The sequence below is a fragment of the Dipteris shenzhenensis genome, chromosome 10, assembly GCF_047967505.1.
Source record: "Dipteris shenzhenensis isolate YYH24624 ecotype China chromosome 10, Dip_SZ_1.0, whole genome shotgun sequence".
In the NCBI taxonomy this organism is placed as follows: Eukaryota; Viridiplantae; Streptophyta; class Polypodiopsida; order Gleicheniales; family Dipteridaceae; genus Dipteris; species Dipteris shenzhenensis.
In genome coordinates, this window is record NC_141605.1 from 14420465 (window position 1) to 14564643 (window position 144179).

At 42.0% G+C, this 144179-nt stretch overlaps 2 protein-coding genes across 6 annotated transcripts; one reads left to right on the forward strand and one right to left on the reverse strand.

Annotated features, from left to right (window-relative positions):
• Positions 1-11563: 11563 nt before the first annotated feature.
• TEX1 (Transducin/WD40 repeat-like superfamily protein) lies at positions 11564-66254 on the forward strand. Of its 3 annotated transcripts, XM_087380181.1 has the most exons (12): positions 11564-11677; positions 11787-11933; positions 12015-12110; positions 16996-17125; positions 29809-29900; positions 43399-43467; positions 64121-64178; positions 64295-64397; positions 64751-64837; positions 65316-65394; positions 65518-65650; positions 65732-66254. In XM_087380181.1, exons 2-12 carry the CDS (start codon positions 11799-11801, stop codon positions 65764-65766), a joined length of 1017 nt encoding a protein of 338 aa, XP_087236307.1. In that variant the 5' UTR covers positions 11564-11677; positions 11787-11798; the 3' UTR covers positions 65767-66254. The 3 variants fall into 3 exon arrangements, with proteins under 3 accessions (XP_087236307.1, XP_087236306.1, XP_087236308.1); XM_087380180.1 differs by lacking the exon at positions 11564-11677 and having other exon boundaries at positions 11705-11933; XM_087380182.1 differs by lacking the exon at positions 11564-11677 and having other exon boundaries at positions 11705-11933; positions 64298-64397.
• A 27040-nt stretch (positions 66255-93294) lies between these two features.
• Positions 93295-94908, reverse strand: LOC147897442 (uncharacterized). Of its 3 annotated transcripts, none has more exons than XM_087380784.1 (4): positions 94470-94908; positions 94183-94245; positions 93875-94104; positions 93295-93537 (listed from the first exon to the last, which is right to left on the reverse strand). In XM_087380784.1, the coding sequence occupies exons 1-3, from the start codon at positions 94585-94587 to the stop codon at positions 93911-93913; spliced, it is 375 nt and encodes a 124-aa protein (XP_087236910.1). In that variant the 5' UTR covers positions 94588-94908; the 3' UTR covers positions 93295-93537; positions 93875-93910. The 3 variants fall into 3 exon arrangements, with proteins under 3 accessions (XP_087236910.1, XP_087236909.1, XP_087236907.1); XM_087380783.1 differs by lacking the exon at positions 93295-93537 and adding an exon at positions 93622-93777; XM_087380781.1 differs by lacking the exon at positions 93295-93537 and having other exon boundaries at positions 93622-94104; positions 94470-94906.
• Positions 94909-144179: the final 49271 nt, after the last annotated feature.

Sequence of the window (144179 nt, forward strand, 5' to 3'; positions counted from 1 at the left end):
GGAAGACTAGCTCTCTGGTACAACAACTTACAGTGGAAGGGTGATATTGCCTTGAATTATGAGAAGGAATCTAGTCGAGTTGACTCTCCTCACTTGTTACCCATTCCCACCGCTTCTGAAAGCATTAAGTTTGCAACGTGCTAAATGGTAGGTGGAAGCTAGGGTCCACAAAACGTGGAAAAGCAATTTGTTCAGAATTTAGTCAAAGGAAATTGGAGCAACAATGTATGCACTGATGTGGCTCATCTCTGTACAAAGCAGTGTGGAAAAATGACTCAGAGGACATAAGATTAGAAAGGGAGATGATCTATGCAAAAGATGCCCTAGTCATAGAAAGCATATTTGTCACCTCTTTCTTGTATGCCCCAGTGCTAGGAGAGTTTGGAAGGTGACTTTACTAGGTGAACCTATCAGTTCAAAATCTATATTCTTAAGGGATCTTGCTAAAGTCAAAAGCAAGCTGAGTGGACTTTTATCGGAGTTCATGTTTTATGGCTCATTTGGCTTTCCAAGAATGCTTACGAGTTTAAAACTAAACTAGTGCTGAAGTTGCTTTCTTGAATTGGGTCACAAGAAAAGTTAAACTTGTCTCATTCTATCAAGCTATACGACAAGGACCATGACTTGTTGTGTAAAGAAGTTGATGAACACATGGTTGCATTTTACAACAAACATGCAGAGACTTCCACTACAAGGATACTCTATAGATTACATCTGAATTAGATTCAAGCGAAGCTGAAGCTTGGGTTGTCTCCTTTGATAAAAAGTTTAGGTGGTGCTTGCTTTTATTTTTCATACTATCTTATGGTGTACCTTGCTTGATGGATTTTTTCCTTTGACTAAATTTTGAACAAATTGCTTTTCCACGTTTTGTGGATGTGCCCTAGCTTCCACCTACCATTTAGCACTTTGCAAACTTCTTCAATGCTTTCAGAAGGGGTGGGAATGGGTAACGAGTGAGGAGAGTCAACCCGATTAGATTCCTTCTCATAATTCAAGGCAGTACCACCCTTCCACTGTAAGTTGTTGTACCAGAGAGCCAGTCTTCCTTTTATAAACTCTACCACAAGCAGCTAATTTGACAATCTGAAATGTGTTCTAATCTTAGTCTAGGTCACCCATCTAAATTCTTTCTTTACCCACAATTAACCCCAAGACTGTAGGCCCTTTCTGAGCAAGAGGTTGGTTGTGATAAAGTCATCATCAAATAAAGAGGAGTTTTTGTGTTGTACATACATGCGGATAGAGTCAAGGCTCATAAAAGCCTCCTTATCAAAAAGAACAAGCTGACATTTAATATTCTCAAAGGCAATCCACAATGATCTCCACAATTGGCTTCCTTTAGTTGAGCATGGTTTAGAGCTACAAACTGTAGATACGTTGGATAATTCTTCCATTTCAAGGCGTTTACAGGTTTGAAAAACTAAAGATTTCTAGCTAGTAGCTTAGCCCAGTCCAAGTAGAAGCAATATTTGAAGCATCCTACTTAATATCCATGACCCCTAGTCCTCCCTCTTGTTTAGGTTTGGGTGTAGTAGCATTTTGAAAATCCAAGTAGAAGTAATATTTGAAGCAGCCCGCTTAATATCAATAACCCCTAGTCCTCCCTCTTGTTTAGGTTTGATGTTGAAATCCCATCTGACCTTTGATAATCTTTTGTTACCACCCTAGAGAAGAGATCTACATTTATTGATAAATTCATCCAAACAACTCTTAGATGGGTGCCATCAAGATAAATAAAAAATCTTTGTGGGATAAGTGCAATGCTTGAGGATCAATTTCCTCCTAGCAAGATTGGCTTGAAAACCTCTCCACGTATCAATTTTCTTGCTAAAACTTTCCATAACCCACTCCCATCTATCCTTCATAGAAATATCAAATCACATTGGAATAACAAATAGTTTGACAACATTCTAGTTGGTCTTTGAAACCCTAACTGATCAAGTACTCCTTGGCTTTTCCAAACAATGTGGCATAACTTATCTTCATATGGTTTATTTGGAACTTGAGGCTTTATAAAAAATATAAAGGCATTCAACTACCTTAACATTTTGTGGGGTACTTCTTGGAGTTAAATATATATCATCATCAAACTACTAATTAACAAGGTGCTTACCTGAAGGAAGCTCAATACCAATTAAAGCCCCCATCTGTAGCTTGTCAAGTAAGAGCCACCCTAGAGAGTATACTGCAATATCAAAAAGAAGAGGTGCAATTGGGGATCCCTATCTTAATGATCTCCTTAAAACAAAAGGCTCTAACATCATAACTCCATTTACACACACTTTAATTGAAGCATTAGTCTCAGGAGAAGCTTGATGTAGGAGACAAAGGTGGGGCCTAATCCCATGTCTTGCAGTGCTTGGACTAAGAAATCCCAATCAAGCATATCATATGCTATGTCCAAACCAATCTTTAAAAAGTAGATATCGTGTTGTTTCTTTGGCATATTCACATCCTTCCCATAGATTGAAAATAGCTTCTAAAAGTGTCTACCCTTAATGAATCCCTTCTGCTCTTGTAAATCCAGGACTCCATGCTTCTTTGAATCCTTAAAGCAAGTGCTTTAGCAAAAAAGTTGTAAGTGCTGTTTAGCATAGTGAGTGGTCTCCAATTCTTGAGGATGTTCTTTAGATATAAGCTTGATTATACCTCCACTTATCTAAATAGCTAGTTGCTAACTCTGAATACTTTCCTGCCAAATTGGAAGCAGGTTTGGACCAAGAGCTGTTGATAAAATCTTATAGAATTTAATTGGTAAGTTGTCTTCACTTGGATTTTTTCCATCTTTCATAATAAATGAGTGCTTTCATGGTCAAAGGGGCTTCAAGCAAAAAACCGTCAAAGTTTTGGACTAACATTTTCCTAGTCTTTTGCCAGTCCTCCTAGCTAGGGTCACCTTCTCTTCAGTTTGTGCTTTTGGAGAGGAGAGTTTGAAAGTATTGCTTAATAAATTACAACTTTTCTTCTTCATTTGCTAACAAGAGTGTTGTGATCCTTGGCAAGAAAGGTAATCTCTTCACTGTCCCTCTTCCTTTTGATAAGCTTAAAGTTCTCCTTTGAAGGCCTATCTATTTTACCTACCCAACATTCTCTGAAATAGATCTTGGCATCTTGAACCATGATTTGTTCTTAGCTCTTGAGCTCCTTCTTGGTCTGTCTCTGAGCATAAACTCCACAAATTTTGCCACATCCTTTTGACCCTTTGTAATGACTTTTACTCATGCTTAAAGGGTTCCACAAAAAAACCATTCTCTCATTAAATGTCACTTGTAGTGATTGCTCGACCATTTGTTGAACAATTACCAAATTCTTAGGAGCATACAACACTTTTGACATGTTCTTCACTCTACCGACATGTATCCTCAATGGCACATTCCCAACATCACTGATAGGATATTGTATATCATCCCAGGTAAAGACATAACCTTGCGACTATGTATTTGACATCTTGTCAAACTATTCTCCATGGCAAGCCATGTTCAATATGTCATTTGCTTCACTATGTGAAACCGTACTACCCATAACATGCTTCATGGCAAGCAAATGATCCCCACTCTCATCATTGCTAGGTGATGCAAAATTTCCATGGTCTCTTCCACCACGTATGCCATTTTGTTTATTGTAAAAACTTTTGCCATATTACATATCTTGCCACAAGAGTTATAGTCAATCCCATTATTATTTTGTTGTTGAGGTTGCCAGTGATCTCTTTCTCTAGAGTTGAATCTCCCACCTTGAAGATAGGATCCTCTACCACCTCAAGTACCATATGAAGGGATGAAAATTCTATTGCCATAGTAGATCCATCCAACCACGTCCACCTATATGTCCTTTAGATGTATATCTCCCCCTTGTCACTCGCACCTCTTGATAGTAGAATGCATGTTCCCTTACATGTATGTTACCACTACTGATACCAAGCCTAAGCTTCAATAATTCAATAATGAGCAATGCAAAATGAGACCAGCTCCTCCAAATCTAGGGGATCGCCAATACTAATTGTGATAGAGTAATGAGATGACTTATACTCTTTACTTAAACTATTCAATGTGATCGCCACAAGACCACTACCATCCATAGGTGAATTTATAGAAGCAAGTGCATCTACACATTCCTTTATCTCTTGCCCATTATCATATATGATCTTATTATTTAGAGTTATGTTATGTCAACCTTATACACTTTGTCTAAACTCTTTAATGTAATTGCCTAATCTATTCAATATGATTGCCACATACCACTATCATCCATAGCTGCATTTATAGAAGCAAGTGCATCTACACATTCCTTTAACCCTTGCCCATAATCATGGATACATCTCGTGCATGTAAAGGCCCTTGAAGAATCTCCCTTGCAAAGTACTTGTTTGTTGCTAATCTTTCAATAACTTTTAATCTCTGCTGGTCTCTTTCTTTGCTGTGAGCTTGCACTATTCTATCCTACTATTAACTTAGCAAACAAATGCCATATCATGATTGCACAGCTAACAACTATTTCTCTATTGCTTTTATTCATTTTGCAACATAAAGAAAGGAAAGATAAAGCAAGGAAAGAACAACCAAGTACTATCTCTCCTTCCCAAAGACCTAAAACATTAGATGTGCATAATGTACTTGAAGTTGACCAATAGAGCAGAACTATAGAAATCACATTCAAGTGTCCCCCAATAGTATAAAAGACCAGGATTTGTGGAGACTGGTGATGATACTGCACATCCTATTGTGCAGATTGGTAAAATTCCTTTGTCTATGCAGGATGAAAGATTGTGGTACATAGACCTTAGGTCCTAGGGTAGGACATCCATAACATTGTCTTGGTTATGGCACCAAAGGTATGGGCATCTTAACTTCAAAAGAAAAACTTGTCTCGATGGTAACATCTTTGGGGCTTTCAGATCTTTGATGCCCCAATACATAAAGAAATGACCAAACTCTTAAAGAAACTTCTGCCACATAAGCCCAAACTACTAAGACATTGGTTTTTGACTAGAAACCAATGTCTCAATATTATCAATGCACTCAACATATCTATTAAGTTTCACAATCAAAGACATCCGTAGAATGAATAGGCTTCAAAAGTAGATGCATCTCCATCATATCTACAAGAACTTTGTTTAAGGAAAAACAAATGAAATGATGAACCATAGTCACTAGCAAAGTAGATTAAAGAAGATTTCTACACTGGGACCCTAGCTCCTACTCCCTAAGTCTCTCGATGGACACAGTCTCTACACAAAGCTCGCTCTCCCTCCTGAATGGCGGCTCTCTGTCTCGTGGCCTGGCCCTATAGTTCCTGGCTAATCCATTGTGTTCGCTTAGCCACCCATGTCGCCCACCCCTCAATAGGATAATCCTTGGGGTGTTGCCATTTGTTTACCATCAGCAACTAGACATCCTTCTCTTGTAAGAGACCATCTGGTATACGGACCCCCTTCTGGGGAAGGCCTCAATGGGGAAATTGGACTATTGGCAAGTGGTCTGACATTGGGTGCCCACTAGAATGCCTTTGGAGCCACCACGTTGAAGATCCCAATCACCAATGTAGAATCTGTCTAGGCACTCTAGTAGCCCATCATGCCGATGCTAGCTAAAGGAAACGTTTAGGCTACCTGGTAAGCCTATAAAACTCTAGCTCTTGCCAAGGATCCCTGCCACTAATCGCAAAATATAAACTATTCCCACGTACTCCTCTCCCCTGCTGGCATGTTTGCGAAAGAAGCACCTCCTTGCTTATCCTCTAAGAACTCAAGGTTATTAAAGTCCCCCCCAACAATCCATGAGTCCATCTCTAAGAGGCAATCCATGAGGCGCCACAAGAAGCCAGACAATGTTGCCTACAAGTAGGTGCGTACACGTTTAGGATATCGATTCGAGCCTCTCCTACCTGAAGGCCCAACCAAATTGCACGGCCTTGCCCTATGCAAGAACCTCCAAGGCCATTACCTTAGGAATCGAATGCATACCCCACCAATCCTGCCAACAATTGGGGACCAAATCTCCCGGCCTCTCCCAGGGAGAAGCCAGTGGTGATGTGCTACTTCTACTACTGAGAACATGTGCTCTTGAATCAAAAGAAGATCCATTGGTCTAGCCCCACTAGATCCCATTGCAAGTCCTGGTCCAAAATTAGGTATTGCAGTTGGTTGTGTGCATGGTCGTGGAGCCCGTGCACATTCCAACTCACCACTCAAGCTCATGAGGAAGGGACTGAAGGAAACAAGGCTCGTTTCTGTGTGGGAGCCTACTCTAGAAAACCAGATTTAAGTGACTTTACCCGAGGTTTTGAGGCAAATAGTTTTTGTTCGTTCGCCAACAAGCCAGTGTCACAACTAGCTCAATCCCAACCTTCTGAGCCCAAAGAGGTTGGCGCACTGTTGCAGCATCTAGTAGTGGAGCTATGAGCAAACCACCTTTGAAGGCAAACAAATCACAGCTACGACCAAACTTGACTTAGGCTTTATTGGAGAAAAGCCAAGCTAAAAGCGTGCGGAACTACCATGGGCTAGCCAAAGCACCGTACCTTGTGGTCCCAAACAATTGTCTATCATCTAATAAACCTGGTGCTCCATCATCATGTCAGAAAGCTCAAGGGTCCACTTCTCCACCCCTGTAGAAGCAAAATGGAGGATTCAAACTGGGTAGGTATGGGATCCCACCACGCTAATTCCCCACTTTTGGGTTAGTGGATTAGGATAGTTAGCCCTAGGGGCATCGAGTACGCATCCGGGATCTCCAAGTAGTTCCACGATCCCAACCACCAAAACTCCCTTAGTAAGGGTTGGCCTGCATGCATGTGGGGGTTTGAGGACTCAGTCATAGGCCCCTCTCCCTAAAGGTATGAGAAGAAGATGTATCTTGTGTGCTCGAAGCATTGCCCTGCTAGACAGCATAGAGGACTTCGCCGTCCCCTTATAGAAGAGGAGCCCGCGTCAGACTTGGCGGGCTGCCTGAAGAAGAGGCCACATATCAGGTTGCTATTGTTTGAGAGGGAGGAGAGGGGGTTGGCAAAGGGGGGCGGGTGATGAGGGTAATCACTATAGGAGGAGCAGGCCACAAGGCCTGAGGTGGCAAAGGTGCAACAGGGGTTTACGGAGAGAGGATAGGTGGATCCGAGGGTTATGGGAAAGGCGGTTGGGCGAGGTCTGTCACTATCTCAATCGCTAGTCATTGTGATGGTGGAGCCTGCTGTCTCTGTGGCTCCCTCACTGATCTTTGAGGAGGGGCCGGGTGTACTGGTGCTTTAAGAATCTCTAATGGGGTCTAGTGGGGAACTGGAAGTTGCTCCTATAAAGGGGCCTGAAGAATGTCCTAAAGTCAAAGGCTCACTAGGTCCCATGGTACACTTGTCTATGGGCCCCCGACCTGGTCTCTTGTGCCTGCGTTGCTGCATGTGCTTGCTTCTTGTGATTGGCATGACATCGTTATTTCTTTTTGGCCCATTTGCTCCACTTCTTTCCCCCCACCTTGGTCCACGTTCCCTCTGAAGGCTCAACCCAAGGGGTCTGGGACTTTGCCTACTGACACTGGGATTGCTGATGTGTCTCCCTAGATGGTCTCCGAGTCCCACCCTTTCTCGAGTCCTTGTGGAGAGGGGTGTTGCAAACCCCTCATGCAATCTCTAGCTAGGTGCCCCTTCTACATGCATCTCAAACACTGTCTTGGCAAATCGGAGACCTCCACATGCTGGCATAAAGTACCTCCCTCCAAGGTCTCCAAGAGGATCACCTTGGGTTGGGTGTCCAGGCTCTCTACCACCAGCTTGAGTCTAGGGACTCCATCATCTGTTACCACTGCATACTCTAACTCTGAGGGGTACTTGCCAAAAAGCCCTCCCTATGGAAGGGAGTATGGTCGAGATGGTGAGTTGAATCCATGTCCTCCACCATGAATCCATTGTACCGAGGAATCAGGTACACCAAATGGGGGCCGAGGAGTATAGGCTCCTCTCCACGAGAGATAGAGCAAAATCTAGGGAGCCAAGTTGGAGGAGGAAAACACCGTGTCCATAAATAGTGACCTCTTGAATGTGGTCACCATCTAGTGCAGTCCCCGATCTGTCTCCTCGAGGGAGTGAGGCCAACTATCCTTCTTAGTACTGCCTTGTCCTGAAGAAGATTCACTGCCTGCTATACCTATCGCCTAGTCGATAGTGAAAGAAGAACTTTGATAGCTCTAGGGATTGAGGGTGCTGCCATGAAGCCCCTCTGGCCAAACCAAAGGTCACCACCAAATAATTAGAACACTTGGAATAAGCAATAAACTGCACCTCCCATTGAATGGCAGGAACTGGGAACTGGGAAGAAGAAAGTGAAATAAGGAGAAGAAATGCACCCGTGAGGAAAAGGTCCACAGAACACCACAAACAGGTCTCTGACCAAGAAGAGTCTCTAGTTGAACCTTTGGATAGGAGCGAACTTGGAGGTGGCTCAGAAGAGGACGGTTGAGAAGGAGCCTTGCAGAGTGCTTGCACAAACAAGTTCAAGCTCTCAAAGCAAGAAAGAGAGAGGGAAGTACAGGAGCTGATTCGAGGCTCGATCATCAAAGATAGGACTGATTGTAGAATTGAAAAATGGCTCGCTGAACACTTTCACTAGTCCCAATGCAAAGGTGGTGAAGGATGGGACACTAGAAGAAAGGCTATTTGATGCAACAAGGAAGATATTGGCTCATCGTTGGAACTTTTGGGCACACCGGCATTGGAGAGGGACTAGGAAGGGCACACAAGTTGGCTATAACTAGCCCTTGGAGGGAGGGCCAAAGTACAAGGCAGCCACAACCCGTGGGCTGTGGTGAGAAGCTTGCTAGAATTTGCCAAGGTAGCATGAAAGGGGCCACGAGCTTTGCTCTCCCCCTTGTAGATGAACACATGCGGCGAACCAACTCCAGGATCACAATGGTTGGAAGTAGAGTGGCCTCTTCCAAGTTCTTCTGAGCTCACGACAACATGAGTACCTTAGGATATATGGAGTGCCTAAACTAATGAATCCTAAGTGCATACATGATAAGAGCTAGACTAAATCATAGACTTAAGTTTAGTTAGTTACAAAATTGAGAATTGTAATCATAGCGAGATCGATCTTGCACATGTTATTGCATGAGAATGACCTTCCTTTTATAAGAGTGGGGTGGATGCTTGCATTGCTTTCTCACATGTGGGATAAAGCTTCCTTTACATGCAAGGACAAGCTCTTGCTTTCATACCTTAACTCATACTTTGCCTTTATCGTTGTGCTCATGGCACAAAAAATCTAACATCTCTCAAAGATAATGAAATACTTTTAATACATTAATTTTCTTACAAATTCTATGTTTTCATTGGAATTTCTTAATAGTCTAGTAGCAAAATTAGAATGATTGCCCATACAAGGGGTATTGGCATGGCTTGATCTTTGGTTCTTTTGGTTTTACTTTATTGGTTGCCATATTAGTATCATAGGCACCTCATAGTTTATATTTAAACTTGGCTTTCATAGAATCACTTTTTTGAAATTATTTATTGGGTTCCTATTATATTAGATCTGCATAAAATCTCACCAAATTTGTATGTAGATTAAAGGCTTCACATACATGTGAGCACACTGATTCCTATGATCATAGCCTCAGCCCACAAGGTAGTTAAAAGATACTGATAAAGTAGAATCTATAATCGTGGAAAACACAAAGCTTTTAAAACTTGATGGAAGGACTCATTCCTAGTTTTACAAAGAGAACACATACCACCTCTTTACATTATATTGGTTTTTCTAGATTGATGCATGGTGTCCTTTTGATATGACAAACATATATTTTTTGTTACAATTACATGTACATAATCATGGGGGATTGTAATTATTGAAAATGATGTTGATCAAATTGCACACACTTTACCCCATGAGGAAGTAAATTAGACTTGTAAATAATGTACATGATGTGTGAAGGGATACACCAAATTCCATGTTATCATTATCCTAACTATTCATGTACTTGTACAAGAAATTCTACTTTAAATCCACTTCTTAGATTTGAATCTACTAGCATTTGGCCTTTAATTCCTTAACAATAAATGGAAGGAAGAGGATAAAACACTATGTAGGGTCCACAAGGACTCAACTCCACTTGCAAATATTAGGAACAGTGTTGTGGAGTAGACTATATTAAAAAAATGATGAGTTTTATCCTTTAGCAACAGACCTAACAAATCACAGATGAGGGTAGCATTAGTAGAACGAGTCTAGCATGTCAATAGCACCAAGTTGATGTGGAGTCTAGCATAAAAATAGCACCAAGTTGGTCATGGCTACTCTAGGTAAATATTGTATTCTACATAGAAGCAACACAGGTGATGAAGTTGATGGGATGGTCAATCAACTTTGATGGTCAAGATAACGGGATAGCAGATCGATATTTTGAACTTGGACAAAAAGCTAATAAAAGGTGAAGTATTTTGATTCATCTCGTGTTACTATTTATTAGGAGCATTATATCGATGTTTATGGAGAGAAAGATATAGAAAATATAATAGAAGGCTTGATTGATGTAGAGGGCATTGCGGGTTGTCTAAAATCCTTGGCAATGCATGGATTCCAAAAAGGGGGAGCAAGTGGCAAGTTTTAAGGAGAATAATGGAGTTGTTGAGTTAAGGTTATGATGAGGAAGTGAGTGAAGGAAACAGTCACTCCAACCATTCAATCAAATATAGAAAAGTAGGTGAAAGCTCCTTTACTTCCACTTTTTGATTTCCACAAACAAATATACATGATGAGAACATCATGGGTCAATAATACAAAAATATGTATTTGATAGGAATCAAATTTAATACGCAAAAAGAAGAAAACAAGAGCATTGAATCCATGAGACTAGGTCTCATTGCAAAGTTTTATAGCCGTTGGATTTATATTAAACTGCTTCATGTTGCAAGGGCAAATGCTCCCCAAAATCTTGAAAGATTAGCTTGATTTTGAAAAGGAGAGTACTCTAAGCTTTGTTGCAATAAGCTTCCCACATAATTCCATTCAAGATAAACTTTTTATTTTTTATTTTTTTTCAAAGAAAGGAACCTTCTATTAATGCTTGAAAAACTTCATACAAAACAGCAGCCCCGAAGGTGTTGAGTATGGAGAAAAACCAAGAAAAGGTTGAAAGAAAAACCGGCCTGTTCTAAAGCAACCCAGCTCACTGCCTAAGGAATCTCTAGTATTGGGGCTAACAGCCAAGTGGGGGGAGTATACAACCATTCAAGATAAACTAAAAAGAACAAGACAAGATTGGACAATAACAACAATAACGACATTAATGAGTCACAAGTAATTATTTGGAGAAAGAGCATGCCACCAAACTAGCATGGTTTTCTAAACATGTGATTAAACAAAATTGATGTAGTGTTCTTTTTTTGTATGATATGCGATTATGTTCTCGATTACTTTACCACAAATGGATCATTCAACATCAAAATGGATCAACATGATGGACATGAGCTTCATACGAGTTCAATTTATCAAAGTTCTAACGTCATGTCCTATTAAAGTGTTTATGAGATTTTTGTGTGCAATCACCCCCCCCGCCCCGCCCTCGCCACCTCCCCACCCCAGCCACATGCTACTACATCCGGCCCTAGCCTCCAAGATTTTAAACGGTGATCTAGTGATTGAAAGCCCAATCTAGGCCAAAGCCTTGGAGGCTACGAAATTGGATTAATTGTAAGAGCAATGGTTGGAAGTTCTACTTTGGTCCTAATTTTATCAATTTCAACTTCAAAATTTAGTTGTCTTTTTTGCAACTGAGAATTTTACACGCTAGGGTTCACAGGCGGGAAAGTTGATGGCTTCTTCCGTGGAGCAGCTACAATTGCAGCCTGCTCTCTCCAGCGACCCTTCTCCCACTCCTGCTCAATCAGATGCCAAAACCATTTTCAAGAATTTACATATTCGTGAATATGTTGGCCACAAGAAAAAGGTTTTGCATTTTGGTGTGTTCATTAAAAATTGTACTTGTCGCTCTCGTAGTCCTTTCTCAGATCTGTCTTAACTTTCGTAGGTGCACTCGGTGGCTTGGAACTGCACTGGTAAGAAGCTTGCCTCCGGGTCTGTTGACCAAACCGCTCGCATTTGGCATATTGAGCCGCATGGGCATGTAAGTGGACGGTACTATATAATCTTAGCTGGTGTCTTCTGTACTATTTGTTCTATAACCAAAGAATTATAAATCTCAGGGCAGAACTTTCAGTCCCTCTTCAGTCTTCAATGATATTCCCATGGTTGTGCAAAACATTCTAAAGACATTAGTTGATAGTTTGTTAGAGTCTTACTTTTTGAGGTCAATAAAGTGGATCGTATGCACTAAAAATAATATAGGGAATTTGAATCTGTTATGTTCCTAAGTCTATAGTCTTTGTTGGACAACTAGGGTCAACTCCCATATGAGGAGAGCACAAGGAGTCACACCTGTAGTATGATAGGGGGGATGATGGCAGCACATAGGTGCCTACCACTGCTGGTCTACCTCTCCTTCTGCGCGTGCCTTGCAAGACTTTGAAGTGGCATTTGCCCGTTCCAAGAAGGGGGAACAGCATTCCTTGGTAACTAAGCTAGAGAGTCACACGGTAGCTCTACAACAACCGAGATATGAAGACCATTCTTAACAAGACCAAGATTGTGGTCTTCAACCCCTCTTTAACACCAACACCAGCGTGAGTCATTCACTTTCGTAGTAGCACCAAATTGAGATTGTTGCACTCAGTGTGCATTTTCATCCTTGGTTTAGTACTGAACTACAACTCGAGCTAGACTGAATAGAGGACATGCCTCATTGGTGAGATTGGAAAGAAGTGTTTTCAGGCCAACTTCTGACACGTGCAACCAAAATCCCTCCTCTTTGACTCTCTAGTCAGACCAGCAGTACTATATGCAGGAGTTTTCTAGGGGGTGATGTTCAGTGGGTTATTTGAGAGACTGCAAGTCACAATGCTCTCCCTCATGATCCATGCGAAGAGGTACACCCCATGTGATATCATACTTGCAGAATTTACAGTCTAACCTATACACTATGACGGAGCTAGACAGGATTCGCATGACTACATCGTCGTGAGTTGAAACTCTCTTTAACCTACGTGACATGTAGGACATAGGTCATGAGGTGCCCTCAATAGTGTGATATCCGTGGCAGATACGATTGCCTCTTCAAGCAGGAGTCTCAAGATATGCGCCTTTGTTATTGACTATCTAGACTCATGGTATGCCACCCTCCATTCTCTTTGTGTCAAAGTTCTCGCAAACTAGATAAACACTTGACCAAGAGCGTAGGCAACAATGGATCACAAATTTCTTTACAAGAGAGGAGTTACTCACTGACCTCCGTTAGAAAACACAATCTTGAGCTTCATCTCCATACAAACTAGCATGAGGATAGATAAAGGGCAGGGCCAATCAGCAAATGCCGCATTCGAGGTATCACAGCTTCGCAGTGCTAGGCCACTTCACAACATTCCCAAGTGAGACCCACAAAGCTGCGTAGGGGTGACACACAAATATTGGACACGCTCCAAAGACCTCAAGATTCCAGTCGGGACCTAGCCACACCCACTGACAGCTCTGATCAGTCTTAACTAATTCCAACCGAGTCTACCCACCCATGTCGTTAGACTACCTCAGGGCGCACTATCTTAGGATGTCCACAAACAACTAAAGGAGCAGACCAGAGGGCGATACATGAAGATCTCATACATATTTCAAATAGGAGATGAGCTCCATAAGACTCCCTGGTTTAGCTCCTTGACATTCTCAATCTTGGAGATGTAATTTCCATACTTGTTTTTCAATCCTTTTTCTTTACACGACATATTGAAGAGGTGTGCTAGGCCTCAAGTTCCCCTTCGAGTGTAGGAGCATGATATATTTCAGATTTTGGTCTCATGTGCCTTTTTGGTTTTTCTCAGGCATTATTAATCAGTCTTTCGTAGACATTAATAAATCCTCTTGTCTCTCTCTCATGTTTGCCAAGATCTCTCTCTCTCTCTCTATCCCTCTCTCCTCCCCCCCCCCCCCCCCCTTTCCCCCTCTTTAACAAAAACAAACTAGTGGATATGGTGCATACTTTTCAATATCTCAGTATTGAGGTCCCATCTGACCCCAAATGGCAACCTACTTTCACATCTCGATTAGCTATCGGGAATTAGGCATCTATGCTTTCAACACACATGCAAATAGATTGGGACAAAAATGGGCTCTCAAGAATTATTTGCTTCATACTTTGGTTCACTAGTGGTTTGCTTTATGGAGTTGAAGTTGAAGGAGATTGAACAGATTGAGAAGACTTTGTTGGCCACTTTCCTAAAACTCAAGTACGAATGTCATCTCTCAAGGGTTCATGGTTTGTGGTTCCCCCTTGAGAGACCAGCCTTCTCAAACATCCGGGACCGGTTTTCTAGAGTTCTAAAGGGTCGTACCACTGCACTATCCCTCCTGTCCAAGCACAAGGGAACAATTGTCCTGGTGCAAACATCAAAACAGTCCTCCAAGAATGTGACAAACTTCTTAGTTGTCTCGCATGGTCATAATCTAGGAGATAGTCTTCTTGTTTCTATCTTTGGATACACCCATTGTACTATTAGAAACAATGATGAACACACAGGCGCGAACTGGATGTCAGGAATGTGAGTTGTATTGATGAAAGCCTATACATGAACACCCTCACCTTGATACTATTCCTAGCGGACAGACCTAACTTCTAGAGAAAAAAGTGCCTCAAGGGTAGGTTCTCACCACATTACTCATAATCAAACAAATACCCACCGGAGTGATAGTGAACATGTACTAAGAATGGATCATTCACCAAAAGAAAATAAACCTAAAGCTTTGCAGGCAGCTTAAAACTTTTCTCTGGATAGTGCCTTGGTGGAAAAAGATCTGTCACGTTCTGGTATGTAGAACAGTAGATCAAACTGATCTCTCCTGCATGTGATCTCTTTTCGACATAATGATAGTGTATGTCTATGTGTCTCATGCGAGCATGAAATATATGATTCCGTGCTATTGCAATAGCACGCTGACTGTCAGTGACAATAGCAGTAGGTGGCTGCATAACCCCATGTAGATCTACCATCAATCTTCTGAGCGATACACAATCAACTGTGGTTTGAAGTCTGCCTTGTACTCAGCTTCACATGAAGAGGTGGCCACAGTGAGTCGTTTCAAGCTCAACCAGATATGCATGAGCTACCAAGAAAGAAACAGTTCCCACTGTTGGACTGTCTAGTATCATGGTCACTGAATCAATGAATGCTTGAAACTGAAAGCCACCCCCTGGCATAAAACAATCCAAGATGCGGGGGGCCTAAGAATGTGCTTTACTGCCAGTGAATGGCCTTCGGACTATGCATATATCTGCTCACTTGTGACACTTCGTAATGAACGTTAGGACGTATGATGCATAGGTAATTTAGGCAGCCAACAGCTTGGCTGTAAAGAGTCACATCAAAAGGTTCACTGCTGTCATACATGGACAGTTTAAGCCCAAGTTCAACTAGTGTTGAAATTGGCTTACAATTCTGCATTCTGAATCTTTGTAATAGCCCTTGTATATACTTGGACTGTTTCATCTTTCTATGCCATAATCCCAATTCCTAAGTACTAATGCAACACCCCAATTCTGACATAACAAATGAGGTTCAATGAGCTATCATTCTCGAAGTCTGAAATTCTGTCCTCATTGGTGCTCACAGCACCAAATCATACACATAAAGGATGGCTATCAACAAATTCTCTGTGGTTAGCATATGCTTGGCCAACCTATCGGCCATGTCCAAAATTTTACTGCGGTTTCCTAGAGTTTCCTTAAGGCGTGCACCGAGTTGCTTGGCTGGCTGGTTTATATGGACTATTAGGCTGAGGCCATTGCTGTTTCCTTGATATGTATGTATGCTCTGTAGCGATAGAGTGTTTGCTCTTCATTTTCTACCTCTCTTGCTGGGCAGATTTTACAGATTCTTGCCTCCCTGAGGCTTCTTGGTCTGGCCCATCTACCTTTTTCTACCTGTAGATCATGGGAGCTGGTTCTTATTCTGCAGATTATATGCCTTTTGAACATTGAGATATCCTCCCTGAGATATTCCTGCATTCCGTACTTCGCCATCGGGTTTATCTCTTGCTTGTAGAATTCCATTTTTGTTTCCAGGTCTTGCCATAATTTCTGTAGCATTTTCTGTGTGACTAGCACGTAGCCCCCCTATCTCCATCCACTCGACTCCCTCTCTCTGCCAACTTGGATTTTTTGTTGCCTCCTTGGCTCTGTATGGGAGTTCGTTTGCGTCCATCTTCATTACCTTGTGAATGTATGTTATGTATTCGCACAGAGCCCTTCAAGCGGTATCATCCTTATCTCTATTAACATGACAGGATACGGGGTTTGCACTTTGATCCCAGTACCTTTTGTGAATTCTTTCTATTCTTTTCCATAGTCTTTGGAGAGTTTGGGCACCCAGGTCGGGCATCCATAGAGGACCACTGTTTGAACAAGAGTTGTGTATAGGAACTTCCTCATTTCCCAGCTCTATAGGCGTGCTTTTTTGCATTTGTTTTGGAAACTATATGGGGCTTTCAACCCCCTTATAACTCTTCTCTCGACACATGCATTCCACTCGTACTTGTTCTCAATCCCAAGTCCCAAATATTTTTATGTTGTGAGTGCTTCAAGGGTTTCCCCTTGAAATGGTGTTTGCTTCTTCTGTGATCTGATTACCATGACCTTTGTCTTTGCAATCTTGACTCTCATCCCTGATTGTTGGCAAAATTTGCCTAATGCGTCCAAGTGTTTTTGCATGTCCTTTTTATTCTCTGCAAACGGTAAAACCTCATCTGCATAAATGAGTAGGAGTAGGGCATATCCTTTTGTATGTGTGCGTGTGCGTGCGTGCGTGCATGTGTGTGTGTGTGTGAGAGAGAGAGAGAGAGAGAGAGAGAGAGAGAGAGAGAGAGAGATGGTGTTGCATTTAAGCTACCATTTAAGCCGCACTTTGTTGCAGAGTAAAGTGAAGGATATGGAATTGAAGGGGCATGCAGATAGTGTGGATCAACTTTGTTGGGACCCAAAGCACGCTGATTTGCTAGCAACAGCTTCAGGGGATAGAACTGTACGGTTATGGGATGCTCGCAGTGAGTAAAGAAAGTATTTTTCAATCATTGATTATTGTTGCTGTGCTTACTGTGTCATTGTGAGCTAATTTTTATTGCTCTCTCTCTCTCTCTCTCTCACACACACACACACACACACACACATTTTTTAAAATTTAGTGAAAGCTTTGATTGATTATATTACAAGAATAGTCACCTCAAAAAAGAGGCGCTAGAAAATACATCAACTGAAGATTTTAGTATAAGCTAAATATACATCCTGATCTATTTGGTGCGTCTGCAAGTAATCAAAGAAAGATTGCTGCAGAGAACACTTTAAAAAAGTAAATAAAGAAAAATTGGGATCACTAAAGACTTTACAATTGCGGTTTGTCCATAAAGTCCAAAGTGCCCAATAGCTAACCCAAACAAAGAAAAAATGAAACTCCGGTCGCTGTGGATAAAACCAAAGAGTCAAAAAAATTTCCCTACTGTGTGGCTGCCAGAGAAAAGGGAAGCATAGAGCCATCATCATGAATAAAATCAGCAACAATATTGATCCCTTAAAAAGAAATAAAGTAAGAATGGCAAGGTTCCTGTAAAGCAAGCAGAGGCTGAAAAACTTTGGACCAGTGAATGCTTTCAGCCCGCAAAGAATTACCCATCAGAGATTGTCGACCATGCCATTCTAGGTGAGACAGAATGTACTTCTAGTCAAGAAGCAAGCTGGAGACCATAGGGCAGCCATGCGAAGTGCCATCAATGCACCCAAACAAGAAATCTCATTGAGTGGGTTGCCAATGACCAAAAGCAGGAGTACTGATATGTGTAACTAGAGATTGAATCATGAGAGCTCAGGGTTGATCACCTTTCAGAAATTGCAGCAACATTTTCCCCTTGTGAGCAAGGATGTGCACCTGGATATTAGTGGTATTCAAACCTCCATGCATCCTAGGGGAACAAATTTGATGCATCGAAAGCAGTCTGAGACTTTTTCTACAATGTTTGGAGCGCCAAAAGATCTCCATAATGACAGACATAAAGGAATCAAGATCTGCCTTGGTGAACATGATAAGAGGCAAATAAAATTGAATGTATGCCACAAGTATGGACTGCACTATTCGGAGGCGAACACACTTTTTTTTAATAGTGAAATCTTATATTTGTGTGTGGGAAACCTCAAAAAGAGGTAAAAACCCACCAAATAGGTACAAGAAAAAAATTTACAAGTAAAGCCTCAAAGCAAAAGTCATGAGGCAGCCAAGTAAAAAGTTACATATCAAGCTAGAGGAGGATCAAACACAGCATTCTCCAGCTTCAAATTATTGCTCTGTAAAAACTGATGCAGTGATGAAATCACACCATCAATAAAAACCAGTTGTTTTTTGCCCTTGTGATTCTTCTCGATATAGGCTGGTACCCGAAATTTCTTAATCACAGGGTCAAAAACCTGTTGTAACATGGGATGAAAAGATTCCAGTGAAAAAGGCACTTCTGCATCCCGAACAAAAGAAGACTCTGGCACAGGCATCAGAGGCAAAGGAGCTAGATCAACATCTGTATCCTCCGACGAAAGAGTTGCATCTGATAAAGCAGGACTCGGCATTTCAGCTTCACTTCGAGGATCAACCTGAGAAAGAGCATGTGCAGCATCCTGTATGATCCCTCTGCAAGGGACACATCCATATCTAGAGGAGAAGGAGGCTGATGATGCTCAACGGGAGTCGGATCTTGAACTTCTTCAGCAAGAGAAAGATTAACATGTGATTTTTTAACCTTCCTCCAGTAATGCTTCGGAGCAATAAAAGAAGGCTTATCCAGTAAAGCCTTAGCAAAAATCGGAGGAGAAGGAAGAGTAAACTTTACTGTTGAAGAAGGAGCAGGAGGAGTGGTCATGGAAGCCGAAGGGCAAGCATGTGCAAAATGACCAACCTGCCGGCACCGATTACATGCTGTAGGAAAAGAGGCAAGATGCAGCCTAATGCGCATCGGATGAGCAAATCCCAAATCAAGATCCAGAGGAGAGGGCACGGGTTGCATCATATCCCGTAAAATACAAAGGCGAACATCCCGAGTAGCCTGTAAAAACTCCTGTCTCGAAACATGTAGAGGCCTCCCCAAAAAAGCTACAAGAGTAGGAAGATGTTGAAGAAGAGGTAGAGGCAACGCTTTGAGGGTAATTCAAACCGGACAGTGAATCAGAAGAGAGGCAAATGGATCAAATAGTGGATCCCAGGGCATCACATAAGCAAAGAAACCAGCCCCATGAATATTAACACGACTGACAAGTCGCTTCACCACATTAGTCGAAGAGTAGTGGGCATAATAAAAACCTTTGCCTAGAAAGACAAAGGATGAAAGGCAATCCTGACCCACTGCAACTTCAACCCAACGACGAAGTTGAGCTGCAGATAAAGCCCTGCCCATAAAGTAGAGACAGACCCAAAACTGCTGAGCCTGTCGAAGACCGAAAACCAGAAGGGTAGAGTCCAAAGAACAAACAAGCTGTGAATCTGATGAAGGAACATCTGTGACAGAAGCAAAACACATCTGGCGAAGAAGGTCACAAAGGACCATCCGCGATATCCAACTTTGCCGATTTAACCAAGGTGGAAGGAGGCAAACCACCACGCTTCCATTGAAAGAAGACACGTGTAGGAGGAGCAGAGGCAGAAGGGGGGGGGGCTGAAGCAAAGAAAATGAAAGAGCCATCTGTCGGAGCAGCAGGAAGAGGAGAGGAAGAGACTCCAGGAAAAGACTGTACAAGACCCGGCGTGAGGAGCAAAAGGCTGCAGAGACAAAGGGGAAGACGAATTTGGTACGGAATCTGGCTGTACGAACATGGGAGTAGGTACACAAGAAGGAAAAAGAACGGGTAAAAGAACCTGTACGGAGGGGGGAGCTTGTACGGATGACTGTACAGTAGGTACGGCTTGGGTGGTGGCAAAGGAAGGGGCAAGTGCAGACAGAAGATGTATAGGGGCTGACAAATGGGGTACGGATGCAGGCGCAGGAGTAGTAGCAGGCTGCGGGCAAAGTACAGGGATGGGTGAGGGAGGGGTTGAGCTCGCCATCACTCACACACACACCTAAAAAGCGACACTTGGAGGCGAACACACACACACACACGTGCGCGCGCACACTCTTTTTTGGGGTTTAAAAACCCATTTCATTAAGAAGAATGTACATTCATAGCTGTCCCAATGGGGGACAGCTAATACTGAAGACTAGAAACATTGATAGAAAACTTCCAACTAGGTAAAAGGAAGGTCTCCAAGAAAATGCACATCCTCTCTCTCACACAAGCACATGCATGCACGCATGCACGCACACGCACTCATGCAAGCACAAACTTGAGATAATTGATTGGTGAGTATTCTAAGTCTTATAAAAGAATTTTCTACTAATAGCACAGAGACTGAAGATGCTCAAATGACATTCCTACCATTGCATAGGGCACGTTCTTTGAAATTCCGATCCGTTCCGTGATGGGAACAGAGACAATGACGAGAACGCCATGTCACCAATGTGGATGAGTTGAGAGCTGAAGGAGTCTAGAGAACCTACATAAAATAATGATGATAGACTGCCAAATGGCGTACAAAACCAAGACAATTAGGAAAAAGCTCTCAAAAGGCAAGACTCCTTGGTTCCTACAAATTCGGAAACTATCATTTAGTGTGAGTACTCCTTTCGTATGCTTGATGTTCCCTAGGCATTTCTAATAGTCATCCTAAGCTGAAGAGTGTTCCCAAGTTCCATATGAAGGGAACAACATTTTTTGCTAAGTATGATCAATTGTTAGAGTCATGCTTTAGCGGAGGCATGTTTCCAATGATTTATGTAATTAACACTTGACATTTAAATAGCCATACACTGAAATCAACTAACAACAATAACTTCCATGAGTCACACATGGTTCAAAGCATTGCAAAGAATTTCAAACACAGAAACGGTGGCATTACTTGGGGTGCAAATGATGATCACCTCTTGTTAGAGTTTCCCCTCGTCATATCTCTATATTCTAATAATGCTTTATCTTGAAAAAAATAATATTCAGAACTTTGGACGGAGCCAAATGAAACCCTAGGAAAGTCTATTGAAAATTTGCCTTCTTCTTCAACAAATAGGAGGAATACAATGATAATATGACAATCCAAAATATCTTGGGGAAGTCAAGAAGAGTGTAGAACCATGGATAGTTGTAGAAGGATGCCAAAACTCAGCCAAAGACCAGGCTGAAAGTATAGAACTCATGATTCTACAGCCAATTCCCATGAAGACACTCCATAGTCCCTATCTGTGCTAGTCTTGTGAGTATCTCAATACAAAAACCAAGAACTAGCTGTAATTCACTATAGGAACCTCAATCCACCACCAAACAGAGGCATAATACTCCAGCTGAAACATCCCCAACCAGGTCAAGTAATGTCTGACCCAAGTGAGGTACGGACTCCAAGCCAGAATCCTGAAGACTAGGGGACAACCCCGCCAAAACACCCAAAAGGGTTCAGTTAGTAGCTCACGTTCGAGTTGTAGTTTATGTATAAAGGATCACCCTCGGAGCATGAGGTTTAGACCATCATGGGAAGCCAGCTGGCCTCAAGGTCGTGGCCTCAAGGTCAACACATGCATCCAATACCACATGCTTCTTCTCCGAGCTACCACTTATGGGCCAATAGGTCCACAATAAGCTCCAGCTCCTTGGAACTGTGAGAAGTGTAGTGGTGCCTAGCAACAATGGAGAAAGAAAGAAAGAAAGAAAATTTATTAGAGTCTTCGGAAGACCGATGGGTCTATGAGACTGAAAGAAAACCTGATACAAATCACAGTAAGGGTGGAGCTACTGAAACGAGCATCATCACCCGTGTTGAATCCTAAGTCTGATCATACATAATCAAATACATTTGGATGTAACAATGAAAAGAAAAGGACTGGAGCGGAGCAGAATCCTCCGTATGTCATGTCCCTTTGGCTGGTGCATAGCTGGTGATGGGACGCTGGCGCTCGTCAAGGGGTGCCCCGTGCGTCTCGGTCTCTTAAACGAGGCTCGACACAAGACCAAAGCCACTGTGACTCCCGTGGGACGTATCTCAAGTCTAAACAATGACGGGAGGTTCCCTAGAGTGATCTGTGTGTCCCCTCGATGTCTCGTGTGTTGTGCTGTGATCGTCGGGTCGGGGTCTCTGCTGTCACGTCTGCGGACACAGCAAACACTCACATAGGAAACTGAAAACAAGAGAACCCTGAGAGACTTGCAAAAGGATCTCAGAAAAAACCTCCTCTACTACTGGAGAAGACTTGGGTATCTCACATGCATGATGGGCTGCTTTCCCCGTTAGATATAGCAGCAACCCTCTCAGATATTAGCGACTTTTATCACTCAGTTGCTCGGTCCAGGAGAGGTGAGATCCTCAAGCGAGAGATAGGTATCCGCCAACAGTTGGTTGCTCCTCAGAGGGAAGAGCAGAAGAGGCCTACAGATGCTTGGGTTCAGGAGCGCCTTGCTGCAGCAAGGGCTCAGCAACAGTCATTGTTGGATCAGAGAGCAGAGTATACCTTTTGTCATTTTGGACCCAGACAGGAGGCAAGGTCAACAAGCAGTTCTTCTCTACTCTTGGCCCTAGACATAGTAGGGAGGGCGTTTCATAGCTTGTTGACTCAGACAGAGTTTTACAGACACATCCAGATACCGTCTTGCAGGTAGCTACATATTTCTATGCCTCCCTTTTTACAGCATATCCTGACACTTAGGCCAGAGATGATGCTCGAGTTATTATCTGGTAGCACTTACCTATGTCGGTGACTGGAGATATGATAGTCTCACTTGATGCACCATTCACCAAAATAGAGTTCAAGACTGCTCTCTCTGCTCTTCACAAGGGCAAGTGTCCTGGTTCAGATGGCCTTACACCCTCTTTCTTTATTTCATTTTGGGATCAGATTGGGGATCACATTACCTCAACCCTGTAGGGCGTTTGGGACTCGGGTGAGATGCGAGACTCACTTACTAAGGGCCTCATTCATCTTATCCCTAAAGGGGGTTGCAGGAATTTAGTATCGTAGTGGAGACCGATCACTTTGTTGGGCACTTTGTACAAAATCCTAGCAAAAGCAATCAGCCTACGTCTGCAGCTATAGAAAAGGGGGTAGGGGAAGATTTGGAGAAGGGGGATAGACTAGCAGAAGGGGAGAGAGATAGGGGGAGAAGGGAGGAGAAAGGGTAGGAGAGAGAGAATGAGGTAGGAAAGAGAGGGAGAGATTGAGAGGGAGTAGGGAAGAGAGAGAGAGTGAGTGAGCGTAGGCAGGAAGGAGGAGTCTCATATGGGCTGTGCTGCCCATCCGTGGTGACTTCTCGTGCATAGGATGATGTGTCTGGGGGAAAGTAACATAGTGCAATGAAAGTCGGCTGTGTGTTTGGTAACTGGATCCGAATCCACATGTGTCGTGCATGCTCCTCCTTTCGTATCATAGAAAGGAGTGGCCTCAGATGTGATCTGAAAAGAACAGCCACACCTCCGGATCCTCGTACCCCACTATCCCTCCTCAGTTCCTTCCCGTGGGCAGACTCCCATGTGTATCCTGTCACTATGGGTACCCCTCTCTCTGGGCTCTGATGCGTCTCGGTGTAGAAGATCACATCTCTGTTATGGTATGTCTCCAAGAACCTCCTTGGTCTTCGGACCATAGGGTGCCATTACAATTCCGCACTGCCATCCTCAATTTGTTTCGCATACTCGCCCCATCGTTCAGACACCGTCATGTGCTGTCCCGTTCTCCTGCTGCATTTCATACTTCTTTTTCTACCCTCTCTCGAATGATCACCCTGCCATCTCTGTAAAGTGCCCATTTCCCCTCTTGTCTTGCAGCCATCACCCGCACCGAGTAGATAGGATTAGATGTCACATTAAAAAGTACATAGTAGGGGGTGGATGGGGACTTATATAGTCCCTCCACATTTTCCACCTAAAGGACCTCTCACTTGGCCCCTTTTTTCCCCTTCATTACAGCCATCCCTTCCCAAAATTTCACAACATGGCTGTCCAAAAGTGCAGCAAACAGCAACTACTAATCAATCCGGTAGGAGATAGGGGCTGAGTTTTGCACTACCACTGTGACGCATTTTGCAAACTTCCCGATGCTCAGGAGTCCGCTTCTCACCACACTTAAAGCATGAGTTTGCCCTCTTTCTGCTGTCCATAATAGCCCTGGTGTGTTGTTTAAATTCTGATTTTTCAATCCCAACACTTGGCTTAGCTCCTGGCTTAGCATCAAATGACCTGTGTGGCTTGGCATATGGCATCTTGCTGCCTGTAGCTGTGGGAAACCTCGAAAACGGTGCTGCTGCTGATTTTCTTTCATTCCAATCAGTCACTTTAGGCTTCTTCTCAGCCTCATTTGCATTCCCATATGTGCTGCCCGCTGTCATCTTATATTTGCTGGCTTATTTGGGCTCAAATACCTCTGCCAATTGGGCTGCATGCTCAATTATTTGAGGGTTATGTGCCTTCACATCTGCAGCAAGAGAAGGACTTAACCCATGGATGAAACACATCAGCTTTTCCTTTTCAGATATGTCCTGCACAAACAGGGAAAGCCTCCAAAAGCGCTACAAGTACTCTTGGACCGTACTGGTCTACGACAAGGCATAAAATTCAGCCAAGTATTGATCCAAGACAAGTGGGGATACGAATGTAGTGACCACCAATTCTTTGAAACCCCTCCAAGTGGTTGGTCTCTGAGGCGAATCCCTCATGTATCGCCACCATGTGTGGGCATAGTCCTGCATATGCATACTTGCAAAAATTATGCGCTCCTCCTTAGACTTGGGGTAGAAGTGGAAATAGTCTTCCTGCCTGTGAGCCACTCCTCCAACTCATTGGGAGTGCGAGTGTCCCCTTTAAACTTATGCACTGTGAGTTTGTCCTTGATATCCTTGGCTGCATAATTCTTGTGTGTGTAACCTCCAGAAGTGTGGGCATCATCATGCTTGAGGTTCACATAATCAGAGAAGGACATCTCAAGTTTGATGGCCTCAGGTAGGGCCTCGTATGCATGCAAAGAATCTGCCAACATGTCATCAAAATTGGCTTGCTGCCCACCACTAGCTCCTTGCTACGTAGTAGCTGCTGCCATTTGATGCATTGGCTGCGTCTGGCTATATGTGCTCGTTGGTGGAGCGATAGGTGCATGAACCCCGTGCTGGGTCTCTCTGCCAAATGCATCTCTCTGAAATGATGGCATACCAAAGGGCTCTCCCAGGGGTGTGGGCTGCCAAATAAACCAAAGCCAGCTCCAGGCATACTTGCTGGTGCGGTGAAAGGAGTACTAACTAGATGCACACCAACAGGTCGGCCCAAAAGAGACGGCTCAGCTTGCATGGATGCAGAAAGCTGTGAGCCAAAAGATGGCCTGCCATCTTGCAAGGAGGTGCTCTGTGGCATAGAAAATGCATCATCTAAGTCCAGATAATCCCCATGCTGGGGTACATGCAATGGTCCAGAAGATTGATGCTCATAGGCATGACGGGCATCCGCCATAAAACCCCTGCGTGGAGCAGACAAAACATCCTGATTGTCTGAATGATCTCCTTGTTGGGGAGCGGGCCGCTTACTGTTATCCTGCATAGCAATGGCAGATGTGATCTGATGACCAATTTGCTGTCCCATTTGGGTATGGCTGCATAGCCATGGCTGTGGTAAGCTGCTGGCTGAACTCCTGTCCTATCTGTTGGAAAGCACCTTGGAGCATAGAGGAAAGGGCATCTAGAAACTCTGTCTGCGTTGCTTGCACTTCTCGGGATGCAGGAGAGAGAGGCTGAGTGGAAGGAACCACTGGACCACCAGTGGATGCAAATGAGGAGCTCTAGAGGGCCTCCAACCTCTACTACTCAGCTGAAATCTCTTGGTATTTCTAACTGTGTAGCGAAAGAAGAGGAAGCTCTTCTCTCGGTGCTCTTCATCAATTCACTCCCACTCCCCTGGGTTCCACTTCAAGAACCTAATGGGAGAACCACCATATAACAAGAGTCTCCAAGACCCAAGTGCCAGAAGAACGGGGTCAGGATCAAGATACCACCGTGAGTCCGTGTCCCACTCCATGTAACCTGCAATCCTAACAGGCTGAAAGGTAACTTCCAAAAGAATATCATCTGAAGCTTTGAGAAGTCTGCCTCCCGACTGAACATCAAAGACAAGGGTCTCCTCATGTAGTCTCTGATCTTCTGGAAGCTATCTAACAGCCTTATAGGCACCTACAGTGGAAGCATGTCCCCTCCCCCATCTAGACCATTGCATATAATGTGACACACCTAGTGATTTGCCATGCTCATCCAAAATGGATTCATTCCACATAACTGGCTGCCTTTCTATTTCTTCGCGAGAGGAGGGTGTAACTCTCCGAAGAGTGTCTCTGAAGCTACCCCAAGCTTTCAAAATGGAAGCCATGAGAGGGGAAGAGGGAGATCTAAGATGGGCTGAAGTAAAAATCCATTTGGAGCTGTCCATCCAATCTCCCCGTGAGAAGGTGTACAAGAGTGAATGCTGCATAGGAAGAAATCCTTCCAAGGCTTTTGTCCAGGCATCAGTCCTCTCACTACAAATTTGCAGATCAAGGCCATACAATGCAAATTCGGATCAATAATATTGAGACCTCCTTCCCTAGTGGGGAGAATGAGGGACTCCCAAGCCACCCTGGCTACAACATCTGAGGTGCCATTTAACCCACTTCAAAGAAAGTTCCTGACAGGTCTCATGAGCTGAGATATACAACCTCTAGATCTGCACCAACATGAGCAAATGAACCAAGCAGTAGCCAATAATACCTGGTTCACAACCATTACTCTGGATGCAAGATCATCCCTGGCAAAACTCCAAAAAATCAGTTTCCTCTTGATGCTCTCCAAGACGGGAGCAAACTGCTGTGTTGGAGAGATGCCCACCCCAACAGGGCATCCTCAGTACCTGATGGAGACACCCCTCTGAATCCAAGTGAATCCTATGTCAATCCTCCAGTCTCGAATGTCCTCATCACTAATCCAAAAGCCATTGGATTTGTTCCAATTAATATGGGCCCCTGCTGAAGTGCAAAACAAATCCAAGGCTGTTCTAAAAGAGGTGAGTGTATGAGTTGTGGCATCCAACAAAACAACCGTATCATATGCCAACTCACTATCCAAAAGCTCTCATCATTGTGCCTCAATGGGAGACTCAACCCTATAATATCAGCTTGAGCTCTAAGGTAGTAGCTCATAGCTTCAGCCAAAAATAAAAAAAGAAAGGGGGCTAAAGGGCATCCCTGACAGACCGATCGGGTAATCTGAAATTTGTGTCCCCTGACTCCACCAATGAGAACCTGGCTATGGGCTGATCTATAGAGAGCTGACACCCCTCTGATCCATACATTTGTGAATCCAAAACGAGAGAGGGTACCCTCTCTAGAAAACCCCATTCTACTCTATCATAAGCTTTCTCAAAGTCTAGGAGTAGAATGGCAAGCCTATGGCCATTATGTATGGCCCATTTAAAAGCCTCCTAGAATGAGAAAATATTATCGAAGATGCTCCTGCCATGTATAAAACCGGTCTGCGTCTGTTGTAATGAAGGGGAAAAAAGGGGCCAAGTTAGAGGTCCTTTAGGTGGGAAATGTGGAGGGACTATATAAGTCCCCATCCACCCCCTACTATGTACTTTTTGATGTGACTTCTAATCCTATCTACTCTCCCTTCCTCCTTCCTGCCTACGCTCACTCACTCTCTCCCTCTCTTCCCTACTTCCTCTCAATCTCTCCCTCTCTTTCCTATCTCATTCTCTCTCTCCTACCCCTTCTCCTCCCTTCTTCCCCTATCTCTCCCCTTCTGCTAGTCTATCCCCCTTCTCCAAATCTGCCCCTACCTCCTTTTCTACATTGGTATCAGAGCATCCTTCTCTGGCACCTTCGAATCCTAGCAACTGCCACGTTAAGAATCCCAGCAAGTGCCTCGCTAGGCCAGCGCTAGACTTGCACGCAGTAGAAAAACTTTTGGAGGAGGCTCTGGAAATCCCTCAAAAGTAGAAAGATCACTCTTTTCTTTTGACTTCTATTCATGGAGGGATTGCAGTGAACCTGTGGAGATCCAGGTTCGGGGCTGACCCTTCTTGTCCTTGGTGCCACGCAGTAGTTGAGTCAGCTCAGCATTGCCTTTGGGAGTGCAGACAGGCGAGGACGATATGAAAGGGTGTTGCCAGGATTCTTTGCATATTTCATAGAGCACCCTTCTTCATGACTTGGGGATCAGTGGGATGGTTATCTCTTACTGAACCTCAGGTGTTTTTTGAGGGACAGGACTCAGACTCATCCTTCATTATACGACGACACTCTGTGGAGTTAGACAAAACAATGTTTGGAGGAAAAAGAAACAGAAAAGCCGCTAGCAGAAAGAGGAATCACAAGTTTTGAAAAACTGCTCTTAGTGATGCGTGAGGAATGCAGGAATGAGGAGGCACACGCGTAGAGCTCGCCCAGGGTGAGAGGCAACAAAAGCTAGACTGAGAGTCTTGACTCATCCTTCATTATATGACGACACTCTGTGGAGTCAGACAAAACAATGTTTGGAGGAAAAAGAAACAGAAAAGCCGCTAGCAGAAAGAGGAATCACAAGTTTTGAAAAACTGCTCTTAGTGATGCGTGATGAATGCAGAAATGAGGAGGCACATGCGTAGAGCTCGCCCAGGGTGAGAGGCAACAAAAGCTAGACTGAGAGGCAATGCTTCTCCAACACAAACATATGTTAGTCACTATGTAGGCAAGTTTGAGGGTAGCAGCAGTCACCGCCTCAGCTTCGTCATCGACAAAGGTAACACCGCTCACTCGGTCCACTCCAAATTTTGTTAAGTATGATGGTAAGTGTGACCATTCAGCTATTCTTCAATTCATTCATCAGTTCATAGCTCATTTTCCGTCTGCGCGGATTCAAGATGATTTTCCCTATATGAGCCAAAATGTGCACTTGAATATTGAGAATATTCAATCCCCCATGCACACACACGCACACGTGCATGTGTGCGTGCTCGTGCAGGCACACATGTGCGTGTGTGCATTTGCTTGCGCGCGCTCCTTGTTACTCATGTCCAGTCATAATTTTTCGGGTCTGTGTCGTGGGTGGGGATGTCATATGGTCTTCAACCTCAGGGTTGATCAACATGACGTTATATGACAATGCTCATTTTGGTTATTCGTCTAGATTGCATCATCATATTAGTGGAGGGGTGCAAAATTCACCTTGTGAGGTTAGTAGTCAAGTTGCAACACTTCATTCTTTCTCTTTCTTGTGGTGCATTTTCCTATCGACTTCTTTTCTAAGCTTTTAGGCGTAGAATTGTCCTCATCCTCACAAGCAGTCCTAGCCTGGGTACAGAGCACGTGTACTACTTTTTGATTTACCATTATTTAATTCTAACCTTTGTTATGTTACGTGAGCGCTTTACTTCCAGAGGTCTGACAGAAACTGATTATGTCTACGACGCTCTACGTTTATAATAAATGGGTGCTCATGTGTGTGAGGGTATGTAGATGTGTGTGCTTGTGTGAGAGCATATTATTTCCCCATTCAGATGTCAATTATCTTCTGAGTTGCAGGAGATGGCTTTGATACTAAGGAAAGCTTGTGCTTTGAATGGAAAATGTTTTTTTGACATGTTGCATGGAAAGATGATCTCAATGCCAATGATTCTGAAATATGGTTGCAGCTGGGAAGTGCTCTCAGCAGGTGGAGCTGAGTGGTGAGAACATCAATATAACATTCAAACCAGATGGCACACATATTGCAGTTGGAAACAGGGTAAATGTTTCCGTTAGTTTTTAAAGCTGCTGTGATGATTGGTAGCGAGGGTGTTCTGCTGTTATGCATGATCTCTTTGTCTTTCAATGTTTTGATAGACGAACGAGAAGGCTAATAAAAAAGTAGTCCACATTTTCTTCTTTAAAGGTATGACTAGTTGTGAAGATGATATCTCATTTTGGTCTCTCCCAAATGAACATTTGTAAGTAAAAAACCTTAGGTTCAGATAATTGAAGGTGCTGTGTACTACTATACCATTGGTTCGTTCAAGCTACTTACATCTCAGTCAGTTAGTGTGAAGTGATGATAAAGCAAGTTTAGCTAAAACGAAAGATGAACCTAAATGGTATTTAAAAGTCTCTGTAACAACAGTCACAACATTGGGGTGCTGTAGAGTAGGCAATTTCTGGGGGACAGAAGGATTCAAACGAGTTTAAATAGACCAATGGAGAGTACTCTGTACATGCAGATATACATGGTATTAGAGAGGAAATGAGTGGATATTAAGTAGTCTAGAAAACGTAAAGCTTCTTGCTTGTAAACCAAACCGGCTATGTTCTTTATTAGAGGGTGAAACATGGGAGGTTATTATGACTGGCTGAATCGCTTTGAAGAGGGGTTGAAAAATAAGAATATTGTTTTGCCTCCATCCACAAGGCTGCATCGTGCAACCCCATGGTCCTTGCTGCCTGGGAGGTGGCGTAGCATCATGAATGTCCCATCGCTTAATTGTCTCTGTCCACCGGGTGGCTGGGGGAGATCATCTCTATGTGGAAGGCATGTTGTCCCTTTGTCAGCTCGACTACCATCCCCATATAAACACTCGTCGCATACACTGCAACCACACTGATTCTGAGTGAGCACTGCTCCAGCCAATGTCCAATGGGGATGCCACCACCCATAACTGGCCAAAAGAAGTACTAGATTTTGGCTGGTCCACAGGCAAAGATGAGACCTTAGGTACCAGTCTCCCCACTACTCTGATCCTTTACCTCTAAGTGAATAACACGTGGGCATTCGAAGGGTTGTTGAGAGTCATGGAAAACCGAAAGGAAGGGCCCTGGCTGAACCTATACAGTAGAAGAGGGGTGAGGGCCTGTCGTGTAGGACTTGGGTCCTAGTGATAAGTCTTAAAACGGACTTAGAGAGTGACCCTTGTCTTAGAGAACTCTCCCGTCCATCGAACTTTTTTCAAGCCCTGCCTCTATCTCCTCAATCCAATGTCTTGTGCGTGCCAACGTGTTGAGAGGGTCCTCTAGCTCTTGTGGGAGGGAGCTCCATGCCCCCAAGGACCTAGTTGGGCTACTATCACACTATGCCCAATTGATATGCGCTTGGGGCGGAATCCTGCCTTGGATGGGTGCCCGGACTTCATGTGTCTCTACCCATTTCGTGATTTTCTGCTCATGAATAGTGCCATACAACTTGGCCATTAGGCTGCTACCATGATTGTGCAGTATTTTTTTGGCATTTTGCAGTCCCCTCCTCTTCCCCTCTTTGTGGATCAGTACAATTCTGCTGAGTTGCCATTGCGGGGGATATCCTTCTTCTAGGGCCACATTCAAAATCTGGTGAGCATTTCTTTGTCTTCTCCTCCCACCATGTGAGCATCTCTGCTACCAGCCCTTGTGGTATTTGGAGCCTTCCCATTTGCTAGCTTTATCAGCCCCTTCCCTACGTCTTCTTCCGTTGTGATGTTGTTTGCTGCTTTGATGGAAAAATCATGATTTATTTTCTCTTCTCCATCCCTGCCGTGACAAATCGTATAATGTCATCCTATGTCGCCTTCTCCTCCTGAGTTTTGTTGCCATGCAATTTCTAAAAAAACTTCCACGGGTTTTGTTTTAGCTCATCAAAACTTTCAAGCTGCTTGCTTTTAAGAAACAATCTTTTTTTCTCTCACCACTTGCACACAAAGAGAGAGAGAGAGAGAGAGAGAGAGAGAGAGAGAGAGACATGTATTAACGTCTGTGAGAGGCCTCACGGGCCTATGAGACAAATGCAAAGCCAAAAGGTAACTCATACAAGCCATTGAGGGCTGAAGCAAAGGGCTCACTAAGGCCCTTGCTGAAAGCTAAAGTGCTAAGCTAGTGAACAAAGTAGTAGAAATAGCAAAATATCAGGAGAGTACCAGGTGCTCAGAGCTAACACTCCTAGTACATGCCCATGTTCCATATATCCAGGTAACCTAGTAGCTCTTTGATGAGATGTGAGAAGCTCTCGCATGTGTGTCTGTCGAATTCTCTCTCGATGCAGTGGAGGGCGTGGTCTCCTCAATCTCTGTATCCGAAGAGGAGTTTTTGATGTACTGGGTCTTGTGTTAAACCTAGAGGAACGAGAGTTGCTGCTATCATGGGGCAAGATCATAGACCAACAAGCGCTGATTTTGTGATCCGGGGGCTACATATAACTTTATATTAGAGGATTTAGCCATGAGGCTGGGAATAAAGACAGAGGAGTTGGACAGGGCTCTGGATGTTGGCTAGATGTTTTGTGGGAACCTTGTGCCAGTCACTCCCTTGATAGGGAAGCTCAGTCTTCATGTACAAAGTATTTCTGGTACTGAGCCACCTAACAGCCCCCCATATAGAGTTAGTGCAACTCAACGAGAAGAAATTATGGCCCAGGTTTAGGACTTGCTGTCCGAGGGGCTGATTTAGCCCAGTTCCTCTCCATTTTGCTCCCCTGTACTGCTTGTACAGAAGAAAGATGGGCCATGTGCGTTGATTATCGGGCACGGAATAAAATGACCATCAAGAACAAGTTTCCAATTCCGCGCATCGATGATGTGCTAGATCAGTCAAATGGGACAGCAGGATAGACTTAAAGAGTGGTTATCGCCAAGTGAGGATACAACCTTAGGATGTGCATAAGATAGCGTTCCGCACTACTTTTGGGCTGTATGAGTATCTGGCGATGTCTTTTGGATTGACTAATGCCCTAGCTACTTTCAATAGAATGATGGATTGTATCTTCCGACCCTATAGACAGTTCACATGAACCTTCTTTGATGACATTATTATCTTCTTTAAGTTTGAAGAAGAGCACAAGGAACATCTTGCTATAGTTTCCCAAGAGCTGCGAAATCACCAGCTCTATGCAAACAACAAGAAGAGTGAATTCTTCTTGGAAGAGATCCATTACTTGGGGCATATAATATCCAAAGATGGGATACGGGATCCGGCAAAGATCCAAGCCATTCATGAATGGCCAGAGTGGAAGACTGTGCATGAAGTCCATAGTTTCCTAGGCCCGTGTTCTTACTACAGAAGATTTATGAGGCATTTTATAGATATAGCCGCTCCACTTCACGACCTTACCAAGAAAAGTGCAGCTTTCAGATGGGGAATTCCACAGAAGAAAGCATTTACCACACTTAAAGAGAAGTTGAGCATAGAGCCAATTTTGACAGTTCTAGATTTGTATCAGCCATTTGATGTGGATTGTGATGCTTGTGGGGAATGTGTTGGGGCTGCATTGCATTAGAATGGTCATGTAGTGGCCTATGAGAGCAGGAGACTCCGGGATATAGAGAGATATTTGGAAATCTATGAGAAAGAGTTGCCGGTTGTAATTCATGCCATCCATACATGGAAGCATTATCTTTTGGGTGCAGACTTTACAGTTAAGACAGATCACCAAAGTCTGAGATATTTCTTGACTCAGACAAAGCTCTACGAGAAGTAGATGAAATGGGTAAATATGTTGTCAATGTATCATGTTCAGATTGTCCATACTCCGGGAGCTCAGAATAGAGTGTTGGATGCCTTGTCTCGAAGACCCCATGTTAACAATGTGACCATTGCTTATCATAGAGATCTAGAAGACACGGTTGCCCGATTCTTATCAAGGCTTTGCTACTACATTAAGGTTGGTTGAAGGTGGCAATGCCAACCATTTCTCATTTGACCAGCTGGTTGCTCTTCTTCTTCAAAGGAGAAAAGTCGAGCAAATTGTAATGCTTCTATGGCTAGTGATCAAGCCTTTTTTGCCCAGCATAAAAACAAAGGCAAAGGCAAGGTTTCAGTTGGTAAACCCCCTCATTCACATGCTGATAATTCACATGGTGCCTCTTCTTTAGGGGATAATAAAAATAAGAAGAGATGTAACTATTGCAGAAAACCTGGGCATGATATTTCTGAATGCAGGAAGTGGATTGCATCTAAAAAGAAGAAGAAACAGTTTGGTCTTGCAGTATCTGGTTCTTCTAGTGCAGAAAATCGATACGAGTCATCTAATTTTGTGCAAGACCAGCATTGAGCTTTCTTGGTTACATGTTAATATAATCCTGATGTTCATGATGCTTGCATGGTAGTTTCAGATGTGCATGATGCCTAGTTCTTCCTAGTTCTGTGATAGTAGTGCTAGCAAGCACATCACTTTCTGTCGGAAGTTATTCAGCTCATTAGAGCATACATCTCACGGAGGTAGTGTCACATGTGCCAATAATGCATCATATACCATGAAAGGTATTGGGCAAGTTGCTCTTACTTCTGTCTCTGGTGGTATTGTCACTCTAGAGAATGTGCTTTATGTTCCAAGCATTCGCAAGAACCTCATTTCTATTTCAGCCATTGCTACATGTGGCTTTCAGGTCCTTTTTGATGGTGTTAGGTGTGCAATGTATGATGCTACACATGCCTTTACCGTGGTCTTGACTAGCACATTGACTAGAGGTTTTTATAGACTTGATGCATATGACAGGTGTTTGGATGATGTTGCACGTGCAGATGCACATGCCTTTGCTCTTGATTTTACCATGGCAAATATCCATTTGTGGCATGAGAGGTTTGGACACCTCAACTTTAGAGCTTTGGTGAAGTTATATAAGGATGGCATGGTTGTTGATTGCCCCAAAATGCATATGCCTTCAAAGCATGTTTGTGAACCATGCTTGCTTGGTAAGATTCACCGTGCTACGTTTCCCAAGGATGGGAGAGTTGGTGCCTCACGCAAGCTTTATTTGGTTCATAGTGATGTTTGTGGACCCATGCGGGTTGCAGCTCTTGGGGGCTTCTATTATTTGGTCACTTTTATTGATGACTTCACCAGGTACACTTGGATTTTTGCCTTGAAATCCAAATTTGAAGTTTCTTCATGCTTTAAGCATTTTATTGCCTTGGCTGAGAATGAGAGTGGGCTGCACATTGCTCACCTTAATACAGACAGGGAGGTGAATATATGTCAAAGGAGTTTGTTGTTTTTTTGGCCTCACGTGGCGTTCATCATCGGTGCACGACGGTGCCTTATACTCCTCAACAGAATCCTGTGGCTGAGCGGAAGAATAGATCAGTGATGGAGATGGCCAGGTGTATGTTGAAAGGCAAGCATTTGCCTAACAAGTTGTGGTTGGATGCCGCTATGTGTGCCAATTACATTTTGAATAGATGTCCCACATAGGCATTGCAAACCATCACACCTTATGAGGCTTGGACAGGTCATAAGCCCCGGATTTCTCACACGAGGACATTTGGATGCTTGGCATATGCCCATGTGCCTTCTCAGACATGCACCAAGTTGGATGATAAAGCTGTCAATTGCATTTTTATTGGGTATAGCTCAGAGAGCAGGGGCTATAAGCTATATCAGCCTCGCACGAGCAAGTGTTTTGTCAGTCGGGATGTTGCGTTTGATGAATCTACCACTATGCCTATGCTGGACTGTCAAAAACAGCCCGTTGTTGATGCTCCCGATATCTTTGAAAGCTTGATGCCTTTGTTTTTGTCGGATTCTCATGATAATGTCACATTTGAGGTTGCTCCTCCTCTATCTGTTGGTCATTTGCAGCCACATGTGCAGCATGATATTCAGCCTCATTTACAGCCTGATATGCCTCAGCTTGATGAGGACATTGTGCACAGAGCTCTCGACCAGGAAAGAGCAGAAATAGAGGAGCTAGAGAGGTCCCCCGTTGGCTTCTTGACACCTTAAAAGACAGCAAACAAGATACTCCTCTGCCAGCCCGTACTACAGCAACTGTCTGGAAAGACCATGCTAATTTGGTTGCTTGTGCATTGGTTGCTACAGCATGTAATGAAGAGCCATTATGCCATAAAGATGCCTTTTGGATTCTATCTATCAGAACAACACTTGGGAGTTGTGTGACTTGCCTCCTGGCAAGAATGCCATTGGAGCTAAGTGGGTTATAAGATTAATCGGAAAGCTGATGGTTTAGTGGACCGTTACATAGCCCGTCTTGTTGCTAAGGGCATTCTCAGTTTGTGTTCACTCCATGCTTTCCTTTCAGTTCACCAACATGGTATCAGAGCCCTTTGATCCTCCTTGAGCCCATTTGTGCCACATCATCTTCTTCTTCTCCATCTTCTTCTTCTTCTTCATCTTCACCATTTCTTCCCTTTCTTCCCAAATCTTGCTAGAGCTTGTTCTCCCTTGTTTCTCCGCCATTCTCCAAGCCCTTCCTGCTGGAGATACCTCTCGAATGGGTGAACCTTCACCTGAAAGGAATTGAAGAAAAGACGTCGCTACTGGTCGCCATTCCCCAAATAGTGCATTTTTTGGTCATTTTTCTCTTGCAGAATACTCCCTGCCTGCTGCACCATTGCTCGAGCCCTCTTAGGAGTAGATGGGCGACCTCAAGACGAACATTTTGAGTCACTTTGCAGCCCATTTGGTTCAGTAACGAAGGAGAAAACGTCAAAACACAGGTTCAGCCTGCAGCAACTCCCCAGGCAAAACAGCGCGCCATTTCGCCCAACCTGTGTGTTGGATCTTCCCCTCAGTGAGCGCTTTCTTTTGCTCCAGAAAGCCCCTTGAGTGCTTCACTCTGTTGCTCCAATTTCGGCCTCTAGCCTCGAACTGCTCAATTTGGGGATAACTGTGATTTCTCTTTCCGCTTGCAACTATCTCTAGAGGTTTCATGATAGAAAGTTCTGAAATTATATCAGTTATCTTTTTTCTTTAGGATGTTTGATCATTGGATGTGATCTAGAGCACATTTGAGTTGCATCTTTGGTTCACCTTCCTGCAGTTTGACAGTTTTACAAGCATATGCATAAAAAAATTGTGGTCAAAGGTCAGCATTTCTTCAAAGATTTGACTGTCAAAGCTGCATTTATTATTGCTTGACTGTATCAGATCAGTTTAACAGAGATCTACCCTCTCATGGCTACCATATTGAATATGGATAAGTTCAATGGTAAAGGCTTTCACACATGACAGATGAAGGTTAAGTTTGCATTGATGAGGGAAAACCTTTGGGGGCTTGTCAAACCGGCTTCAACTTCTTCTTCAACAGCCTCCAATGTTGGAGAATTCTCAGCTCCGACACGCTCGGAAAGAGATCCTGCTAGAGAGGAGAAAGCCTATGGCATCATTGCTCTTGCCTTAGGAGATGACTATATTCATCACATCTTTGATTTGGAGTCTCCTTCAGAAGCTTGGCAGAAGCTTGACATTATTTTTTGGTGCTAGCTCTCACATCTCAAAATTGTCACTTAAGATTGCTTTCTTTGAATTGAAGATGGTTAGTGGCACTCCTTTGGCTGCCCATGTCAATCATATGCGGAGTCTCATGACAACTTGCTTCTATCAACTCTCCAATCACTACAAATGATGCAATGGCAGTGTTGCTTAAGAGTATGCCTGAAGATTATGATCATGTTACCACTTTGAAAAATCTTCTTAATCCTAATCTTGAAGGTCTTATTTCTGCTCTTCAAGAAGAAGAAAGGCACATGGAACGAGGCAATGACACAGCCTATGCCATAAAAATCCAGAAGGGCAAGTTTTCACCTTGCAAACATTGTGGGAAGACTAATCACCTCTCAAAAGACTGCTTCAAGATCAATCCATGCAAACACTGTGGCAAAAACAATCACCATGAAAAGTTTTGTAGAGCCAAAAAGGAAGCAACTACAAAGTCAGAAACTGCCAATCTACTTTCAGTTGATGTGCCTCCATAAGATGAGGCATCCTATGAAGATTATGCTTTTTGAATCATCTCCATATATGCTCCAGATCTCTTTTTTTAATGTTGAGTCAAGGTACTCAGCTTGGATAGTCCTCCAAAATGAATGAAATAAACTATTGTGTTCTTTGTAAACACCTCTAGTCACCATATGATGTAGGCCATGTGTATGTGTTTTGCTCCATGGTACCTCCTGCAGACATTGTGTGCATGTACATGCAGGGGAGATAACCATTGGAAGGTCTCTTGTATCCCTTTTGTTTACTTCACACCCTTGGGAACCCCTTGCTAGCATGAGAACCTAGCCATAGATTTATCCTTGTTGACCACCATGAGATGGCATGAGAAACTGATGTATCCTTGACATAGCCTGAGGCATTCCCTTGAGGGGGGGTATGATGGGATATCTCAAGGTGTATGCCCTAGGCACACCTTGGTTTCTATGTGTGTGTGCTAGAGGCACAGTTAGGTGTCCATAAGCACTGTTAGGTGGTGGTAGAAGCCACATAGGATGATTGAGAGAATCTAGGAGCAGATTGAGGAGATGATTATGGAGCTCAGAGGTCATCAGTGATGTCAGTGATCATGTAAGAGGTGCCTACATAAGGACCTCACCTTTTTTAATTCTATAAGCAAGAATTCTCAGTTTGTGTTCACTCCATGCTTTCCTTTCAGTTCACCAACAATTTTCCCTACTTCCAAGATCACTACTATTCGCATTGTTATTGCCTTTGTTGCCCATTTTCATTGGGAGGTACATCAGCTTGATATCAAGACAACTTTCCTTCATGGGTATTTGCAGGAACAGGTGTATGTTTCCCAACCTCTTGGCTTTGAGCTTGAAGGTTTTGAAAGCAAGGTATGCCGCTTGAAGAAAGCTCTCTATGGATTGAAGCAGGCACCTCTGGCTTGGTATTCCAGGTTTCATACTCATTTGCTCACACTTGGCTTTTAGAACAGCCCTATAGAGGCTACCCTTTACATCCGCAAGAGTGGGACAGATTTGCTGATTTAAGTACTCTATGTGGATGACATGCTTGTGACTTGGACACATGCTGAGCAAATTGCAGCTTTTAAGCTTGATTTGCATAAGACATTTTGTATGTCTGATCTTGGTCTTTTGCATTACTATATGGGCATCCAATTTGCTAGCAGTGAGGGGGGCATTTTGATGTCACAATCCAAGTACGTTGGACAGCTTTTGCAGCGTTTTGAGTTTGAGGATTGCAAGCTAGTATCCACACCATTAGAGCTTGGTTTTCACTTCTCTTCTGAGGATGGCTGCGGTGCATGTGATGTTACTCTCTATCAGCAAGCGGTTGGTTGTTTGATTTACTTATGCCATACAAGACCCGATCTACAGTATGTTGTCTCATAGTTGAGTAGATATATGCACAGTCCCTCTATGCACCATTGGCAGGCCGTGAAGCGTGTCGTCAAGTATCTCAAAGGCACTTAGCATTTGGGACTCTTTTATGAGGTTGATTCTTCACTTGTTATGCATGGATTCAGTGATAGTGATTGGGTTGGCTCTTTGGACACTTGTGTGTCACATAGTGGCAATTGTTTCGTGCTTGGTACTTCATGCATTTCTTGGTTTAGCAAGAAGCAGAGTACAGTTGCTACTTCTAGCGGGTGAAGCTGAGTTCAAAGCAGCTTGTCTGTTTGGCTTCACAAGTTACTTGCAGATGTTTATGCATGGCAGACTACTCCTACCGTCATCTTCACTGATAGTCAGAGTGCTTTGGCTGTTGCACGGAATCTTGTTTTTCATGTTCGCACAAAGTATATTGAGGTTCACATCAGTATGTCAGAGAGATATTATGAGCAAGTGATATTCAGTTGTCTTATGTTCCCCACTGAAGACAACTTGGCAGATCTTTTTATGAAGGCTTTACCTCGACCGAAGTTTAAAACTTTTCGGCAAGCTTTAAACTTAGTATCTTTTGTGACTTGATCTTGTGTACTCTGTACAGTCATAGGTTGCTATGTTCCTACAGGATGAACTTGTGCAAGATATTCAGGTATCCCGACTCATGTCCAGGATACTTCAGACCATACCATGGAGGGGGGTTTGTAGGCCTTTCTATGGGCTATCCATAGGTGCCACTTATTTCTTGGTATGTGCCTTGTAGGCCTAGTTACAGTTAGTTAGGTCTGTTTGTACAGTTGGTACATGCTAACTGTACCACCTAGGTCAGTTAGGACACTTAGTCTAGTTAGGGCATTTAGCCCTAGGATTTTGTTATGTTGGTTCTCTCTTGAGTCTCCACTCTCAATTTTGCAACAATTCATTACAGCAGCTCGTTTTTCTTGTTCCTCCACTCATTTCTAAGCTTCCATTCCTTGCCATAGCCTACAGGAGGTCGCTGAATGTGATCTGCATGTCCGTCCGTTGTCAAGTGTGGCGTGCCTTAGGCTCTGGGTCTCTGACTGAGGACTGGCTGTGCATCTTGAGTAAGTGCTCCTTGTGGTGGGATGCCTCATGTATGAAGGCAGTGAGGCATCCCTGGTCTGTGTATGAGAGAAGTCTAGATAGTGGCCCAAAACCGTAACGGACATGCTTTATTTAGGAGCAAACCATAAGGAGGAAAGCAAACTTGGCTAACCACCCAGTTGTAGGTTCTGACACCCTCAAGTGTGAGGTCTAGACCATGGGAAAGCTAATCGATTGGGTCAGGTAAATGTATCCCATACCGCATGCCCCAGCCGCTAGCCTACTACTCCTTAGGCCAATATGTACTCAAGACTCCCTTAATTGAGCCTTTGCTTTGTATTTATAAGGGTGGCTCCATCCATCCTTAGAATATAATTCTAAATACGAGGGTTATGCTATCAATAGCCCAATATCTTTGGCATCAGGCTCCAACTATAGAAGCCATGTTGTTAGTAGCCTATTTTTCCTTAAAGACCAAGCTTCTCTTGGAATAGCACTACCTTTCTTGGATTAGTGTTGCTTTTCTTGGATTAGCACTCCCCACGGGTTCTATCCAATGACTCCAATCTATACTTGCTCTTCTTGGATTAGCACTCCCCACAAGTTTTAGAGCTCATCCAATGCTAGCTCCACTCTATACTCCAGGGTATTCCTAATCCTTGGTTAGACTATGCTCATATATTTGGCGAAGCAATCCTCCACTAAGAGTCTCTAGCATGATAGTGGAGGAAGTCGAGGTCCTTGACAATTAGGCCTAAGTTTGGTACTCCATCGTTGGGTACCGAAGACATTGTGAAAGGGGCCTCCAACTTTTTTGAAAAAACATGCTCTAATTGAGGAAACGTTAACTCTCTACTCCTTTATAACTCTCTCGTTGTTGGAACCCAAAACCTGGAACCTGTAAGGCTGGAACTCGTAGCCTCGGGGTCCATGTATGAGATTTCATTAGTGCTTTTGCCCTGTAATTCTTAAACAACATGCTGAATCTGTTGTTTGTCCTTGCGGGAAGGACATCATGTTGGTGGTGGGCATCAAGGATGTTGCTCATTAGAACACCTTTGGCCAGACACATTATCACCTTCAGGAACGTCTTTCCTTTGTCAAACAATAGCCTTGTAACCTGCTAGAAGGAAAGAGTAGAGAGTGGGATGGAGAAGGCAAACTTTGAAAGAAGAGTGGCAGATGGAAAAGAAATAAGGCGGCAGTGCAGGGCTTCTAAAAGCAATCAAAAGGAAATTGACGGAAGAGTCAGAAAAATGAAAAAGAAAGGAATGACGATGGGGGGGGGGGGGGCGGAGGCTTGAGGGTGGTGGTGCCCCCAAGCTGTAGCTACCTCTGTAAGCAGCGAGGCTGCTGGAGGGCAGCCCGAAACGCCATAGAGGGCAATGGTTGCACATAGACCCATGGGGCAGAAAGCCTCTTGGGAAGCTGCAAACAGAGATAACTACCCCAAAATTTTCTTAAGGAAGGAGGGATGGGTCATGGGATGTGAATAGAAGGGCAGCCAAAGGGCTGTCGAAGAAGCCCAAATGCTGCCACGAGGCTATAAGAAGCTGCTGGAAAGAAGGTCACGGTCATACATGCTACGCCTGTAAAAAATGGGAAAAAGACGAGAAGAACATAGGGGCAAAGTATAGGTGGTACACAGAAGAGCTTCCAGGTGGCAGCATCTTGAACAAGGAGGAAGAAGAGGCAGAGAAGTATAGAGGGGCAGGTGAGCTAGCAGGTCAAGGAGGAGCAGGGAGGTCGACTTACAAGTACTCAGCCTTAAAGCTACTGTTTTTGCCCTTGACATCTGGAGGTCGCACTTTTGTACACTTTTCTGTTACGCTTATGCTTTTGCTTGGGCACTGATGACGACATAAGAGTTGCTTTTATGTCTTCCTTTTGTTTTTCTAAAACTTTTTGTTACCTTTTTTTCTTCTCTTTCGTTTCCTCTTTTATTTTCTGTGTAGATTTTCGGACTTTAGAACAACAAAATTTGTAAATTGTACGATTGGATATATTCTAGTTGTACAAAGGTATATATATATATGTATATATGTATATTATATATATATATATATATAGATATATATAGATATATATTAATATATATATATATGTATATATATATATATATATATATATGTATACATATATACATATACATATACACATATATATATATATATATATATATGTATGTATATACATATATACATATACATATACATACACACACACACACACACATACACACACACACATATATATATACATATATACATACATATGTACATATATACATGCATATGTATATAAATAAAATTGGTTGCAAGAAGGGATTGTATGGTTATTGGGTGAAGGTGTTGGAATTTTACTTTCTTTTGAATTTCATGGCAAAAATAAATTTATTATGTAAGGAGAACTTAGAAATTGGTTGTATATATATATATATATATATATATGTATGTATGTATGTATGTATGTATGTGTGTGTATATGTGTGTGTGTGTGTGTGTATGTATGCATGCATGTATGTATGTATGTATATAATATACATATATACATATATCTATATACATATATACATAAATATATATACATATATATGTATATATGTATATTATATATAGATATATGTATATACATATACATATATATATACATATATATATGTATATATGTATATTATATATAGATATATGTATATACATATATACATATATATGTATATACATAAATATATATATATGTATATATATACATATATATGTATATATATACATATGTATATACATATATATGTATATATATACATATGTATATACATATCTAATGTATACATATATATATAAATAAAATTGGTTGCAAGAAGGGATGGTATGGTTTTTGGGTGAAGGTGTTGGAATTTTAATTTTCTTTTGAATTTCATGGCAAAAATAAATTTATTATGTTAGGAGAACTTAGAAAGTTTGTGTAGTTACTTGATGTAGAGTTATTGCACACATGCTTGCAGCTTGCTTGTTTTAAATTTGTGTATGGTCTGCATTGTGAAACATGCCAAGAAGCCTTCTTGAGATGAGAAGATTTGGTTGTGTTTTTTTACTAAGTGAAGAGTGACTAATACATTTGTACTGGATTGCACACAGGATGATGAGCTGACAATCATAGATGTTCGCAAGTTCAAAGCAATCAATAAGCGGAAGTTTCCTTATGAGGTAATGGCCAACTAGTTAGGTGTGATGTTGATCTCTGTGTTAGCAGTGCTTCAGTATTCTTTGGTGCTCATTAGAATCAGCTGAGGTGACATTTGATGAGATCATGCTTTGGTATCTATGGATTAATTTTCTACAAAATTATTGCAAAGAGAAGATCAAATTTATCCTTATTCAGAGCCTTCAGTTCAATATTTAGGTTGTTACACTGTTGTATTATATAGTATATTCATCATATTCTTTCTGCATTGGTCTGCTCATTTGTATATCTTTGATTGCAGAATGTGGGGATTTTATTTTAAATACCATTTATGTGATTGTATATGCGTAGACCTGAAATTTGCGTGATCATTCTTTGTGGACTATTTCCTCACACAAAGGTTCAACATGAGTATTCCTCTATGCAAATGCTTCAGTTCATTAGAGTCTTGCAATCTTCATCTTATGCTCTCCATGTTGCTATGCATTTTCCTCATACCATGGTCTGTATCCACCATTGTACGCTCATGATGTGAGTTTGGATTATTTAGTAGTGGTCTGTGCTTTGATGATGGGGATTCATGTTTATTAATCTGTGGGTCACCATTGACTATCTTGAGGCTAAGAAAACATGATTCGTTTGAATTACATGATGAGTTTGGGCATGTTCTTGATTACTTAATGAGTAAGCTAAAATCTATGTTTCAGTTAGGATGGTTGGCGAGAGACTCTTGGTTTTCCTTTCTCCACTAGGGCTTCCATTGAAGGGGTTGGGCCAAAGAACGTTTTTGCAGCTTATCACAATGGGTAAAACTGCAAGCTATGGGTGAATGGTTATGAGACATTACAACACTGCTGTCTAGAGTCCTGCTTCCCACTCCTTGATTTGACTATGGATGATATGAGGAAGCTTCCGGGGTGAGCAGGATTGTTGAGAAAGCTCTATAGGTCATACACTTCATCACTTGAAAGACCAAAAAGCCCGAAGCGCTCTCCTTTTTCGGTAGTGAGTGTAAGTGGGCACTGAGATTTGGTGAAGCCAACCAATACCCACAGCCAGTCCGCTTTGGATACATGTTTGTTGTTCCCTCTAGATATTCTATCATCTCTTAAGTATCAAGGAAGTGACTATAATCTATATTTCTATTTTTAGTTTTTCTTTAATTCGGACATCTAATTCCAAAGGTGAAGCAGCCAAATCTGAAATTTGATGATAATGCTTTTTGAATTCAAGCAAAGCAAGGACCAAATCCAGTGTCATGATGTGTAGCGTATGGGTTGGCTGGCCTAGTTTCTACTAGTCTTGTTGGGGAAATATTGAGGCCGTTATATTTGACAAATCCTTTTGGCAGAATGCTAAATGTGTCAAAGTTGTTGTTCAGCCCTTGTTCATGGCTATTTCCCTCTTTGATAAAGAGGATGCACGATGGGTCTATTGTATGAGTTTAGGGGAAGGATTCTAGGAGAGTGCCTATCTTTTTTTCAAGATAGATAGGTATACCTATCATGGTTCACCTATAGGCTGTTTTTGAGATTTAGCTTGTTGAACTGATCATTTGACTTTCATTTGGCAATAGGCATGGCAATGGCTTTATACACTAATCCATGCACTAGCACATATGCTTCATTTCTTATGGAAGGAAGAAGCATAGTGGAACCATTGGATAGTTGTTAGTGATTCGACAAGCTATCTCAATTGTAACGTTGATTCGTTGGGTCAGGACAAGTACATAGTACAGGTAAGAATTGAAGGTTGAGTCTAGGTCTTGATTCTTGCTACATAATACTAAATACTTAATATCACTTATATGGATTTCATCTTGAAGGTGAATGTATTGCGCTGTATGCAATGACATGGGTCACTTTTCATTTGACATTGCGAAGGAGTGGAAGAACCACTTGTTGGCTCTTGCATGGTGAGAAAATTTTGGCATTCTGAACCGATCTCCAAAGCTATCCATAGGAAGAAAATGAAATTTCAAACAATGAGCATTGATAAATGAGCATGCCTTATCACAGAGCATGTCCATTAGAATCCAAATTGAACGTTGCACTGAATTTTCAAGGCTTTGCTTCTTGAATCTTGTGTTACAGATTGAGCATAAGTCAGCTCAACAAGTTGGTATCCTTGAATGCTAGAGCAACCAAGGGCCTCATTGATGGCTTTGGATCCATTGATTGAAGGCTAAAGCAAGTCCATCCAGACAAGGTCACGGTTGCAGTGATCGATATAGCTTATCCTCAATGATGACCAAGAGAGGATGATCTATATGATTTTCTGAGAAGATGTGTTGCCAGTGGGTGGAAGTCCTAAGAGAACATCCCTCTACCATGGTTGCTGTTGGCAAACATTTTGGGTGAGTGTATTGGCAATGAGGGTGAGGGCGATCAGCAGGAGCACAAGATGGGGACGATTGATGTCGACACAGAATTGAGCATGAGGATGCAGTTGACGAGGCTCAGATGAAGCAAGAGCCTTAGTTGGAATTGGAGAATCAGCTAAAGAGGAGGCAAAACCAAAATTGAGAGAGTGGTGCATGGAGTATTTAGGCTTGAGCTCAGATGACATGAAAAAAGATGATGAGCAAGAGTCTGAATCTGATAACAGTACAGACAGTGGGGATTTAAGCAGTTGACCAAGGGGCATTGAATGCTTTTCTGTCCTCAGCAGCGTGCATTAGGCCACAGACTTGAGCTACGGGTCATGAGACTGGTGACTTGTGATTTGAGACTTATTCTTATATTGAGTCTTTGACGTTGAGGCTTGGGTCTCAATTCTTGACTTTGGATAAATATTTCGGTACCTTTATGTACATTGCAGTTTGTGCTTGTAGCTTTGAGTCTTGATTTTGCAGTTTGAATCTAGCGTTGGAATTTTCAATTCACTGTAGTTCATTTAATAGTTAGTACTTTCAAGCGCCATGCATGCACAATGGATGGTGAGTGAAGCGTCATGTATGCATGATGGATGGTGAGTGAGAGAGGAAGAGAAAAGAGAGAGCTTTATGATATGTATACAATATAAATTTACTGTTTAAAGTCTATATTGAGACTACCTCTCTTGCATAATCGTGCTCGTTGCGCCAACTTGTTATATGATTCAAACACCAAAGTTATCATTTTTACACATAATTACATATATGTAGACAAATTACACATTATGTGAAATGTTTGTTAGGACGGTTTCTATAGGAAGTTTTTGGGGACACTTGCTGCTACATCTAAGATGCTATCTTGTGAGAGGACACGGAGAGCTATGAAACCTTAACTGTAACTCAAACACAGCTTCCAATAAGCAAACCACAGCCCTTCTAGCTAATTCACACTTCAAATTATCAAGAACAGGTGGCTGAAAATCAAATCGCAGCAACAGGAACAACTCGAAGCACTAAGGGGCAAATTACACTTCGATTCTCGGCCCGTCTGGGGGCTGGAAAACTTAGACCAAACCTCAAATATGGCTCGTGCAGGAGGAGCAGAGTCGCTCAAATATGGCTGCATCAATCAACACAGACCAAACCTGTACGACAGACCACATAGGCAAAGGTAAGGGGGGCTTCAGCAAGCTAGAAGCATAGTAGCTCAAATAAGGCTGCATCAATCAACGTAGACCAAACCTTTGCCACATACCAAAGAGGCAAAGGTAAGGGGGGCAAGAATTTCAGCAAGCCCAAGCCTTCTAGTACCTCATCTTCATCTCTCCTGGTTGATGGAAATAATAAATCAAAGCACTGTTATTATTCTAGAAAGCTTGACCATGACAGCTTTGAATGTCGAAAGTGCATTGCTTCGAAAAATAAAAAATAGCAGCAAGGTCTTGCAGTTACAAATGCTCCTACTGCCGATGAGAACACTCATGAGGCTAAAAACATGGCTTATTGTGAGTGGGCATTTGTTGTGACCTATCACTACAATCCAAAGAAGCATGCTTCAGCTTTATCAATTTTAGATTCTAAGTTAGATTGGTATTTCGAGAGCGTTGTTTCTAAGCACCTTATCTCCTGCAAATCTAGAGATCATGACACACATCCAGACTCCACTCAGAGCATGATCACTGAGTTTTTCCAGCAGACAGGACTGACCAGCAGGACTCACGGAGGCGGCGGCTGCATGGACCCGAGCTAGAGTCAGAGACACACCAAAATCACCGCTTCAGTTACCAAGGAGAGTCATTTGAGATTGTGTGTAGTCACACACCTATCCAGGGGCAGTCTTCGCAAAGCGAGCTTTCACAATGACTCATGTAGCTAGGGCACAGCTCATACGAGGGTAGGGGTTCTGGCTCGATTAGAGCGACAATGCTTTCAGGCACATTTCCAAGACCTTGACAAAGGGATGGCTATTTGATACACTTGTGAGGCCAACAACCATGTATGCTGCACCCTTCTAGAGGAGTGGCATTTTGCGACCGAGTGGCAGAGATTCGAGATGCTACGGGTGATTGTGGGATCCACGATGATTTGGAGTAAGCCCTAGTCCTCCATCAGATCATGCAGGCAAGGTTCGCTATGGCACCATTGCAGATTGATGCCATCTTTTAAACGATGACATATCTTCACAGGATTTGGACCCTGCCCAGTTGGTGGAGACTACTGAGAGGGGCACTAGAGTCATCTAGATGACTGGTCGAGAGCGGGGTTTGCATTGCCCGGTATGCAGACATATCCAGACGGTTTGCTAGTCAAGGTATTCAAATGGACCGCCTCGCTCCCTTCCAGCACAACTTGGATGCTCGGTCCTTCTAGATCTCACCAGATGAGATCAACCATATTGTACGGTTGGATCTACTCCAGCTCTACACATCATGGACTTGGAGAGGGGGATAAGGAGTTCCCCGCTAACATTACGCCTAAGGAGTAGAGGATAAGCAGGCTATGCACACTGGTAGAGGTAAAGACACTTTCCTTGCATACTATGAGATTCGAGGACGGTACCTGTCACCACAATGTAAATATCCTAAGTCAAAGCACAGTTGACCATTTATTTGATCATAATTAAAGAGTTTTATATGTGTTAATTACGGTCAAAGAGTTATTTTAATGGTCAAAGGATTGACTACGGTCAAAGATACTTGACTCTAGTCAAGTAAACCTGACTACGGTCAGAGAGTGTTGACTTCGGTCAACAAGACTTGGTATGCGCCAAGAGGGGTTAACCCCGGTTAACCAAGATGTGCCAACCTCGGTTGGAGAGACTTGGCTATAATTAAGGTACCTTGACCTTGGGTCGAAGCTCTTTAATTATAATCAAGAGTGTTGACTCCGGTCAACCAGAGAAAAAATATATATATATATATATTTGTTTAGATGTGCACATGTGTTTAGTGGGGACGCCCACCGTGACTAGGATTAGTCCACAGTGTAGTATTTGCATGCAAAGCGCTAACAATTAATGGGTACCATGGTGGTGCGCTTTAATTAATTGTTGCAGGTACTAGGAAGGATTATTTTTCCTAAGCGAAATGGGAGCCTGACAAGCATCCAGGAAGCGGTTCGTGTGACCGAGAGCTTTGAAGACTCCAGAATGGCCCTTAGAGGCTTGTAATAGGTTTTAGTCTAGATTTTAGACAAGTGGCATGTTGCCAATTTGAATGGGGCTTAAAGCTCTTGTAAAAAGAAGAATTTTTTTCATGTTTTGGAGAGACTTACGAGACAGCTTGAAGCTGAACTTCTGTAATAGATTTTCTGAAATGAATAAAGACCTTCGGGGGGGTCCAGCCCGACAATTTGTCCTGGGCCCTAGTGTATGTTCAGAGAGAGGGAGTGAGGGAGAGCCTTTGGAGCATGTAATTCCGTCGTCTACGTGAAGTTATTGCTGTTTATCTACTCCCGGTGCTGTTTCGTCAAGTATTGGTTGTATTGGTATCAGAGCGTAGGCTCATAGCCTCTCAAGGCTGTGACGATTCTAGCAAAGGAGAGGAGCTAGCTGGGAGGCCTGGAGACTGCAACGCGACAATATAAGGATGTGCCTGACGGAGAGCATACATGGCGGGAAGGTCGTCATCGACGCTTAGTTAGGCAAAAGGCAAAGCGATGTCGTGTTCTTTCGGGAATATGAAAGACTTCATATGCAATTTGTATTGCCTTCCAAAGATGCTCATAGAGATCGTCGTACAAACACTTGTACGCTTACGGACGACCGACGGAATGCCTCTATTAAAAGCACTAATGAAAAAGGCAGCCGGACAGACGGGAGCGACCGGGTGAAGGCTTTCTTTCGTCGATCCCCTGCACGGGCGTAGGTGCTGCACAGGTGATCAGGATGCAGGCGCGACGCGCGATGACTCCTGCATAGCCAAGGTTTGAAACCTTTGGCTGAGCTGACGTGGCCAGGGTGCCACCTAGGCAGACACGTGGCATACACAGAGCTGACGTGGCAGACACGCGTGGATGCTGACGTGGCAGCATATGCATGGTGATGACGTGGCAGTACACGTGGCATCCAGCTCAGAGCTGACGTGGCGCGGGACACGTGGTGCAGGACACGTGGCAGAGGTCTTGCAAGGTGCTGACGTGGCAGCCAGCCTGGCAGACCAGTGGTTAAGTCAACCCGGGTATAGTGAAACCCTGGTTGGTTGACCCGTGGTTAGTGAAACCCTGGTTAAGTTAACCGCAGTCAGTTAACTCTGGTTAGTTGAACCAGTATCCAGTTATTTCAACTTTGGTCCAGTTAATCTGGCCTAACCAGACCAGTTTGGTTGGTGTAACCAGTCCAGTTAGTCTAGTTGCAGACTAACTAGACCAGAACCAGACAGTCGGTTAGAGTAACCAGTAGTTACTCATCTGGTTACTGTTTTCATTTAAAAAAAAAAAAAAAAAAAAAGAGACAGTTACAGAGACAGTTTTGGCTATCAATTTTTACTTGCCTGTCAGACTTTTACTGTCAGAAAAGTAGCAGAAAACCAGAGAAAAGCAGAGAAAACAGAGATTTGCAGAAAAAGGAGTATGCATGCCTTTGAGCAGTAAAAAGAGGGAAAAATAGATGCCTTTTGAAGCCATCTGCAGCAGCCAGAAAAGGGCAATATAGTTGATGATGCTTTGGCAACTGTGTGGGTACATGCCTTGAACTGACAGCCCGTACTGGCATAGATTGTGAATGCAAAACACCTCTCGTTGAGGTACTTTTTCTGTTAGAAAAGCAAAGGTAGTGTGCATTAGTTACTTGCACAGTGAGAGAAAATCTGCAGATCTCAGAATATGGATCAATCACCTATCCAGTGGGATTCTCAAGATAGGGATGTGCATCCAAGACAGAGGAATGTGCCACAAACTCAACAAGAATTTGAACAAATGGTACGCACTCGTATACAAGAGCTGGAAAATCTTAAAAGGGATCCCAGGGCTCAGCATTTGTTTCCAGCAGAGGCTATGCCTAATCCAGTATATGACGTGCCAATGCCAGAGGCACACTCTCGTGTACAGTCTGAGAGAGAGAGATCTCATAGATCTCATAGGAGACGGTCTCATAGTAAAAAGAGATCGAGGCGTCATCACCGATCTCCTAGTCCATCACCGTCTACCTCGAGTTCGACTTCTGTGTCTTCTTCTTCCTTATCAGATAAACCATCTAGGAAAAGAAGGAAACACGAGAAGTCTGGGAAGAGAAAATCTTCCAAAGCGACCAGGGAATTTAAAGAGGGAGGAAAATTTGTTAAGTTTATGACCTACAATGGACAGTATGGTCATACAGACAAAGCATTGCAGTTTATCAGACAGTTTGATGCTGCATTCGGTACTGAGAAATTTTCAGAATCCTCCAAGTTAAGAATGGTCAGCCTACACTTAACAGCAACGGCTAGTGCATGGTGGAGTGCACTGACCACAGATGGATCAGCCCCAAGAAAGTGGAAGGGCTTCAAGAAAGCCTTCTACCAGCAGTTCATGCCTAAACAGTTTAGAGACCATGTTCTTCAAGACTGGGACAGCTTGCACATGGATGCAGGAGATACAGTGGATGGGTACAACCAAAAGTTTTGGGATGCTTATTTGCAGGTTGCACCGTTCAAAAAGATCTCCAAAGGTACCCAGATGAGGAAGTACAGAGCAGGTCTCACTCCAAGAATTCAGGCAGTAGTGAATGCTTTGGGGGCAAAGAAATATTCAAGATCTTATGCATTCAGCCTCAGTAGCGAGTCTTGTGCCGCTACAAGATCCATCTACAGTGCCATCCTTGCATGCAGGACGTGCTGATAAAAAGAAAACTGATTTTCAAAAATCAGAAAAGAAAGAGTCCCCTAAGGCTGAAAAGAAAGGGTTTCAGCCTCAGAAGCCGAGGGGTACTCAGTTCTCGAAGACCTATAAGGGCAAATCTCTATTTACCCCTGAACAGATAGCGGAATTCCGTAGAGATGGGAAATGCTTCAGGTGCGGTAAAGAGGGGCATGTGGCTGCCCAGTGCCCAGAAAAGCCTTCAACATCGAAGGGAAAAGAGGCAGAGAAGCCACGAGGACCGCAAAAGCCAATGGCGGGGGGAATTCCTGATATACTGGGTCATGCTTTGAACCCAGAAGAACGAGAATTGCTGCTAGCATGGGGCAAAGTTAGAGACCAGCAAGCGCTAATTTTATTTGATCCAGGGGCTACTGATAATTTCATATCAGAGGATCTAGCCCTGAGGCTGGGAATAAAGACGGAAGAGTTAGGCAGGGCTTTGGATGCCGATCAAATGTTTTGTGGGAATCCTGTGCCAGTTACTCCCTTGATAGGGAAGCTCCGTCTTCATATTCAGAGTTATGTGGATCAGGAAGACTTCTTCATTTCTCCACTGAAACATTATGATGTAGTTTTGGGGATGCCTTGGTTTCACCGCAAGGCAGTGAAGTTGACTCTTCCTGAAAGAGTGCTGGAATTTGTACATAGGGGGAAAAATCAGCGTGTAATTGCCAGGAATAAAGGGGACACTATCCCCATTGTATCTGATGTTTCATGCGGTAAAGCAATAAAGTTTGCAATTTCTGCGTACATGGTTTTTGTAAAAGAAAAAGAGAATGATATGCATGCTGAAATGAATGATGCAGACAAAGATAGGTTTCAGTTTCTGGTAAACTTTAAAGATTGCTTTTCTAATGTTTTGCCAGGGGAGTTACCCCCAGAGAGACCAGAAGATCATCAGATAGAGTTAATGCCTGGTAGTGAGCCACCAAACAGACCCCCTTATAGAGTCAGTACGACTCAGAGAGAGGAGATTATGGCTCAGGTACAGGACTTGCTGTCCAAAGGCTTGATTCAGCCCAGCTCGTCTCCTTTTTGTTCCCCTGTACTATTAGTACAGAAGAAAGATGGTTCATTCCGTATGTGCGTCGATTATCGCGCACTGAACAAAATGACCATCAAGAATAGATTCCCTATTCCGCGTATTGATGATGTCTTGGATCAGTTAAATGGAGCTTCAGTTTTCAGCAGGATAGACTTAAAGAGTGGCTACCACCAAGTGAGGATACAGCCTCAGGATGTGCACAAGACAGCATTCCGCACTACATTCGGGTTGTATGAATACTTAGTGATGCCTTTTGGGTTGACAAATGCTCCAGCCACATTCAATAGAATGATGGATCGCATCTTCCGGAAGTACAGGCATTTTACGGGTACTTTCTTTGATGATATCTTAGTTTTTTCTAAGACAGAGGAAGAGCACAGAGAACATCTTGCTATAGTGTTTCAAGAGCTGAGAAATCATCAGCTCTATGCAAACAGGAAGAAAAGTGAGTTCTTCTTGGAAGAAATCCACTATCTGGGGCATATAATATCCAAGAATGGGATACAAATGGATCCAGCGAAGATCCGTGCCATTCAGGAATGGCCAGAGCTGAAAACTGTGCATGAAGTTCGAAGTTTTCTAGGCTTGTGTTCTTACTACAGAAGGTTTATCAGACATTTTGCTGATATCGCAGCTCCATTACATGACCTCACTAAGAAAAATGCAGCCTTCACATGGGGATTATCACAGAAGAAAGCATTCAATACACTCAAGGAAAAGTTGACTACAGAGCCTATTTTGGTAGTTCCGGATCTGTATCAGTCTTTTGATGTGGATTGCGATGCTTGTGGAGAATGTGTTGGGGCTGCGTTGCATCAGAATGGTCATGTAGTAGCCTATGAAAGCAGGCGACTTCGGGATGCGGAAAGATATTTAGGAATCTATGAGAAAGAGTTATTGGCTGTAATTCATGCTATCCATACCTGGAAACATTATCTTTTGGGTGCAGATTTTACTGTCAAAACAGATCACCAAAGTCTGAAATACTTTTTGACTCAGACCAAGCTTTCAGAGAAGCATATGAAATGGGCAAACATGCTGTCAATGTATCATTTTCAGATTGTCCATACCCCAGGAATTCGGAACAGAGTGGCAGATGCCTTGTCCCGAAGACCCCAGGTCAATAATGTAACTATTGCATATCATCAGGACCTGGAAGGCATGAGGGAACAATATGCTCATGATTCTGATTTTGGTGAAATTTTACAGCAGATGCAAGAAGGACAATCTACCAGTCACTATTCCCTGAAAGATGGGTATTTAATGAAAGATGATTGCCTTTGCATCACTCAGGAGATGAGGAAAAAGATTTTGGGGGAATGCCATGCACCTCCCTATGCTGGACACAGAGGAATTACAGCAACAACTCTAGCACTAGAGAGGTATTTCTTTTGGCCAGGAATGCGGAAAGATATACATCAGTTTGTTACTGAATGCCTTACGTGTCAGAAAATGAAGTATGATAGACAGAAGGCACCTGGCCTACTTATGCCTCTTCCCGTGCCTCAGGCACCATGGGAAAATATTACAATGGACTTTATTTTTGATTTGCCGAGATCAAAGTCAGGGAATGATGGAATTTGGACTATCATTGATAGATTCAGCAAGCAAGCTCATTTCATTCCAGTTCGCAAAACTATAAAGGCATATCATATGGCTAAGCTGTTCATGGCACAGATCTTTAAACATCATGGTATGCCTAAGTCCATTGTTAGTGATCGAGATCCCAGAATGACCAGTCTATTCTGGAGAGCTTTATTTGATAACATGGGGACGAATCTGAATTTTTCTTCTTCTTTCCATCCCCAGACAGATGGTCAAAGTGAAGTAGCAAATTCTACCATTTTGGATATGCTAAAATGCTACGTGGGTGACCAGAGTTCAGACTGGGAAAAGTACCTACCCTTAGTAGAGTTTGCTTACAATAATACAGTACATAGCTCTACAGGGAAAGCCCCTTTTGAAGTCATATATGGGAAGGTGATTTTGCCACCTATATTGAGGACTAAAGATGAAATATTTGCAGCTGATCAGTTTGTAAGAGACCTCCAGACAGCTTACAGCCAAGTCCGGACAGCAATTGAAAGGTCTTAAGAGAAACATAAAAGGGCTGCAGATAAACATAGGAGACAGCTAGATCTCAAGGAAGGGGACTGGATACTTTTAAGGTTTGAAAAAGCTAGGCTCCGCAAGTTTAAAGGCAAACAGAAAGTGTATGCAAAGTTATCTCCCAGATATTATGGCCCTTTCAGGGTTACAGAGAGAATAAATGAAGTTGCATACAGATTAGCATTGCCAGAGCATTGGAGGATTCACAATGCATTCCATGTGAGTCTTCTAAAGAAATTTCAGGGACCAGAGCCTACAGAACCAGTATCAGAAGATCCACCAGAAGTGGATGAGCTGGAGGAAGTCCTTCAGCCAGAGCAAATTGTGTACCATACTGTACGTAAAGGCCCTCAGGGTAAGGAATTTTGCAGGTATCTTGTAAAATTCAAGAATTATACGGCATTAGATGCCAAGTGGATGGATGAAGACATGTTATCCGATCATCCACAGCTTTTGGATGTTTACAAGGAAGCTTTTCAGTTGAGGTCAACTGAATAGAAGCCGAGGGGATGTCACCACAATGTAAATATCCTAAGTCAAAGCACAGTTGACCATTTATTTGATCATAATTAAAGAGTTTTATATGTGTTAATTACGGTCAAAGAGTTATTTTAATGGTCAAAGGATTGACTACGGTCAAAGATACTTGACTCTAGTCAAGTAAACCTGACTACGGTCAGAGAGTGTTGACTTCGGTCAACAAGACTTGGTATGCGCCAAGAGGGGTTAACCCCGGTTAACCAAGATGTGCCAACCTCGGTTGGAGAGACTTGGCTATAATTAAGGCGCCTTGACCTTGGGTCGAAGCTCTTTAATTATAATCAAGAGTGTTGACTCCGGTCAACCAGAGAAAATATATATATATATATATTTGTTTAGATGTGCACATGTGTTTAGTGGGGACGCCCACCGTGACTAGGATTAGTCCACAGTGTAGTATTTGCATGCAAAGCGCTAACAATTAATGGGTACCATGGTGGTGCGCTTTAATTAATTGTTGCAGGTACTAGGAAGGATTATTTTTCCTAAGCGAAATGGGAGCCCGACAAGCATCCAGGAAGCGGTTCGTGTGACCGAGAGCTTTGAAGACTCCAGAATGGCCCCTAGAGGCTTGTAATAGGTTTTAGTCTAGATTTTAGACAAGTGGCATGTTGCCAATTTGAATGGGGCTTAAAGCTCTTGTAAAAAGAAGAATTTTTTTCATGTTTTGGAGAGACTTACGAGACAGCTTGAAGCTGAACTTCTGTAATAGATTTTCTGAAATGAATAAAGACCTTCGGGGGGGTCCAGCCCGACAATTTGTCCTGGGCCCTAGTGTATGTTCAGAGAGAGGGAGTGAGGGACAGCCTTTGGAGCATGTAATTCCGTCGTCTACGTGAAGTTATTGCTGTTTATCTACTCCCGGTGCTGTTTCGTCAAGTATTGGTTGTAGTACCACTGTCTCTTTCAGGAGGGGCATGGTTTCAGTCCACTCTCCCGGCTGATCCACTTTGATGACGAGGTTTGCATTGGCCTCTACTCGATGGAGATGCAATGACAAAGAGAGACCTTATTGCAACAGATCAGGCAATAGGAGGTGACAGTTCTACAGGAAGTTGACTGTGTGCAGTGACAAGTCACAAATGTTTATGCCACAGCGAGAGACAACTCGACAGACACAACTTCGGGACATCTTGGCAGCCCACAAGAGAACCACCATGGTGCGTGGTTATATCTTTTGAGTACTAGTTTCTGCGTACTAGCTTGCAGTACTAGTTTATGAGTTCAAGTTTTTGTAGCATAGCACTCAGAAGGCAGCGTATGGCTGCCTAGAAGACTACATCGAATCCAATATCAAAATCTAGTTTAGAGAACACATGGGCCAGACCACTAGCTCTGAAATCAAGATCTGATCACAAAAAAACAGATTTGGATGCATCAGAGTTAGTACAACAAATGAGTGATGGGTGGTAGAGATGCCAAAATACAGAAGTCAGATAATACAAGCAGATGATTTGGATGATGTCAATCTGAAACACAGATTCTGCTGTTAAATAGACAGGAAATGATATTTACCCCTAAGAGTGATGTTTACTCCGAAGAAACTTCCACGCAATACTATGTCGCCATATGCTAATTTCTACAGATCATCAAAGAGGCAAATATATGAGGCAATGGTGCAATTGCAGAATTAAAATACAATGCTAATCCAAGAAGCAAAGCAGAATGCACGAGATGCAACAGAAAAAGCTTGAAATGGAGAAGAAAATAGACACAGGTTGCTAAACTAAAGAACATGGAGCAGGAAATTGAACAATGTATGCTGGGGCGAATTGTGCTGAGACAGAAGGATCAAATGGAAGGCCCACTGAAGCATGATATGATCAATACTATGGATGACCTGGTCAAGAACAAATGGATTAGATTGCAAGAACATAAGGAAAAAGCACTTAACATCTGGATTGTGGGAATTTAAAAATTGAGGATGAGGACATCGAGAAAGCCTCACCCATGTTTTTCAAAAAACAATGCACACATCAGCCACTAAATGGCAGGAAGCCTTTTGGGTAGGCAAAAGAGAAGAAAAGCCAAGGCAAGTACTTGTCAAGTTGCAGGACACCCAATCCTGCCTCAAGGTGCTCAACCACAAACGTCACCTTAAGGGGCACTCCATATGATTAATGAAGACCTTACGAGGAGTCAATATGCCCAAAAGGTCAAGGAGCTTGAAAAAAATCAGAAAAGCAAAGTAAACATGCATACACCAAAGATGGAAAGGCTATCATTACGAGAAAAAAAAGGGGAAGGGAAACAAGCATAGGGACTCCAGACCCTTAGGATCAAGTGTGGAACATAGGAGGATGGACCTCGAGGCTTGGACAAGGTCATCGCACTAGAAGAGGAAATAGCTAAGACATACATACTTAAAATTTTGAAAACATGGGAACATGAGGGGAATGCATCCCCAAAAATTCAAAGTTTCTCGAAAACATTGATATGGGATGCAAGAACACACATAGGAGGATGAGGGTTTGGTGGAATAGCATGCTACATCAGAGTGAAATGGGAAAAACAGCAAAAATTGTAAAAGAAGACCCACATGAACAATATATGTGGTTAGAAACATTGGCAGGAGGGAATTATTAGACTGGCAGAATGCTATTTTGCTCCCCCACAATCACCCATCTATAAAAATAATAGCCACATATCCCAATAAGACCTCCTTATGCATTTAGAGGATATAGACAGGTTCTCTAAAGAGAATGCAATAGTTATTGCAGGAGATTTGAATGCACGAAAAGGATCAATGCAAGGCATCATAACAACAGAGGGGGGAGACTCCATATGGATGGAGGAAGTGGAAGAGGACAATGAAGAAAGACAAGGCTGGAAAAGACATCAGAGGTGTTGGGGAAATCACACATATGGGAAGGCAACTCCTCACATTATGTGGATGCTTTGGGCTGCAAATTTGTAATGGCACATCAAATTTTCAAAACACTGGAGGATACACATGCAAAATAGCTCAAGGATAAGTGTAGTTAACTATGTGATCACAAACCAGGATCTTTTGAACTTCAGGACGAGTATCTTGAGTTTGAACATAGGGCAATGTCTATAGGCATAAGGGGCCTACGTGCCCTGCGCCTTGTGTCGTACGACCTCATGAAGGAAGGCTTCCAAGCATCTTTGGTCTGCGTAAGATAAGAGATTGGGTAGGGAGCCGAAGCCATCTCTGAAGAGGCAGTGGTATCGACCTCTGATCTCATAGTACACAGGGCACCTCAAAGCGAAATGCTCCTTTGACTCGATCTCCCGGGAATCGCACATGGTACAGATGCTTAGGTATGCCCTCTGCCCGACCACTCTATACGGAGGTGGTGTAAAGAGACCCGGAACTACCTGATCGAAATCCTCATGGAGTGGGGGAGGTGGATTCTTGTATATCGTGGTGGGTCGATGAAGCCCTCATTGAAATCCGTAGGCAATGGTCTCTGTAGAAGTTGAGCCTCACAAGGGTTCACAGGGTGCCAACCAAGTCGTGACTGCGTGTAATTGTAGGAGATCCTCTCGGATGACCTGGTTCACCTCATGATATGTGAACGGGATAGAGGGGACTTCAACGCTATACTGGAAGGTGGGTAGCCTGTCTATATTGAGCCCAAGGCTCTCAAACCATCTGCAAGTATGTCCATACCAACACCTGTGGTCCCCCTCTGCTCCCTGTGTCATGGAGGAGCCATAAAGCCAACTAAGGAAGCCTATGTCGCCCTGTGTTGCAAGATCCATACTGCCGAATGTGGAAGATATATGCGATGACCGAGATGCCACATTGAGCTGTAGTGGGAATGCCCAGAACTCAACCACAGAGAGAGAGAGAGAGAGAGAGAGAGAGAGAGAGAGAGAGAGAGAGAGAGAAAGAAATTTTATTAGAGTCTTCGTAAGACCGATGGGTCTATGAGACTGAAAGAAAACCTGATACAAATCATAGTAAGGATGGAGCTACTGGAACGAGCATCATCACCCATGCTGAATCCTAAGTTTGATCATACATAATCAAATCAAATACATCTAGATGTAACAATGAAAAGAGAAGGACTGGAGCGGAGCGGAATCCTCCGTATGTCATGTCGCCCTAGTTGGTGCATAGCCGGTGATGGGACGCTGGTGCTCGTCAAGGGATGCTGTACGTCTCGGTCTCTTGGACGAGGCTCGATGCAAGACCAGAGCCACCGTGACTCCCATGGGACGTATCCCGGGTCTAAACAATGACGGGAGGTCCCCCAGAGTGATCTGTGTGTCCCCTCGATGTCTCTTGTGTCGTGTTGCGGTCGTCGGGTCAGGGTCTCTGTCACGTCTGCGGCTAGAGACTGGACGATCAATGTCACTCAATGGGAAGAACTCTATGATTCAGCGCTGAGAGGTGTCTGATGATGTGGCCAAGCCCCGTCGCTTGAGTAAGTACTCTCTCTATGTCGGACCCCCTCGTGAATGAAAGCCGCGAGGCATCTCTGATCTGAGTAGGCGAGGAATCTGGAAAGAAGCCCGGAACTGTCTCTGAAGAGGCAGTGGTAGCGACCTTGGATCTCGTAGTACACTGGGCACCTGAAAATAAAATGCTCCTCTGACTCGACCTCTCGACAGTCGCACAATATGCATAAGTGATGCTCCCTAGGAATCCCCTCTGCTTTGCCGCTCTCTATGCGGAGGCGGTGTGATGATACCCGAAACTGTTCGATGGAGATCCATAGTGAGTGAGGCATATGAAGCTCAGTGTACCCCGGTGGTGTGATGAATCCCTCCTCTGAAATACGAAGACAATAATCTCTGTAGAAGCTCAGCTTCACTGGAAGCTCCCTTGGCTCCAATGAGGTCCTAAAGGTGTGTAGCTCGGGTCCATGGGATCCCTTGCCTTGTGGATGGGGGTGATGGTGTTGAGTGTCCAGGTGCGAGGGAAGCCAAGGCAAACGTCATTGAATAGCTTTGCTAGGATCGGGGTTAATGTGTCGATCCCATATGCGATGAACTCAGTGCATAGCCCCTCGTGATCCTTAGCTCGGCCATTGTGCAGTTTCAATGTCGCGTCCTTGACTCCTCCTGGTGAACAACGAGCAAGTGGTGAAGCGACGTGTGTATGAGATCTGGAGTGGGCTGGTGTGGGACATCAGAAAGATGGTGTGCATACGTGTGCTAGACTCTCGTGTCGGTGAGGGGTGATGGAGACCTACGCTCAAGGAATCTCCACAAAAAATCCTTAGAGTTGCTGCTGTACAAGATGTGCAGCAACTGCTCCTCATTTCGACGAAGAAATGCCTGCTTCTTCCGACGTACGAGATGTCGGTACTTGCGTACCGTGTCTGGTGTGTTCGGGAGGTGACATTTGGTTTCAAGTCGGAGCTGTCGGCGATAAGCCTTGCACTTCGCATCGTACCAATTGTTGCAGGGTACATAACCAAGAGGTGGTGGTCTAGTGGACCGTGTGGTGTGGGGAAAGATTTGAAGGGCAGCCTCGTGGAGTGTGCGACTAATCAAGGCAGCACGGTCCTCTATGAGTGGTATGTGATTGATGTAGATTAGGAGTCTGTTTAGGCATCTAGAGTAGGCCGGTGAGAGGCTGTGATCAAAGTGTATGTCGTGGTAGGTGTTGTGCTTCCTATGTGGTGTGTGTGGTGTGGCTAAGCGTGGGGTGGCGATAATGAAGAATAGGTACGTGTGATCAGCTCCTGGAGGGAGTGGTGCTACGGTGAAGTTGGTGATACATGAAGTGAAGGTAGGGGATCCCATGATGTAATCTATTACACTAGTGCCCCCCCCGTGTGGGAAGCAAGTAAAGCCACCTGAGGAGGGCCATAGGTTAAGCCCGTTGTAGATGATGAGATCATGCATCCTGCCTAGATAAAGGAGCGCGTGTCCATATGGTGTAATGGGCCCGTGTTGGTCCGATGAGGTCCTGGTCATACCTGCTCCGTCTAGGTCCATGTCTGGTAGCATAATAGAGTTGTCTCGGAAGTCTAGGAGTGGTGCTTGGCGCGTGCTCGTCCTGGCGTTGAAGTCCCCAACAAGGAGAACTTCCCTGCGGGCTGAAATGTCTGGGATATCTTGATGTAAGGGTGCATATATCGATGTCTCACCCTCCTCTCATGCCACTCTGGCGAAGTGGGATGTGTCTCGCGGGAAGTAGCATATTGCTATGAAAAGGTCACGGGTGTATGTGCGTCGGATCCGGATCCACATGAATCGGGAGTGTGCGTCCTTCCTCTCAATGGAGATGGCTCCAACGAGGGAAGACTTGTACAATACTGCGACCCCGGGAAGACCTGTACAATACTGCGACCCCGCATGATCCTTGAACTCCTCCTGTATCCCTCGTCTCATCCCTGAAGGCTGACTCCCATGTGTAGCCACTGACTATCGGTGGTGGACGCTCTGGGCTTTGGTGTGTCTCCGTGTAAAAGACTGTCTCGTTCTGTATAAGACTTCGAGAAGTTCAGTGGGTCTGACAATAAGGTACCATTACAGTTCCAAATGGTGCAATCTAGGGTCTCGGAAACCTGAGTCTCATAGGCCCCGTCCCCCTAGGGGGTACAGGTGGGAGCCCGATGGGTGTCAGTCAACAACCTACCATCTCGGACAATGGCCCATTTCCCCTCCTTGCAAGCAACATCCCGCTGCTACAGAAGAACTCGTCGCTCCTCAATCTGTAGTGGTGTCAAATCCTCGTCCATGGACAGGGTGGGATGCTCTTGTAGAGCGGCTCGGCGTCGGAGTATCGCTAGTCGAGCATGTGAATCTTTGAAGCGAATGACTAGGGGTTGCTCTCGGTTGGGATCTCTCCCAACATGCCATGCTCCCTCTATGCCATGGTCGGGGACCCCCATGGTAGTGGTCACAAAGGTGATCGCCTCCTCCATGGGCGTCGTAGTGGTGCTGGTGCTGTCTCGCGTGATCCCTCGTATCCGGATGTTGAGGGCCTTCGAAGCCCTCTGCTGTTGCTCCTATATGGTGGCTGAAACGGTTGCCTTTGCGGGCTCTCGTTTCGCCACGTCCACCCATCTAGTCGTCTTTGCTATAGCCGAATGTGTCGTGGCTATCTGTGCCTCCATCTCTGTGACTGGGGTCCCTCCAGGCGTTGCTCTGAGGGTCCCGAGCTCCTCTCGAAGCTGTGTGATGTCGTGCCTGAGTCCTTGGATAAGGGTGCCTTGCTCGTGTATAATGCGGGCCTGCTCTTGGGTATATCAGGCCTGCTCGTGGGTGTAATGTGTCAGCTCTGCCTGATGGGCCCGGATGCTGTGTATCTCAGCCAATAGGGAGTCCCAAGCATTTGGTGGGAGCCTAAGATGTCCTGGTCCAGGTGGGAACTGGATCTCAAGAGGGGTTGGAATGAAGGTGGGCTGCTGAGGTTGTACTGAGGGTGGGGACAGCATGATCTGGGCGGGGGAGTGGTATGTAGGAGTAGCGAGGCCGGACGAGGTGATGAAGGGTGGTTGACTGAGAGGTAGAGGTGATACGAGGGGAAAGTACTGTGGAGCCGTGGCAGTGGGGCCAGTGGTGAGGCTACTGGAGAGGAGACCTATGATGATGATGCAGGAGAGGGGGAGGAGAGAGGTGGCGTAGATGATGAGGCGGATGATGGTGGTGAAATAATGGTGGTAACCATAGAGGTCGAGGATGTGGTGAGCGGCATGGACTTTGGGTGGGCCCCTTTCTTCTGGGCCGCGGTGCTGTCTACTGTCAAACCTCTCCGGTTGCTGCGTCTGTTGAAGTCCTCCAGATTGAGTTGCTTTTGTGTTTTTGCCTTGTCACTGTTCTCCTTCCCCATCTCCACGCGTATATGGAGTAGGTCGGAGCTGTTGGATATATATATATATATATATATATAAAGAAAAAAACCGAGGGGGGGGGTTGCTGAGCGAGGGGTAACGGAGGGGTAGCGGGGGTAGCCGAGGGGGTAGGGGGGGGGTAGCAGAGGGGTAGCCGGGGGGGGGGGGGTAGCGAGGGGGTAGCGGGGGAGAGCGAGGGGGTAGCGGGGGGGTACAGAGGGGTAACAGAGGGGGTAGCAGAGAGAGCAGTGGGTAGCGGAGGGGGTAGCGAGGGGGTACGGAGGGGTAGCGGAGGGGGTAGCGAGGGGGTAGCGCAGAGAGAGAGCAGGGGTAGCGCAGGGGGGAGAGCAGGGGGTAGCGGGAGAGAGAGAAAGCAGGGGGTAGCGCAGGGGTAGAGCAGGGGAGAGCAGGGGGTAGCAGGAGAGAGAGAGAGAGAGAGAGAGAGAGAGAGAGAGAGAGAGAGAGTTAAACTCAGTATTGGATATGATTTTTCTTTCTTTATAGAGACTGAGTGTGAATACACATGCAAACAAGACAAAACAGCTGCAGACATTGAAGTTTTCTAGTGCACCTAGTAACCTCTACCTTATGATGCCTTCGTTAAGATTTGCAATGTGCTTTGCTACAGAATCTTGCATGTACCTCTTAGGACCTCAACAACCGACCTCTAATACTGAATGTACAGATGGAGCATTTTAAATATGCATCCAAACAAGAAACAATTTGTGGAAATAATAAAACACAAGATGCACAAATAGAAATAGCAAATGACCTATCAGTCCTACATGCATGCATGCAATGTATTATCTCTCCTTGTAAAAATCTTGCAATTAAAGAGTCTAATTGCAAAAATTTATCACTCTGTTTGCATGCAGGGGGGGTGACCTATAGCCCAAACTCATATATGTCTTGTGTTGAAGAGTGTTTCAATAGGAATTTGCGATGGACTTGATGAAGCTTTTCTCTCCGTGTGGCTATTTTTTGGTGCTTGAATCAGCATTTAATTTTTCCAGGTGAATGAGATAGCTTGGAATACCACAGGAGAACTTTTTTTTCTCACAACTGGAAACGGTACTCATTATCTTGTGGCTTTTTGTATTTCTTAATATGAAGATGGTGAGTTTATGCAATAGACTGCTTGTATTTAAGTCCTCGCGGTGCTATGATGTTGGCTTTTCTTTAATTAGCAGGAACGGTGGACATCTTGTCCTACCCATCTCTTTCCACATTACATGGCCTTGACGCTCACACTGCGGGTTGTTACTGTATTGCTATTGATCCAACTGGAAGGTACTTTTTCATCTGAAGTTGTATTTGTGTATCCATGAAAGAATGACAAAAGCACGATATGATAAGTCGGAATTTTGAATTTTCTGCAGTGATATGAAGTAGTTTGCCTTTATTTTCAGTCTGGAGAGTAGCATATGTTATGTTTTCCAGGGGTATTGGTTGCGATTTAAATTCTAATTTGTTACATCATGAAGGTTGCAGGATTTTTTCTTGTGACCCAAATAATGAGTTATAGGTGAAATATTTGTTTCGAAATTTGCTTCGCTGGACTGATCATAACAGATGGCTGCATCAGGGTATGGTATGAAAGTCAATTCTGCCTATTGCTGATCTTCACGTGTCCTCTTCTATAGATACTTTGCCGTGGGAAGCGCTGATGCTCTCGTAAGTCTGTGGGATCTTTCAGAGATGCTGTGTGTTCGCACATTTACCAAGCTGGAGTAAGAGTTTTGTCTCTCTTTCTTGTAACGTAACCATAAGAATGAATTCTTAGCATTTAAAGCACCATACGTGCTTTGTATTTAGCACTGGGATTGCTTTAATGTTAGTCAATATATCGAATAACTTCTAGAAGTTGCTCAGAATGTGAGACGTAAAATCCTGATTGTAGATTGAAGCGTTGAAGCATGGACAAACTTTTCATCTTAAATTAGTTCTCCACGCATCTGATTGATGGACAATAAATAAATGAGGACAGAGTGTTGTAATGTCACAAGTTCATTCTAGCTCAGAAGGTTTAACAGAGGGGCTTAGTTATGGTTGTATGGCTTGGTTTGGGTTGAAGGGATCCAGTCCTCTTTGCATGCTTTTCTGTGACACAACAAAATCAAGAACTGTTTTTGTACAAAACTTTGGTGTAAGAAGCACGTGTCTTTTCACTGAATGAGGAGCTTGTGCTTATTTGTACTTGTATCCAAGGTGGCCAGTGCGAACAATAAGCTTTAACCATGATGGGAAGTACATAGCTTCAGCTAGCGAGGACTTGTTCATTGACATAGTGAGCTATTTCCAATTAACCAATGCCATGCCTTTTATAGCAAGTACTTTAATACCTGAGTGCATAGTTCAAGGCAAATACTTAAAGATGCAGAGGTAGAGACTGGCCGTTTGTTTCTTACAGGCAGAGGTAGAGACTGGCCGTTCAGTATATCAAATACCTTGTAGAGCAGCCATGAACAGCGTGGAGTGGAATCCGAAGTTCAACCTTTTAGCCTTTGCTGGGGATGATAAAAACAAATATCAAGCAGATGAAGGTAAGCAAAATCTTGCTGTGCCATGTTTGTGATTCCATTTCCAAAATGTGAGGGGTTTGCTTATTGACGAGTCCTGTGCAGGTGTTTTCCGTGTCTTTGGATTTGAAACACCGTAGCTGTTTTCTGCAAGTTGGATCAGTTCTGTTTGCAGCTTTTTGATATCAATTGGTTTGACGGATTAGGCCTGCAAGGTAAGGGCCTTTAGAACTGGCTGTAGTGCTGTTTTGTCTGCTTCATGAGCCACCAGTCAAGTCTTTACGTAAACTCAAGGGAGCAGTTAGGGCGTGTATACATAATCATTGTGGCTGTGCAAGGCTCATTATTTGCAGTGCAGGGGCCATAATATATGATCTCCTCAAAAGGTCAGTGCAGTCCGACATTATAACAGAATGGGACTTGTTGCTATAGGGCCCATGCTGTTTGGTTCTTGTACATTTTCTGACAATGCAGAGTATGAATTGTTTTGTATCCATAGCGCTCTATGTCTAATTACCCCTTGTTACCAACTTTTTTCAAAAGACTGCTACTAGTCATGTTGCTCTTTCATATTAGAGTTTGGTTGCCTAAAACTGTCATTTTAAGAGCTTTGCACAGTTTCCTGGTAGTTTGTGCTTCTTCTGATTTTTTGGGGGCCCCTTTTAATAGGTCAACAATAAAAAATTCATGACTCTTATGAAAATAGGTAATACAGTCAAACCAATTGTGATGAGACAATAATTTTCCTTTCAAGTGAGAATTATTAGCTTTTAGTAAATACTAATCGTGCACATTCGTTTTTGACTATTCCATTATCTTATATTGATTCCAGTATTTCTTCAAGAAACAGTGGGAATGTAGCAGACAAGAAAGTCACTGTCATCCCTATCCATGGGCCACATCATCCATGGGCTCTTGCTCCCGTCGTGCATGATCATCTGACGGTTAGGATCCAAGGCATGATTGGAGCATCTTTCTAGGCCGATTGCACATCGATCAGGCCCCTTAATATTAGCATTATTGTACAGTTCTCGGGGAGACTCATTAATTGGGTTATTGTTGTCATCATGGCTCCTTGAACTGCAAGTTATAAGTTCTCAATGGGATGTGGTTGTGAATGTTGCCTCATGCATTGTGGGTAAGAATATGTGACATGCGTAAATTGAAGGCATGGACAAGGGCAAGGTAATCGCTGGCCACATTATTCTTCATGTGCTTGGCTTCATAGTGCACAAACAGCTTGACTGGATTTCCATGTCCTCAGCATAAGCCTTTTGAAACATCAGTTTCCTAATTCATCTTGCAAAATTCAAGCATACTTGTGAGTAATAAAATGGGTTCAATTTCTCGCCATGTTCCTTGTCCTCTTTACTCATAGCATGAGCTTGTTTCATCATTTTGTCCATTGGGGCTAGCAGAGTACACGTTTGTCAGGAGGAAACATAAAGCATATGTAATAAGCATAAGCTCATGGATTATTAACAAGTGCACAAGCCACAAGCCAAGAAACTATATGTGCTCATATCAACTAATCAAGTTGCATATTTGACATCCCAATTCACCCTAATTAGTTGATTCACCTTTCTTTTTTACCCCTTATTCCTTATACAAGCTGATCAATTGGAAATTTCAAATTTCTAGTAAGTAGGGAGACATTGTGGTTTTCCAAACAACTTGCATCCTACACTACAAAGCAATCATAAGTACCCGTGTTCAACAACATAGCGACATCACACAAATGCATTGACTCGTGATCCTCCCCAAAGGCATACTTTGGCCTCAATTTTGCTCCACGCTTCTTATTGTCTCCACTTGTAATATGGATCCGTTTTCTTAAATTTTAGCCTCCATAAGCAATAGTAAGCCCTAATTCCCTTCAGTGCAAGCATACACAAGTATATCACATGCATAGAGCTAGGAAATTTCAAGTGTTAGTATTACTCCTAACAACCAGCTTGCATGTGACCACGAGTGGCTTTTACCCCTTATTTTTTCACTTGATGTTGCCTTCATTAATGGCTTGTGGCCTAGGTATCGCGAAGAGTAGTGTTCTTATAATCATGTTTGGTTGTGTAATAGAACTATGCTTTGAGGTTAGATGATGAGGGATTCATGGCCACTTCCAACTTGTGCCATGTGGTTGGGGTTTGCAATTTTTTTGTTGTTAATCTTGATGCTATAGTTAGGGGGCATGCCCCTCACAATCCATTGGATGCTATGTTTGTACAAGACGGTGCATGGTCTAGCAATGTCATATTTGTATGAATTTGACTTTTTGAGTCTTCTTCGAACACAAGTCAAATGACCATGACTAGTAGAGGACATTAGAGGGAGGGAGCTCACTATGTCACATGATACTTTAGTAGCTACAGAGGCTCAGACTACCATTATGATGACGTAAAGGACGCAACATTTAGCATGTGTATCTACTTGGAGTCCTACTTCACTACACCATCCTTTGACAACTACATTTGGTGGTGGTAGAGAGACAGATGGTTGGAAGGAAGTGCATGGAAATTCATTATTCATCTTAATGCTCCAATCAGCAAGACTGGCTTCTACTATACAGGTGATGATCTTACAACACATTTTATTGGAGCTCTTGGCCAAACGATAAAGTACCTAGAGCATTGGAGCGACCTAGATCAAGGATCCTCCAAGCATCAGTCATTGAGATAGTGAGAGTTGGTGCACATTCTTAAACCAAAGTCTATGATGAGTTGTGCATGTGTCTTGTACCTTTTGTTGGGGTTTACTGAGATAGCAGAGAACGTAGTTGAAACATGGTGCTTAGATACTCCTCTACATTTGTGATTGGCTATTTGGTGGCCAAGGGCTTGATGGGCTAAACTTTTTTGTGTTTTGTTTTCCAAGAAATGTGAAAACATTTGCACTTGTATGTGTGCATGCATGCATGTTGATGTTTACGTACAGTCTCTCTTGCATTGCTTGCAAGATCGCTCAACCTGCAGCTTTGTTGCAACTTGCTCGCTCAACATACCGTCATTGAGAGATCAACTCCTACTAAGGATAACAAAGTAGGCTACAATTGCTAACAAATTTTGGGAAAAACCATATTCACAAACACTCGAGTGTTAAAAAATCAAACCAAGAAGAGGAATCCCTTGCATTCTAATAGCATTATTTAAATCCAACAATATGAGTGAATCTCCCTAGTTCAGCGTCGTGTATGTGGAATTATGCACCATTTGTGCCATTTGTTTAAGATGGTGTTTGTGAACCATAAGGGTATTGATCATAGTGCCAAAAAGGGAGGAGAAATCTATTGAATGGTGGTGCAAGTGTTGGAGTGGCCATGGCAATGTATTGTATAGAAGATGGTGGAGGCAAAGGAAGGTTTACATTTGAGCACTACAAAGCTAGCAACACTTAGAGAGAGCTAGTCTTCCAGCACGATAGAGTAAACAGTTTTGCAAGATAGAGGGAAAAGTTATACAAACTGGGTGGGTTGATGTGAGGCCCTCGTGAGACCATGGCAATAGCATAGTGCTGACAAGCCTATGGAAAATAGGTAAGTCATTGAGGGGGACATTGAGTCGCCTTTTACATTATACATTTTTTTAGCACACTATCGAAAGAAGATGGTATTCCAACAAAATAGAGGTAAAAGTTATATAAAATGGGGTCTGAGATGCCTCATGTAGTCGTGAGACCATGGCAATAGTGGAGTGCTGATAAGCTTATATGAACTAGGTAGGTCATCGAAGGGGACATTGCCCTTGCCAAAATTTCTAGGAGTTAGACTTAAAGATCGTAACTATGATGATGGAGAACAAAGGGGAGAAATTTTGTTTTGAAAAAATTTCCTATAACCTTCATTCTATAAAACGGAAAGAGGTAACCCAATGCATATGTGCAAGCATAACAAAAAGTGAAGTGGTACTTGGCAGGGTAATGGGTGGCAGGGGGGGTTGGTGTCATGAGTCCAAGTGGAAAGGGAGGAGAAGAGTTTGATTGGGATAAATGTAAAGGAGCAAAAATAGGGAGGAGTAGTCAAGTGATAGGAGCGCATGATGAATCTAATAGTTTTCGAGATAAATGAGGGCATAAACAGAGAATTAAGAGTACTACATGAAGCATTGAAGGGCAATAAAGGCAATAATTCTTGAGGTAAATGAGGGCATAAACATAGAATTAAGATACTGCATTAAGCATTGAAGGGCAAAACAATAATTCTTGAGGAAGAAAAAATGAAGAAGATCCAAGGTGGTTGTGGAAGGTAGAAAGAAATATCTATTAACATATGTAGAACACCTTACGGGTCTGTGAGACAAAGTACAAACCCCAAAAAGTGACCCACTTCATCTAGTTACAAAAGAATTAGGGGAGTGCACAAAGCTCATCTCCTCTTGGTGGTGGGTTACTACATTCTAATACTATTAAGTGGCATTTACCACATCAGTTTAAGATTGCGTCTTTGGATTTGGGTTTCAAGTTCCTCATTAGTGCCTACTCATCACAATAAACCATCCAGTTCCCTGTTGTCCCTGCTTACTTTACTTTGGTGAGCTCAATAATTCTTTGTTTGAGCTATATTAGAGTGATCTCCCGATATCCAAATCTTTGTACCCTCCAATCTAAATCTTTGTTTGGGATCTTAACTCTTGCTGCCTCGCTATGAAGTAGATTGAGACGCAATCTATCATTCTGAACATCGCCTCACTGTAGTCTTTGGCGTGACGACCTGTCATCGCTCAGAATTCAAGGTTGTCTTGGAGCGACCACCATGCTAGTTCTTGGAGTTATAGCTCCGTTACCTATTTTTACGTATTACAGGAAAAAGTTTATGACGATCACTGCATTGGCAAACAGAAGGAGATCTATGACAACCATCGCACTGGTTTTTGGAGTTATATATTTGTGTACCAAGGAAAATGTATTTAATTGTGCAACCAAGGAAAATGCAATTGACGATATGGACCTTGAGGGGTCCCCTTTAGGGGAAAGGGTCATATTGACATGCCATATATGTCCAGTGGCATCCTGGATATTGTATAATGCATGTCGATATGGCCCTTGCCCGTAGAGGGGACCCCTCAAGGGCCATGTCGTCAATTGCATTTTCTAAAAGTTTAATTGTATTTTTGTGGATGTATCTTCATGCAACCACAATGGTGGGTTGTTGGAGCTATTTTAGCCCTATTTTGGTCATAACCAAGGAAATTATAGTCTTACTTTACTGATAATTTTGTCCTTGTAGTAAATATAAATGAGGGCAAAAGTATTCCAAGCCACCGTGGTGACTGGAGGCCTGATGGTGCTATCCAAATAGTCAACTACAATTCATTGACTGAAAATTGAGCAAAAGAGATTACAATGTACATCTACATCCAATAACAAGTTATATCAAAATAAACAACTTATATTGAGCAAAAATTAAACAGAGGATCTTACATTTATAAAAACTTAGCAATTGCTGAGAGCCTTAAAGGCCAAAAGATTACATCCAGCAATCATAACCATTCAAATATAAAAGTGCATACTGAGAGCCTCAGATTCAACAAAAAGAGATTACATAAATGTAATAAAAACTTAGCAATTGCTGAGAGCCTTAGAGACCAAAACATTACATCCAGTGAGCCAAAAGATCATTGAGAGCCTTAGAGGACAAAAGAGTACATCCAGTCGTTGCTGAGTGGTTATGGGCCTGGTTGAGCAAAAGGAAATTTGTACAACTCAGTATTGTCGCCAACCCAACTTGTTGCATTAAATTTTTTTAGGGAGCCAATGGAGGAGATGATGGAGAGGCTGAAGACGATGCACATTGCCAGGACTCATATAACGCCTCCCCCAACAAGTTGAAAGTACTCTATTGTGAAAATCCTGAGGCCTTCGTTGATGTCTAGGGTAAACCCATATAGCACAACCATAAAGAGGCGAGAGGTGAGCATGCCATCTAAGGTGGTGACATGCAGATATGGAGGGAATCGGCCGTGGGAATGAAGGGTATCCACAAGTGCCAAGCATTTCTACTCCAGGTGAGTGCAACACAATCACCTTATATAAGAAGGCAGATAACATTGGGATCACAGTGCATCGAGAGGTGGTAGTCGGCATGGTGAAGATGATTGGAATGAGCAGGGGAGTAGATGAGTGATGAGAGTTCAAGAAGGGAGCATGTAGCAAAGTATAGTAGGGGCAGAAAAGAGCTGGAGGAGGGTGTGTGGAGCAAAGTAGTAGAGCAAGGGCAGATGAGAGCAACGTAGTAAAATGCCAAATGCCACAAATCTTATATATTAAAAAGTTTGAGCCACTATGGTGGTTGGAGCCCAGGGTTCCATCCATATTGATTGCAGGGCGCCACGGTGGAATCTTAGGTGCCACCCCAGACAGGCTGGTAATCATGAATCAGACGCCTAGTGGTGGGTGAGCAGGCCATTGCGGTGGCTAGTAATTAATTGTATTACCATGCTCTCTAGTACTCTAGTAAGCATGCAAGCTCAGTGACTAGTAATTTATGGAACTCGTAGTAATCATGCATGCAAGCTCGGTGGTGGTAATTGGCATGTGACTAACTGTAGGTCACTGCGGTGGCTCGTAATTAACTACCAGCCCGATGGCATCTTAGCCACCATAGATGTGGCTGATGAGAGCCACCACCACCGGGTAGTAATTATCACAAAAGTAAATCATGAAGCCTAATCCCCTCTAATCACTCATTACCATGCACTCTAATACTCTACTGAGCATGCAAGCTCGGCGGTGATGACTAGTAATTTACTGCACTTGTAGTAATCATGCATGCAAACCTGGTGGTGGTAACTAGCAGGTGAGTAACTCCGAGCCACTACAGTGGCTGGTAATTATTCGCCAGCCCGATGGCTGATGACTGGTAATTTACTGCACTCGTAGTAATCATGCATGCAAACCTAACCTAGTTGTGGTAACTAGGAGGTAACTTTGGGCCACTGTGGTAGCTGGTAATTATCTACCAGCCCAGTGGCATCTTAGCCATCACAGACGTGGCTCATGAGAGCCACCACCATAGAGGGTAATAATACCCTTAAAAGTAAATCATCAAGCCTAATCACCTCTAATTACTCATTACCATGCACTCTAGTAAAGGACTTTTGGACGTTAATATTGATGCTTCCTAGAGTTTTATCAGTAGTAATTTAGAGATGCCAATATTGATACTAATAGCAATGAAGGTAACTCTTGCACTAACATTTATGGTAGGGCCTTTACTCCAAACAATGCTTTGAGAATACTCCAATTAGCAGCAGCCGACTTAGTGACTTCAAGATGGTGAAAGTAATCCTCCCCTAGAGCTTGACCCATAATTTCAATTGTCTTGTCATGTTCTGTTCTAAACACTCATTTCTCTGTCTCTCTAAAGGTCGGTTCTTTCTCTATGCTAGACAATTTTCCACAATCCTTTCTACATAAGCCATAGTTTGGTCAAGAGTTGCCAGCTTGCAAAGTTACACCCATTGAACTTGACGATCGAAGCCTCAGACTTTTTCTTCTTCACTGACTCCATACACATACGAGATAATACCCAGTTGCCCTTGAAAACACGCCTCTGCCAATACACTTAGTGCACGTCTTCTCCTTGGACTTCCGTTTCTCGGTCTTCTTAGCTTCTTTGGAAACACAAGTAATCATTCCTCGATTCTTTTGGTGAACCTTTTTGACATGCATGCAAAGCTTGTGATCTTGCACCTCTCTCTCAAGACAAAGCTTGATCAACATTGCTTTAATACCACTGTTAGCATTCAAAGCATCAACTTATCTAGAGATCTACTCTTCACATATAGCATAAATGAAGTTCCAAACACATGTGATAACAATAGATATTGAACACGAAACATTGCAATGGAAAACAATTTGACTGGTTCTATTATTCTTCGACAAAATGAGCCTCAACCCTATTACAAGATCTGGTAAAATGATCCTATTATGGACCCTACAATCCAAGCTAGCTAATTGCTAATGCTTACATTGAATGGACACTGACTGAGGCACGAGCCCTTCACGATAAAAAGACCGATCTAGTCACCTCTAAGGCTCAAATACTATCAGCTCAGAGAAGTCTATTGCCACCCTATAATCACATGTGGTCCTCCAAAAACTACTCATTGTCAACCAGGGAATAGCCACATGTACTGCATGCATTGGCTAGCTTCCAAACACTTGCATGGCCAAATCAACAACTTGCTACCACCTCATGATCAATATGGTGAAAGTAATCTTCCCCCAGAGCTTGACCCATCATGCCAATTGCCTTGTCGTTTTCTTTTTTGCACACTTATTTCTCTGTCTCTCGAGAGGTTGGCTCTTTCTTTATGCTAGACACAATATTCCACAATCCTTTTTGCATAAGCCATAGTTTGGTCGAGAGTTGCCAGCTTGCAAAGTTATGCCCATTTAACTTAATGATCAAAGCCTCAGACTTCATCTTCTTCACTGGCTCCATACATGTATGAGATAATACCCAGTTGCTCTTAAAAACATGCCTCTGCCAATACACTTAGTGCACATCTTCTCCTTGGACTTGATTTGCTTCTCGGTCTTCTCAGCTTCTTTGGAAACACAAGTAATAATTCCTTGAGTATTTTTGCGAATCATTTTGACATGCATGCAAAGCTTGTGAGCTCAAACCGCTCTCTCAACATAGAGTTTGATTCACCTGGCTCTGATACCATTGTCAACATTCAAAGCATCTACTTATCAGGTGATTTACTCTTCACATATAGCATTAATGAAGTTCCAAACAAAAGTGATAACAAGAGATATTGAACACAAAATATTGCAATGGGAAACAAATCGACTGCTTCAATATTCTTTGACAAGATGAGCCTCAGCCCTACAGGGTTTGTTGGCTATTACAAGATCTGGTAAAGTGACTCTACTGTGGACCCTATAGACCAAGCTAGCTAGCTGCTAATGCTCACACCAAATGGTCAATGACTTAGGCACGAGCCCTTCATGACAAAAAGATCAGCCTAGTCACCTCCAAGGTTCAAATACTATCAACTGAGAGAAGTCGGTTGCTGCTCTAGAATGACAAGTGATCCTCCAGACACTACTCACTAGGGAATAGCCACACGTATTGCATGCATTAGCTGGCTTCCAAAAACTTGCATGGCCCAATCAACAACTCGCTATGCCACCTCGTGATCACACGACTAGCCGATGTGGAGAAGGCAACTCCAAGAGCATCGTGCAAATCACACATTATTTTGAACCCCTTGAGAGGAATCGCCAACATTTAACTCATTTATTACTAACCTCGACCTCCAAAATTTGCAAATAAGAAGTGTGGAATAGAATGTGATTCAAGAAGTGTGCAATAGATTGCGATTTAGTGGGTTGGGAAATTCCCAACCCTCCCAATTACATTCTGATGCACAAATTCCTGGTTTTTAGTTTTTGGAGGCTAGAGTTACAAGCCAAGCTAGGATGAGGGTTGGGAAGATTAGAAGGGATAGATAGTAGACAGAGAGGGAGAGAAAGAGAGCGAGAGAGAGAGAGCATCGAGCCAAAAGATATCTACTAACCCTAATCCAAACAAATTTATAACATGCAACAACCAGATTTAATCGTTACCATCTAGCCAAAAGACATCTACTAACCCTAATCCAAACAAATTTATAACATGCAACAACCACATTTAATCCAATGAATTCTCTCTCTCTCTCTCTCTCTCTCTCTCTCTCTCACTCTCTCTCTCTCCCTCTCTCCCTCTCTCTCTCTCTCTCTCTCTCTCTCTCTCTCTCTCTCTCATCCTAGCCTCCTGATTCGCAATTCAAGAAATGTGCTACAGAATGCGATTAGGAGGGTTGGGATTTGAGAAATTCCCAACCTTTCAAATTGCATTATGTTGCACACCTCTTGAACTGTAGATTCTTCAAGTCAAGCTTTTGGCTAGAGAAGGGACGAAAGCCTAGAGGTCAAGCTTGGCTGGACTCCAAAATTTCATAGTCAAGAATGTGGCTGGTTGATTTTATTAAATACAATTGTTTTATGGTATAACTCTCTCTCTCTCTCTCTCTCTCTCTCTCTCTCTCCATTTCCTCTCTCTTCTCCCATCCATCATTCTAGCTTGCTTCTTATCCTAGCCTCAAAATCTGCAATTCAAGAAGTCTACAATAGAATGTGATTTGGATGGTTGTGAAATTCCCAACCCTCCAAATCACAGTCTGTCACACACTTCTTGAATTACAGATTCATCAAGTCAAGCCTGGCTATAAAAGGGATGAAAGAGGGAGGCTAGGCCTAGCTGGACTCCAAAACTTCAAAGTCAAGAATGTGGTTGGTTGATTTTATTAAATATGGTTGTTTATGGTACAAATCTCTCTCTCTCTCTCTCTCTCTCTCTCTCTCTCTCTCTCTCTCTCTCTCTCTCTCCCTCTCTCTTTCTCTCTCTCTCTCTCCCTCTCTGTGTTCATCCCTCCCTCACTCCCCTACCCACCCACCCACTCTCCCTTGCTCCCCCACCCCCCCAGCTCTTTGTTTGTCTGTCTGCTCTGTCTCTGCTGTCTGTTTGTCTCTCCATCCCTCCCTCCCTCCCTCCTTCCCCCACCCACCCACCCACCTAGCCTCTCTCTCTCTCTCTCTCTCTCTCTCTCTCTCTCTCTCTCTCTCTCATACTTTGATCCCTTCTCTGGCCAAGCCTAACCTCAATAACCTATAGTTCAAAAAATGTGCAACCGAATTTGATTTGAAGGGTTGGGAATCGCCCAACCCTTCAAATTGCATTCTGTTGCACACTTTCTAAATTGCAGGTTTAGAGGCCAGGGTTAGAAGCCAATCTATGTGTGTGTGTGTGTGTGTGAGAGAGAGAGAGAGAGAGAGAGAGAGAGAGAGAGAGTACTTGGAAGTAGAGCAAGAGAGATAGCATGTGGCAGAGATGGCAAACACATGGATAGAGAACATGAGTTGTCACCAGAGATGCATGTGATGGAGACAGTGAGAATGAGTAGGATGTAGAGACAGAGACGGAGGTGATGCAGGAGACACGGAGATGGAGGCGATGCACAGAGAAGGTGATTCCCATTGGAGATAATGCTATCCATTAGAGCCATATTAAGGACCACTCACTATAATTAACCATTTGCCCTTGGTATATGTGCTGGGTTCCCGTAATCATTGGTTGCACGTTTGAGTTTAATGTGGTAAGTGGGTCCACGTGTTGGCGCCCTGTCTAGACCTTTGTGCCACTAGAGTACACTAGCCCCCCCGTAGCCTCCAACCTTGTAGATTGTCTACAACCTTCTTTCTCTTGCAAATTATCCATCCTTAAGGTGCCCCCTTCACGTTCTGCAGCCTACCAAGGTCATTGTTTGCTTGGGTGTAGCCATTTTTGGTAAGGTTCAGGGAATTTTTTGTATTTAGATAACTTATGCATTGCTTAATGGGATTCAGCAAACTTTGTCTTCAAGTTGTAGCACACATTCCAAACTTAAACATGAGACCAAAAAATTATAGAATAAGGATTTGGAATGAGACTGTTAAAGCATTAGAAGTGCTATGTTGCATGTGAAGCATGCATTCTGAAGACGATAGGATATAGCAATTTATTCAAAGACATCAAAATTTTGTTATGTACATACATGCAACTAAGTAATCATTCAAAAGCAAACTACATGAGCTTCTCCTCAACCCAAGGACACACCTAAATGAGAACATTAGGCATGGGTTAGTGGGCCTTCGATGTTGTGCTAAAGTGATGCACACCCATTTGGGGGCATGCTCCATAACTCTTTTTGGATTTGTTGAAAACCAAAATAGATTGAAAATTTGGAATTCAAACTAGTGGGACTACTGTATGGTGGTCTTAAAATATTGAGAGTTGTTGATATTGGTATCTAGATTCACCCTAAAATGAAAGAAGTTGAAAATGTGCAATTTGTGCATGTGCAAAGATCTTTTAATAAATCCAATACTATTTACAATTTTGAATTGTTTCTTTTTGAATGCACTTGCTTGCTATATGGTTCTTAAGCATGAAAAACGTCATTGCATTTCCTAAAACATGGCATTAAACCCGATAGCATGCCCTTTGTCCTATTTGTGTTTTGAAGCATTTTAGGCCACATTGCACTTGTTTGGGATATCCAATCCTGCTAACGTGTATTGCCAAAGGGGAAAACCTAGTGGCTGAAAATTTTGCTATTCTCGCAGATTTCAAATTTTCACACCTCCCACCTATTGAATCTTGGAATATTAAGTACTTGCAACTTGGCCCCACCGTACAAATGACCCACACGTACCTTGATGTGACCTTGCACAGACTTTGGTTTGGCATTGTCTTCTTTCAGATAAGTTGTCTATTATTTGCTTGCCTCACAAGCTAGATTCTATGGGTCTATTTTGGACTGATCATGGACCTAGCGTCAATGGTAACATGCAGCACACCATCGCTTGCAAGAGAAGTAGACAAAGGCTACAAGATAGAAAAGCTGAAAAGCTTGGTCACGGCACAAGGAATAGATTGCGGGTCAAGGAAAGCAATGGCATGATATTGAAATGGCAACAAAAGACAATTTTATAGCATTTGCGAATGGAGAAACAATGAGAAGAAATAAGACTCTTTGCAGAGCAGTAGCAACAAAAAGCAGTTGTAGATGCACACATCAATCAGTGCCATCAAAGCGAAGAACATGAGATGTGGTGTCATGATGGTGGGAGTATTCGAGGCAACAACATTAGGCCATTTAAGTGAATACCAGTCTTGAGTCTTCACAATCTTTAGCCTCCTGCACTCTAAAGTTCATAGAGTAACAACCCTACCAACACCTCAAGAGATGCACACCCAAGAGGTGATGCTATCTAACTTGAGAAATGGCCTATAGAAAATAAAAGGGGTGCATCGCTTAGATCAACTAGCTACATTAGCTATGTTGGTGTCCCCTGAAATAAAGGAGAAACAACTTGGACACACAATGTCGAAGATATTGTGAATCAGAATAACCAACATTGCTCCAGCAATTGAATGTAGAGCAGAAGTAGTGCATGATCATCCCAACTCGAGAAGTCTGTGGGCTTCAGCAGAATGCAAGAAAAGGAGAGACAGCCTAAGTGTAGAAGTCATTGCTAGAGTGACGACATTTTGGTACAAAAATATGAGAGTTTCTCCAATAGAAAGCACGTATGTAAAAAGTGGATAGGACGCAAGGTGTTTGAGGAGAACATCATACACATGCTTGATACAACGCAAGTCAGTGGCACTTAAACTAGCTCAATGGTTGTTTGTGATTGAGATTTGGGATAGTTTACTTGTTTCATTTCTTAAACCAAACTTGGACTAAATGTGATTGTTCTAAACCAGCCCGGTGGTTGAAACATCATGCAACCATAGGCTGGCTCAACTCAAACACCATTTATGTGATTGTCATGAACTAGCATGGTTGAACACACATTAGTTGTTGACCAGCTTGGTGGTGTGGTTGAGCCAAAATTAATAACATTTATTTCACAACACAAAAGCAAAATATTATTATTTTACTAAACCAACCCATGGTTGGAACATCATGCAATCGTGGCTTCTTCAGCTCAATTACTAGCTATGTGACTATCCTAAACCAGCATGGTTGAACATACATTAGTTGTTGACCAGCCCGGTGGCGTGGTTTAGTAGAAATTAACAACAATATATTTTGCAATAGACAAGCAATATATTGTTATTTTACTAAACTAGCCCAGTGGTTGGAACATCATACAAATGTAGTTGCTTTAGCTCAATCACAGAACCAGCATGGTTGAACAAACATTAGTTGTTGATGGTCCCGGTGATTGAAATTACTGTGTTTCTTAGTACTTAAATTAGTTAATTTTAATTTCCTGCTATTCGAGTCATATACCACTTAATTTCTAGACAGGGATGGCTTGGACTTAATGTGATTGTCCTCAACCAGCCTAGTGCTAGTTCAAGACAAACAACAATTATATTGATCTGTGCTCTCTCAGTTTCATATTTTCCTTCTACTTTGACAACACCACCAAAGATGATAGAGCCAAAAGCAATATATTGTTATTTTCTAATTGTGAAATTCAGAAATAAAAAGCAATATACTTGTTATTGTCTAGTTTGTGAAGTTGAGATCGTCAGGCTAAACTAGCTCGGTGGTTGAAATTGTGATTGTCCTAAACCAACCCGGTAATTGAAATTGTGATTGTCCCAAATGTGTCCTAAACTAGCACGATGATTGAAATTGTGACTGTCCTAAACCAACCCGATAGGTGAAATTGTGACTGTCCCAAAGCTCGATGATTGAAATTGTGACTATCCTAAACCAGCCCGGTAGTTGAAATTGTGACTGTCCTAAACTGACACAGTGGTTGAAATTCTTTTTCTTTTAGTAGCTTGATTAGCTCATTTATTAGATGATTACTTCAATTTAGATTCATTATATACTTTAATTAGACTATGTTTTTGTGTGTATTGTGTTTTGTCTTGTTTTAGTAGTGCAAAAAGGGGGCTCACTGTATTGTTGCTCCATTTAAAAGAGGGCTCACTATTTTGTTGCTCCCACATGTTGGGCCAATAGATGGAGTTGTTTCTCAAGCTTATGGATCAGAATCCTGACATTTCAATTGGGCAGAGGAGCTTTGAGCATTGAAGCCCTAGTATGTCAGGAAACTCAAAGATAGGAATGTTTGTTGTTGCAAAACACACATAGACTTTGACTTGGCCTAGCAAGCTATGAATGACTTGAGATCTGGTCGTGTTGGAGCATTTCTCCATGGGGATCGATGCCCATGTCTCCTCAATGAATGCATAGTCTGTAGGCCACTTGAATTGCAAGGGAAAGCAAGTTTTGTAGCAATCTCTTGTATGATAATCCTGGGTTGTCGAGGGACCCATTGCTAAATGGCTTCATCTTCCGCAGGACAATAGGATGAAGAGATGTCATTGCTACCATGGCTTTCCATCTATTTTCCTTCGTTGGTCTTTCACTGATTCGTATCGAAGAACATGTAAATTTTAGTGATCTTTCTACAATATATAGACATATAATAGATGTATATAGATATTTAAAACCTTTCATCTAACATTATGGTCCTTTGTCCTATCAAAGGATCACTTCAATCACTTTGGAGCTTTGTACAACAGCACTTTGATCACTTTGTCTACAAAATTGGATATATACAAACATATAGATATATATAGATATTTGGTCTGATATTACGGCATCTTGATACTTTCTAGACTCAGAGCATTCTCTTGTTGCTGTGCTAAGTGTACTATCATCATAGTGACATCTCTTCCTCTCTCATTAGCATTATTCAACCACTTTATTTCAAATCTTCAACTCCGTTCAATCGAAATCTTTCGTCTCACATTATGGTCCTTGGCCTAACAAAGGGCACTATCTAGTCACATAGCTAAGAAAACATCACTTCAGTCACTTTGGAAATATTATAATATTACACACACACACACACACACACACATAGACACATAGGCATTATTGATTTTCTTATTGCATGACTTTATTGATTTCCTGGTCCCACACTTAATCACAAATTTGTAACCACAATTGGATATCCTACATATGATCTCTTATGTGGGTAACCTATATGAAAGATTACTAACCCAATATATGTGCATCTAATGTCCAAGGTTAGTGCTCTTCCCTAAGAATATGACACATGTAGTCCCAATCTAGAATTTGTGAGTATTCTAATATCACCTTCTCTTAAATGGATGCAGGTAACAGTCCCTAACACTGGAATATGCCTCAATGTAGCTACCAATGAGATCAAATCTTCATTGCTTTGCTTGCTCATGGTCACCCTATTGGGCGTTCTAACTTCTATAGGGTTTCTACCTTATTGTATTTCTCATGTTTCATTCTAAATGTAGTATTAAGAATCGCAAGAAGTTTTTTCACTCACAATACTAGGTCTAGAACCACTACCTCTTCCCAGTGCCACAATACCAGGTCTAGAACCACTACCTCTTCCCAGTGCAGATTTCTATAGGCCTAACACACACACACACACACATGCGTACGCGCGCGCATGCGCGCGCGCACACACACACACACACACACACACACACACACACACATAGACACAGACACACACACACACACACACACACATTAACAACTGCACTTACATTGAGAAATATGAAATCCCATAAATAATCCACAATTCCTAAACGAATAAATTGTATGCCATTCATCTTGTCTTGTAATAATAATAATAGAAGCAAACCACCACACTGGTGGAAGTTATATTCCTAGTGTGCAACCAACCACCATGCTGCTGGTAGTTAAGTTAATATCCTTGTAGCAATAGTAGCAAACCACTGTGCTAGTGGCAATTAATATTCTAGTGTACAACCAACCTCTAAGCTGCAACCAACTAGTGTTATTATACTAGAACAAATTGCATTGCTGTGCAAAGTGTTATCCTTAAATAGATATATTGCCCAAGTAAACTTTGGAGAACATTAATAATTTAATAGATTACATAGATTACATCTCAAAGACTCCTTCCCTTTAGATTACATCTCAAAGGCTCCTTTCCTTCAGGGGTTTGGTTTTGCATTGCTTTTAGCAGGTCACCTTTTTGAGCTCCCTGATTGCAGGCTCAACCCTCCTTGCTCCTTTCTTGAAGGGGGCTGGTTCCTTCCTTTAGGGCCCCTTCATGTTGCTTCCTCTTTCGTTGCTTTGAGCTTCTTGGTTGCAGGCTTAGCCCTTCTTGCTCCTTTCTTGAAGGGGGATGGTTCCTCCCTCCAGGCTCCTTTTCCTTGCAGCCAGCAAGCTCAGGCTTGGCCTTCTTCAATTTAAGCTCCTTGTCTTTTGTAATTTTTGCCCAAATGGTGAATTGAGCTGCAGCATCTACTTTCTTGTTGTAGATAGCTACAGTAGGTAGGCACATTTGATCTGTCCATGACCTGGGCAATGACAAATGACATTCTCTACATACTAATCTTGCATGCACAAACACCCCAAAACAAAAAACATGCATAGGGTGGTAGCATGTAGGCCATCAGATCATGCAATCATCTATGATGGGGGTATGGAAGACCATGCATTTCAGACCCTATTGCATAATAAGATATGCATTCGATTTAATTATTGTAGCCGTCAATACCACAATATTGCTTTGTACATGATGAACTTGCTTCTTGATTGCTTCCTCCCTCATCCTAAGGCTGCGAATGTTCTCCTTCATCTCCTCCACTCTTTGCTTACTCTGTGCAATAGCTTCATCTGATTGCCTCAGCATCTCTTGAAGCTGCAACTTGCTCCACCATGGCTGCTCTTTGCATCCTTCTTGGCCTAGAGAGCTGCCTCATTGTCTTCTCCACCGTGGCTACTCTCTGCCCCATCCCTCCTGGCCTTGAATCTCTCTCGTAGCTCTTGCATCACCACTCTGGTTTCTACATTCTCCCTTTTAAGTTCCTCCATCATCTAGTGTTTTTCAATGTTACAATGTGTTTTGTACATTGGAGAGCCATTTGTAAAGAGCCTCCTTTTTGGCTCTCTAATCTTTAAGATTATTTTGCATCATTGGTAGCTCTTTGTTCGTGATGTCTCGTTTAGTTCTAACTTCTTCAAGCCTATGTCAGAGTTCCTTCATGCACTTCTTTGCTTCTTCTCTTCTATGCCCTTCCAATGTGACCATTTTTGCAGCGTCCTCACCTTGCTCTCATGCCTGCAAGGCCCTTGATTTTGTCTCCTCTAGCTTTGCTTCTACACCCTCCCTCAGAATTTTCTCAAGTTGCATTGCCTTTGCTGCATTGGTGGCTCTCTCTTGTAGAAAAGTCACCTTCTGAGATATCGTCTTATCGTATTGCTCAAAAAATCCTTTGAGGGTAGATGTCATTAGGGGGTCATCAGGTGCATTGTAACTCCAACAGACTAAGATGGCAATTTGGACTTTCCATCCATGCAATTCTTCACATTGGTTCACACACTCTTGGAGATCGATCTTGAGAAAAAGACATCATGTCCTTTTAGTTGCTCTACTGTTGCTTGAACCTACCAAAACTTCATAGGGTGCATTGTCTTCTTCTTCAGCACATCCTGGAGGTCTGTTGGCAAGCTAGAAAGCTTGACTCCACCATCTTTACTAATTTGAGTATTGGGTTATACATCTAGAATATCCTATCCCTTCCATTGCTTCTCAAAGAATTGTGCTTGCAAATTTCCTACAAGAATGCCTAGTGCATTTTCAATGATGCTTCTAGTGATTGTAATGTTTTGACCTTGATAGACTTTTGTCCCTCCTTCATGTGCACCTCCTATATCAACTTGGTGAAGTTGCTGAAAGCATCCAAATTGGGCTTTTAAAGAGCAAGTGAGGAGCACCTAGATGTCATGATTTCACGATCAGGGGAGGAGATGCTCTTGCATTGTGCTATAGAGGGGGAGAAAATATTGTGTGAGAAGATCTCAGATTGTGCAAGGCAGGAGGAAAGGTCATGTGAGGAGATTTCAAACTATGTAGACACGTTTTGGAGCTTGGTGTCTCTAGGAGGATCCATTATGAGAGGGGATAGAAGTTGAAGGAAGAGGACAAGGGAGAAAGAAATGGTTGAGAGGGATAGAAGACGAAACAATGAAGGAAATGGAATGGTGGAGGCTTAAGTTTGCAGTCTGACTGAAGAGTCTGACTGAAGGGAGAAAGAAACAATCAAGAGCCCAGATAGAAGATGAAATAGTGAAGGGAATGGAATAGCGAAGGCTTCAGTTTATAGCCCGACTAAAAGGAATTGTCAAGGTGAGATCCACTACAGTGGTTGGCTTGAATTTTGATTAATTCAAGGTGGCAGTACTACCTTGCATGGTAATGAGTGATTAGAGGTGACTAGGCTTGATGATTTATGTCAGTGGTAATTATTGCCATCTTTAGTCAATGGTGGCCATCGATGGTGGCATCTAAGATTACCAGCCACGTCTATGGTGGTGGCTAAGATTCCATGGGGCTGGCAGTTAATTACCAACCATCGCAATTACTCACCTGCCAATTACCACCACCGGGCTTGCATGCATGATTACTACGAGTCAATTAAATTACTAGTCATCGAACTTGCATGATTATTACGAGTGCATTAAATTACTAGACATCAGGCTTGCATGCTTAATTAATAGAGTGCATCCAAAGGAGTGAGCTACCATGGAAGCAATTTTGACAAAAACGCTTAGTTTTAATGTAAACGAGGATGTGGCAATGTGACCCATTGAGGAAATGAAGGCATGTTGGTGAACATAGGCTACGTCTTTTTTGAGCTTCAACCATGTGACCACAATTTTGATTACCAAATTTGTAGTGTCCTTGGATTGTACATATGGATTAAATTTTTTTCCTATAACATGTATCTTCAACTTGATTGTAGCAATTTACAAGAGTTTGCAAGCATTATTTGTTCAATTTAATCGATCATTTTCAATCCACAATTAAATAGTCAGATAAATTCTCACATCTTGTAAATTGAATAAGCATGTTGCAATTAAATGTTTTAACAACATGTCACTCATTTGTTATTGGCATGGCTAAATCTTCACTCGCTCTCTTACTTGCCATGGCATCCTCATCACAATGGTCAACACAATCTACATATGAGACCCAAGACCAAAACATGAGGGTGAAGATAGCAATGAAACAGATAATGGATGTGGTTGATTCTACCTTCTTGCCAACAAGGAAAAATGACGCTTGCGCAAATGTTAATGCAAGCCTCTTTCATGATCTAAATTTGATTGGAAGTATGACCGCATCACCACCGTGGTCTCAAACAACAATGTAGTAGTAGTGTGGGATTGTGGCGATGCCTCACATGGATGGTGGCCCATAAAAAAATTGTCACCACCCAGCTATGTGGGCAAATGCATATTATATTCATTGCATAATCAAATCAGAGAAGCCTCATAGTGGAGCCGTGCCACTCTACTTTGCAAAGATGTTATATGCAAAGTTTGTGCTCAACTTGCCTATAGACTTAGGCTCCTTTCCTCGGAGATGCAGCAAATGATCATCACAACCAAGGATAGCCGCTACCACTGCTATCCTCGTTTTTGCATTACCACCCACTAAAATGGATGTGAACTGAGTGCCCACAAAAGGTGGCCAAAATTTATTAAACCATTCTGCAATAATCTTAGTAAAAGCTCCTTGCATAAGCCTTAGCAGTGTACCCTATCTGCAGTCTAAACATTATGAATGGAACAAGTTTAGGCAAGACTTGGCATAGAGAATAAAATGAGTCTAGTAGGGTAGAATATTTAAGAAATTAGTAGTAGTCGATTGGATGGAACTTGTCTTGTGGATAAAATTTGTAAAGTCTAGGAAGCATTATTGTTTGTGAATAAGTAGGAGAAGTATGTGATAGTGTTTATAGTAATAGTTGGATTCCCATAGGATTGCAATGTGTTTTCATGAGCAATAGTGAAGATAAGATAGATGGGTACATAAGGACAAGAGAACAGAATGGATGTATTAAGTGTAGCACTACTACTTGAGTGTGTTAGGTGCATGTGGACAAGAGAACCAAATGGATGTGTTGAGTGTTGAGTATAGCACCGCTACTTGTACTACATCTTGTAGATGAATGAGCAATTAAAGAAGTAACGTTCAATCCTAAGCCATTGGCAATGTTTGCAATGTGCACTCACGTATGAATTTGTGATTGTCCATCTCTTTGTCTTCCATGTAAATAGGCTTGCTGAGAATTATGAGCATGGTGAATCCATCCTATGATGAGAAATCACTTCCATTGGGCCATTGGGAACTAGCTATACTTCTTTTAAAGAGCCATGGGAAACCTAACTTCATGCTTGAGCAAAATGAATTATATCTTGGGTACGATTCATAGCCAACATTCTATAATCGCTTTGTTTATCGCTAATTTGTTTTTAAAATTTTCATCCTTTGAATTCATATGAGAACATGTTGTGAAAGATATTGACTAACCATGCTTGGGATCTTGCTTCTTCCTTGGGATAGGAACAAAGAATTCAATCAATGTTTAGAAGGTGACGAGCTCTCTTATTGATTAATCATGGATGAAATAAGTGTTCCCAAAGTGTATGTGAAGGTAAAGATTAATATTGTGCATTAATTACATTGTGAGTAATCCTAGATCCATTTTCTATGTTGCTTTCCCCCTTTCTAATTCAAGTGATTACATAGTCTTTAGCCTATACAATATTGTTTACTCTTATCTATATGATTATCCAATATTGTTTATTGTTTACTCTTTACTCTTTACTCTAATTGGTTATCCAAGATTGCTCTTCTTTGATTTATGCTTATCTTCTTTCATCAATTCCAAAGTCACATTCCTTAGAGTGTTTGTGTCATTATGCATTCCATCTCATTTCAAAAATTTTGCTCCCCTCCTTTTTGGGTTTTGGTCTCTTTGTGATTAGTTCCAGTCTTTTGCTCTATTTGCAAATTCCAATAAGGTTGGAGACCTCTTGATCCTACCTTTTTTCCTATTCAAATTGATGCTTTTATTTCTTAGTGCATTGTGCTTTTTTAAATCTTTCCCTTACTTGGTCCAGTGCTTTTGGTATTGCTCATGGAAGTGCAAATTACATGTGGAAGGTCACAATTTCATTCTCAACACCACCAAAACCTTTAAAGCTATGCCAATTTCAAGTAATGGCCTAGGTACAAAAACATAAGGACCTCCGATAATAGCATCGAAAGGCTAGCAATCAAGAGTAAGATCTTAATTTTTTTTGCTAGTTTGATTAGTTGTCTTTTCCTTATAATTGATGTTAGCTTGATAAGGTTTTGATTTGCATGTTTTTGATTTTATTTGCTATCAATTGATTGTCAGGAGATTGCTAGTGGGCTTCATTTGAAATATTTTGAGGACTTTCTACCTTGGTAGCTTGCTTGTCTCTTGCTTTGTCTTACAACTAGTGAAGGTTGCAACATGTCCTTGCTTGCTTGTCTCTTGCTTTGTCCTATAGCTCGCTTGCTTTGTCTCTTGCTTTGTCCTATAGCTAGTAAAGGTTGCAACATGTCCTTGATTTTTGAGTATGTGGATTTTGGGATTTAGATTAATGAATAACATCCCATTGAGTTCCTTTGGGATTAATGAGCAGCATCCCATCGAGTTCCTTTTAGGAGAGAACCAAGTGTTGGCCATCATCCACAAAATAGGAAGAAGTTTAATTACACGTAGGAATGATGAGTAGTGAACATATATTGGTGGTGGGAGCTCAAGGAATGCAAGCTGTTTTCATGTACATTCAGTACATATCAATTGAGGGATGGACAAGCTCAACTTCCCAAAAGGTACTCAAGGTTCAAGTTCTAGAGCCTTGAAATCTAAACCTTTGAACTCATAATAGTGAATTTTTAAATGGCTGTATGATAAAATTACAATATCAATTCTCTATGTTGTTATAATATTTTGAATCGCCATTATTTGTAAATTGCTACATGATAAATTCATAGTATCAATACTCTATATTGTTGTATAATTTCAAGTGTATGTGACTAGCATCACCCAAATCCTTCATTTCAAAGGTCTCATGCAACCTTTTCTTCAAGGCATCCACATCCAAAGTAGATTTCCCAGCAATAAGCATGTCATCAACATATAAAATCAAAATAAGAAGGCTGCCATCTGATGCCTTCTTTGTGTAGAGGCAATGATCTGTCTCACACCGTGTGTATCCTTGAGATTGCATAAATGCATCAAATTTATAGTACCACTCCTTAGGAGCATGCTTCAGTCCATAAAGACTTTTTTGAAGCTTGCATACCATCCGTTCTTTGCCCTGCACAACAAACCCCTCTAGCTGCTGCATATAGATGTTCTCATGAAGATCTCCATGTAGAAAAGCTGTTTTTACATCCATTTAGACAAGCTCCATGTCCTCTCCGGCAACCAATGGAAGCACTATACGAAGGGTAGTCATCTTCACCACTGGGGAAAAGATCTCATCAAAGTCAATACCCTTCTCCTACTTAAAACCCTTGGCTACCAACCTTGCCTTATACTTAGGCAATGCATCTACTGGAGACATCTTCAGCTTGTAAACCCATTTGCATGGCAATGCATGCTTTCCTTTGGGCAAATAAACCAAATCCCAAGTAGCATTCTTCATCAAAGAATCCATCTCTGACTGCATAGCCTTTTCCCACTTATGCTTGTCATTCCTAGACATAGCATCCTCAAAGCATGAAGGCTTACCACAATCTGTCAACATGACATAATCTAGAGGTGGAGCATATCTCTGTGGAGGTCGTGAGACTCTAGTGGAACATCTCAACACTTGCTCACCATGAGCATCTTGCTGTCCCAACTGATTTTCCTGCATAACCTAAGGTTGTCCACCTAGATGTGGCTCTCCCACCTCATGATCTATGGGCTGTCCATGCCCTGCATCATGTGGAACAGGTTGTGCATGCCTCTCATATGGTGGTTGTCCATCCTCTTGAAACACCACTCTGTGTATCTCAACAGTCTTTTGGCTTGTTGTGCATCTTGTCCTCATTAAAGATAATATCATGGCTGCGTACTATCTTCCTGGCTTCTGGATCCCATAATCAGTATCCCATCTCGCCTGAATCACCATATCCAAGAAAAATGCACTTCCTTGACTTTGGATCAAGCTTGTTGCGTTTTTCCTTAGGGATATGAACATAAGCTTCACAGCCAAATACACGAAGATGCCCATAAGATGGTGGCTTGCTTGACCAAACCTCTTTTGGCACTTTCCCATCTAGTGCCTTGCTAGGCGATCTATTGATAAGATGTACTGATGTCTTAATAGACTCAGCCCAAAAGCCATGAGGTAGATTGGCATTAGAAAGCATGCTTATATTCCTTTCTTGAATAGTTCTATTCATCTTCTTAGCAACCCCATTCTGGGAAGGATTCTCAGGAGTAGTCAACTCTTTCTTGATGCCACGTAGCTCACAAAAATTCTTAAATACATGAGAGGTATACTCTCCTCCATTATCAGTGCACAAGCATTTGAGCTTCTTGCCCGATTGATTTTCAGCAAATGCTAAGAACTTTTGAAATGTTTCCCATACATGCAATGCTCACACATGCAATTCTAGTTTAGTGCAAGTCCAAATTCATTATGGATTTTTTTATATTCACTGCTGAATGCAGGATCCTACTCACTTTTTCTAGCTGCTGTCATAAACTGTCAAAATTGTAAATCATGGGCATACCGGGCATCATAACTTTTTCTCTAAATCTCGAATTGAAACGCTTTCAAAAACAAGATTGTAGATTGTCTAAAAAACTAAAACTTCTTAGTTCAACTCTCTGATATTTACTTTTGAAAATTGCCACCTGCTCACTTTTTCCTGCTGTCACAAGACTACAAACTGCCAATCACCAACTTTTCCTGAAGCATTTGAGGCATAAACTCCAATGAAATAGGCCAACAATTCTGAAAATTGTTGTCCAAAAAATTCCCTTAGTGGGAAGAGTATTGCGCTCACAAAAAATAATCCCTTCTTGGGATACAAGACAGCTTCAGAAAAACACTACTCACTTATGCTCACTTTCTCAGCTAAACAAAGGCTCAAAATGCATCAATTGTAAGCAATCACTTTCAGCCAACCTTTGGCTTGATATGCATCAACTTGAAGGCATAAACCCAACTGAAATCTGAATGTATGAGCTGCCTTTGTTCAACTGGAGTCCGCCACAAGCAAAAGACGTTTTTGCTTTTAGGCCCCAAAAAAGAAACTTCTAGTGGCTAGAATTGCAGAGCAGCAAGTCGTTTTTGACCGCAGATGGATAATATTCCTTCTCCCCCGCTTAAACAAGGCAACAGATTGCTAGAATAGTCGAGGCAACCTGATATATATAAGGCTGGAACAGTAAGAACGAGCTAGTATATGTCAAAATACAGCTCCTAGGGGCAGCCCACGGGCAGTAGGAGACTCCACGTAACAAGTTTGGGCTCTTGGCACAGCAACACTGCAATGCTACAGTCTCCTTGTTGGCTTCGCTCAACCAAGCTCTGATACCAGTTGATGGAGAGAAGGTCTTATCGGAGAGCAACAAAGAAAGAGAGAACACCAAAATTGTGGGTGCTAACTCACCCAGATTAAGTAAGCTCTTATTATGTATGTATGGTACAAAAGGGTATATACTAGGCCACCCCAACATTATTTATGTCTGCTTCCAAGCAACTCCCAAACTGAATGGCTCCAACACACAATTATAGAGGCGTGTTAGAGGGGAGGAATTGTGAGTAGTAGGGAACAAGAAATTGCCAAGGGCTATGATCTTCACATAAGTAGCGATCTCATCCATTTATGGTTATCATGATGAGAAGTTGGAAGTAGCATTGTCAATCTCTTTGAAATATTAATTTTTCTTTTGATTCTATGTTTAGTATATTTAGCTCAATGCAATGTGGTCACATGGGCATCACTTTTGCATAGAGAAGATTGATGTGCAACGTAATACATTTGATCCTAGAGTCATGGAAAACTTCACCCAAGAGAGTTGAGCTAGCGCAAGGGATACCAAATAGTGGGGTGTGAGTTGGATTATGTTGGAATAATATTGAAATTCGAGCTTGTAGTGAAATGGTTCAAAGTTGTGTGTAGAGGGAAGCACGGCACATAGAACCTACAGTACGGCACATAGAACCTATAGTAGAATTGACTTGCATAAGTTAGCAATGCCATAGTTACAATGATCTAAGGTTGTCTTCATCTTGCTGTAATTCTTGGAGTATAAGAGAAAAAGATAATTAGAATGATCTACACAATCCCATATTGCCAAGGAAGAAATGCCTTTGGGATTCAAGCACACTCACAATTGTCTAAAACCATGGCACAATAATACAAGAGGTGATGCCTTGAAGAATCCAAGCTACATGGTTACAACATTCTTCTTTATTCGTTGCATTGCTATTTCCTATGATTCTTCACTACTCAAACGTAGAAACTTCATGGACGATTTTACGGGAGGAGTTTTTATGAAGAAATTTGACAAGGAATAGCCTCTAAAAATTATTATAAATACGAATGAGTATATGAATATTTGTGTAAGGTAAGATGGAAAAGGTTGAGATGATGCATGCTTATGCTATATTAATAAAAAAATCACCAAAATGTATTAAATCATTACCTAGTCCAATAAATGTATTTGATTATTATTCCCACAAATTTATACCTACTTTCCTTTTTAATTATTGCCTAAAATAATTTATTGCTACCACCAATCTCTTTATTTGTGCCACTTTAATCAACTATTAGATGACGATAATGGAGCACAAATGTCAAAGTAGAGAACTAATTTCTGTCATCATTTACTTTGCCCGCTTAAAGTATTTAATGTGCACACTTGGACCACCTATAGCTATTTGGTATATTGAACATAGTGTGCATCTTGAGTCTCTTATTATTACCACCTCATTATAGGAGTGCTTTGATAGAGACTTGCAAGTTGCTAGAATCATTTTCACGTTTCCTAGAATCATTGTTTGCTTTTTGACTTAGTTGCCACGTTAAGAATAATTTTGTATACCTCTCTCTCTCTCTCTCTCTCGCGCACACACGCACGTATGTTTTCTCAAATTTTTGGATGTATGAAATACTATCATTATTCCACGAACCACTATCATTTTGATAGTGGTCACTAGTCCCATAGGTCCTAAAGGATCTCTAGAGGACTTTAGTACAATCACATCATATCATATCTCTCTGTATCTCTTATCAATGGTAGATTTGAGAATCGCAAGGCAATGCTCATGATCATTCATGCTCTCTTTATTTGCTTTCCTTTTAGCAAGTACAAGTATTATAGTCGTAATAATGTCTTATCATGATTAGCAAATTATGATGACATGTGATGCTTTTATGATTCCCTCTTCAAAATATGATACAACATAATATCTCAAAGAGCCTCTTCATAGTATGGGGTGTATGCTCAAAAGATTCTAAGAACATTAATAGCATAAAGTGGCATTTTTATGTAAGAGGCCCCTCAATTGGGAAAAATTAAAAGTGCATTGTTGATTGAAAGGGGGAGGCAAAGGGGTCAAAACTAAGGAAGAGGGAAGGATTAACTATATTGAGGACACAATTGAAAATGCGTATGAAAATGTCATAATTCTATTTTCTACCATTGGAAATATATTTTTTAGTTGCAAGATTTTGCCATACACCATAAATAAAGAGGAATATTGGAGAGAAACAAATAAACACATTAATGAGGGTGGGAGACAACATGAATGTATCCACTTGGTGTTTGTGAGGACCAACCTGTAGGTGGAGATTGATCCACAATATGCAAAGGTAGAGAAGAGTGTTTTGCAACTCTATAAGAAGAAAATCTCATATACCACGAATATTTGGCATCCTAGAAAGAGCATGTAAGAGATTGCAAAGATATTAGCTATAAGAAATTCCTCCTTTGGTAGTTAGATATTCATCTAGGGAGCACATGTTCCTACTATGAAATTAAGCCATCACTTCCTAAGGATCTAATTTAAGGAGATTGACTTAGAAGACTATGGATACTTTGGTTCCATGCTAGGTGAAGGATACTTCCTTCTTGTATGTGTTGGCACCAACATGTGCTTAAGCATTCATCTCATGGAGCAAAGAAATTGATGTGGCCTAGTTAGGTTACATTGAACGTATTCATTTGAAGGTAATAAAAACATTATAAAAGCTTATGTAAATAATTTAGTTAAGCCAAAAAGAAAACATAAATGAGAGATTTGCCATATCCATGTCATGTATGCTTTTTATATCTCACCTACTCTTGCTGCTTGCACTTGATTTTGTTGGTATTGGAAATGACAACAATGATGATGATCACAAGGATAATGATGATGATGACATTAAGGTCTTGTGTCATGATGGCAACGTGTTGGTGCATTCTATCCCTTATCCCTTGCTGGTTACTATTTGAAGCAAATGTTTATTTCTTGAGTCTGTCTAAAGTCACAATGGCATCTCTCTGCTCCATCTTTTACCTGTCAACAGCAAATAGATTCAATAATGGAGATCTTTTTGGAAATCATAAGTGATCCAATAGATTCAATAATCAACAATGGTATACAAAGAGAACTGTGTTGAGGACAAAGGCATTTTCCACTTGTCTTCCCTCATATCCGCTAAAAATCTCAATTGAAAAGTACTCAATTGAAAATTGCTAGCAACAATAGTGTGTGGATAATCCAGTGTTTCAGGCCAGGGAGTTCCTATAAAGGATGCTGTTGAAAGAGGAAACACAATTAAGTGCACAGATCAGGGAAATACGGATATTACAACAACTGTGATATAGCTTTCGAGTATGAGTACTTTTAATACCTTAGTTACATCCTGCTTGCAGTGCTTCCCTTTGCATTAGATTTGAGCAATTCCAATTATATGAGAGCTAAATAAGGAAAAATTGGGAATGCTGATGTTTTTGGCATCAACAACTGCAAACTCTGCTTGCTGTATACTCTTCAAAGTGTTCCTTGTGAGGTGACACCCATCAGCAACGAACTGCTGTACAGGATCTAAGAGATTCTGCCAGAACCTTAGGCTACTACCCTCTGAAAACAAATGAGCGAGATATTTAGATTAGCATGGTTTTCAATGTACTTTTCAGAAAGATAGAGGCCTAAGCTTACCTGGGGCCACAACATGTTCTATAAATAACAAGGATCCACCAGGTCTCAGCACCCTTTGAATTTCTGCAAGGAAATTTCTCACAGTTATGTAAGAAAAATTTTATTGCCAATTCTAAAAAGATGAGTTTTATAAAGCAATGAATTAATATATAGGACCCGTTGAACACAATACTTCCAGAAATCGGAAGAAAGCATAGTGGGATACACGGAATAGAAATTATGCAGCATGGACCATGTGTGAAATCGGTGAAAAATCCACACTAGGAGGTAAACAAGGCAAGCACTACCTTTCAAAGTAGCCGCAACATCTTTGACAGAGCACAAAACTAGGGTACATATAACAGCGTCCACACTGGAGGTAGGCACAGGCAATGCCTCCCCAACCTGGAAAAGAATGTTTTCCATTTCAGAAATTTAATTTTTGAAATAAACTGCACTTCAACAAACTTAATGTTAAATTGTGCAAATTATGATGTACAAAATGATCCTGCAGTAAAATTGGTCAAAGTCATTTCCATAATTTGTGAGCTTTTAACTCGCCAAGATCTCATCGACATTTATAATCACGTTTTTGCATTGAAAAAAATATAATAAGCCCAAACCAAGCTGAATTTTCAGCCGGGACATAAATAGGGATTGACACCACGATACTGAACGACCAACACTACACAGTTGCATGGCCATCTGTGACGAATTTCAATCAAGAGAAAAAGACTGGCTTGGAGAAGATAGCCATATGATAGAGAAGCAAATAGCAGCTTTTAAACTGACTTTGGGTACTTTTAGGTCAAGTTATGGCTTAAACAATGTAATAGACAAAAATGTACTCTTTAGAGATGTAACAGGCATGAGAACTACTACTACTCTCTCTCTCTCTCTCTCTCTCTCTCTCTCTCTCTCTCTCGGTGGTTGAGGCTCTGGTTCATGTCGTTGTGTGTGTGTGTTCGATCCTTGTGGTCGACTTCGGATACGCCTACTGTGTGCGTCTTGGCATTGTTGCTACAAAGTAAAAAACTCTCTCTCACCGTGTATAAGCCATCCTTCCCCATCAAGTTTTGTAAAACCCGCGTGGGTCTTGGTGGTTGAGGCTCCGGTTCATGTCGTTGTGTGTGTGTGTTCGATCCTTGTGGTCGACTTCGGATACGCCTACTGTGTGCGTCTTGGCATTGTCGCTACGAAGTAAAACTCTCTCTCTCTCTGTCTCTCTCTCACTCACACTCTCTCGGCACAAGGAGAGTTCCCACTGCTACCCGTACATAGATTCACTTTGACTGTGTCCTTGATCCAGTGTATGTGTGTCACTTAGCCAGAGAGCTTCCAGCCTTATTAGATGCTGATTTAGACCTCACCCATGCCTTAGCCACTGTTATCATAGTGATACAGGATGCTGCCACTAGATCCTTTCCTATGACTTGATCTTCACGGGTACGAGATGGGAAGATGCCTCAAAACTGCTGGTTTAATGATGAGTGCAGAGAGATGCGAGCCCACCTCACATGGGAGCAAGCCTTCGGTCAGTTGATGTCACATGAGGCACACAGGGGCTTCAAGCCACCTTCTTACCACACATTGCGCATGTCATTGTTAGATAAGGCATATGCAAAAGAGAAAGAGCACATAAATTGTAGTATTTTCAAGCAACTGCATAACACCGGATGCACAATTGTCTCAGATGGGTGGACAAGCATAAAATGCCATGTTTTATTGAACATGATGGTTATATCGCCACGTGGGGAGGCCTTCCACACATCGATTGATGCCTCACATGTAAAGAAGTCGGGGACATATATGGCTGGTGTGTTATCCAAGGTTATAAGAGAGTTAGGCCCTAAAAAGGTTGTTCAGGTTGTCATGGATAATGCCAAGAGTTGTAAAAAGGCGGGAAGAATATTGCAAAGCAAGTATACCAATTTATATGCATCTGTGTGTTGTACACATACTTTAAATCTTGCATTGAAAGATTGGTATAAACAAGTGCCATGGTTCAAAGAGATTGTTTGTGAGGCTTGAGACATCGTCAAGTTAGTATGATTGAAGCAATGTCTCAAAGCAATCTTTATGTCTTGTGATGCATATGAAGAAGAGAAAGAGCACATAAATTGTAGTATTTTCAAGCAACTACATAACACCGGATGCACAATCGTCTCAGATGGGTGGACAAGCATAAAATGCCATGTTTTATTGAACGTGATGGTTATATCGCCACATGGGGAGGCCTTCCATACATTAATTGATGCCTCACATGTAAAGAAGTCGGGGACATATATGGCTGGTGTGTTATCCAAGGTTATAAGAGAGTTATGAAAAGGTTGTTCAGGTTGTCATGGATAATGCCAAGAGTTGTAAAAAGGCGGGAAGAATATTGCAAAGGGAGTACACCAATTTATATGCATTTGTGTGTTGTACACATACTTTAAATATTGCATTGAAAGATTGGTATAAACAAGTGCCATGGTTCAAAGAGATTGTTTGTGAGGCTTGAGACATCGTCAAGTTAGTATGATTGAAGCAATGTCTCAAAGCAATCTTTGTCTTGTGATGGTTCTACCATGTTGCAATTGCCAGCAACCACGAGATTTGCCATGTACTTCTACACTTTGCAATCTCTGGTGATGTTGTCTTTGTGCCAATATGGGCTTAGGTAGAACAGAATGTGTGTGTAGAGTAGCGGCAAAGCTCCATTTGTACTTACATGAGACTAGAAATAATGCCTCTTAGAAATCCAACTTGCGTGTTCTACATACAAGTTCTACATACGATTTCTACATGCAACTCCCACATGTGAGTTCTACATGCGAGTTCCACATGCAACTCCTACATGCGAGTTCTACATACAACTCCTACATGCAACTCCTACATGCGAGTTCTACATGCGAGTTCTACATGCAACTCCTACATGCGAGGCAACTCCTACATGCGAGTTCTACATACAACTCCTACATGCAACTTCTATATGCAAGTTCTACATGTAGAGAGAGAATGTGTTACAATTCCTACATGGAGAGAGAGAAGCTCTCCAACTTGTATAAATACCCCATAATGGAATGAAGCCCACACTCTTTGGGGCATTGTGTTGAGTTTTTCTTTGGTATTCCAAGCAATTGTCTCAAGTGTCCATGCTTCCTTACACTCCACGTCCAACAGCATGCCCTAACCTTGCAACTCCTCCTCCCCTCTCCTCCAACCTTGCAACCCATCCTCTCTCTCTCCTCCTCCCTCCTCCTCCTCCCTTCTCCTCCTCCCTCTTCCTCCTCCTCCCTCCTCCTCCTCCTCCTCCTCCCGCCTCTCTCTTCTTTCCCCCATGTTCTTACACCTTCTTCCTCTCCCACTCCTATGCTCCCCCTAAACTTAGCTCCTCAACCCTTAACCTCCATGATCTACGAGGGAGATGAGTTCTCCACCATGTACTCTACCCTAAACCTTGGATCCTCCTTCTAACCCTGGAACCTCTTCTAAACTCTAGAACCTCTCTCTAGACCGTGGAACCTCCTTCTAACCCTTGAACCTCCTTCTAAACCTTGAAACCTCCTTCTAACCCTTGAACTTCTTCTAAACTCTGGAACCTCCTTCTAACCCTTAAACTCCTCCTAAACCCTGCAACCCCAATGAAGACGAAGGCCTTCATTACCTCAACCATGATGATACACGTTTCTTTTACACATGCATGCACTATGTTTGCTTACCACACTTAAGCCTACATCTCTCACTGGAACACGACTCGAGGTCCTAAGCTACACATATACTACAAATGACAACCCCAATATATCTGTAGGTGACAAAAAGCCTCGGAACCTTGCATATTGAGAATACCCTACTCTTCCTATGGAAGCCGTAGGAAAGAGCCAACATTTGGCGCCGCTGTCGGGGAGACTAGCATCTCAAGTAACGAGTAAACATATGCAAGTATGTGTAAAAAACAAACTACTTCAAACTTTCATGAACATAATACTCAAGGCCAACGAGAGTAAATTTTTTTCCATTTCTAGCCAAACATATCAACCCCAAGCATCAACCTTGGGTTACTACCTTAAGAAATTCTCTTGATTTCTTAAAAATAAGCCACTTGGTAAACAATCAGGCTAGGTAGTGGACACAAATGCATAGAGCTTGCAATTTTGATCATTTTACCTTTTTGTAGAAGAGCAAACTGAGCTATCCATAAAAAGTTATGGCTCGGGAAGAGTTTACGGTTTTACCCTAAACCTAAACCCATTTCCTATAAAAACCCACTCCACCCCCTCATTCTTCATCTTTCACATCTTGCCTCCATCCTCTTCTTGATTCCGAGCCCCACACAAGACACTCCTCCCTCTCCATCGACCACCACCCTACTCCCATCCTCACATGGTAAGTGACTTTGAGCCCATCTTGCAGCGATAACCTATCCATCCACCCACAGTCCATTGGTCCTTGACAATCTCGTTACATCAAGAAAGACTTGAAGAGCGTTCAGTGACCACCTCTTCCTCTGGATTTTCGTTATAGTTTTTCGTCCGTCAGGTTTTTTTTCTTCTCTCTTTTTTCCCCTCCCCCTCCCCCCCTCCCATTTCCACCACCTCTTTCTCCACCCCCCCATCCCACCACCATCCCCTCCCCCTTTCCCCCCCTCTCTCTCTCTTTCTTCCCTCCCCCTCTCTCTTTCTCTTTCTCCACTCCCCCCACCCCCCTCCATCTCCACCACCCTTTCCCCCTTCCACCACCACCACCTCCCCCTCCCCCCTCCATCTCCACCACCCCCTTCCCCCTCCCCCCCTCCATCTCCACCACCCCCTCCCCCCTTCCCCCCTCCATCTCTACCCCCCCCCCCCCTCTTCCCCCCCCCCTCCATCTCCACCACCCCCTTCCCCCTCCCCCCCTCCCCCCTCCCCCCTCCATCTCCACCACCCCCTTCCCCCTCCCCCCTCCATCTCCACCACCACCCCCCTCCATCTCCACCACCACTATCTCTCTCTTTCCCTCCCCCTCTCTCTTTCTTTCTCTCTTTTTTTCTCTCCCTCTCTCTCTCTCTCTCTTTCCCTCCCCCTGCCCGCCCGACCGCACCATGCCCCTCACCCCTCCCCTCCACCCCCCTCCTCTCTGTGCGAAAAAAACAGGCCCCCTTATTGTCGCGAACACTCCCCCACCGACCCATCACCCGCCCCTCAACCCTCACCCCCCACTCACCCCTCACCCACCCCTCCGCCCTCCCCCCCCCCGCGCCTGCCCGCAAAAACCCCCTGCTCGCAAAAACACCCCCTGCTCACAAAATCCCCCCTGTCGCTAGCGGGCGAACCCCCCCCAGCAATGCCGCCACGAAAGCCCCCACCCCCCACACAGAGATTAAAAAAAAAAAACTAACCTAAACCTAACCTAACCTACCCTTTGGACTAACCTAGGTTAAGTTAGTAGGACAGGTTAGGTTAGTAGCCTAGGTTAGGTTAGTGTTAACCTAGGTTAGATTAGTCTAACCTAGGTTAGGTTTACCCTAGGTTAGTTCCTAACAATTAGGTTAGTTTAACTAACCTTCAGTTTCAGTTAGTCACTAACCGTAGTTAGTGAGCTTATGTGTAGGGACCGTCGTGTTGATAATGTGCCTAAGATTGTCTTATGTGTGTAGCGAACTATGTTGGTGCAGATGGATCGTTAATCGGAGGTCATGGCCTGAAGATACGAGCGAATTTGTGTGAAACGAGGCCCATATGAGGGCATGAATGAGCGAGTGCTAGGGATGCCAAAATGGTGTGCAATGGGTTGGAAAAATACCCCGTAGCCTGATGTTTCTGTGTGTGAAATCTGGATTCAAATGGGGTTCAGTTTGGGTCCCAAACGGATGAGTTACGAGGGGTTAAAGTAGGGGTAAATTTTGCTTTTTTGGGAGGGGGTACTAAGGGTGGTGTGAATGGACTTTAAGTCCAACTGAGGGGTTTGAACTAAGCTAATCTAGTTAAATTAACTAAGAGTGGTGTGAATGGACTTTAAGTCCAACTGAGGGGTTTGAACCAAGATTAACTAACCTATATCTCCTAGTTACTATAACTGGGAGGTTAACCTCAACTCATTGCAAGACAATTGTACAAGATGGGCAAGGACCAGATATTAAGACAATGTGTAATGCCTCATGAGATCATGCCAATCCTAAGTGAAGTTCATGAATGCATTGCAGGAGGACACTTCCAAGGGGAATCCACAGCAAGAAAAGTTCTCCTCGCAAGCTACTGGTGACCAACACTGTGGGCAGATGCCTATGAATATGTAAAAGGTTGTGATGTATGCCAACGGACTACTAAACCACAACACAAAGACTTCAATCCCCTAACAACAGTTGTTGCACAAAAACCATTTGAAAAATGGGAGATTGACTATGTGGGTCCCATACATCCAATAGCAAAAGGAACATAGGCACGCTACATCATTGTGGCCACTGATTACTTTACAAAATGGGCTGAAGCTAAAGCAGTCAGAAAGGCAGATGCCAGAAGCACAGTAAGATTCTTATACAAAAATGTGATCATTCGATTCGGATGCCCCATCGAAATTGTGTCGGATAGAGGCGCACATTTTATCAATGAGGTAATCCAAGAACTCTTGTCTGGCTTCATGGTAATCCATAGAAAAAGCACACCCTACTACCCCCAAGGGAATGGACAGGCCAAATCCACCAACAAAATAATATGCATTATCCTCACCAAGGTAGCAGAACCACATCGTTCTGATTGGGCAGAGAAACCGAATGCAGCCTTATGGGCATACAGAACCACATTCAAGTTTAGTATAGGGAACACACCTTTTCTTGGTGTACGGCCTTGAAGCTGTGGTCCCACTCAAATTTGTAATAGCAAGGCTATGCATAGTAGTACAGGAATGCATGGGAGACCATGAATCCTTGCAAGAAAGGCTCTATCAATTGGAGAAGCATACAAGTCGCCTACCATGCCATGACAATAGAAAAATGCAGAAGAAAGGCATGATTTGATAGAAATCTGAAAGCTAAAGACATCAAGGAAGGCGACTTAGTCCTGTTATACAATGCCAAAGTACACAAGGGGAAACTGAAGTATCTAGGTCAAGCACCCTATTGAGTACGAAAGATGAATCCCATCGGAGCTGTACTGCTAGAAACATTGGATGGGGTCCAATTCAACACAACAATAAACGGGAGCCATGGGAGTCGACTGAAGCGCTACTATATCAACACGCAAGCCATCCCTGACAAAAACAAAGATTTGGGAAACCAAGTCTTCCTTAGTTAGAATTAGATTATATCATGAGCACTCACTTGCATATGTACGTCTTCGCACATATAGGTAGCATCAATCGATTTTAACCTAGGGCTCAGAAGTGATGCATGAGTTCTAGCTGCCCTATGAAAATCCTAGCAAAAAAAGAGAGCATATAGTTAGTCCATACCTAGATACTAGGTCACGTGCACTCACACGCTTTCACTTAGACACATAGATGATTGCATGAATAATTGTACCACACACTTTTATTCCACACTCTCAAAGATGTATAAAAATAAGATCTCTCTCACACACACAGAAAGGTCATACCGGCATGCCAACCAATCTAATGATCAATGATACACCACATGCACATGGATGCAGGTTCAGAAAAGATGCCGCCACTAAAGAGGGTGCATAGAAAGAGCCCACCGCCTCAACCACGAGACCCCCTCCAAAGTTCGCAGCCATCTACATCCTCTCAACCATGGCGACCACAGCCATTCGTGGTCCAAAGCGATAGCTCCGAAGAGGATTTAGTGCATGACCAAGAAGAACAAATGCCACCCTAGTCACCACCGGCCTACATAGCCATTGACGAGGGGCCCAGTCATTGGAACTTGTTTGGCCATCCACATCGACTTATGCTCTTTCCCAAGAAGCAACATCTTACTTAGAGCAAAGGGGTCTAGGCAGTTTGCATGAGAGCCTAAAATCCTTGGAAGACAGTCCTACAATGACCACAAACATCAAGGACTTTCTCCATTCTTACCACTCTAGCAATGCAAAGGATGGCAAGTATGGTACAATCATTGTACATCAGAGCCCACTAAACATTATCCTCGATAGTACAATCATTCAAAGGGCTTTCTCACTGCCAACATAAGGTGCCAAATACACTAAACGGCCTGTCGATGCAAAGTTTCTCGAAGTACAGTCTCTCCTCACCAAGGGCACACTGATCCATAGAGACGGCATATTGCTTTGCACAATCCTTGACCATCGCCTCAAGGAAGCAGCACAATTCCTATTCACAATCTTGAGGGTTAAGTGCGGCAATAATCGATCCCTTCCACTCCACACATTTGTCGTGCTGAGTAGGAAGCTAAAACAAGACTAGGTATAGCATTTCATCATCTTCTTCATAAAAAAACTAGATGGTTCTTCAGGCTCAAAATGTAAAATTCCACACTTATTGGCTATAATCATAAAAAAAGAACTACAAGAAAGAGAAATGATTTTGCCCTAGTCACCAAAACCAATTGAGGAGTTGGACATACCCGTCTCACCAGTATGGGAGCCATCACCATACACACATATAAAGAATTGTGGAAACCACCTAAGATTAACAATAGTATCATAGCATTCTTAAGAATTAAATTGGCACCAAGTACGACAGTGTCCACCAATAAAGCTCACTAATAGCAAAAGTCCATTCTTAGGGAAGAGCGCTAACCTTAGACATTAGATGCACATATATTGGGTTAGTAATCTTTCATATAGGTTAGCCACATAAGAGATCATATGTAGGATATCCAATTGTGGTTACAAATTTGATTAAGCGTGGGACCAGGAAATCAATAAAGTCATGCAATAAGAAGATCAATAATGCATGTGTGTGTGTGTAAAATATTTTAATATTTTCAAAGTGACTGAAGTGATGTTTTCTTAGCTATGTGACTAGATAGTGCCCTTTGTTAGGCCAAGGACCATAATGTGAGACGAAAGATATCGATTGAACGGAGTTGAAGATTTGAAATAAAGTGGTTGGATAATGCTAATGAGAGAGGAAGAGATGTCACTATGACGATAGTACACTTAGCATAGCAACAAGAGAATGCTCTGAGTCTAGAGAGTATCAAGATGCCGTAATATCAGACCGAATATCTATATATATCTATATGTTTGTATATATCCAATTTTGTTGACAAAGTGATGTTGTACAAAGCTCCAAAGTGATTGAAGTGATCCTTTGATAGGACAAAGGACCATAATGTTCGATGAAAGGTTTTAAATATCTATATACATCTATTATATGTCTATATATTGTAGAAAGATCACTAAATTTTACATGTTCTTCGATACAAATCAGTGAAAGACCAATGAACGATTGATCTACCAAGTACATACTGTGCATTCTCCAAGTCTTAAACCCGGATGCTCTCAACTATCGTGGGTTGCCTCATGTTAGGAGTAGTAGTTGACGATCTAGCTTCATGAGCCATAGGTGGCAATTTATCTTGCATGCTAGTATCCACACAAGGAGTTCTAGCATAGGTGGCAATCTATCTTGCATGCTAGTATCCACACAAGGAGTTCTGGCATGGGAGCCTACAACACTAGTACTTCCGTCACTGTGTATGCTTACAGACTCTACTCCACTTATGCCTTGACTTTCCCAAATTGATCTTCTTTGTATTTTTCCAAAAGCTTGCATCTTCTCTGTCAAGGTGCGAGCTGCTATAGCAGCTCCTAGGGCCACACAACATTGAATGCTCTTTCTTGAGTCACCAAGCAAGTGGCCCCTTATGCGAGGTGCTCCCCTAGATTTTTGTATTCCAAAATACTTGCATTTCCACTCAACATAGTCACGTATATTAATAACAAAGTCCCACTCCGGACCATGTGACTTACATTTTTTCCCCTGTGCACAAGGAACAACTCTATTCACACCTGCATCAATCCTCTCCCCATATCTCAGTTAACAACCTCATAGGGTGGATCAAGTGTTGGGGTAGTGCCCATTTTGACAATGAGATCCTCTTTTGCAACTCCTTCAACGTCAGGAACATTTTCAGGCATATCAATACTGGCACAGGCATGACTCGATGCATCCACAGTTTGCCTAGTCACAACTCATCTTGAAGATTGTGAATGAGCATTTCTAATTTTAGGCATTTTTGATTGTGCATTCATAGTCGCAACATGTGCCCTACTTTTGCTCATCATTGCCACCTCGTCTCCCCCTTTTCTCCATACCTAAGGCCCTTAGATCAAGAGTCAAGACTGCTCACTAACAATTGCATTCATTGGCACTCATGATCGTGGTCTGCAAGTTCCCCAAAATGCAAGGAGTTGGAGTATAGACCACCCTCAAGAACACACAACAAACACTTGCATCCACTAGTCCTCATCTTTGCGGTCTACAATTTCTCCAAGATGCAAGGAATTGGAGGAGCAAACCACATCCAGAGGTATAATGAATGTTGACTCACTCTAACACACTTAGCCTTACAACTATTCAGATCCAAATTGTGATTCACTTTCTTCCCAACTTATCGGGATATAAACCACAACTGGATGGCGAGCCTCAATTGCCATTTCCACTGATATATAGCCTCAAGGTGCATGGGAAACTAGGAATCTACACCCCACAGCATTGTCAATACCCAAGACACTACCAATGGTAGAACTAATATTCCTGACGATAATATTAATTCTCCTGGTAGTATATATTACCACTGGTATTTACACCGTCGGGATAATTAATATTATCACCAGGAATATTAGTTCTACCATCGGTAGTGTCTTGGGTACCAGTGGTACATTTTTCCAGTTTACCGGTGATTTTTTTGGGTAACCTACATGATCACATTGTTTTCATGCTACTTGGAAGAGTAATTAACAAATGTTAATAACCCATTAACGCAAATGTGAAAACATGATTGTAATCCATGAGGAGAAGACACGGTCCAAGAAACCTCTTCAAGAGGTCGATGCTACCAATGATTTTCATGGTTCATGGATTGTTCCAAAGTGGATCAAGGATGGTGCTTGTAATTTAGGTGGTCACAAGGATAACAAGTTCCACTTTGTATGTGATGCCTATAAAGCTCTATTGCATTGAAGGTTTGGGTGGCAAGGGCAAGCGAAGTAAGTCTAAGGTTTGTTTTCTCTTGGAATTCGAGAGGCTATTGCAATGCGATTAAATGAGAAGGCTATCTAAGACTGGGTAGGGAGGTGAACCCAGGTGCTATCTTTTTGCAAGACATCAAGTGTGGCAAGGAGCCTTGCCTTTTGGATTTTCTTTTATAATTTGGGGTATCAAGAGGAGAGGTGAGACTGCTGTGTTAGTAAAGATCTCTTACCCTAGCAACGAGCTTTTTCAGGGACTCAGGGGCAATTTGTTAGCGATGGAAGTTGTGCATTATGGGTTCCCATTCAAGTCTTTGTCTATACACCCCTAAAGGGCCCCCAATTAGTGTTTCCTAATTTCAAGAGATTAGTGAGGTATTTGAGGTGTACCAATGGGAGTGCTCCTTTTTGTGGGGCAATGCCATGTTGAGGTGGAGGGTGGGCAGACCTGCAAACAACCCCTATTGGCTACTCCTCTTACATCGGGGACCACTCAAACCATCCCCCCCCCTCAACCCATGCTTGACCCTTCTCCCATATGCACCTCTCCCAAACAAACCTACAAGTCATTCAAGAGACGGTGGGCCCTTTTGGGCCAAATTTTCCCCCCTCTCAACTTGTTATAGGCCTACCCCCTCCTCTTCTCTAGTCCAGCTCCATTCTCCCTCCATTTTTCAAATGTGGGAACTCATTTGGCATCTTCTCTGCCCCCTCTTGCTCTGGTCCATTGTGTTTCTCCCTCTCCAGCACCTCCTATAGCAGCTGCTCTTTCTCTCTCCACTCCTAGCTACAACACCTCCTACAGCAACAACTGCTCATCCCCCTCTGCTCTTTCTTCCTCCATTCCTAGCTATAGTACCTCCTGTAGTGGCTGCTCATCCCCCTTTGCTCTTTCTCCCTCCATTCCTAGCTACAACACCTCCTGGAGTAGCTGCTCATCCTGCTCTACTCTTTCTCCCTCCATTCCTAGCTACAACACCTCTTGGAGCTTCTCTCAAGCTTCAGTTGCACCCTCTATAACTTCTCCCTCTCTCTCCCTCTATCGGAGCTGCTCTCTCCCTCCAAGCTACACTTTCTAGTCCACTATTGCTATTGTGACCTCTGTACAAGCATGGTGAGGAGACCATACATGTACTCTGTGTCCCACAAGAGCAAAAATGCACTGGGTGAATGGGTGCCTTGCACCTATAGCTTGAATGATTGGATAGTCATGAGAGGATCTGCCAAGAATCCACATAAGCTTCCCAAGAGCAAAAGAGGTGATCTTTTGCATGAATGGAAGGGCTGCATCATGAAGTTCAAGCTTGGGAAGAAAGGATTACTTGCAAAGGTACAACACATCTACATGGGGAGGGATATGCACCTTCCTCTGTCAAGCAATCAATTGACAATACCATCGCATTGTAAGTTTGCATGATTTTGAAGTGTAATGAGTTAGATTGAAATTGTATTTTGAAATAGAACCAATGTAATGAGTCAGTTTGAAATTGTATTTTGAAATAGCACTTGTGCATAGCATATGTATTTCCTTTAGACTTTGAGGAGTGGGAACCAGTCGAGTGCTTCTTAGGTAAGTTTACTGCCATTCATGAGGATTTAGGAAGGCAAATGCATGCTAGAGAGAAGTCCTTTGCTTTGAAACAGAGAAATATCTATTGGTATAATGCCAAGTACATTACTCCAAGGATGGCATCAGGCTATGGCCATCTTCAATGTATTGCAACACCACAACTTGAAGACATGGATTGTAGCATGGTGGACACAAGAACAATGCAATCATACAAGGAAAAGATTGCAAAGGATGTGGGCATGGCCATGAAGTTTACATTTGGCTCTAAATGGGTAAGGTTGTCTTGGTTTATGCCTCTGCACATATTTGCTTCTTGTTTTCATAATATCCAAATGCACAGAACAAAAACCATGTGGTCATGCAATTGCCTACATGAGAATGCCCTTGAGAAATTGCTAGGGGTGAATTGGGGAAGCAGGTCAGGTGAACAAAAGGGTGATCTGTTTCAATGCCATGTATGTAAGGACAATGTGGTTGTAAAGTACTACATCTCCTGCCAAATGTTATATTTTGCTTTCCAATATAGGCGCTAGAAGAAAATAGGTGACAATTGGCTCCCCCTTGACTCTAACAATGATGATAATACAGAGGTAAGTTTATGTATTGGTTCTCATTTAGGAGATGTTAAGAATGTGACTATCACATCACAGTGGACTCTCAGGGACGTGCGGGAACAACTATTGGTCATGGAGGATGGCATGTCTGAGTCCTTTCACTTTACCTTAAATGGTGAAAAGGTAGGAAAGCATGCAGAGAAGCTCGTGCATACTACCACTTTTATCCCTCCTGCAATATTGAAGATTGTCTAGAAAATGTGGGGTGGAAAAATTGTGGATTTTGACATTTTTCAATAATAGTGGTGCAATTAATTTTGATGTTTTGAATGGTTTTGTTTCATGTCAATGTCAAGTTTTTCCCAAAAAATTTATAATTCTTTTTATTTTTTATATTTAGAACATTTGGGTATATATAGGTTATAAAGTTACTTTAGTTTCAAAGTTTCACTATCATAGCCATAGTTCTCCTAGCTACCAAACTACCATGGATTTTGCTAGATCTGCCTTCCATGATTTCATCTCCCGTACTCCATTAATTGATAGAGAGGAGTTATTTCTAGTCTTTGATAAGAGCATAGATGTCTTAGGCACCTACTTGGGAGTCTGAGATGATTTTGAAGACCTCATCAAGTACATGCAAGACTACATCGCGAGTTTTGCATATCAACTTGTGAAGTCTACAAAAAGATGGGTCCCAATTGATTATTTGAAGTACTTGTTCAATCAAGAACCCAGGTTTGTGAAGCCTTTAGATCACTTTCGAGCCTAGCTCACACCCCTTGGGTTTAGGGAGGTGGACACTGATGACCTCCTAGCATGTGGTCATCGGAAACACAGGAAATAGGTCCTATCCTAGGAAATGACCTTTATTTTCCTTCTCCAAGAGGGACAAATGGAAGAGGAGGCCTTGTCCTCAAGCCCTGACCCTACCATTGCCCTTTTTGATCCTCTTATTTTTGTAGATGAGCCCAACATCTACAATGAAGAGCCCATAGATGAAGAAGCTGAGGAGTGGGAAGCTGCATTGGCCCTGAAAGTGCTCCAACGACCTCCTAAACCCCATTCTACTTCTCAAATTCCATCCACCTCGGCCACCACCTCTGTTGACCCTGCAATGATGATATGGTTTCTTGCTCCCCTTCTTGTCGATGGAGAACAATACTTCTTTCTCCATGACATAGAGGTTATGTTTGGTCTCTGGGAGGATGAAGCTCTTGGTATCCTGTGTGGATACAAGGTGGACACGACTATGCAAGAACCTAGGTTTTTGGGAGTAGATGATTCAATTAAAGAGGTTCTTGCTCTAACACTGGCAATCTACTCCGACCTACCTAATGTTCTAGAAGAAGCCTCCACATCTCACTCTAGATAGTAGGAGGCCTCTGGATCCATCCTCATTGACAAAGAGGAAGGGATTGAGCATGATGACTCCATAGTGGTAAGAAACTATGAGCTTTGAATTTCTTCTCTCTTGGTATACTTTTGCTTTAATGGAATTCTAATGTAATGTTGGACTATTGCAGGAGGCATTTGAGGTCAAGGGAGGGATCAGAGTGGATGCACTTGGTGAGTGCAACGTCCTTGTCCATCATTGTTACTCTTTTGGCATGGATAGCACATAAGTTCGCATTTTCGAAAAGACCTACTATCATCTCCTCCATTTCCTCCTAAATTGCTCCCATAGCACCTGAAGTGAAATGCACATCATTGTAATGCTGTGCTATTTCACGTACAACACACTAGAAGGGTGCACGGGGAATGAGATTGTCCACAGTGGTTTGGAACTTGCGGATTTCCTGAAGTGCCTTCACTCCTGTTTTTTGCACCTCTTAATCTTTGGGGGACCTCGCACTGGCCTTTGGACATGGCTCCATGGTCACTTGTCCGCTTTGAACTTCTTTCGCCTCTCCTCCCTTGCAACCACCTCTTCAGACTCCTCTTTCTGTGTTTGCTGGGTCATTCGAGGTGGCCTCTCCCACATAGGGGTCTACTTTGTCCTTGGTCTCTTTTCCTTTTCATGAGGCTGTGACATAGTAGGTTGAGGCTTTTGCTCAGCTCGTACTAGAGGCTCGTCATATCTGATAATCTCGAGGCACAGAGGGTTGATGGTGCTCTTCCATTTGGTCTACTTGGTTGGAGGATTGGGGCCAAGGTTCATTATATCTGCGAGCCCGCCAAATGCTTCCTCTTGTTGTGGCCCCTATAATCTCTCCATCTCCTCTCTTTGCCTTTCTTGCTCCCCTTGTTGGTCTAGATGCTCCACGCCAAGACCCCACAGAGGAGGGAGGGGCAATTGATCAGGATTGACTGGACTATTTTGCCCCTCTCGGGAGACCTCTCTACTTCCACGGTTAGTTGTGTGGAAGGACTGAGAAGACCCCTCATCCTACTTGGATCCTTCATCGTGCTAGGATTCCTCATGGTGTTGAGATTCTTGGGATCCCCCATGAGAGTCGGATGGTGGGGACTGGCGTTGCTTGGACTCATGATGATGAGAACCACATTCAGATCCTTGGTGATCATTGCCCTCTTGGTCACTGGGGCTTGCAGTGTGTTCGAAGGCCATGGCGTTGTGAGGAGGACAATGGGTAGCATCTAAACGACGTCTAGTGGGTCTAGCAGTTTGTTTAACTCGCCATAGAAATGAGGGATTTTAGGGTTTTGAAGTGCTTTATATAGTCTTTTTTAAAGCACTTTAGGGTTTTTCTTTTAAATTAGGGTTTTTTGAGTGCACCTCCTCCCCCCAGTCTTTTGTTGCCAGTTCGGTAATACTTAATCTTCACCACCCTCCCTCCCAACACACTCACCCCTCCACCCTGCCATGTCGCACATGCAATTCTGCAATTTCCAAACAAATTTGTGAATTTTGGAATCTATAATTGACTCAAAATAGTGTTAACTTTATTCATCAAACATTTTATATTTGGGGCTCTCTTAGGACCCAATGCCTCCCTTGTCTGACTCTACGTTGCAACCAAAGTGCAACCCCTTGAATCCCTATTGAGGACTTCTAAGCAGCACATGTCCTTGTCTTCTTGACATGTTGAATTACTTTTGCGAGACTTGAGACCTCTACCTTATTGCACTTGAGAGTCTTGGCCTTTAAACATCTATAAAACCAATCGAACATTTCGTGTAGTGCATTGCTTTGCGTGATACCACCCCCATGCCTTGTATTCTTGAAGTATGCTACCTTTGCTCTGTAGTGTGATTTCTCCATTCCTTGAGTATTCCAAATGGACAGACGGCCCCATTGCTCCACAAACCATGGTGCATGTGCGTAAAGAATATGCTGTAAAGAAAAACATTGTATTAGAAACATAAACTGACTTAAGTTTAGAGCACAAAATTTCAACCTAAGGAGGATCACCATGTAATATGTAATATGTGACTCCCCCCATGCTTCTACCATCAATGATATGAATTCTCCCAATGCTATCCTGAATCTCTCATAATAAAGCTCATCTGTTTGACCTTGTCTAAGCAACTTTATAAATGCATCAAGCTTTGCCCACAGTTTTTCTCTCAAAGTAGCAATTCACGGATGTGAAACTTGATTTGTGGTGCACTCACACAAATCTTTCCCGTACTCCCAACTTAGGGTACTTTGAGCCAATGTATGTTTTTCTTTATCAGCATTGTGGTTGGACAAGAACCTCCTTGCCTTTCCTCCACCCATGGACACTTTAGCAGGAAGATTTTGTGTCTTTCTTGATTATTTCTTGTACTACTTAAGCTTCACATTGCCTTCGTGAAGTCCCATTAGTGAGAGTAGAAGGTTGGATTAGCAAGTTGAATCCACAACTTGATTGGCGCCACCCCAAGCTCTTTGATGTAATCTTCTTGAAGGAGTACCTACGGGCAGCTCCATGTCTTAGAACCCATCCCAAGTTCTATGCAGTTCCACAGCGTAAAAAATGGGAACCCAACATACACACTTTGGATGAGAATCAAACCATTAATTGGCCCAATGATTGAACCATACTCTAGTGTCAAATGGAATATCCAAGGCACAATGGTCCAAGCACTTCAGCAGCATGAGCAAACAATGCACGGCAACATTGATCGCTTCCTTTGCCTAAGAGCTATATTCTGTAAAACATTGGAATTCTCTCTAGAGGTCCCATGTTACCTCGATTCCCATTTGCCTCCACTCAGTTTCAATACCAATGAAATGGTCGACGCTCAGAATTACAAGCCGACTCTATCAAGAGTGATCTTCTTAGAAGCATGCCACATATCTCTGTATGAGCAAATGGTAGATACAGGCTATCTGGAAATTGAGCAAAAATTGTATGGTGCTAAGGCTTTACAGCAGGATTGACTAGCACGACACAAGTTCCAAACCTACTGGACTAAAAGCATGGCAACCCCGGTACGTGGTCGCAATTAGCCATAACTCGAGGATGGGTAATAAAATGGATCCAGGAGTATGTTGTCTCTGTGCCAACATGGACTTAGGTAGAATAGAATGTGTGTAGAATAGAGGCAAAGCTCCGCTTGTACTCCCTCTTAGAAATCCAACTTGCATGTTCTACATGTAAGTTCTACATACGATTTCTACATGCGAGTTCTACATGTGAGTTCTACATGCAACTCCTACATGCGAGTTCTACATACAACTCCTACATGCAACTCCTACATGCGAGTTCTACATGCAAGTTCTACATGCAACTCCTACATGCGAGTTCTACATGCGAGTTTTACATGCAACTTCTACATGCGAGTTCTACATACAACTCCTACATGCAACTTCTATATGCAAGTTCTACATGTAGAGAGAGAATGTGTTACAATTCCTACATGCAGAGAGAAAGCTCTCCAACTTGTATAAATACTCCATAATGGAATGAAGCCCACACTCTTTGGGGCATTGTGTTGAGTTCTACTTTGGTATTCCAAGCAATTGTCTCAAGTGTCCATGCTTCCTTGCACTCCACGTCCAATAGCATGTCCTAACCTTGCAACTCCTCCTTCCCTCTCCTCCAACGTTACAACCCATCCTCTCCCTCTCCTCCTCCCTCCTGCTCCTCCCTACTCCTCCTCCCTCTTCCTCCTCCTCCTCCCTCCTCCTCCTCCTCCTCCTCCTCCTGCCTCTCTCTTCTTTGCCCCCTGAGCCAAGAGAATGAGAGAAGACCATGTAATGCTACAAAATGCAATGAATTATAGCAATTGTTTAGGCTACGATGGGAGCAAGCTCATAATCCATTGCATAGTGTTGGGTACCTTTTAGACCCCGAGTGGTGGAATATGAAGCTTGAAGAGATCCCAATTATTATGCATGACTTTCATAAGGTGGTGCGACAATATTATCCCCACAACCATGAGTTTGCAAAGTGTTGCAACGAGTTATCCAAGTATCGATGCAAGGAGGGGTTGTTTGCATTGAGCAATGCTCAAGCATTGGCAAAAAATACATTTGCTTGGAAATGGTGGATGATGAATGGTGGCACGTGTGAGCTTCTACGCTTGATTGCAATGAGGGTTCTTTCTCTGACATGCTCAAAACTCGAGCTCAAAAGGAAACTAGAGTCATTATAAGTACATTCATAGTACTTTATGAAATAGACTTCTAGAGGATCAGGCTGAGAAGTTAGTGTACATCTATGTCAATCATAAAATCCTAGAATTATTAGGGGATGTGGGATATGAGGAGAAAGTTCCAAAATGGACCTACGATATCCTGCCAGATGCTATATAACCTGAAGTAGTTCCATCGTTGCAGATTCCAGAACCCCAAGAAGAGGATTAAAATGGGACTAATGGTGCAACATCCAAGGAAGATAGTGATGAGGAGGATGAATCTGATGAAGATGAAGGAAATAATATTCACCTGCCACATAGGTCTGAAGATGCATGATGAGGATAGTGACTCGTGAATTGTGGCAATGATGACAATAGGGTTTTGCATGTCTCATTGTATTCTGAATTTGTTCTCGTTTTTTGATTGCAGGTTGGATAAGAATTGTCTTGCTATGCATTGTAAATGTCTTGTGTTTAGGGTTTGGGCTTTGCTTCTTCCATGTCGCCATTGCATAGGCTTATGGGTGGTTATGCCAATTGTTGTGCTCTTGACCGAGTTCAATTGATCAAGAGCATGGCAATTGGCATACCACTCTGTCTCATATGCAATAGAATCCTATGCGAGGGCGTGCGAAGGAAGCATGTGCAAAGTTCAATTTCTTGTGCAAAGTTTAATTGTGAGAGAAAGAGATGGAGAGAGTGCTTGTGATGTAAGTGCATATAATTATATTTCAATGGCAAATAGAAAATGCTTTTAAAGTTTAATTTAATAGTTTATAATTATTAAAGTTTAAAGCTTACTTTTTATAAGATTGCATTGTGTTTTACATTCCAAATTCCAATTGATGCAACCATAGCCTCCTTAAATTATTTATTATGAAATAACCATAGCATTCCTTTCTGCAATTAAATTATTTATTTTCAATTAACCAAAGCTTTCCTTAAATTATTTATTAGGAAATAATATATTGACAGTATTCCAATTGATGACGTTAGGATTACATGTGATGGATTTTTTGATTACATAGTGCAAAATAATTATGAACATTGGACGCATTTAAATTAATAACTAAGCAGTTAAATATATGCATCCCACCACATCATATAGTACACCATCATATCAATTTAATGAACTTAAAACAAAGGCATATATTTTCATAATAAAGACATTGTATACATGGTCATGAACTTCATTCTCAATGTCATGGTCCTAGATACAAAATTTAGTATGGGCATTTTGTGAGGTTGACTCAACTATCCACTCGCTAGCTTCTACACTGAATAATGTCTTCATTACAACTCTCTATAGCTTGAGCAAATGGTCCAACATTATATAGTTTGTTTCGAAATGTATTTCGCCAGGTTTCAAAAACTCTAGTGGATGTTCAGTAGGTTGGTGGTTTTTGAATATGCCCAACAATCTCTCGTGGTTGAGGAAGTACAACAACAATCTTCGTCCTCCATCTACAATTGCTTTGAACCACAGACTCTCTGCTGATTTATACCAATCCTCAAGCACAAGGTCAAGGAAATGGCAAGAGCACGGAAATGCCCAAATTGTTGGATATTTTTGATTTAATATTTTTCCAGCTTTCCTACAGTTCTTCTCATTGTCAGTGATTATCTAAACAACATTATGCTCCCCAACATCTAGAATTACAGCCTCCAATTATTTAGCAATGTATTCACCTATCTTGGCATTACCACTTGTGTTAATGGATTGATGAAAAGCCATTAGAGGAGATTTGGGGTCTCAAAAGGGCCTCCAATTAGTGTTTCCTAATTTCAAGGGATTAGAGAGGGATTTGAGGTGTACCAATGAGAGTGCTCCTTTGTGTGGGGCAATGGTACATTGAGGTGTGCAAAAGGACATGTTGAGCATTTATGCATGGGGAGACCTCTCACCCATGGTTTAGACCCATGATCTTCACTCCCAGCCATTGATCTCATCTACAATCCAAGGGATACATTCAAACTTATGGTAGAATGATCCAAGCCATCAGATCAAGGTGTAGATCCAATGGATACCATCAAAGGATAGAAGGATCAAATCTAGACCCTTGAAAATGGCAAGGATCTAATGGATGAAATCAAAAGAGAAGGGGGATCATTTTAAGCCATCCATCTAGAAATAGATCTAAGGGTGGAGATGCAAGGAAAAGGAGCTAGAATCCGGGCCATTGATCTCAAGGAGATCCAAGGGTGGAGATGCAAGAAAAAGGCGCTCAAATTCACACCATCCATTATGCACCTGAATCTCAACCGTTGATCTCAATGGCTCCATCTATACCCTCCAAAATGCGCCTCAATCTAGACCCTTCATTTGATTCTTTGGTCTGAACCATTAGATCTATTCAAGATCTAATGGTTCACAATAAATGGTAACCTATCCCCCTTTATTACACCTCTATTTTGTCAACCTTTGCCACTTTGGAGCCCATCAAAGGTGCCTCCCACCAATTTGAGCATCCTAGGCCTTTGATTCATCCACCATCCACCTCCATCCAAGGGCGAAGGTTGATCAATTTCAAAATAAAGGTATCCATGCCAATTGATTAAATGCTAGGGGACCCTTAGCCCATGGGTTACCATAGGTTCACTTGTCTTAACTTATTCCATTTCTTAATCCATTCCTTATGAGGCCCTTTTGAGACCCCAATTCTCCCCTAATGCCTCTCCCTTAAATGTCATGACCATGATATTGATTAGAGGCCTCTTGGTGACATTTTTCCATCCATCACTAACAATGGCACATCTTGTTCTCTCAATACCATCATATACTACTTGCTCCATCTCTTATTTCATCCTCTCATATTATGCATCCAAGTAGTTGTTGCAGACAGCATTGTAACTTGGCAATGTAAAGCCTGGACCACCCTTGCTATAGATGCCATGGCTCTTTTCCAATGTGTATTTTGAACCATGCTTAGTGGGTAACGGGTGCGACAAATGGCCTCAAAAACATCTTGTTGTGCTTTCTCTATATGTTGTTGTTTAAATGACTCTTCCAAAGATCTTTGTTGTGGATGTGCACACGATTGCGAATGAAAGTGTCACTACATTGTCCCCTCTCTATATACTTCATAGAGTAGCTTGCCATCAATGTCAACAATGAGGCCACACCACTACTTTGAGGTGCCACATCTATAGATTGACTAGCTTGAGGTGTGAGTATATCATCACGCATAGGTTCTTGAGGTGTTGATTGGTGACTATATCATCTACCTGGTTGTCCATACTTTTAGGCATTTATCTGCCTAGAGTGGCTATAACTCTCTCAACTCCTGGCCCCTTGCATTTTCCAATCTGTTTGTTCCTATCACCCAAGAAGTGCTTTTGCATTCTTGTGCCAGAGCCTGAGTATTCTTCATGACAAAAGTTTCATTTCCACTTCTTGTTAGGCAACATCGGGAGCCTTTGTTGGATTTCTTCCTCGTTTTTTTGGAGCCATGCTTCCAAAGAATACTATAAGAGAAACATACAAAAATTTAAATAAGTACTACGTGCATTCATATTAATTTTCATGTTCTGGATACTACCATATCATTTAGGTTCTAGGACACATAACAATATTTGGAATCATTTATAGTTCTACGTCCAAAATTAATGTGGCTATTTGGGACACTAACTTAGAATACTCCATGCAAGGTTGCTAGACCTCGAGAAAGAGAAATCATCCAACTGTCTTGCCCCCTACCGTCGACGTAATTGGATGATTGTGAACATGGTAATCTACCTATTGAAATAGGCATGGGATGGCAAATCACCTTTTTCCACATTCTTCCCTCTTTCTCTTGTAAGCATCTATTTGCACCATGATCATTTGCAACATCATGCTCTATTGACAGATGTCAGTATTTTACACACATTAGTGTAGTAGCTAGCATTACTTATACAAGTAGTTATAAACAATTTTACTACTACTTTCTAAGCTAGGAGAATTTGTTAACCTAATCCCCACAATCCTCAATATTGTTTTTTTCTACAAATATATGTACTATGGATTTTGAGTTCTAATAAAGGCTTTAGTTTAAAACGTATGCAATATAAGCATATCTAATTTGTTTCATCTAATAATGTATAAAACATAAGGATAGTAAATCTATGTATACCACTATCTCTCCACATGTACATGACATAATTTTGCGAGTTGCTACGAGCCAATTAGTATCTAAGTGCGAGTGGATTCCAACCGACAAAAGCAAGCCCACCACACACACCAGATACTTTTTTGAACTTAGAAGGACTAACAAGACTTTTTGTGAATAGTACAAGTGCAGCATTGGTTTATATAACATTAACAACATTGAGCGGTGTAGCTAAACATTGGACGGTGTAGTTAATTATACTGCTCGGTGTAAACAGCACCGAGTGGTATTATGGATTACTGTGCGGTGTTTTGTCGTAATACCGAGCGGTGTATCGATATACCACTCAGGAACCGGTTGGAGCCACTCTCGATTAAAATTCGCTACTGCCCAGGGCTAATTTAAAAACATTCAAAATGTTTTAACACTAATGTTTTAATACCGCCGCTCAAATTCTTGGAAATAAAACTTAAAACTGTACAAATTATTATCCTATGGCTCCATGTGGCATTTGTAACTTTATCCTAACAACAAGCTAGTTTTCTATAGGGTAAGCACATACAATGGATTGAGCTTCTATCTCATAGGCTATTTTTCAATAGAAATAAATACCACAAACAAATATTGGTACGTGCAATGCCTCTATAGCCATTCAGATCCCTTTATTGTTGAAATTTATTATTATATACAATGATAAAGTGGGGAGTGTTGTGTGTGTGTGAGAGAGAGAGAGAGCGAGAGAGAGAGAGAGAGAGAGAGAGAGAGAGAGAGAGAGGGAGGGAGGGAGGGAGGGAGGGAGGCAGGGAGGGAGATAGAGATAGAGATAGAGATAGAGATAGAGATAGAGATAGAGATAGAGATAGAGATAGAGATAGAGATAGAGAGACAGACAAACAGATAGACAGAGAGATAGATAGATAGATAGACATATATATATAAATGTGTATATATATATATACATATATATATATATGTATATATATATACATACATATATATATATATGTGTGTGTGTGTGTATATATATATACATACATATATATATATGCATATATATATATATATATATGTATATATGTATGTATATATATATATGTATATATGTATATATATGTATATATGTATATATATGTATATATGTATGTATATATATATATACATATATATACATATATATATATATATATATATATATATATGTATGTATATATATATATATATATATATACATATATATATATATATATATATACATACATATATATATATATATATATGTATGTATGTATGTATGTATGTATGTATGTATGTATATATATATATACATACATATATATACATATATATATATACATACATATATATACATACATATATATACATACATATATATGTATACATATACATACATACATACATACATACATACATACATACATACATACATACATACATACATACATATATATATATATATATATATATAGATAGATAGAGAGAGAGAGAGAGAGAGAGAGAGAGAGAGAGAGAGAAAGAGAGAGAGAGAGAGTGAGAGTACATGATATAGCTACTTGTACACTATGTTGTATTGAAAATAAACATGAATAGATACATGAGAACCCCTTAGGGTTAGGGTTAGGGTTTTCCCCTGATGCCCTATGTAGATGGTGCAATTTACACTATCCTTAACACCCCCTCTTAAGTTGCACTGGGTAAGTAGAGGGTGCATGTACAAGCCATTTTTGTGGATCATTTTTTTGGGTGCATATGATAGCATCCAAAACTGAAAAGAATTAGAGTAGTATGTGCATATCTGAGCACAGTGACTACGTAGCGGAAGCCTATATAATGAGTACAACTTATGTGATCCTGTATATAAAGTGCATTTCCCCCTCTTAAGTGGTAGGTCATCCTTCACTATTGGCATAAATCCTAAATGATAGACTGAAGGGATGAGGAAGGAAAGCCAAAAATTAAGATGCCCGCCTGGATCAAAGACTGGTTAATGAAAAGATGATTGCATGAATGATGGTGTGTATGGCTACATGCCAAACATGTCAAAGCTGAGGATGTCATCAGTCATTGTGGACTATGCAACTTCTTTGTAGAAGAGGCATCCATATGTGAAGCTAGTTGATGTAGTGATGAAGAAAGAATCTAGTAGGTTGTGGCATACAAGAGTGGTGACCAACCCAAAAGAACTGACATCAATGGTGGAGTTATGCTGCAGTAGAATAATCTTTGTCATATGATGTGTGTAAGAAAACAATACAACATATGTGCTCAACAGATAATAGGATCTTGTATGCAAGAGAGAAAATAGATAGTATGGAGAATCAAAATTTTGATTACTGTAAAACTGATACAATAGATGGCGCTGCCTCCCAACCGTGCGCTCCTGTGAGAGAAGCTTCAATGGCATGCTAGAAATAGTAGAGGACGGAGGTTGGATGCTAAGGAATTAGGGTTGCTGTAGCTAGTAATGAAATGGGCTTCACGGGCTTGCTCTTATATAGCCACTAGTCATAGTCGGTTAGACCCAATTGGGTGACCGACCCAGTCCGCCCAAAACGGTCGACTGGGGGTCAGTCTCAATAAGAGCCAAATGCCTCAAGCATAAACACCATCCATGGGTATAACCATCAATAATGTCTCATCCAAGAGAGCATAGCACTATGAGTGCATCAACTGCAATGTGTTGAAGCTTTCCCTTAGCATAAAATAGCACCTGTGTGCTAAATGTCCATCAATAAAGCATCCCACAAGGCAATCTGGGCCTATCAGTGCATCCATCAAGGATCACAATGCATCCAAGTGGTCTATAAAGCATCCACTGCAACCCAATGCAAACCACAAATGAGCACACACAACTCAGACTGCAACCACAGTGATCTGCACAAGGTATATCTAAGAAATCATCGCTAGTGAAAATAAAACCTAGGATGTCTTAAAACATGGGTGTCACTGCATAATCAAACTCAGCAAGACAGTCTGCAAATATCTCTCTTCTACCACAATTCCAAAATCTCATCCAAGGATGGAGTAAGAGCCAATCACCCTTACATTTACTTACAAAAATGAACCTTAGGAAACTTAACCCTAGCCAAAAGCCACATGGCAATCAATGAGAAGGTCTTGGAAACTTTTAGAAATTTCCTTCAAAGTGACGATAGAAAAACACAGAGAAGCACAACTCCCTTGAATCTTCACGGAATGGAAAGTAGCTTTGTAGACAGATGTTTCAGGTAGTCCTGGATCCAAGGGGACAGACAGCTTTGTAAATGGAGGCCCAGATGTTGAGATCCCACTCACACAGAAAATCACAAAATGAATACGTCAGAGTAGATAGAGCTTCACCATAACTTTATAACTTCACGAAATTAGAAGCAACTTCATAGGTAGAGTTTTAAACTGCTTTGAATCCATTGGGAGTGTTTGAACTGCAAATGGTGGCTTGGATATGGAGATCCAACACACGAAATCCGTGTAGGAAATTGAATTTCATCACTTTTTGCAGGAGATGTAACTTTTCACTGAAAACTCAGATAACAGAGATGTAAAAACAAAAAATAAAGTACTCAAAGTATTCTATAACTTTGCCTTTGATCTCAAGTGAGATTCAGCTTCTATAGAAAGATATCTTCATCACAAGACTCTTAGGTCTAAAATAGACTGTCTTTTGCCTCCAAAACCACCTCCTAGCTTGCAAAAAACCATTCAGAGAGCTTTCCAAAGGTTTTTATGAGGTCTCTGCACATCATGATGCATGTAAAGACACCCAACAAAGCTTCTCCTTCCTCCCACAGAGATGTAGCAGTAGACTTGGGGCTCCAGGCTCACACCCGTGCTCAACTAGAACACCTGTGCTCTGATACCAGTTGAGAGATCTTAACAACGAAAGAAGAATGGAAGAAGGTGAGAGAGAGGGTGAGCCAAAAGAGAGAGTCACAAAAGTTTTGTTGGGTGCAAACAACCTAATCTTCTATGTCATCCATATATATATATGTGTGTGTGTTTGAGTATTGTACATAACCCGGGTTAAGGTACAATGGCCTTTAACCCCCACAACATAGAGAGGGGGGTGAAAATGAGAAGGAGGCGGGGAGGGAGAAGGAGGCAGAGTCACGAGGGGAAGGCGGAATAAAGGTGGAGAGGAGGTAGAGGCGAGGGATAGAATGGCAGAAGGGCGAAGAGGAGGTAGAGGTGAGGGATGGTAGAAGGGCAAAGAGGAGGCAAAGAGGACCAAGGGTAGAGAAGGGCGAAGAGGAGGCGAAGGTGGAGCAGAGGCGGAAGGGCAGAGGGAGAAGGTGGAGGCAGAGTAGAGGCGGAGAGGAGGCGGAGAGGAGGAAAAGGCAGAGAGGAGGCAGAGAGAGAAGAGGAGGTGAAGCAAAGGCAGAAGGGTGGAGGGAGAAGGTGGGTAGGGTAGGCATCAGGAGCAGCGAGGGAGCGAGAGCTCAGTTCACCTTACTCTTTTCAAGTTTGTGTCTAGGTATTGAGCCCAAGAAAATCCACAGTCTATATTGTGATGGGTGGCCTTCATCTGACTAAGAAACCTAAGCTTCATAATCTTTAACTTTTCATCTAGGGAAAATTGCCTATGGAAGAGCACATATCATATTCGTCAAGCCATAAAATATCATGTAATCGACAACCATCGATGAAAAATATCACAAAACCCTAACTTGGATTATTTTAATATTTTTTATTTTAATTGAAGCCACCATCCCTCATCAGCATCTATATGCCACATCTAAAATATTAGGTGCAAATAGGCCCAGGACCAAATACAGTATGGCACGAACACGCCCTACTTTTTAAAATTTTTAAAAAGTAGGCCCTCAATACATTGTACCAAATTTGGTGCCGCAAGCAACTTTGAGCGCAACAATAGTAATATCTTTGGTTGGACAATGAGGATGTCGAGGTATGTCCAGGGCCTATTTGCACCTGATATTTTAAATTTGCTATATACATGCCTGTGGAATGTGTAAAAAATCAAGAGAAATTATTAAGTTTAGGTTTGCTATCTAAAACCCTAATTTTGATGCATTGTTGATTGAAGACAGACCGAGGATTTTCCAGGATATGCAAATAGTATGACTTGACTCTCGACTTCCTCTAGGGCTAGGTCTATAGCATGTTCCTCAAGCTCTATGTCTAGGTTTATATCATCTACTCTGACTTGTGGATGTAGACCCACTCCACCACCTATGGATGCAGAACATTAGGGAAAAAATAGAGCTCATTTAGGGTCCCTGAAAGAAGTCCATGATTTTCTTATTTTCTTGGCTCAAAATTAAAAGGTTCTAGAGTGAGAAGCACAACTTTACATGGTTGAGCATTCAATTGTCCACAAGGAGATGACGATTGTATTCTAGCTGGTGAATCATCACAGTTGTGATCAGTAGCAGTGAGTATCAGTAAAGCATGAACGAGCCATCAAGAGAAAGGTATGAAAGACTATGAGGAACAGACTCACAGAAATCGTTACACGGTGCAAAAAGCTTGACAGACCTAGCAGTCATAACGGCAAGGTCCTTGGCCATTCCAAAGTAGCTTCCTTCATCTTCAATACTATTCCTCATCCCACCATCTCTTAGACACTCGTTTGGAGCTTTTCTTAGAAGATCTAAATTCATGAGGAAATTTTAGATCATCTAAATTCATGAGGAGATTTGTAGGTAGTGACACCATAAGCACAAGGAGTTGTAGCATATCTTCCTGCAACAGGAAGCATGAAACATATTTTCATGCATGTTAGATTGTGCCTAGAATTCTTTGGTTGGCATAGTTGTTCATCTTCCCATCCTCCCAGTCTTGCATATATGCATGATTTTCTTTGGTGCTCAATTTGTCAACTGAGTTCTCTGTCCATATGTTTATAGTTTGACTTTAGCAATTAGCTCTGGATGCCTTATCACTCATGTAATTGTAGCTACCAAGGCCGTTGAGAGATTGGCCTTTAACTCTTTTGCCAAAAACTTGGTGACGTACTTGCTCTGCAACCTATATCAACCTCTTGCCAAAATCAATCACCAAAGACATGCAAAATCTGTTATGAAAATCCATCGAGCAAACATGCTTTCCAATAGTTGCTCAATTTTATACCTTAGGAAGAAGCTAGCTTTTTCTAGAAAACACTTTAGCTCTAGGATCATCCAAGATCAAGGGCTGATAATGGTACAAGTGGCTCAAGGAGAGCTAAGAAAACCCAAAGTTCTCCCTAGGCTGCCTACCGTAATAAAGGAATGCTTTCCTTCACACATGTCTACCCAGAGATACCAAGCTTTAAAGAACTTTTCAACTTAACATCTTCATAAAAGCATTTTGGTCAGAGCATAGAAACAACAACATAATGGGGATCAACATTAAAAGTACGTATATATATTATGGAGGAACAATGATAAGCATATTTTGCTTTGTTATTCATTTAAATTTCAATCCTCATATAGTCTTATATAGAATATAAATAATTTTGGTGATTCTGCATTCTTCATGCATATTGCTACTTCCTTTTATATGCTAAATCTTTGTAAAGTTTTTCCCTAGTACACCTTCATATATTTTTATGTAATATTTCATATCTATATGTTTATATTAGTATCTTGAGTCTTATACTTTTAGAGATATTGTTCCTACCAAAATCAATTTGCATTTGTGCATACATCACATCCCACACCCACCGTAAAATTAGGTGATTGATTCTCTACTATACTCTTTTTAATACAAAAACCATCTCTTCTCTTTAGTAAGTCTCAATGAAACGTGGGGTTTAAGATGTCATGAAAGTAATCATATGAAACTTGATTTCTTCAAGACCTTATGTTATATAACTATCTCTACTAGAACTTGCATAAATGTTAAATAACTTAGCCTTTTTTAAGCTATGTTGCAAGATGTAGTAGGCCCTTTCTTGCTAAAACAATTGGCATACCAAACAACCATTAGCATATTGGAATCCTTCAAATACTTATGGTTTACATGAAAAATTCTATCAAAGTCACAAAACAAGCAAATATCTCTTGGATTTCTTAAAGCAATATGTGGAAAGATGCCATCATTATTTTCTAATGTGTGGGATTGATTGAGATCCAAAATCTCGACATCACCATTATACCTTGAAAGGAATATCTAGAACTTTAGTATTAGAAACAAGTCATAGAATGGTATCCCAAACTTGAATGTTTAGGGTCAAATTTTGTAGCATCATGTTGCATGGATATCCATACACCTAGTATTTGGAATCATTTATGAGAAAAAAGCAAATCTTAGATAGTGGAACTAGACTTCATTCCCTATGAGGAGACAATGTAAACAATATTGAGTTTATTTTATAATTTAGCTGAATCCATTCTAGAAATTCTGAATTCAAGCACTAACAAAACCATTCATAACATTGTAATTATTTAAATTATGTTTTATGATCCAATGTAATGTAGGTTCCTATTGAATGCATTCCTACCTAACCTTCAATTGTTAATATTACATGTGACAAACAAAGCATATTTTTAGTAAGTCATATGAACACACATGAAGATGCATAAGCAATCCTATGGCAAGGAAAAGTGAATGAGAATACCACCAATTTATGCAAGTTACTATGCTCTATTCTCTCAAAGTTGTCTCCATAAATTGATGCATCACTAGAATCATATTCCAACTTGTAAAAGCTAATATAAAAGTTCTAGTATAGTTTATTTCAAACCCATACATCAAGGGTTTTGATGGGGGAATATAGAAGAAGATGCAAAGGCCATGTGAACAATTGAGCTATTGATTTGGGAGCTATAATATGTAACTCGAATTTGATGAGCATTGGCATAATGCTTTTTCATTCCAATTCCCTCATCTTTCATTAATCACCCCTTTAATTTTGAATGAATAGCCAACCTTTGTAGGTTTTGCAAGGAAGAATAGTACATTAATTAGGTAAAGGACATGCAACAACTTAATTTGTCATTGACAATCCCTTATTTATACATGATAGTTTTCAAAGTTTAAGCCTCTAGTCAATTGACATCTTATTAATTCTTTATCTCATGTAGCATTTTTAATCTAATTTTGAACATTCATAATGTGCATCTTGGAGTTCACATTGAGACTTATTTTTATCATAACCTGAACATCTTAAATAATGTATCTGTAAAGACATCATTGATATAATTTTGGAGTCTCCCAAGGCCAAATTAATGGAAGGCATATTTTAAGTCAACTTAAATTGTTTTCAAAGCTTTAATATTTTAAGTATTGTCATCATCAGCAAGATTTTTCTTTTGCTTAGAAGAGAACCCTACAAATTATGAACCATTTTAGGAATCCTCAAATAGAATGATAAATTATTCCTTTCTTTTAGTGTTTCATTTAGAGATGATTATCACTTTACTAATTCAACTAAATTGTTTTGTAGGAAGCAACATTCATGAAGAAAGAAAAAGATTTACCTTTGCATAATTAGAGAAGGAGTTTAAACATGCGAGAGCCATACCACACTACTATTGGGAGATGCAAAAGCACCTAAAGCATAGCCAAATTGATAATGCCATGTAACTTTAGCTACACTTGAATTCAATTTTTTGCATTTAGTATATTTTTAAAGGAAAGAGAAAGAAATATGCATGAACATATTTAGGAGACCTCGCAGGCCTATGAGACAAGGTATAATAAAAAAAAGTAACTCATACAAGCCACTATGTGTTGAAGCAAAGGGCCTTGTAAGGCCCTTGTTGAGTGGTATAGTAACAAACTCAAAAGTAGTATGCTAAAAGAGAGAGAGAGGGGGAGAGAGAGAGAGAGAGAGAGAGAGAGAGGTGCCATGATTTCCCAGATGATCGCTGATGATACCCCAACTCCTGCAAACATCTGATGAGGTGAGCTCTCAACATCATGTCAAATCCACAAAGCAGCAATAAATCCCTTGTTTCCATGCCTTGGCCTCCTCAATGACATCTTTGAGTATGAGTATGTGATCTAGGGTCCCGTGATCTCTCTGGAAGTGTGCATGCCCTAGGATCTACCTGAAGCTCTACAAAATGGCTAACATATGTGTTGAGCATTGATGCATAAAACTTTGACATGATATGTCCCATCATAATGGTTCTGTAGTTTTTTGGGCTCATTGGAACCCTTGCCTTGTGACTTGGAGTGATGGTATTAAGGGTCTAGGTATGAGGGAAACTAATGCAAATAACTTCATTAATAAGCTTTTCTAAGATTGGCATGATAGTATTTATTCCATGTGTAAAGTGGTCATGATCTTTCACTCAACCATTGTGGAGCTTTAGGGCTATGTGTTTGACACCACTTATTGAGAAAAGTGTGTACCAGTATTACCATTAGCTTCTTGTTTGACATTGTTCATTGACACTTTTTACTTTATTTTTCAATGAAAATGACGTCTATCAATATAAGTTGAGAGATAGTAGGACACCAAAATATCCATCGATATTAGTGTCCATATAAACATCCATAATATCATCTATATCATCATTGATTTTTGGACCTAAGTGTCAATATAAACATTGATATTAGTGTTGATAAGCTCTCTAGAAAACACAATGCCAATAACTTTCAAGCACATTGCCATGGTGGATTAAACCCAACACCTTCTAATAATGAAACCCATTGATAAATAAACATATATTGGATAAATGTTGCTCTTATCCTTGTTTGCAGTTTGTAGAAGCTTGGCTTTTGGAGCATTAATGGCATTGTAGGGAGATGCTACGTGTAATGTACTGGCTCATTGGTGAGGTTGTAGGAAGCTTTCATGTTGGAAGTAGGCTAGAGGACGTTGTTGGAGTCGTGCAGAGCTTTGTTCATTGTGTGCCTTGTATGCAAGACCCGTCGTTGTTGGACGGCCGTTAATCGTGGAGCAAGGTGTTTGGAGTTCGGAGCTGGTAGATAGGCATCGTGGGCTTGTTGGAGTTGGCACTTACTTTGGGCCTCAGTGCATGAAGCCGACGTTGTTGGAGGAGGCTACAGGGCCTTAGGACTTTGTAGTCATTGCAGAGCGTCTGCTATTGAAGAGTCTGCACGTTGAAGCACGTTGCGCGTTGGGATGGAAGCACGGTTGCTTGCTGTGCATGCGGCTGGCTATAGTGCTATAACCGTATGTGAGATAGCCGAATCTCTATGAAGACGAGGCCCATTGGTCGGTGCTCATTGTAGAAGCGCCAGCTATTGGAGAGGCTGCTAGTTTGTGGATGGCACATGGTTCATAGGAGTTACAGGTTGGAGTTGTTGATGCAGTGCAAAGGCTTGCTCATTGATGCACTACAAAGGTGCTATAGATAGGAGTTGGTTGGGACATCCGAGATGGAATCTCTTCAATAGAAGTGGAAGCAAGTCGAGCTATTGCTTGCAGGCTAAGTGAGTTGGAGCAGTTGCAATCTTTCTCTCTCTCTACAAAGGTCCTCTCTCAATTCTTACAGAAAGAATAGAGACTCTCCCTCAATAGAACTCTCATGAAATGTATGATCTCTCCCTATATCTCTCTCTTAGAGTACTATCTGTCTCTCAAGAACTAGATCTCTCACAAAACTAGAGACTCTCCCTCAATATAACTCTCATGAAATGTATGATCTCTCCATATATCTCTCTCTTAGAGTACTATCTGTCTCTCAAGAACTAGATCTCTCACAAAACAAGTGAACGGAAATCTTCGACTCTCATGAATGGAATTCTCTCACCAATGGATGGATATTCTCTCAATGGAAGAGAACACACGATCTCAACGGAAGAGAACACTCAATCTCTCAATCATTCTCAATCTCTCAATGGATGGATATTCTCTCAATGGAGGAGAACACTCGATCTCTCAATCACTCTCAATCTCTCACAAGGATGGAGCCTTAGTGGAAGGTAGAACCATGCTCGGATACCATGACAAAATATGAAGAGGGGAGAGGAGAAGAGTGGAGATGAGGAGAGAGGGCGCAGCTAGAGAGCACACCACAAATGACTAACTGTACACTAGATTTAGTTGAAAAATATAAACCCATTTAGGCTTAGGATTAGGGTTAGGGCATCTAACTGTTTCCTTTATAGCACTCTATTGGGTTAGTACTATGCACATATGATCACATGATGGTTCTATGCACACATGATCACATGATGTTGAGTGTGAACGCTCAACACTTCTTGCTATAGAGAGATTATGATGCACAAGGATCATCGTCAGTGGGAGTATGCTATGCAATCAAAGATGAGTTCACTCATAAAGAAAAAGACTTGGGACTTGGTTTCTTTGCCACATGGAAAGAAAGCATTGCCATGTAAATGGGTCTACAAGATGAAGGTCATAGGTGATGATGTGCCTAAGTACAAGGTCCGTTTGGTTGCTCAAGGGTTCAAGAAAGAGAAGAGTGTGGACTTTGATGGAATATTCTCTCCAGTTGTGAAGATGTCACACTTAGATGTGTACTTGGACTTGTGGGTGGCAATAGAGGATATGGAGCTTATGCAGATGATGTTAAGATAGCTTTCTTGCATGGGGATTTGCATGAGGAAATTTACATGGTACAGCTAAAAGGCTTTGAAGAAAAGGGCAAAAGCATTTTGTTTATAAGCTAAAAAAGAGTCTCTATGGCCTTAAGCAAGCACCTGGAGAATGGTATCACAAGTTTGATGCTTTCATTCAGTCCTAGGGTTTTAGAAGAAGTGAGATTGATCACTACCTCTACACTTAATAGCCTGATACTTCTGGCACTTTATGTGGATGATATGCTATTGGCTAGCAAGAACACCTATGAGCATGATGCATTGAAGGCCAAGCTGCATGAGGCCTTTGACATGAAGGATCTGGGACCTGCAGGTCATATTCTTGGTATGTGCATCACGCGTGACCGGAGTAGGAAACTCCTTTGGCTTTCACAGAAGGAGTATGTTACAAAAGTGTTGCAGCATTTCAATATGGAGGGCAGGAAGGCAGTAAGTAATCCATTGCCTCCATATGTGAGATTGAGTCAAGCAGATAGTCCCAAATCAGATGAGGAGAGGGCCATGATGGCCAAGGTTTCTTATGCATCAGTGGTTGGGCATCTTATGTATGATATGATAGCTATTAGACTAGACATTGCATTTGCAGTGGGAGTTGTTCATCGGTAATCCAAGAACGAGGCATTGGGAGGTAGTTAAGTGCATTTCCAAGTACATGAAGGGTACCAAGGAGGTGTGTATTTGCTTTGGTAGAGAAGAGATGCATGTATTTGGATACACAGGTTCAGACTATGCAGGGCATGTGGATAGTAAGAGATCCACTTCTGGTTATGTGTTCACCTTTGTAGGTGGTATAGTGTCATGGATGTCTCATGCATAGAAGTGCGTTGCTTTGTCTACCACACACGCTGAGTATGTTGTAGCCATAGAGGGTTGCAAGGTGTACCGATATTGCATAGTGATTCCATGAGTGCTATTCAGCTAGCACAGAATTTGGTCTTTCATGTAAAGACCAAACACATTGAGGTTAGGTACCATTTTATAAGGGATGTACTTGAGAACAAGCGCATAGAGCTTGTCAAGGTTCATATAGATGATAACCCTACAAATATGCTGATGAAGAGTCTACCTAGTCAACACTTTGAGTATTGTTGTGTATTGATGTGCATTGGATAGTATGCTCATTGGTGGTTTTTCTCCCTTAAAGGCACATTGGCCATTAAGTGGGAGGTTGTGGGGGTTAAAGGCCATTGTAACTTAACCTCGGTTATGTAAAATACTCAAACAAATATATATATGGATGACAGAGAAGATTAGGGTGTTCTACACTCACCAAAACTTGTGTGACTCTCTCTTCTGGCTCGCCCTCTCTCTCACCTTCTTCCATTCCACTTCCATTGTTGAGATCTCTCTCACGTCTCCACCTCTATCTCAGCCCTTGCCTCCATCTCTGCATCTTCCTCTCTGCCTCTTCTTATCCTTCCTTCCTGTCCTTCATACGCAGTGGGAGCATTTGTGTTTGTTAGAGAAAGAAGATCTTGGTGTTGACCTTTGGTCTAGCCAGAGGGGCTCTATGGTAGCACCCTTGAATCCCACATCCATCATTAAGGTCCTTCTTTCTCTAGTTGACAAGCAATAGGTACAGCAAGTAGTTCAGTCCCTCTAGGACAAGGTGATTGTGGACAGAATTCTGGGCCTCACACCCATAAGGTGACAAATGTGAGAGTGGATCTAGGCAAGCTTGGCACTAGAGGGTTACCACATTCAGGAGGTCACTATCTATGGAAGAGGCATCTTCCTCATCCAGTCAAGCTCCCTCGATATTGCCTCGGCACTTATGGAGTAAAGCCCCATCCTCCTTGGCCCGCATTTGGTGTACCTCTTTCCTTGGTACCATGGCTTTATAGTGGAGGACATGGACATGACACACCATGTTGCCCATTTTTCGATTATGCTTTGCTTCCCAGGGCTCCCAAAGGAGTATAGAGCCATCCTCCCCTCCATTGGTCAAGCATTTGGCACCATGCTTGAGTCTCCTCCAAATTTGTCCACATTAGTGGTAGTAGATGATGGGGTCCCAAGGATCAAACTAGTGGTTAGGAGCTGAGAGTCCCTCCCAGAGACCCTAGAGACCCTTGAAGGAAGTACACTTCACCAACAAGTGGAGATTTTTGGGTTACTAGGCCAATGTCTTCGTTGTAGAGAGATGGGTCACCTAGCTAGAGATTGCCCCCGTGGCCAAGGTGGAGTGCCTCCCTCCCACCCCTACAGAGCAAGCAGAGTTAGTAGGCCAGAGCCCAGCTCCCCCTAGATAGGAGTAGAAGGAGTCTTAGACCCCTCGGGTGACCCCCTCAGAAGGGGACTGGACCTTGGTTAAAAAGAAAAAGAAACCAAGTAAATAGGCCCAAAAGCGTCGGAGACAGAGGGCTAGACACAAAGAGAGAATCAAGGGTTTTCGAGAGGCACCTGAGGAGCAGCAACAGTAGGAGCCCTTATGTGGAGATCCACCTCGTCCAATGGAAGGGGCATCTGCCCAGCCATATGATCCTCCTGTGTTGGAGGTTCAACATCTGCATTCACCCTTGCATTAGCAGTAAGTCTCAAGAGCTCTTAATGTTGCGATGGCGGAAGCTGCGAACATTAGCCCAATAGCAATGGCTGAGGAGGAGCGACTCTAGATCCCCGATGAGCCTAATCAATAGGGGGGCCTGTGGTCACCCCTACTCCCCCCCCCACCCCCCTCCCCCTCTAGATCTCTCTCCGTCTCCCTCTCCACTTCCCTCCTCCCTCCTGAATTCCCCCTACCCCCTCCCCCCCCTCGTGCATCTTGCTATGATCACCCTCACCACCCACCCTCATCCCTTTGCCTCCCTCCCTTGTCCCTCCCCCTTGCCCTCCGCCCCCCTCTCCACCTCCTTAGTAGGTTCTTCAGCCTCCCTCCCCTCCCCTACCTCGATACCCTTGCCAGAAGGCAAGGGTAAGACGATGTCCCCTTCTGCTTCCTCCCATAGCATTCGGTCCATTTGGGGAGGGAGCCAGAGGGAAGGGGCTCGTCCTCTCAGTCAGTAGCTCCCAATCTCCAACTCGAGCATCCCTTTTGGCTGCGAGACTTCTAAACATTGGGACCCTAGAATTATCTGGAGATTCCAGACTCTTACCCTCTATCCTTGGAGGTAACGCTTGCGATCTTGTAGCCCTGGAAAGGGGGTTCAATTAGTGTAGTGGGCTCCTAGACACACCCCATTTGGAGATTCTAGCTCGCCTCCACAAGGTTGGAGAAGTGGTCCCCAGTGGTGTTTGATGCTATTATGGGAGATCATATTTCACGCATGATGGACGAGTGGATGGGGCCACAGGGACTGGATCTTTGGCACGCCCACAGTGCGGAGATGAATTTTCAGCTGTGCTTCATGTTAGAGAAGCCGTTGTGTGGTTTGGCGGTAGGAGTTATCAGATTGTTGCTTGAGGCAAGGGTTGATTAGGAAAACTACTGGCCCATCTAGAAGTGTGCGGAGTTGTTTGGGGTGGAAACCTCCTTCATGATGAAGTGGGCACATAAGATTGGCATTGAGCCAGTGTCAACCCTAGTACGTTGACATACAGACATAGAATACTTGCCCTCCAAAACCTTGGCAAAGTCACATAAGGTAGTCTTTCTGGAATAAAAACCCACTCACAAGAGAGCCTTGTTTTTTGCATCCCCGTCCTCATGAGTTGGACCATAGTGAGTTGGAACATGCACGGGCTCCATGACCATGCTCACAGTCAACCCAGTACTTGATACCCCGACAGGAGTTGCAGAGGGCAGTAGCAGTCAGTGGACATCCTTTTGATTCAGGAGCATATGTTCTCAACATCATACATCAGACGATGACACCACCTTCTCCTAGGGAGAGGTTCGGGGGAGTGGTTCCCTACAGCAGGATGGAGCGCAGGGGTCTGTATCTCGATCTTATAGATAGTGACTCTAGAGGTCTATGATTAGGGCGAGCTTTGAGCAGTTTGGATGGGAGTTAGGATAGGGGAGTCCAGGATTATGATCTTGAACGTGTATGCCCTAGCATGTAGACAGCACCGTTCGGCCTTTTGGAGGAGGCTATCAGAGTGTCTCATAAATGTAGACTCCTAGATTGTTTGAGGGCACTTCAACATTTTGGAGTTTGGGGAGGACAAGCAGGGCTACGCCTCCTTCTTTGAGATGCCAATAGTAGAGTGAAGCACTTGGGAGCAGTTCATTTTCATGATCAGTGGTGGCAGAGACCTGTGGCAAGAGCTAGATTTTAGCAGGATACATGGTAGCCTCTTCTTCTCTTTCGAACAGAAGAGACATGATGGATTTCTTGAGAGGCTAGACTACTTCTAGTTGGGGATTGGGCACAGAGGTGGATCTATAGGGATTCTAGTAGGTACCACAATGTTAGACCACTCTTCAATAGTACTTCACTTAGAGCAACCCCGCCAAGGTCTTCCCCAAAAGGGGGTTTGCATTCCAAAGGACCTATTGTAGGACAAGGAGATTCAACACATCATGGCAGGGGTTTGGTAGCAGTCAGAGATGGCACCATGTGAGGGTTGGTCTTCGTGGGAGGATGATGCGATCCAGAGGAGCAGTGAGGAGATACAGGCTCATGCCCTTAGGTGGAGGAGGACTCTTTAGGAGCACGAGTGGGCATTCAGGACAGACCTCGCCTCCATAGAGTAGCTCAAGGAGTAGGACCCAGGATCTCAGTGGCTTAGTCATACGTTCAAGAGCGCTCACCTTGAGCTTCAGGACACAAAGATTTAGCGAGCTGAGTTCTCCTATTACTCTTCTTGGGCTCGGGGTGGGTATAGTAGGGGGACAAGATGACAAAGCAATTTCTGCAGACCACTGGGCCTTGATCGATAGCCACACTGCTACAGCATCTCCAAGATCTAGAGGGTTTTATGCACACTAATCTACAAGACATTTTAGACTTGACCACAAGTTTATACAACCAACTCTTTCAGACAGAGAGGATGACTCCAATTGGTCTTGTGGCCCGGGAGGTAGTCTAGGATCAGTAGTCTCGCAGGATTTGTGTAGCGGATTGGAGGAGCCTTTCATGGATGAGGAGCTTTGGGAAGCCCTCAAGGCTCTCCTGACCTAGAAGTGTCCTAGCGAGGATGGTGGCTTGTGACTCCGGCTTTCTTCCAAAACTTTTGGGAGATTATCTCCACCCCTTTTCGACTAGCTTGCTAGGATATTTTTGACACAGGTTTCCTCCCTCAGTCCCTGAGCAAGGGCTAGATTTGTTTGATCATGAAAGGGGGGGATAGGTAAGATATCCGAGCAATGGAGATTGATCACTTTGATTGATACTACATACAAGATCCTCACCAATGTCTTGAGTTTGTGGTTATGCCCCATCTGACTGACATCATTCATGACACAAATCGAGGAGCATAGCATCCTGGACAACATCTTCACGTTTTGGGAGGTAGTGGATTGGTCAAGGGAGGAGTCACAACCGCCACTAGCCATCCTCCTCTTGGATTTTGAGAAGGCCTATGACAGGGTGGAGTGGTCCTTCCTGGAGGGTACTATGCAGAGACTAGGTTTCTCAAGCAGATGCATCAGAGGAGTTTTTGTACTTTATACGGGGAGCCCTAGCTAGATGCTTATCAGAGGACACACTGGTGAGGCCTTTCCTCTCTCTCATTCAGTCCAGCAAGGCTACCCACTTGCTCCCTTACTCTTTTGTTTGTGGTGGAAGCTTTGGGCTATCACTTGAGATCACAAGTGGTGGGCCTCATAGGGTTGAGGCTCACAATCAGGCATGGGGAGGAGCTGCTAGACTATGATTTTGTAGATGATACAGCCTTGTATGTAAAGGGCACCACAACGAGTTTGGAGAGAGTTAGGGGTGCCTTGGTTATCTACTGTGAGGCATCGGGTGCATGGATCAACTAGACAAAGTCCATAGATTTCTTCACAGGCTCTAAGGAGACTTGGAGATTTGTGAGTGAGGGAGAGAATTCGGCTTGAGATGGATACAGCGGGGCCAGACAATGAGATACCTCGGATGCCAGGTTGGTATTGACATTATAATAGAGCAGCAGATTGCCCTAGTCCTTGAGAGTGTTTGATGCAAGCTTCTTTACTAGAGCTCGGCCAAACTCTCCCTAGCAAGTTGTGCCTTAGTAGCAAACCACGTCCTTCTTGCCACAGCCTGGTAACTACCGTTGGGCAGGTTCAAATGGCACAAGGAATACTAGAGCCCAGGTCACTTGGTAGACGGTGATTATGCCGTAGGAACTGGGAGGCTTGGGTATCATTGATCTACAGATGGAGAGCAGAGCCCTCTTGGGCAAGTTGGTTTTTTGCGGCCTCACCCCAAGTGCAGAGCCTTGGAAGCTCCTCTTACAATAGCGAGGGCTTCTCAAGAACACCCCATGCACTGGGGGGTAGTGGCAGCTTTCACATAGATGGATCTTCTCAGAGACCCCCCTTACTGGTGGGGAAGGGTTCCCACTTGATGAGGAGCCTCCATAGGGTCTGGCAGAGAGTAGCAGGGGGCCTCATTTGTGCTCAACCTAGATGTAGAGAGGAGTTTGAGCATTAGCTCCTTGTTTGGCACATAAAGGTCTAAGATCAGGAGGGGTGTATGGTTATACACCGGACTCACATAGATTGGGCACAGTGGGACAGTGGACCGGCTGGGTCCTTTGGCAGATGGAGCAGATTACGCATGGAGGCAGAGGCGAGGCTTGGCAGAAGTCATGAGTTACATTGGCAGTACCTTCTACCTAAATCTCCACAAAAGCATCTAGTTCATATGAGGACATCAAAACATCCCCATGCATGCCATCAAGTTCATATGAAGAGACAAAGAACTCTATGTAACTAGTCAACCAACATTCTCAAGAAACATTTGAAGATATAGGTCACATTCTTGTAGTGATTTTCAATGAGTACTTTAATTGTACATTAGTGATCACAATTTTTTGAGTTCATGTACTATTAGGCACCCATTTAGTATAGTTTTGTCATCTCTCTCTCTCTCTCTCTATGTGTGTGTGTGTGTGTGCATGCATGCACGCATGTGCACATGTGCATGTGTGTGTTTGAGAGAGAGAGAGAGAGAGAGAGAGAGAGAGAGAGAGAGAGAGAGAGAGGGAGGGAGGGAGAGAGCACAGAGAGAGAGAGAGAGAGAGAGAGAGAGAGAGAGAGAGAGAGAAGAGACAGAGAGCAGAGAGAGAGAGAGAGAGAGGAGAGAGAGGAGAGGGAGAGAGAGAGGAGAGAGGGAGAGAGAGAGAGAGAGAGAGAGAGAGAGAGAGAGAGAGAGAGAGAGAGAGAGAGAGAGAGAGAGAGAAACTTTAATGGGTTTTTTCCCATGATCTTATGACCAATGTGTGTCAAAATTTTTCTCAAAAGTGAATGGTTAGGCATGTGAGCACCCAAATTGAAATACATATGGTCATTAAAGAAAAAATGTAGCATGTTGGTGAAAATCCAACCAAGGGAAAATACGTCAAATTTGATTATCTTTTCCTCATTTAGCAAAAACCTGTAACTCTAGTGTAAAATAGTGTTTTAGAGCAGGGTCTTGCTCACAATGGGAAAATCCACTGTGCCCCATTCATCATTCTCATGCTACTACTACTTTATTTTTTTGAAGGCCTTTTTATGATCCTCTGAAATGTCTTGCTCCATTCCCCAATCAATGATTTGAACTCAATGTGCACCATTTGGAGTAAAATCAAGTAAGATGTTGCCAGGGTGCAAGTATATATGGAAACAGTGGACCTGATGCAAGCATGCTAGTCCATCTAGGAGAGCATGGATTAAATGCTGTATATTGGTACAAAAGAAGTTAATCCTTTGCACCATATATCATGTGCCTTTTATTGCATCCTTTAGCTTGCCTTCTACTATGCTCCTCCCTTCAAGTGCACATCTTTGTATTGAATGAAGGACTCTACATTAAATGGTAACTGGAAGAAAATATGAGATAGGCTAGCACCATTGAAGGAAAAGTGATAAAAACCACTCCCTTTAAGAGAATTCAAGACTTGACCTCAATTAAAATCGAGCCCCATCACCTTATGGGCATAGGGAATAGGAAACTATTACCTCAACCAAGCCCTACATGGGTGTAAATGATTATTTGCCTTCGATAAATCTAATAGTTATTGATAGTAGTAGCAAAATTACTAGCAATAAGTTGATGGTTTCTTATATTTTGGGAGTGGCAAGGTTTTGCATGATTGCATGTATTGCTTTAGAGAAGATGTCGCCCACGAATATAAACCATCGAAAAATTGCAATTTTCCTAACCTTTTTCCTAAACAATTTTCCTAAACTTTTTCCGTGATAGAAGTATGTAATCCTTGATAGAAATTTTTTTTCCTAATCTTAATTGGATCAATTTTCCTAAACAAATCACATCTACAACACGTGTTGTAATGCACCTGAGTCCACTATCTAAACATCTCAAATAGCTTTCTTTGATGCAATCAAAGCTATGCATAATTTAATGTCCGCAAGAGATGTTCAGGATCTGGGTATGACCTGTTTGCCATAATTGACATTCTTGCCATTGCATAACACATCTTATGTGTGGGATTCACGTCTTTTTTACCTTTTAAAATCATACCATACTTCTACTATATGTTCCTTGAACTATTTCTTACCATTGTTACCATGCACAACCTTCATCTTGTGAGGAAATCTTTGGAAATATGGCCTAGCTTGTCATAATCATAAGACTTCATTTTGATATGTGCATATGGCTTCAAGTTGCTATCTTTGTTGACCTTGACTTGTCGGAGAGTTGGGGGGAGAGTGGAGGAAACAATATAAGTAACTATACGCTCTGCACTGTATTGATCATAGACATGAATATACACATGAGGACCCTTAGGTTTATGTTTAGGATTTGCTCATATGTTTTGATGGTATAGTGCATCTAGATCATTCTTAACATGCCCTCTTAAATTGCACTAGATAAGAAAGGGTGCACATACAATCTGGTTTTTGTTTGGTCCATATGATAGCAACCAAGACTGAAAAATAAAGAGTACTATGTGTATGTGTGAGAACAACAACTATGCAATGGAAGTCCATACAATGAGTAACACTTAATAGATCTTGTAAATATGTGTACATTTACCCTTGTTAAGTTTCGATCATCCTTTTCCTTTGGAAACAAAGCTAAAAAATTAGGTGGAAGGGAATGGGAGAAGAACGCTAAAAAGGAAGAAGTCCACTCAGATGAAAGACTTGTCAATTGAAAGATGACTGCATGAGTGACTACATGGATGAGTCAAAGCATAATATGTCATAAGTCTCCACCATGGATTGTGAAGCTATTTTATCAAAGAAGTATCTAGCTCTATAGCTAGTTGGTCCACTACACTAGGGAAAGATTGCATTTATGAATAAATGTCCTCGTGTTGAAGAAGGATCCCAGAAGGATTTGCTAGTTGGAGATGGTGGTGATCACTCGATAGGTTGATTTATTGATCATTGTTGGTGGAAACTGTATCCAAGGATAGATATGTTTCATGTCAGAGATGAAACATGAGTGATGGATGCTAGAAGGATACCACCTAAGGAGCTAGATGCATTGAGACATATATCTCCACATGTGTGTGGAGATGTGAGAGACTCATATTGAGGACTTACCTATTGAGAATCTACATGGTAACTAGTGAACTCTTGTAGTATATTTGTATTATCTAAGGTTACAATAATGTAGTTGAATTGATGCAAATGTGATAGGCCTACACATCACTAGATGTGAGTGGATCATGTTGAGGGATTACCATCAAATGTGCACGATCAAAATGTGCACAAAATATGGTGGCTAATCCATGCTAACATGTGATCCATCTATGTCTGATCTTTCAACATCAAAGAGATTCAACTTAGCATCGAGAACTAACAACACATAGCCTTTTACAACCAAAGCTTGAAAGTGGATTCTCATTCTGATCATGAATCTCATATCGAGTCTAATCCATGATCAAAATGTGCACAAAATATGGTGGCTAATCCATGCTAACATGTGATCCATCTGTGTCTGATCTTTCAACATCAAAGAGATTCGACTCAGCATCGAGAACTAGCAACACATAGCATTTTACAACTAAAGCTTGAAAGTAGATTCTCATTCCAATCATGATTGTTGTATTATTAGCTATATCATGTGAATAGCTCCATGATAGAGGCTATTTGGTGCTGCACACTAGAGGCTTACACGTGTACCTCAAGGTGCCTACCCATGAGAGCATTGTGTGTGAGCCGTCACTATGGGAATTATGCTTGAGCTACTGCTATTGGGCTTATGCCAATGAACCTATCAATTATGGACCATGTCATGGTAGAAGAATGTTAGTATGCCAAAGATCAAGCCTATAGTAAAAATGATGTTAGTTGTGTGTTGGAAATAGCTGGGATGCACAAGGTTGATGTGTATGTGTGTATAAACCAATGCCAAATACAGTCAACAACTAACTACCAAATGTTAAGGTATTTAACTAGTGTCATGTGTGTACATGTTTACATGGGTGATAGTATTGAGGGGACTCATGCCAGTGGGAGCTAATAAGTGATACGAGCAATGGATCACTTAGATTGGTGGAGTTTAATCTCATTTAAGGATGTGCTAGTCTATTGCTAGACTGCATGTCAATCATAAATGCAACAAAAAGTTTTTATCTTTATGGCTCAGGAGGGGGTCCCAATTAAGAGGGTTGAATGATTTTTTGCCTATGAAGAAGCTAGAATCTAGATCTAATGTGTTCAATGTGTAGAGCATGATTTTTGTTGATCATTTTTTCTTTTTACACCATTGCCATATCATAATTTTTTTCCACTCCTTGAACAAAATTTGGCACAATCTTCAAATGATCATAACTTTTGTGCCTGAAGGAACATTGCACTATGTGATGACATGGTAGTGTGTACTCACGTGTTGCTTACAAAGTGTGCTTGTGTGGCACAGTGTGCTTAAGTGGCCCTGATGGTATCACATGCTAATGTGGCATGATGATGTGGCACTAATGACGTGGAATATGATGTGCTAATATGGCACTATTGACTAGGCATGATGATGTGTCATCTTTGGTAAAACTTTAAACTAGGGTTTGCTTACCTTAAGTAATCTTATCTCTACCACATGGACTAGATTTGTAGTGGAAAGGTCGAATAGTTTTTGGAGCTTGAAGAAGCTTAGGTTGGGTTCACAACACTCAATGCCCATCCTCAAAAAGGTGGGAAGGGTTGCCATCCTTCAAGTGGTCCAATAGGAGAAGCGAGCCCGAACACTAACACAAAAGTTTTGTGTCTAGCACCTCAAGGGCACCCAACTACATGGGGCAGTTGACATAACTCCCCACAAATCATGCTAGTTGGGTATGGAACTCACATCCATGGACCCGAATGCCCAAATTTGTTCTTCCTCTATTTGGGCACAATTAATTGTAGTCTTCAATATAAGTCATGGATGTCAGGTAGTGTGAACCATAGAACAACCATTTGTGGCAAGCATTTTAGATGACATGGGTGCCGCTTGCCCTTATAATGGTGGAGAAGTGGCAGTGAGATAGGATAGGATGAAGAAGATCTATGCTAAATCCATTGTAAGTTGCATTTGTATGCATGTTTGTCTACTTGTGAATGTCTTTGTTGCCTCTGTCTCATTGCCTTCCATTGCTATGTCTTGTTCCGACTGCGTGGAACTTGTTCTTCATGTTTACTTTTGCCTCTTCTTGGTGTCGTTTGTACAACTATGCCATTGATGTCTAGTTGAAGTAGTGCTTGTCGTACATGTTGGTTCAGTAGCGCTTGTCATAGGTATTGATTCAGTAGATGCTCAACTCTAGATGTGCTACTTTCTTACAGCTATATTGGTGTTGTCTATAGCATCACTCTATTTCTTTTTGGTGCTTCAAGGCTATTGTAGCTTAGTGGTATTGATCACATATAAGATGTCACTACTAGTAATTGACTGTTGTGCTACAAAGGCAATAGTTGTTTTAGAGTCTGTCTATTAGGTGTTGTGGTTGTGTTGGTTCTAATAATCTCATAGTCAACTTAATTGCTCATTCCTTTGAGCTATTGTGTGCCATTGTATGCCATTTTTTATTTCTTTTCTAGTCTTCTATTTGTTGTAGTTGGCTGTTGTGTATAGTTTACTTGTCAGTCATTGGTCGTAGTCACACGTTGATATGTTGCATTAGGGCTAGGTCGAAACTTGAATCTTGAAGTCGTTGCTTTAATTCACTACTCTAGTAGTTTTTGTTTGAGATAGCCATCCACTTAGTCAGCTGTTGTAGGCTTCTTTGTTGTAGTAGTCAAGGAGTAGATGCTGTGAAAGCTTGTTTGAAGCGTCACCTAGCTGTTGAGCTTGCTTGTTGAGTCATAGTAATCTTTTCCTAAGTGGGGGAACAAAATGAGGAAGTAGATGACGTTTCTATCCCTCATAAGAAGAAATTTACAAGACAAGGACCTTACGCAAGAAACCTATTAATGAATAATCTCACAAAAACCTTCATGAAAATAAACCTTACAAAAATAACCTTGAGGACCTTACAAAATAGTGAAAATGAATCTTACAAAGATGCCTTTGAAGGACCTTACAAAACAGTGAAAATGAAACTTATAGAAACATTAAGGTCCCTTACAACTAGAAAATTCATGGAAATAACTTCTAAACAATCTCTAACTCAAAGAAAATCAAAATGAACTTCATAATGAATCTCTCACTCAAAGAAAATGGAAATGAAGTTCATAATGAATCCCTCACATAAAGAATTATAACTTGAGCTCCATGAAGCATAATAGTGAGATTCTTCAACTAAAAAAAAGATAGTAATAGCTCTAGAAGAAGAGCTAAGTGAGAGATGAAGATGTATCAAGAAGGAGGGCTTGTGCCTTGATGGAGAAAGGGCTTCTGCTAAGGTGTGGAGTATCAACGCTAGCTATCACTTATATTAAGGATAGTTTTATGCTTAACATATAATCTATGATGACAAGGATTAATTTGGATGCAAGGAGGTGACACCCCATGAAAACACTCTAAGTGCTTCCACATGGTAGGGTTTTTTTTAGAATTCTCCATGAGAAGAGAATGCTTATTTTATCCATGTTTACTTCTCTTGTAAATTTTTTCTAAAAAGTTTACCTATCCCTTGTTCTTTGATAAATAGCAAGAAATTTATATGGATTATTGATGAAGATTTGTCTACTTTGCTTTTAAGCCTTGGTAACATGGATGGAATTGGCAATGGGTATTTCTATCATTTCAAAAAGTTAAGGGGTTTCATAAATTATTCATGGGGATATTGGAATTGGCAATGGGTATTTCTATCATTTTGATAGGGGTTTCATAAATTATTCATGGGGATATGTTCTATCAAGTGCTTGCCTATAAGCTTATAAGAGATGATCTACTTTCAAAAAACATTAAGAGGGTTTTTTATGAGAGTTTTTAAGCATGTTGCAATATTAAAGGAGGACAGCAAGCCATCCTTAGCTTTTGGAAACATGTCTCTTTGTTATAATTATGAGGATGTTTTCATAGATTTATTGACTAATGCTAAATCTTATGTACACACTTTTATCCTTGATTTGATGCAAGGAAAGAAGGCCTTTTTGAGAAAGGAATATAATTACTTTAGCTAGTAGTAGAAGAGATCTCTTAGTTAACTAATTTCCCATTAATTAATTCAATAGATAAATATTCTACCACACTTGCTTTCATTTGCAAGAAGTAAATATCCCAAGTAGCATAGGATATGCGGGGCTCAACATGGCATTGATTTTTATCCTTCATCAACTTGTCAACAAATACTCAACTTACCTATTTTTACATATCATGGTCAACACGCTTCTATACCAAATGGTTACCTTCAAATCTTGTAAGAATTTCTTTCACTAGATAAGTGATATTATGGAGGTTGGATACCTAATTTACCTACTTTAAAAGGAAGTTAATATGATCTTATGGAGGTTGGATAAGCAATCTTATGGAGTTTGGATATCTACTTTAAAAGGAGGTTAGTGTGATCATATTCGAAATGATCATGACGAATGATTTCTAGGTTGTTAATTTGATTTATGATGTGGCACTCAATTTACCTAGGGATATTTGTTGTGTATTCATATTAGCTATTTATATCATGAAAAGAGTCATTAGGTGGGAACCTTAGACTAGTGAATGCCATGAGCAAGTTCATATCCTTTGTCTTCCTTCATGTTAGATGTTTATATCATGAAAATAGTAATTAGGTGGGAACCTTGGACTATTGAATGTCATGAGAAAGTTCATATCTTTTGTCTTTAAAATTTCAAGCAATGCACTTACTGCCTTTACTAATAATGGCAAGCCTAGTTGAATATTAATCTCAAGAATCTTTGATCCATCCATCACTCACGATAGGATTGACGGTTATTCCTTTTTGGATGGGGTTTAGATAGCTCTTACAAATGCAAAAAAAATATATTTGATCCATCGCTTGTGATAGGAATAACCCTTTCCCCACACAATTTGGAAATTAAGGAAACTATTGCATTACTTTTAATAATATTATTTATAAATTAAAAAACAATGGTTTCATGTGGAAGAAAGTCACTATAACCCCAAACACTCATGGACTTTTGTCTACTTATTTTTGTAACATAAGCTACCAATTATAGCATAATGAATTGCAACAGCACGGTCAATCAAAATTAAAAATATATTTTTATTGAAAGGGAAAAAAAGGCATTTTCCTTGAATAGTTTATAGTCCACCTTCCAATATAGACTTGACACTAGGATCTTTTTAGTGATACGGAGATTATTACTAGAAATTACATCAAGTATTTCATATACAAAATGATTCATGTGCATCTATGGAAAGATCAACAACCCAAATCGAAGGACCATAGATTTGATCTTAGCCAATGATCTAAATAATCTTACCTATCATATTTGATATAGGATGTAGCTATCAATATTAGCTAAGTTTGTAAATGCTGCCTAAGATAAAAATTGCTCATGGTTACCTTACATGTAAATTGTTTGCCCCACATGATGCCATGGGTGGTTTTAGAACAAGCCTAAAGGCATGCTATCGATATGTTAACTTTTTTAGAAAAAAGGATAAAAGTACGTTTTTTGCTTAAGAACTTGTTATATACCCGTCAAAGTTACATGACACATAACCTACAATGGACACAAGGTAATTGGGGATGGGAATATATTTTGAGATTTAATAAAATATTAATTTTAATATATGAAATTTAGAAGCCTAAGAGGACTGTGGCTAATATTTTGTAGAAGATAATCACTAATGGCTTAATTAGCATGGTAATTTTGTAGTGCATTTTTGGCCAATGCTTTGTACCCATGCATTACTTAAGAATGGTGAAATCATGATACTAGCATGAGCTCAATGTCAAGAGCTCTTGAGATCATAAAAAAAATATATATAAAAACTCACTTCTTTTATACAAAATGCAAATCATCCATGAACAAAAGAAGAGGTGTGGATGCTATGCAGCATTAATGAAGCTTGTATCATCTTAAGATTAAATATGACAATTGAGATCTTGGTACTACACCAAGAGGCATACTGACAAAGCCATGCCAGTACATATAAATATGACTTTGTAGGTGGTCTAAGAAGGAGGTGTCTGTGGACTAAAAGAATTCTAAATTGTATAAATGGAGTCAAATATGATATTTCGATCAAAGTATACACTAAAAAATACCTAATTGAAAATTTTTGAACCTATGATTTTTCTAGAAAGGAACATT

What these genes read in the sequence shown, in the direction of transcription:
- LOC147897442 (XM_087380784.1), bottom strand. Translation starts at nt 94,587, where the DNA reads ATGGAAAACATTCTTTTCCAGGTTGGGGAGGCATTGCCTGTGCCTACC. An exon ending in TGTTGCGGCTACTTTGAAAG is followed by an intron (nt 94,246 to 94,469) that starts GTAGTGCTTGCC and finishes ATTTCCTTGCAG; the next exon opens with AAATTCAAAGGGTGCTGAGA. An exon ending in AGAACATGTTGTGGCCCCAG is followed by an intron (nt 94,105 to 94,182) that starts GTAAGCTTAGGC and finishes ATTTGTTTTCAG; the next exon opens with AGGGTAGTAGCCTAAGGTTC.
- TEX1 (XM_087380181.1), top strand. Translation starts at nt 11,799, where the DNA reads ATGGCTTCTTCCGTGGAGCAGCTACAATTGCAGCCTGCTCTCTCCAGC. An exon ending in GCTATTGATCCAACTGGAAG is followed by an intron (nt 64,398 to 64,750) that starts GTACTTTTTCAT and finishes CCTCTTCTATAG; the next exon opens with ATACTTTGCCGTGGGAAGCG. An exon ending in CAAATATCAAGCAGATGAAG is followed by an intron (nt 65,651 to 65,731) that starts GTAAGCAAAATC and finishes AGTCCTGTGCAG; the next exon opens with GTGTTTTCCGTGTCTTTGGA.